This window comes from Elephas maximus, chromosome 6 (genome assembly GCF_024166365.1).
Source record: "Elephas maximus indicus isolate mEleMax1 chromosome 6, mEleMax1 primary haplotype, whole genome shotgun sequence".
Classification (NCBI taxonomy): domain Eukaryota; kingdom Metazoa; phylum Chordata; class Mammalia; order Proboscidea; family Elephantidae; genus Elephas; species Elephas maximus.
The window spans coordinates 62,894,307-63,038,485 of NC_064824.1; the positions used below are offsets into that span (position 1 = coordinate 62,894,307).

The 144,179-nt window shown below is 37.7% G+C and overlaps 1 protein-coding gene across 2 annotated transcripts; it reads right to left on the reverse strand.

Annotated features, from left to right (window-relative positions):
• Window positions 1-15,973: 15,973 nt before the first annotated feature.
• Window positions 15,974-89,930, reverse strand: SLC38A11 (solute carrier family 38 member 11). 2 transcript variants are annotated; one of them, XM_049887332.1, is made up of 13 exons: window positions 89,637-89,930; window positions 89,002-89,119; window positions 86,923-86,997; window positions 86,421-86,516; window positions 64,475-64,609; window positions 63,173-63,238; window positions 56,159-56,265; window positions 53,828-53,907; window positions 33,551-33,621; window positions 32,679-32,840; window positions 29,064-29,176; window positions 23,342-23,473; window positions 15,974-16,375 (listed from the first exon to the last, which is right to left on the reverse strand). In XM_049887332.1, exons 1-13 carry the CDS (start codon window positions 89,673-89,675, stop codon window positions 16,082-16,084), a joined length of 1,488 nt encoding a protein of 495 aa, XP_049743289.1. In that variant the 5' UTR covers window positions 89,676-89,930; the 3' UTR covers window positions 15,974-16,081. The 2 variants fall into 2 exon arrangements, with proteins under 2 accessions (XP_049743289.1, XP_049743290.1); XM_049887333.1 differs by lacking the exon at window positions 86,421-86,516.
• Window positions 89,931-144,179: the final 54,249 nt, after the last annotated feature.

A 144,179-nucleotide genomic window follows, 5' to 3' on the forward strand; every position in this document is an offset into this window, starting at 1 on the left:
AAGAGTTGGCTTCGTGAATGGTTCCTGTCCTAGGCCAACAGAAGATCTGGGGGCCATGACCACCAGGGTCCTTCTAGTCTCAGCCAGACCATTAAGTCTGGTCTTATGAGAATTTGGGGTCTGCATCCCACTGCTCTCCTGCTCCCTCAGGGGTTCTCTGTTGTGTTCCCTGTCAGGGCAGTCTAAAAGATGAGATTCTTATCAAAACGTAACAACAATACCATTTTCAAACATAAAAAATTAAATAAACTTTTAATATCAAATATCCAATCAGTATTCAAGTTTGCCCATTGTTTCACCCTCCTTCGCTTTTTTTGTTTTTAATCAGGATCTCAATAAGATTCATACATTGGAATATATCTGGTATTGATTAAGGAAAATGGTCACACAACATGATGGATATAATTAATATTGCTAAGCTGTACACATGAAAAAGTTGGATTGGCAAATGCTGTGTTAGATATATATATTTTTGCAACAACATCAAAAAGAGTAGTTGCTGATGCTGCTTATGTACAACCAAACACCTCATGGGATATGTATTCCTGGTTTAGACATTTAGGGACATTGTTTCATGGGACATCCCCGTTAATTGGCCTAATATTGTTTTTAGTGTTTCTGTTCTACCTCCTAGTTTGTTCCATAGTGCCTGGGGCATTAAAAACTTGCAAGTGGCTTTTCAAGGTACAACAATTGGTCTCTATTCATCTAGTGCAACAGAGGAAGAAGGCGATCAGGAATCAGAGGAAAAACTGAAATGTGTGTCTAATTGCCTCCATGAACAACTGCCTCCTTTACCATGAGACCAGAAGAACTGAATGGTGCCCAGATATCATTACTGAACATTTTGATCAAAGATTATGTAGAAGAATCCTGATCAAAATGGGGAAAATGCAGAATATAATTTCAAATTCTCATGGAATGCAGATTTTCTGGTGCTGTTGAGCCTAGATGACCTTCCAAACTATTCCCCTGTGATAATCTCTAAATCTGAAACCTTTGATTGAAGCTCTCCCTGAAGTCATCTTTAAACCAAAAAATTGTTTAGCTTAATTAAAAAAGAATGTCCATTTGAGCATTGTTCAATTTTAAATAATTATCTATATGTGATCAAATTGAAAACAGCAACTGGAAAGATTAGGTGAGAAGCTTAGGAGCAGCGAGTTTATGCTAATGGTGGTGGAATAATTTGGAAAATGATATAGCGAGAATGGTTGCACAACTTGAAAAATGTAAAGAATGTCACTGAATTGTATATGTAGAAATTGTTGAATTGACGAATGTTCTGTTGTGTATATTTTCACTAAAAAATATAATAATTAAAAAAAAAGACATACATTGGGGTTGTTCAACATATCTCTTTGTTGTTGTTAGGTGCCATCGAGTCAATTCCAACTCATAGTGACCCTACATATAACAGAATGAAACACTGTCTGGTCTTATACCGTCCTCATATTCATAATTGTTATGCTTGAGATCATTGTTGCAGCAACTGTGTCAATTCATCTTGTTGAGTGTCTTCCTCTTTTTTGCTGACTTTCTACTTTACCAAGCATGATGTCCTTCTCTAAGAGCTGATCCTCACTGATAACATGTCCAAAGTACATGAAATGAAGTCTCACTATCCTTGCTTTTGAGGAGCATTCTAGTTATATTTCTTCCAAGACAAGTTTGTTTGATCTTTCAACAGTCCATAGTATATTTAATATTCTTTGCCAGACCATAAATCAAAAGTGTCAATTCTTCTTTGGTCTTTCTTATTCATTGTCCAGTTTTCACATGCATATAGGCAATAGAAAATAATATGGCTTGGGTCAGGCACACCTTAGCTTTTTAACATGTTAAAGAGGTCTTTTGCAGCAGATTTGCCGAATGCGATGTGTCCTTTGATTTCTTGACTGCTGCTTCCGTGAGCGTTGATGGGGGATAAAGTAAAATAAAATCCTAGAAAACGTCAATATTTTCTCCATTTATCATGACGGTGCTTATTGATCCAGTTGTGAGGATTTTTAATTTTCTTTATGTTGAAGTGTAATCCATACTGAAGGCTTATAGTTTTTGATCTTCATCTGTAAGTGCTTCAAGTACTCTTTATTTTCAACAAGCAAGGTTGTATTATCTGCATTTTGCAGGTTGTAATGAGTCTTCCTCCCATCCTGATGTCACAGTCTTCTTCATATAGTTCAGTTTTTCAGATTATTTGCTCAGTACACAGACTGAATAAGTATAGAGAAAAGATACAGTGATGCAAACCTTTCCTGACTTTAAACCACACTGTATTCCCTTGTTCTGTTAGAAAAATCAACTTTTGGTCTATGTCCAGGTTCCTCATGAGCACAATTAAGCGTTTTGGAATTCCCATTCTTCACAATGTTATCCATAATTTGTTATGATCCATACAGTCAAATGCCTTTGCATAGTCAATAAAACCCAGGTAAACATCTTTCTGGTATTCTCTGCTTTCAGCCAAGATCCAACTGACATCAGCCATGATATTCCTTGTTCCATGTCCTTTTCTGAATACAGCTTGAATTTTTGGCAGCTCCCTGTCTATCTGCTGCTGCAACCACTTTGAGATGATCTTCAGCAAAATTTTACTTGTGTGTAATATCAATGATATTGTCAAATTACTTTCACATTTTGTTGAGTCACCTTTCTTTGGAAGAGGCACAAATATGGACTCTTCTACCCAGTTGACCAGGTAGCTGTCTTCTAAATTTCATGGCAGAGACAAGTGAACAATGCTTCCAGTGCTGCATGAGTTTGTTGAAACATCTTAATTGGTATTCCATCAATTCTTGGAGCCTTATTTTTGCCACTTTCTTCAGTGCAGCTTGGACTTCTTCCTTCAGTACCATCAATTCTTGATCATATGCTGCCTCCTCAAATGGTTGAACATTGATGAATTCTTTTTGGTACAGTGACTCTGTGTATTCCTTCCCTCTTCTTTTGATACTTCCTGTGTCATTTAATATTTTCCCCATAGAATCCTTCATTATTTCCAACTCAAGACTTCAATTTTTTCTTCAGTTTTTTTCAGCTTGAGAAATGTCAGGCATGTTCTTCCCTTTTGGTTTTCTAACTCCAGGTATTTGCACAATTCATTATAATACTTTGTCTTCTTGAACTGCCCCTTCAAATCTTTTCTTCAGCAATTTTACCTCATTATTTCTTCCATTTTCTTTAGCTACTCTACATTTAAGAGCAAGTTTCAGAATTTCTTCTGAAATCCATATTGGTCTTTTCTTTCTTTCCTGTCATTTTAAAGACCACTTGCTTTCTTTATGTATGATGTCCTTGATGCCATTTCACTGCTCCTCTGGTCTTCAGTCATCAGTGTTCAATGTGTCAAATCTATTCCAGAGATGGTCTCTAAATTCAGTTGGGATATTCACAAGGTAGTATTTTGGCTCTTGTGGACTTGTTTCAATTTTCTCAGCTTCACCTTGAACTTGCATAGAAGCTATTGATGGTCTGTTCCATAGTCATCCCCTGTTATCAGTTGTTCTTACTGATAATATTGAGCTTCTCCATTGTCACTTTCTACAGACAAAGTTGAATTGACTCCTGTGTGTTCCACCTGGAGAGGTCCATGTGTATAGTTGCTGTTTATGTTGTTGAAAAAAGGTATTTGCAATGAACAAGTATTTGGTCTTGCAAAATTCTATCATATGATCTCCAGAGTCATTTCTATCACCAAGGCCATATTTTCCAAATACTGCTTCTTCTTTTTTTTCCAACTTCCACTTTCCAATCACCAGTAATATTTTTACCTTATGTTATGTGAATTTCCCCTTACTATTAAAAATCTTTGTTGGAGACAGATTTTTAACAGCAACACAACATTCCACTTTTCATATGTTTCATGATCATTCTGTTGTTAGGATATTTTTCATTTTCATTATAATTGGCATCAATGAACATTCTTGCTTATGAATCTTTGTACCATATTTCATTACAACCTTAATATAAATTCCTAGAAATAAAATTACTGAATTAAAGAATGTAAAAATTGTAAGCCTCTTGTTTTTCTTGTTGTTGTTGCAAAATTGAAATCTAGGAAGGCTATACTAATTTAAAATTTCACGAACATACGTGAAAGTCCATTTTACTACATCTTAACACTGTACGTAACAATTTAAGAACATTAACGAGAGAATAACTGTCCTATACGTCCTCAAAACACAATATTTTTACTGCATATCCTAGAGAGATACACTTTAAGAAAACAAACAAACAAACAAACCTATTGCCATCAAGCCATTTCAACTCATAGTGATCCTATAGGACAGAGTAGAACTTCCCTATAGGGTTTCCAAGGAGCGGCTGGTGGATTCGAACTGCCTACCTTTTGGTTGGCAGCAGAACCCTTAACCACTGTGCCAACCGGGCTCCTTAAGAACAAAAAGAATGTCTTAAAAAATTCACAGTTTTCTATAATTTTATTGATGGTATTTGTAGTGATGTAGGGACAGCCTAGGAAACCCTATGGGACAGTCCTATTCTGTCCTAAAGCATAGCCGCAAGTCAAAATTGACTTGATGACACACAACAGCAACAGGCATTGTTATTCTGAGACTATTATGTGAATATTGAGGCTTAAGGCAAATGAGTAATTATGATGGTGCCCTTAAAAATCAGAAGTTTGAACATGGAATAAAATAGATGCAGGTAGAGCATCAATAACATTTTGTAAAGTCCCCCTAGCCTTGAAATTGAACTGGAAGTATCTGCTTGAATTCAAAAAGTATTATATCTTAAAAATATTAAAGACATATTTCCTGTCTACTACAAAGGCCAAAGGTAATGCACTAATACATTAATACATTGAACATGACAATGGTGAGACTGTAGTCTCCAAATACTATTTCCCACTAATAGGAACCTGGGCTCTTTGGAGAAATGGCCCATTTCAGGACTTGGACAGAAAACACACAAGATAAGACGGGCATCTTTTCACGAAGAAATCAATACTGTCCCAGCTGTGAAGGTGTCTAGTCAAGAAAATTAAATCTGAAATATTGAGCTTCTAAATATAGCTTATATTTTGTAGGAAAGACAGAGGAACTTTTAAAATGATACTACTGGGACCCAACTGACAAAATCAAAATTGTGAAAAATTCTGCAAAGCAAATGATTCATTTTCTTCAACAAATAAATTGAGGGAGAAAAAAAAAAAAAGGTAGAGAAGAGAAAGAGAGAGAGAATTGGAAGGGAACCTGTAGATTAAAAGATGCTAAAGAGATATGTTGAACAATGCCACCATTTGACTGTCAGTTTGTTGTACTGTGGTGTTTTGCATGTTGCTACTAGGCTGGACTAGGCTGGAAGCTATGATACTGGCATTTCAAATGCTGGAAAGTTCACCCATGATGGACAGGTTTCAGCAGAGCTTCCAGACTGAAACAGATTAGGAAGGAGGACTTGGCAGTCTACTTCTGGAAAATTGGCCAGTGAAAACCTTATGAACAACAGCAGAACATTGTCTGATATAGTACCAGAAGATGATGCCCACAGGTTGAAAGGCACTCAAAATACGACTGGGGAAGAGCTGCCACCTCAAAGTAGAACCAACCTTAATGACGTGGTTGAAGTGAAGCTTTTAAGACCCTCATTTGCTGATGAGGTACAACTCAAAAGGAGAAGAAACAGCTGCAAACATCAATTAATAGTTGGACCATGGAATGCACGAAGTATGAATCTAGGAAAATTGAAGTTGAAAATGAAATGGAACACACAATGATTCATATCCTAGGCATTAAGTGGTTGAAATGGATTGGTATTGGCCATTTTGAATCAGACAATCATATGGCCTACTATGCTGGGAATGACAAATCAAAGAGGAATGGGTCTTATTCTTTGTCAAAAAGAACATTTCAAAATCTATCCTGAAGTACAACACTGTCAGTGATTATATCCATATGCCTATAATATCCATATGCCTATAAGTAAGACCAGTTTACATGACTATTATTTAAATTTACCCACCAATCACTAAGGCCAAGATAAAGAAATTGAAGATTTTTACCAACTTCTGCAATCTGAAATTGATTGAACATGCAATCAGGATGCATTGATAATTACTGGTGATTGGAACGCGAAAGTTGGAAACAAAGAAGGATTGGTAGTTGGAAAATATGGCCTTGGTGATAGAAACAATGCTGGAGATTGTATGATAGAATTTTGCAAGACCAATGACTTCTTCATGGCAACCTTTTCTCCTGCCCAGGCCCCCATAAGCTTATCACACATTCTCATCAGTAACAGAGGCCCACTGTGCTAATGATTTGCAAGCTGAGTGCAGCACTCCAAAAGGTGGTTTTTAATTTAACTAGCTGTTTCTGAGAAGCCCTCTAGCAGGAATGGGGTCCCTCTTTACACCAGTGCTTCTCAGACTTGAATGTGCACACAAATCATCCGGTGATCTTGTTAAAATACAGATTCTGATACAGTAGGTCTGCCACGGGGCCTGAAATTCTACATTACACAAGCTCCCAAGTGGCGCGAATGCTGCAGATCCCTAGAACATACTTTTTGCGGCAGGGTCGTATAACCACCTCCCTGCCCTTAAGAACCACCCATAGATCTGTGCGTTTGTGAACTCAATTAAGAATTTGATGTATTTGTCTTTATCTTGTTTGTGATTAGTTTTTGTTCTGCTTTTAGGGAATTTCCTCAATCAAAGGAGGCAATTACAATATTTAGGAGTCTACTTGCCACAATTATTAAGTACTTTGTTTAGTGTTGCCTATAAATCTTTCAAGTGTTTCTACTTTTCTCTTAAGTAGAAAAACAGGAATCAGGAATGAGAACCAGAAGTAAAACAATGAGAGCTGGTTCTGTGACCAGCAGCAGTGGGAGCAGTAATTCCTGAGCACCAAGACAACGGTACAATAAGTGAAGATGTTGAAGTGTTCTAACTCACTACAAGCTTCCATACTTTCTTGGGACCTAACTCTTAGGAGGAAACCCTGGTTACATAGTAGTTAAGTGCTACACCTGCTAACCCAAGGGTCGGCAGTTCGAATCTGCCAGGCGCTCCTTGGAAACTCTATGGGGCAGTTCTACCCTGTCCTGTAGGGTTGCTATGAGTCGGAATCGACTGGATGGCACTGGGTTTGGTTGGTTTTCTGTTTGAACTCCTAGGAATCAAGTGCTCCGTGGTGCTGCTCCATATTTATTGTCTCCATGTGTCTGCCCTTTTTAAACCCCCCTTTAAAATCAACTGTCAGGATTCAATTCAAAATTTGTTTTGAACACTTACTTTGTGCAAGGTTGTCTAAGCACCGAAAAGGAGCGAGTGGCCACTGCTCATATACTTTTCTACTTATATATATAAAAAAAAAAAAAATCATGCAAAAACTAATAACGGCGTTCCTAGCATCTCCGTATTTTAGTTCAACAGAAGACACAAGGCTATCTAGAATCTTGGGGTTAAAGGAGACTGTAAAGATCATCAAATTCAGTTCCCATCCAGCATATGAATTGCCTTTACCACATTTAGGCAAGTGTTTGTCAAACCTCTGTTTGAGTTGTTCCAGGTATCTAGGGCTTGCTAAGTCTCGGGGCAGCACGTGTCGACCTTGATCAGCTCTAATTATTACAGAGTTCTTTACATTAGATTGTTCTTTCTATTAATTGTCAAATGCATGCCTCAGGATTTGCGGAAGAAGGCTAGGGAGACCTCTGAGAGGAGGAGGCAACTGGGCAGAATATTAAGATCTGTTGGAATTTAGGAAGGTGGAGCGAAGGGCAGCATTTTCACTCTCTCAGAGTCACACTTTCTAATCGTTACTCTGGATCCTCTAATTTACCCTGCAGTGTTAAGGGATGTTTTTATTTTAAGTACTAAAGGTTAATCAACAATAAATATGTCAGACACCATAGTATCATACCAGAGTTGATGTTTGAGAAAATGAGTGGAGAGACTTCCCAGCTTCCCCTCCGTTGTAAAGCAGATGATTCTCTACCCACTACATCTGGGCCTGCTCTAATCCGATTCTGAAAGGCCAGGCTTGTCCAGAGGGCAGAGGAAGTAGTCAGACACACAGCTGTTGCTTGAACAGTACAATGTTGGGATGAAAAATTACAACGGCTGAAGATAAACTATAGGGGCCTGTGGAAGCACAGCTTTTAGCCATGTGGCTTCAATATACTGTTTAACCACAGTGACAGCTGGTCACCCGCCTGTTACACACTTGGATGGGGCACCTCCTATTTCAAGTCATGAACCCCAGTTTTAATTTTACACAAGGCAGAAGTTTTCTAGGTTTCTCTTTTCATGGACAGCAAAATTATCAGGGATGCAATTCTGAATATAGATGACAGGGTACATTTATGTAAGTGAATGAAAAAATATAGGTGTATTAATAACTTCCATTTGAATTCTCCCTAGGAAAAGAATTGTTTTGGTGAAATACAATAAGCTGTAGGGTAGAAGAGCATTTTCTAAAGGCCCAAAGACGCTGAAAGATGATTCTTAATCTGGGGGAGATGGAAGAAAAGAGGAGTGAGCAGAAGATTGGAACATGAAACCTGGAGGCTGGCCAAAGGCCATGCCCTGTGTTATGCACTGAATTGTGTCCCCAAAAAAATATGTGTGTCAACTTGGCTAGTCCATGATTCCCAGTATTGTGTGATTGTGTACCATATTGTCACCTGATGTGATTTTTCTATGTTTTGAAAATCCTACCTGTATGATGTTAATGGGGCGGGGTTAGCAGCAGTTCTATTAATGAGGCAGGACTCAATCTACAAGATTAAGTTGTTTTTTTAAGACAATCTATTTTGAAATATAGAAGAGAGAGGCAAGCAGAGACAGGGGGATCTCATACCACCAAGAAACTAACGCCAGGAAAATAGTGCATCCTTTGGACCCACGGTCCCTGCCCTGAGAAGCTCCTTGACCCAGGGAGATTGATGACAAGCAATTTCCCCCAGAACTGACAAAGAGAGAAAGCCTTCCCCTAGAGCTGGTACCCTCCTAGGCTGTGAGAGAATAAATTTTTCTTTGTTAAAGCCATCCACTTGTGGTATTTCTGTGATAGCAGCACTAGATGACTAAGACACCCGGGATGTGACCAGTTCTTGTAACCACCCTAAATCTTCCAAAGATACAAGAACAATAACAAATTTACACAACACTTGATGTGTGTAAAAAAAAAAAAAAATTAGATGGTTTTAATGTAAACTTGGGGAGGGTTTGTGTTTTACATCTAGCGTATTACAGAGTTTTATAGATACACAACAAAACAACACTGGATTATGGTAGCATAGATAAGCATGAGAGAGAAAAGAGTAAAATTTGCAGAAATTATGGGGTAGGCTCCAGACTAAATGGGTTTAAGATCAAGTTAAACCAGATCATGTGGGAGTAAGGTCTCCTCAGTTGGCATCTAGGTTACACATATAAAATTATTTGTTTCTAGAAAATTTCCACCATAAACTACATTTTTTCTAATTGCTTATTTTCTCTTTTGAAATGTCTACTTTGAATAGTCAGATTATCTTCTAGAATAGGGAATGTCTCCCAGTGTGTTTGTACAATCAAGTAGCCCGTTCTACAAAGCCATAGCGCTTTCTACACCCTACTTTTCTAAATGTTTAAACTTCATTTTCTCCCCTTGTCTATTCTTTTTTAAAAATCTAAATTCATTTTGAAATGCTTTGAGACATGGAGCGTATAAAACACAAGATCATATTACTCAATTTCCAGTCTGTCTACGTCTTTCACAGAAGGGAATTGTAGTTAAAAGGTGTAACCTAGAAAACACTTTTTAAAACTTTACAAAAATGTTAAACCATGCAAGAAAATTCAGAAACCACCCAAAGGCTGCTTTTCTGAGATTTTTTTTTTTTTTTTTTTTTCTCTCAGAAGATGCTTTAATGTTTTCTCTCTCAGAACCTAATGAACAAAGAATAATGTTGTTATAGGACTTGACTAGAAGCAGCTTGGGCTGAATTTGTTTTTTTTTTTTTTAGAATTGGCCTTGCTATCCTCAGGCAAAACAAAAATTAAAAAATGATAAATACATATCTGTCACCATGATTTGGATTTCAGATTTTCTGAAGTCTTTCAAATTTCAGATTGCAAACTGATACGTTGCCTGAGGTGTTTTACTTAAATTGTTGCCTGCTTGTTCTAAACCACCTCTCTTTTCAATGTTATATAAAATTACTTACCTGTCTGCTGAGGTTAAACAAGGTGATCATTATACCTAAACCACAAACACATTTTTGTTTAATGTTTTGACTTCATTTATTTAGAAATACTATTAAATGGAAGGGGATAATGTAAGTATTCCTAGTAAAAAAAAAATATAGCTAAGTTACATAAATTCAAGTTATTAAGTTCTAAAGGAGCTTATTGAAGAATAAAGCATGTGAACATATATTGGCAAAAATAAAATTAAAAGTGACATGGCCGTAGGCCTCTAGGAGCTTGTAGATGTTTACCAGTCCATACAACTGGAAAGATCTGTGCTGACTGGAATGGACATGAAGAGACATTTTAAGAATATTGCAGTGAATTTCTCTGAAGGTAAATCTGTGCATAATGAAGCAAACTGGAAAATCTAAACTAGCTTGTTGGATGCCTGACCACATCACAGTAAATTGCTGTTTTCCTGAGTAACAATCATTATAACTGGAAAAATTCTAATAAAATAATTTGTGTGGAGAATAGAGAGAGGACTTAAAACACATTGTCTTCAAGGAATTTTAGTTTGGTTGGCCAGACAAGGTTCCTTCTTACAACTACAAGAATTGTAGAATTCCAAAGAAGGAAGAACAAACTTCTTGCTAGGGTTTTCAGGGATAGCACATGGAAGAGGCTGAAGAATTGATAGAATTATGATGAGGGCAAAGGGCATTCCAGATAAGGAAAGGGCAAGAATAGAGGCAAAAAGGGAGTAGAGCATTTTTAGCGTAAAGTAATGGAACAGCTATGCTGGAATAAAGGATTCGTTCTTGTAGTCATGGGAGAGATAAGGCCAGAATGACGTACAGAGGCCGTATTATAAAAGTTTTGATGCAGGCTAAGGAATTTGTGTTTTATCCTATAAGCACAAGATTTTTGTGGAATGTTTTTGAGAATGCAGTGGTCTTATCATATCATCAGTTTAATAAGATGGTTCTTGAAGTGATGAACAAATTATTTTGGAGGGGGAAGAAGCTGAAGGCAGAATGCTTAATTAGAAAACCACGGCATTGGCCTACGTGTGAGTTGGTAAGAGCCAGAATCAGGTGAGAATTAGAAAAGAAGGACAGTCTAATTTTTTTTTTTTTTTAATGAAGCATTTAGCAAATCACTAAAGATGAATAACATAATAAAAATTCTAAAGCAAATTTTTGATAATCTTTGCTGAAAATGAACATTAACAGAATGATTATTGAAATGCCCTATAAAAGACAACCACGTGAATTTTTCTCTGCATGATGTAATTAAGAACACCGTGCACAACACAGGTTCACTCATGTTCCCTATGGAGTTTTCCTAATAAGACATGCCATTGAGAGTTGAGTGCTTGGAAAAATTAGTGTGCTTTTGAGGAACTGGCATATTTTCTTCCTTCTCATAATGACAACCATGAAGCTCAGGCAATCTTCTTTGAATGCCAGCAGGCTGGGAACCAGGTTTTCATTTTAACTGCTGCAGCTGTGTTGACATTAGGCCTAAATCTCTGTTTCCTCCTTTGTTTTTAACTCTCTCTTCCTCCCTTTTTATTACAAACCCAGTTGATTTTGAGTAGAATCTGACTATGGTGACCCCATGCATGTCAGTGTAGAACTGTGCTCCATAGGGTTTTCAGTGGCTGATTTTTTGGAAGTATATTACCAGGCCTTTCTTTCAAGGTGCTTCTGGGTGGACTCCAACCACCAAACTTTTGGCAAGTAGCTCTGTGAGTTAATTCTTTGCACCACCCAGGGACTCTCCACCCCTATGTTATTAGTCTTCACTTATCTTACTGTCTTGATCTCTTCTCTCCCCTCACTCCTTTGTAAGCCTCTCTAAATGGTTTTTTTTTTCCAAGAGGTAAAGTATAAGTACATTTGATGTGTGCTAATAGTTCTCTCCGCTATGTCTCCAGGCTCAGTTTTCCCATTGAGGTTCTGCATAGTATTTCCAGGTCTTTGGCGCCTACTTCTAAACAGATGGCTCCACTTAGCGTCTCTTTTATGTCCAACCTCCAAACCATACTCAAATATGGTCCCTGAACCAACAACATAAGCATTACATGGAAACTTGTCAGAAATGCGAATTCTCATGTCCCACACCAGACCTACTGAGTCAAACTCTGGGGGATGAGACTCAGCAATCCATGTTTTAACAAACTCTCCAGGTGATTCTGATACTTGCTCAAAGTTGACAACCACTGCTCTAGCAACCTCTGTACTTTTCTTCCTCTCCAGGGCTGCGTTCTTTAGCTCGTGGTGTCTCTGTTCTGTTATCCTGGAAAATTCTTTATATATGCTTCACAATAAGTATGAATTCTTAAAGGTGCTTATTTAATTGATATAGCTAATTATTAACCCCCATCAGTTGGGAAAGCATTTATGGGCAACAGGGTTGGGCGACTGAGTAAGAAAGTAAGCAAGAGCTTACTTATGCTTACTTACTAATCTGTAGTGACCAATTTTACATGGGTTTCACCACATATCACTACAGAGTAGTAAGCAAGCACAAGTAAGCCAATGCTTACCTTACTGGGTCATCCTCTCCTGTCAGTGATTGTAAATTTGAAAAATGCTTTGATTCTGTAGAAAGGTACTATAGTGTTGGGAGAGATACAAATGCCAGCCATATCTAGAAGCAGAATCTTTGATGTGGTGAAGAAATGTGAAATAGTTCACTATAGATGGTCAGGTAAGCAAGGTAAGCACTGCCTGCAGGGACAGAGTGTGTACCTCTGCTTGTGCTTAGTTACTAATCTGTAGTAACTAATTTCACATGGGTTTCACTGCATGTCACTACAGATTAGTAAGGCAACACAATCAAACCCATGTATACCTTGACACAGTGGCTGCAACAGTGAGCTCAAGCATAACAACGACTGTAAAGGTGGCTCAGGACCTGGCAATGTTTCGTTCTGTTGTGCATAGGGTTGCTATGAGTGGGAACTGACTCGTTGTCAGCTAACAACAACAATATACCTTGCTTGCTGTAAGACTGTTTATATCTTGCTTACTGGTTAATCCGACCTTGATTACATGACAAAGCCACCTCCAATCAGTAGCCACCCCTACCATGAGCAGAGGCATGGCAGATAAACCTGAAAAAGGCCTGCCCCATCCAACACATTAATCTTAATTAAGTGGATGTGTACTAATTAGGATTTTCTTCATTGGATAGCCTGGACTTCAGAGTCCTTTTAGGAAAGATGAGGGGCAAAAGTTACCACTTGATACCATTGGAAACAGAACAGAGGAAAGGCAGTCTTCCTATTCTAAATTTTCAAGGTGGTTCAAATAAGGATTGAGATTAAAGATTTTTCTGTAAGTAGACAAGGACCCAGTTCATAAATTATACAGCTGCCATAAAATCTATGTCCTATTGTGAGATTTCTGCATAAGGTGTGTAAAGATAACATTTCTTTTTTTTTAATTAAGAAGTACTTCATAAATTTAAATACAGTGACAGCTTCAAAAAATGGCTTAAAACCTTCAAGCTGCTTGGTTAGAGGCAGGAAGTGGTAGTGAAAGAACAAGTTTCAGTGGTAATGCCTTATTAAACCGAAGCAGAAAATAGATGGGAGGTGTATTCTTGCATTTGTGCATGGTACACTGGGAAGATTTCATGGTAATTAAGAAAGACTTATCATAATATGAAAGATGTTGGTAATCAATTTATGCAGCTAATAACTGGGCCAAGGGCAGCCTTGTTCTAAAGTTGATTTAAGAAAATACCAAATATTTATTAGGTATCAATGCTGAACTCATTTCCTGCAGGAGCATTTTATCTATCTGAAGTCAAGGTTAACACATCTGAATACCAAAGTACACAATAATGGATGGTTAATTGCTAAATTATTCATCCTTGATGTACTTCTCTATCTTTGCTTCTTGGAAATCTCATCTCTCATGGCTTTATCTAACAACTATGAGGTCAGTGTTTCTTAGTCTTGAGTAATGTAGGGATGGACTGCTGCAACATCTCCTTACATACCCTCAGTACAGAATGAAAGGTTTTCTTTATTAATATTATTGTACTTAAATATGTACAAATCTAAAAACAGACACATACTGCTTGACCTTATGACTCTTACAAAACCAGAAAAAAAAAATTTACAAATTAAATACAGGAAATCTATATAACCGATGGAATTTGAATCAATTTAGAGGCATGGCTGATGTTCTATTGAAACGAAAATCACCACTCAAAACCTCAGCAGGATTCTGACTGCCCAGGTGCAGGCCCCTTTGCATTCAATAGGCCTTTTTTTTTGTTACTGTGAACTCTCACCGCTTCTCTATTCAAACTACTGGGAAACGCTTCTTTACTCATTTCCTGTGGGATTTTCTTTTCTTTTTTTCTGGTGTGTGATTTGGACAAACACATCATTTATGTATTAAGTTGGCTTGTGAGATTTTCTCATTAGTTGGCAACAAAACAGTACTAGGGGTCATCAACCTGACTAAATATAAATGCAAAGGTTGATAATAAAAACTTGGGCAATACTTGATACACAATGGCCATCCAGATGGTCCCAAATATTCTGGTACTTTAAAAAAAAAAATTATTGTGGTGAAATATATATCATAAAATATTTGCCACTTTCTTCATTTTTAAATTTATGTTATTTTTTAAAGATTGTCATAGATATGAAAACATGAAAGCTAGAAGTCTCATTACGAACAGTCAGTTTCTGTGGTAGAAATATATGTGCCTCCCATATGACCTCTAAGGAAGAATGTGTTGCCCCAGCTATGGGTACATAACCTCTAGCTCTCAGTTCCTTTAGGGTTTGCTCAGCTGCAAAGAGCTTTCTGGCTCAAGAGCTTACCCTTCTGGGCACCCACAAACAATGACTGATAGAACTATTTCAGGGACAACTGACGGGCTGTATGTGCTCTAGAGGTCCCTGTGGGGTTGGCAGGGACTCTATCAGCATGCATAACAGTGACACTTTTCCCTCTACCCAAACCTACCTCCCCATTCTCTCCCATTATTTATGTCCCTAATAAACACCCCATATGGCAAACTCCATCTCAGTGTCTGTTTCCGGAGAACCTAGCCAGTGAGAGCTCTCAAGAATCTCTCTGGGGATCCCCCAGAGGAGTGAGAATGCCTTTTCTGTAGCCCTGATTCTTCTTCCAAGCTGCTAGTCTGAAATTCCAGTTGTGTATTTGCACCAGCACTTCAAATTCCACAGATCCTAATCAGATGCATGACTGATCTCTTGGGCTTGTGTCTCAGAACAACTTGTGTTATGTGTGTGTGTGTTTCCCTGTTTTATTTTTATTCTATTTTTTACTCCCACGGTATCAAAACTTTTGGGGTAATTTTGCCTCCTTACACACGTTGCTTTGCACATCCAATCTATTATTCATGGTTCAACATGTGGAGGACTTCGCTTCACTTTCCTCTAAGCAAAGAATACTCCTAAAATTATAATTGAAGCTTATCTTTGCTCTTGGGATATCTACTCCTTTTCATATTTTTGGTTTTCCATGCCCTTTGATTTTTTTTTTTTTCTTCCTGAAAGACATGCACATAAAATTCCAATCCACAAATTGGCTATTTATTTTGGAGGCAACATGTTGAGTCACATACTAAATAAAACAGTAATGCTTTGGGGGAGATGGTAGCAAATGCCAAAAGCGTCACTTTTTCTTCTGCAATGAACTTTAGCCCAGTCATTAAAACAAAACATTAATTTTGTTTAATTATTTAAGATAATTTATTTATTGAAGATAAAACATATTCAATTTAATCTCTTAAACTTCACTAAACAGTGAAGAAAACCAAGTCTTGGTGAACACCATCCTGATAATTTTATAATATAGAGACTAGAATGTGTGTGAATGTAATGATGTGTTTTAGAAGTCTGTGAAAACATGTATATTGTTAAAAGCAGTCAGCTCATTGAAAGATACTGATGTTTAAAATTGGAAGTTGTGTTGTCAGTTGAAAATGAGAAACTGAGATGTTTGTAAGGGAGAAGTTGTCAGGAAAGCAGTAGAACATTTCCTGCCCGTGGGTGCAATCCTGAGGATGTGTGAGGGCCATGACGAATCCAACAACCATCACCACAGCACCAATAAGAAGCATGACACAGGACATAATCTTATCTGAGTGTGTCCTTGGCTCTTCAGACAGCTTTAGATAACATGCTGATGGGATGATAAAAATCAGAGGAGCTGCACAGAGCACACCCTGTGTGTTGAGAACAAGAAACAAGATAATTTTACTAGACAGAAGCATTCTTCAGACTGTTTTTTAAAATGTATTTGCTATTGCATATATTGAATGTTTAATAGGTTCCACTGAATCAAACATACAAAGAAAAATACTTCCAAGAAAGACGTAGGAAAAGGTTTTTCCTTTTCTGATGGTATATTTACAAACAAACAAACAAAAAAGGAAAATGGCATAATAGTGTATCACACTTAAGAAAAGATGGTCAGGAAATGCTATAGAAAATTAAGAAGATGGTAAGGTCAGCCTCTGGCAAACTCTTGAAATTTCCCATATTTTCATTTATATCTCCTTATACTCTTCACTTCAAATTACAGTGTACGTACTATGTTGTTCAAATCTTAGCTGTTTATCATTTGCGTATAAGAGGGGACTTTTAACATATGGGGTATATTGTCTTCCCTCTTTATGGATGAGCTTGGATGAAAGTAGATACCTGTTTGAATGAGAGAGGAAAACTATAGCCTTAAAGGCATTAAACATGAAATAGCATTTCTAAATCTTCTTTCAAGTAAAACTAAACATATTAATTACCCCCAGAAAACTGATAGCAGAGCTAAATGACTGTGACTTGTTCATCCTCCCCCACATTAGCTTCTAAGTAAGTCCAACCTAAGGGGGAATGTCAGATTGAGAATAATAGTCAGTAGTGCTATCTCTGGGGACCCCTGGTGGCATATGTGGCTAAGCCCTCAGCTGTTAGCAAAGGACAGCAATTCGAACCCACCAGTCGCTCCACGGGAGAAAGATGAGAGGGTCTGCTTCCGTAAAGATTACAACCTTGGAAACCCTATGGGGCAATTCTACTGTGTCCTATAGGGTTGCAATGAGTCGGAATCAAGTCAACAGCAGTGGGTTTGATTTTTGGGTTTTAGTGCTGTCTATTATTATTAAAAAACCAAAAGTTATTGACTTCAAAGGCAAAAAGACTTTCCCCTTCAGCAGGCATAATCCATAGTAGAAACTCTGTAAATGATGTAAATGTTAGAATGTAATAGGTTTTAGGTAATATATTTTTAACCTAATCATATTAAATATTCATTACATTACATAGTAAATAAACTATACATGTATTATTAATAAAAGATATTAAATGTTATGACAAGTGACATCCTCAGACTATAAAATATAATTTTTTGAAACATACCATCAATAACATACGTGATGTTGGTTTTAGATAAAATGAAAGTTATGCATAAAAATACATGTTTTGCTATATTTGAAAAAAACTTATTATGAAATTTATAAATATACATAAAAGTAGAAAGAAAAGTATAATGAAACCCAATGTACCCATCACCTATGGTTTAAAAACTTTTTGATATATTATTTTAGTAGATTTTGCCCAGGGAAAATCATAGCAAACTAAATTGAAAGCTGGATGGCATAAAAGAACAGATTATACCTTAAAAGTAGCTTTAAAAGAAATATCTTCTCAATATCACTATTTAAGGAAATTACTGTGCTTCATACTAAGCACCATGTCCATATCAGACATGTACCTACAACTATGGTTCTAAAAGTTTAACTTTCTTTTTTAAACGCAAACTGCAAAAATCTAGAGAAATGGCAATTAAGAGGGAGATATTATGGAGCCCTGGTGGCACAGTGGTTAAGCACACAGCTGCTAGGCAAAAGGTCTGCAGTTCAAACCCACCAGCTGCTCTACAGGAGAAGATGTGTCAGTCTGCACTGGTGACCCTATAGGTCAGTTCTACTCCGTCCTATAGGCTGCTATGAGTCAGAATCAACTTGAAGGCTGTTGGTTATTATAAAATCATGCTAGACAGGTAGCATATAAAAATCTGGGGAAGAAGAGGAGGGTCCACATTTTGTGGAAAATATTTCTACAGTTAGAGACATAGGAATGAGAAAATACTAATATAGTCCAAAATTACATTCTAAATTCAAATATAGAGAAAATATGCCTTCATCATTCATAGCACCAGAAAACAAGCGAGTACCTACAAAGGTACACAGTAAATAAAAGGTTAGTTTTCATATGAACTGGAATCAGAGGAATTATGGACTTCATAGCCTCTATCGTGAAATTGAAACTAACATTGCCTTTTAAGTTATGGAAAGTACTGTAGAACTCAATCCCTGTTTACATTAAGAATAACTACCCACTGATTTCTTTGAATTAAGAATTCTTGATAATATCAAAAAAGAAATCCAAATCCGAATATATATATGATCTCTCTCTTTATAGGAACAAACAAACGTGAGGCTAATTCATCTGCAACTGCAGAAGTGTGAAAGCACTATCAGGATAAGATCTGCCACCAGCTGCTACTAAAGGCTGTCATCAAGTCAGCATTTTCAGGCTCTTCCAAACCCAACCACTGGGTGCTGCAAGGCAATGGGTGTTTATTTATGTTATGATTCTTAAGAGTTGAGAAAGTAGTAATTAGAGGGAAAACTATATAGCTGATGTTTGTACTGGCAGAAGCCCAGTTGTATATCTTCTATGGATATCAGTTTCGTTCTTGACATCTGAAAGCTCAGTCATATTAGGGGTTGCTTGCTGGGACCTGAGCTCGTCACTAAAATGATAGTAAGGTTTCATCTGACCTAGTCCCTATGAGCTTTGCAGTGAAGCAAGTCCACTTTGTTTGATCTACTTAATGTAGCCTTGCTTAAGGATGCACCACTGGCTTAGGGAAAAAAAAAATGAAATTGCTTGACAGGATATAAACACCATAGCTGCTTATTAAAGAGACAATAAAATTAACCGTATTTATAAAGGCAGGAGAGCACTATTCATTGATGATAACACTATTGATGCCATGGCTTGGGGTTAACTTTCCCTAAACGATTTGATCTTTGTCTCTAGTTCCTGAGATAGAACCTCTAAAACCTTGGAATTGCTCCAGTGACTGAAGTGTCTTTGATGAGGCTTCCAGACTACACCAGAAGGTTTATGCTAATGAGGTACCTCTTGAGCAAGAGGAGGGGGCTAGCCAGGCCAGAACAACCACCTCCTGATATCAGCCAACTTAAGGGGATGGGGGAATGGGGGCATGATTCAATCAATAATGCCTATGTAATGAGACTCCAACAAAGGCTTTGGATATGGAAGCTCCATGACCTTCCCAGTAGGTAAAAAGACATGGGTACTTGAGAGGGTGACATGTCCTTCTTAGGATATGGAAGCTCCATGTTGGGGACCCTTCCAGACCTCATGCTATGCATCTCTTCTTTGCACTGACCCTGGGTTGTCTCCTTTTGGCTGCAATAAAACTGTAATCGTAAGTATAGTGCCTTCTGTGAGTTTTGTGAGTTGTTCTAGTGAATTACCAAAATCAGAGAGTAGTGGGAGCCAGCAGGTCAGAAGTGAGGGGGCTGGGGACCCCTAAGCTTATGTCTGGCATTCTAAGGATAGAGGAAATTCCCAAATTTGTAGCTAGTACGTCAGTAGTGACAAAGCTGTGTGGACTTCCAAGCTTGCAGCTGGCATCTGAGATCTTGAGCCCAGTCTGCAGTCTGGAGAACTGTGTCCTTTGACTTGTGAGATCTGAGCTAGCTCTGGGTGGTTAGGATCAGAGGAAGAAGTGCTGCATGTGCTGCTGGTGTTATGACAGAAGTGGAAGAGAAATGGGAATTTGATTTCTCTACTCACAGGGCATTTTGCAGTTTGCAGTTGGGAAAGAACAGAAGTGTTGATTTTTACTAGCACTGCAGATTGGAAAAGTGTCTGAATTCTGTCTGCATAGAAACCTCTCAAATGATGCTAGGAACGTGAAAATTAAATAAAAGAATACTTACGCATCTTCTAAATTTCGACTTTGTAATCAATTCAGACTCACAAAATTTATTCTTAATACCTTAAGGAGAAACTCTTTCTAGCTTAGGAGGTCTTTAGCAACTTGGACTATGGCTTTGCTCACTCCGATCATTTGTCTTTCTATATTGGGTTCTCGCTGGATAATTGGCTTTCTTCCTCTGACTGTAAGCTGCACACAGTGCTATGGGCCAGTTACTCTGGCCACAGGCACCAGCTGCCTTATCTTTTTTCTTTGTACAGCTTCAGGTAGAAATCATAGGGCCCAATTACTGCAGATGCCAATCCTAATAGTGGCATCAGTGCCAAGATGCTGGGTTCTTATTACTAGGGATGGGACTTATATTTATTTTACTTATCTCTATCTAAAATGAATCTTTTTAAATTGAAGATGTGTTTGCTTTGGAAAAACATGTCATGAAAACAAAGAAATAAAAGGGACATAAAAGTCTAACTGCTGTTTTCCTTTTTTATTGAAAAGCTAATATAACCCCAGATAATTTATCTTATATTATTTTAGTTATGCTATATAGCATTTGCCTAACTTTGCAAATTCCATTACACATCTCATCTGTGAAGATCATTGTTCAACTTAGTGATAATTCAGAACCACACACAAAAAAAGAATTCCTCAAGTACTACAATTATTAACTAAGGTGGAAGCTATTATACATTATTAAGATGAAAAACATTTAGTTCTATTTTAATTTCATCTGTTGGTATTTACTTTAACCTTACATTAAAGTCTATCCATTAGTAGTCTAAGGAATCCTTAATAGATTTTTAGCTTAAAAAATTGATGGAGAAATTAACACAATTATTTTATATAATTTAAAGCCTTATACTTAGGAATTCTCAGTCTAGCATAAGGATTAAGAATGTGGTCTACAGCAACTGAATACCTGTGTTCAAATCTTAACTCTACCACTTTCAAGTTGTGTGACCTCAAGCTATTTATTTAGTCCCTCTGTGCCTCAGCTTCTTCATCTGTAAAGTTAATATGGATTAAGAGAGAGAATACATGCAAATCACTTGGCACACAGTAAGTACTCAATACATGTTAGCTCTCATTATTATGAAACGGGGCACAGTATGCTTTAATCACTTCTAATGTGTTGCATGATACCAGCATGCATCAGATACTGACAGAAATGATGCTTGACCTGGCTCTATCGGACACAGTCAATGCCCACACAACAGGGAGTTCCATGAAGACCTGAATATGCTATTGTGCGTTCCAGGAGGTTTTTGTTGATGGGAAAAACACATCTGCTCAGGTGGTCTGACAGAGAATAGATGTATGTTACGTATGTCTATTTAACAAGATTTGATAAAAATCTAAGGATTTAGAATAATGTGTTACATTTTTATTGTCCTCCATAGCTAGTTCAGATATCGGCTTTATAAAAAATACAAAGCGTTCTTCTCTGATTACTCTACAATACTAGAATTCTGTCTTAACAGCAGGAAACTGATAAACATAGTTCTCTCACAAAAAAAAAAAAAAATCCTGTAATAAAAAAAAAAAATAAGTCAACTCAAATGAGACATTTCACAAAACAAGAAATAACAGGGCTAGGAATGATTATGTCTCTCATCTTCATAGCATAGTTGATGCATCATTATTATTGTCAATACCAATAATTTTTCATAACACTTAATTTCCTGATGCCACACTAAAGAATGTCTCTTATGTCCAGGAGCATCTATAGAAATAGGTCCTGAATTGTGGTTCCAGGGGGCAATAGCCAATACAGTAATTTGAACACTATGTTCTTAGCACCATGCTAGATACTATGAAAGATGGAGAAGAAGGCTATCATTCTTGCCTTCAAGAACCTTACAACTGGTATGCAAGGCAAGATATAGACTGTCTAAACAGTACATGATATAATACATAATCCAAGGTCATGAATTAAGGTAGTAGTCATCCATTTACACAAATCAAGGATGATACATGAAATGATGAATGGACCTACTAGCCTTTGGCCTATGCAAAATTGGGAAGTAGGTAAAAATTAGTTTTGACACTTGTCCACTTGTCCATTTCTCTTACTAGCTTCCCTTTCATTGTTTGTAGAGTAGATAATTTCCCAGACCCCTAAAGTTTTGGAAGGATATCTACTACATGGAGGTTGCCTACTCCCCACTTTCCATATAATCTGCTACAAAAAAATTCCCAATACTGTGTTCTTAACTGAATCCCCAGCAGCCTTTCTCTGGGACTTCAAATCAAAATGGCGTCTAGAGGGAAGAGTGAATTGGGTAATGACAATAATATCTTCAACGTCTCCCTCAGCTCTCAATGGAATGAGTAAATGAGACTTGATATTGAAACTGCGAAAGTCTTCTTATCCTGTAAAAAATGCTAAGTGGTGTAATTCTTAGTAAAAATTCTGTAAGGACTGTGATTGACTTCATTCAGCGTAATGTTTTCAAAGTTCATTCATGTTGTACCATATATAAGGACTTCATTTCTCTTTATGGCTGAGTAATGTTTCATTGTATGTGTAGACCACATTTTGTTTATCCATTCATCAGTAATAGACATTTAGGTTGTTTCCACCTTTTGACAGTTGTAAAAAGTTCATGCACATATTTTTAATGAATCTTACTAGAGCTATTTTAACTTGGCAAAGAAAATTCTAGATCCATTTATTTTATGAAGACTTTTTTTTTTTAGGGTACTATTTTTTTTTTTTTATCTATGTATTATTCTCAGTAAAATATGCGAACGTTTTAAAACAAGGTTTCTCAGCCTCAGAACTATCGACATCTTGATCAGACAATTCTTGTTGTGGGAGCTGTCTTGTGCACCATGGGATAATTTTTAGTGGCCTGCCTGGCCTCTACCCTCTAGCTGCCAGTAGCACTCCTCCCCAGTTGTGACAGCCTGAAAATCTCCAGACATTGCCAAACGTCCCCTGTTGTGGGGATCCTTCACTGATCTAAGAGTATATAGTCCTATATAGTGCACAACGTCATCATATCAATATTTACTACTATGTAAAAACAGTTCATTCTACTCAGGAAGTAACACTTTTGTTAAGGAAAATACATCTTATGTTAAATGTAGACAGTACTTTTAAAGGGTTTTTTTTTTTTTTTTAGAAGGAAGGAGTGAATCTCCAAATACTTACATTGAGCTCTAAAACTATTCCAAGGCAGTCGATCAGCAATGACACAAGTGTGGCTACAATAATGATAACCACTGTTACAACAATGTGGAAAACTGTAGAAAGGTTCCCACCGAAAAACACATTGGCAATTACCTGTCAGATAAACAAATTATTTAGAGAGGGACTTTCAGAAGCATGTGGATCTTACTAATAAAGTATTTCATGTTGTAGCACTTAGGACTATATAAAATACTACCAATAAAGCGATTAATCAAATTTCAAGTTACTATGAATGTTCTGGAAACCCTGCTGGTGTAGTGGTTAAGTACTACAGTTGCTAACTAAAAGGTCGGTAGTTCAAATCCACCAGGCGCTCCTTGGAAACTCTATGGGTGCAGTCCTACTCTGTCCTACAGGGTTGCTGTGAGTTGGAATTGACTCCATGGCAATGGGATTTTTTTTTTTTTTTTTAATGAATGGTCTGGAAACCCTGGTGGCATAGTGGTTAAGAGCTACGGCTGCTAACAAAAAGGTTGGTAGTTTGAATCCACCAGGTGCTCCTTGGAAATCCTATGGGGCAGTTCTACTCTGTCCTATAGGGTCGCTATGAGTTGGAATCAACTCGGCAGCAATGGGTTTGATTTTTTGTAGGAATGTTCTGTTTTTTTCCAAAGTACTTACATATAGACACTTATCAATAACAAGCATCTTTGTTAAACTATTAGACAGACAGTAGATTATATTTCAGACCTAGAATATGGCATACTAATATTTGAATAAATATAACATTTCTTAAGTATAAGGGAGAACTTGGAAGTTATCCTTTTTCCTTGAGTCCAACAAGGTTACCATTAAAACAAACTACAGATACTATTTAGATTATTTGAACATCCTAGAAGGAAGGAGTTATCATTTCCTCTAATAATAATAGATATGTAATATCCTTTGTTGTTGTTAGGTGCCATGGAGTTGATTTTTTATTTTTTCTGAAAATTTTTTATTATATACATAGGAAGTACCTAAACCAAACCAGCTACTGGTCAGTTCAGTTCTGATTCACGGTGGCCCTGCATGTGTCAGAATAGAACTGTGCTTCATAGGGTTTTTATGTCTGTGACCTTTTTTTTATATGTATTTTTTAATTTTGATTGTGCTTTAAACAGAAGTTCACAAATCAAGTCAGTCTCCCATACAAAAACCTGTAAACACCCTGCTATGTATTCCCAGTTGCTTTTTCCCCAATGAGAGAGCACACTCCTTCTCTCCACCCTGTATTCCTCGTGTCCATTTAGCCAGCTTCTGTCTCCCTCTGCCTTCTCATCTCCACTCTAGACAGGAGCTGCCCACATAGTCCCATGTGTCCACTTGAGCCAAGAATCTCACTCCTCACCAGTATCATTTTCTATCTCATAGTCCACTCCAATCCCTGTTTGAAGAATTGGCTTTGGGAATGGTTCCAGTCTTGGGCTAACAGAATGTCTGGGAACCATGACCTCTGGGGTCCCTCTAGTCTCAGTCAGAACATTAAGCCTGGCCTTTTTAGGAGAATGTGAGGTCTGCATCCCACTGCTGTCCTGCTCCATCAGGGGTTCTCTATTGGGTTCCCTGTCAGGGCAGTCATTGGTTGTAGCTGGGCACCATCTGGTTCTTCTGGTCTCAGGCTGATGTAGTCTCTGATTTACGTGGCCCTTTCCGTCTCTTGGAAACCCTGGTGGCATAGTGGTTAAGTGCTACAGCTGCTAACCAAAGGGTCGGCAGTTTGAATATGCCAGGCACTCCCTGGAAACTCTATGGGGCAGTTCTACTCTGTCCTGTAGGGTCGCTATGAGTCAGAATCGACTCGACGGCACTGGGTTTGGTTTTTTGTTTTTTTTTTTTCTGTCTCTGGGATTCATAACTACCCTGTGTCTTTGGTGTTCTTCATTCTCCTTTGCTCCAGGTAGGTTGAGACCCATTGATGCATCTTAGATGGCCGCTTGCTAGTGTTTAGGACCCCAAACGCCACTCACCAAAGTGGGACGCAGAACGTTTTCTTAATAGATTTTATTATGCTGATTGACCTAGATGTCCCCCGAAACCATGGTCCTCAGACCCCTGCCCCTGCTACTCTGGCCTTTGAAGTGTTTGGTTTATTCAGAGAACTCCTTTGTTTTTGGTTTAGTCTAGTTGTGCTGAACTCTCCTGTATTGTGTGTTGTCTTTCCCTTCACCTAAAATAGTTCTTGTCTATTATCTAATCAGTGAATACCCCCCTTCTTCCCTCCCCCTCCATAACCATCAAAGAATATTTTCTTATGTGTTTAAACTATTTCTTGAGATCTTATACTAGTGGTCTTATGCAGTATTTGTCCTTTTGCAACTAATTCCACTTAGCGTAATGCCTTCCAGATTCCTCTATGTTATGAAATGTTTCACGGATTCATCATTATTCTTTACAGTCGATTTTTAAAAGTATATTTATTTGTATATGTGCTTTTTAAAAAATTGTTCTTTAGATGAAGGTTTACAGAGCAAATTATTTTCTCATTAAACAATTAATACACATATTGTTTTGTGACATTGGTTGCCAACCCCACGATGTGTCAACACTCTCCCCTTCTTGAATTTGGGTTCCCCATTACTAGCCTTCCTCACCCCTCCTGCCTTTTCATCCTTGACCCTGGGCTGGTGTGCCCATTTAGTCTCATTTTGTTTTATGGGCCTGTCTAATCTTTGGCTGAAAGGTAAACCTCAGGAGTGACTTCAGTACTGAGTTAAAAGGGTGTCTGGTGGCCATACTCTTGGGATTTCTCCATTCTCTGTCAGATCAGTAAGTCTGGTCTTTTTTTTTTTTTTGTGAGTTAGAATTTTGTTTTACGCTTTCTCCAGGACCCTCTATTATTATCCCTGTCAGAGCAGTCGGTGGTGGTAGCCAGGTACCATCTAGTGGTGGATGGAGGCTGTAGTAGTTGTGTTCTATTAGTCCTTTGGACTAATCTTTCCCTTGTGCCTTTGGTTTTCTTCATTCCATGGAGTCAACTTTTGATTCATAGCAACCCCATGTGACAGAGTAGATCTACTCCATAGGGTTTTCTAGCCTGTAATCTTTATGGAAGAGGATTGTCAGGCCTTTTTTCCTGTGGAGTCACTGGGTGGGTTTGACCCTCCAATCTTTCAGTTAACAGCCCAGCACATGACCATTCAAACAGCAGGGCTCCTTGTAAGACACTTTACTATCAGGAAATTAATTTTATATAAATTAAATTCTATTTGTTACAATTAAGTTTATTTTATCTTGCCTTTCCTCAACAACAACAACAAAAAAAAAAAAAATAGAAAAGGGTTGATCATTTCCACTGATGTTCAGACCTGGGAATCAATAAAGAGCTACATATTTAATGTGTTCCACTCTGTGATACGATTTGCAAGAAGAAAATATCTAGAAGATGATTCCTATTCCCAGATGTTAACATCCTAATTAGAGAGATACAAACTGACATAATGAAACAATAGAAATCAATTTTAGACAAGAGAAAAGATCGAATAGAATTTAGAACTGGAAGGAGCTTTAGCTTTTTTTTTTTTTAGTTATCTGGGTCTGTCTCCCATAGAGAAACCTGCTGCATACCACTCCTGAAAAGTGCCTGTCCTACCTTGGCTTGAGGTGGGGTTTGAAACATGGATAGGATTTGGATAAGGAGGAGCTGAATTCCAGGCTGAGGCAACAGTGTGAAAAAGAACAAAGAGGTAAGACCGGGAACGATACCTACAGAGAACAAAGAGGAGACAGTCTGAATAGGGTGTTGGCTCTGTGCAAAAGAACAGTGAGGCAAGAGCTGGGTATGGTAGAAGAGGGTCAGATGCTGGGGAACGGCAAAGAAGCCAGCTCCTGAAGCTGTGTTACTTTATACAACGGACGTTCCCCATAGATCAAAACTGTGGCAACTCTGCTAATAATTTAATGGTGATACTAATAACTTATACTCATTTATGGTTTTACAATATGTAATGTCCTTTCAAGGATCATCTTATGTAAAATCAATTTTTATAGAAGACTCTAAGATATGATTGTGATGACAGAAAATCAGTTAGTGAGGGGTATTTATTGGGGGTAGGCAGCCTTTATAAAGAGATGTGGCTTTGATTATGTTTACACTACATTGTGTGTGCATGTATGCCTCTGTGTGTGTGTGTGTGTGTGTGTGTGTGTGTGTAAAGTAGAGACAGAGAAAGGAAGTTGAATGGGTTAGGTATAAATGAGGATCTTCTGTCTAGAAAGTGCTATCATGGTAGAAATCTTGACTAAGTTCTGTCTTCCTGTCATGGGAGCTAGAAAGGAAATTCAAGCTCCAAGTAATAAAGACAGAAGCCGTGCAGGTGGAGTGACTCAGACTGTCCACAATAAGCTCACAAAAAACCACAGGAGACTGCACCATCCATTACTGCTGCTGATCTAGAGATCAAATCTAAGTTTAAAGTACTGGGCTGGAGCTCAAATAAAACAATTTCCTGCATCTAACAATAGTTAGCAGATTTTTGAAAGGCTCTCAAATTTTAAAAATCTCTATCAAGTAACCATTTGTTCAGTCTACTTCTCCCTTATATTCAAGGTAGAGAACTGGTCTGTGGATTGTAATTTGTAAGCAAAGAGAAGTGCTAATTGTAATGGACATAAATACTGCCGAATATTCCCCTATCCCACTCCCCTTTTGTGTTGTTTCTTATCCCAGCATTGGCATAAGGTAAGCATTGGCTTGCTTCCTGAGAAGCCTGCCGATGAGTTAGCATATTTAAAGGTCTGCAGACTTTTCGCTTTACACATTAGACCCATTCACATGGTTCACTGTGTAAATAGCCTCTAGGATTAGATCCTGAGACTAAGCCCTTTTCAGTGTGATTCCTGAAAGAACCACTGTGAAGTAGGATCATGTTTTATCGCTAACTGGTACAGTGGATTTTTAGCTGACTACATAAGGGATTCTTGACCAGCCGTGCTGTCCAATTTTACACAAAAACAATTAGTTCTCTTTCAGCTAATATTCCTCCGTAAATCCAGGTGGACCATATTATTGTAACTTAAATTGTAGTTGACTTTATTAATAAATATATATAACATACAATGTATATTTATATCATTTATGTTTCAGTGTATTATATAAATGTTATACATTTACATTAATATTTTATGTAAAAATAAATGTTTTATATAAATACATAAATAAAATATTTTTATACCTGTAAAATTAAAGGTATAATTTAAATTTCAGTTTTTAATGGAAAATAAGATAGTATAATTTTTAAAACATAACAAAACTGATTAGAATATGTTCTGTGGGGTCTTAAATACATGTTGTTTTATAAAACATCTCAGCAAAATAAAATTTTGTAAAACATGTTTTAAAACATGGTACTTAATTTCTTTATAAGAATGATTACAAAAAAAGAAACAACTTAGTTTAGCTGTACTATGGGCTTGCATTCACTTTGATATGCAGTTATATAAATATTTGTACTCATGCTAATACAAACTAAACCATCAAATAAGACTTTCAATTCCAACTTGTGAAGAAAATCATCTTGTAAACATCTAAACATAAATTTATTTTTCAACTCTGACATTTTAGAGTTGAAAAAGAAAATTTTATAAATTATGTTACTTGTTATGCATTTGGGAATTTGCAGAATGGAATTACTTACAAATTTTTGTACAAAAAATGGAGTAGGGAGATTATCTGAGTAAAGTGTTACAAATAAATTAAGCTTACCTCTCTAGTCACAAAGCATTCGATTGGGTATGTCAAAATGACAGTGACTCCATAACAAAACCTTCCAAATGTTACCAGGTCATCATTTCTGCAATAATTTTCAAATAAGTCTCCTAGAGGATAATATAAAATAAATGTATTTAACGGATTTTGAATTTTTGAGATGAATATACAATAAGTGAGATATTAGATATTCATTACATGCGAAGCTATATTTCATCTCATTTAACTAAGAGAATAGCTTGCCTGGCCTAAACGTGAGTTTTTTTCTATTCAATGCTATAAAGTTATTCACTGACATTAAAACCAGTACATGCTCCACTTCAAGATGAATTCATCACTAATAGTTTTTTCTTGTGCTTATCACTTGTTTTTGCTAGGTTTGTTATACCAATTTACATCAACTTCTGAAAAATATTTTATCTACTGTCTTCTCACACCAGAATCAACTCCCTAAATTCTTTTGCATTAGCTTGGTAAACTGGCTTCTGGTCTTTGTTTCTGGTAAGTGACTTCATTATTTAAAAAAAAAAAAAAAAGCCTATTAAAATAAATAAATTTCCTTTTGAAACGCTATTCTTAGATCAAGAACAATCTTGAAAGGAAGAGTAGACCAGTACATCTGGGGAGCTGAATTTCCTGCATATCACAAACCCTAGGCCACAGCAAGGAATTCCAAACATTCAGATCTTTCATGGCATCTGATGAACTCAAGTGTAAATGCATTAATTTAAAACGGGCTATTTCCTAGGAAGAACATTATATTTAATTAGTTCGAAGCTAAATGATGGACCATGTGTACTTTGCACCAATTCTTATTTGGAGACGGTTGCTTCTCAGATTCCTCTGAAGAAATACAAGGACCTAATGAGGGTATGGAGTCCCTGTGTGGAGCAAAAGTTTAACACACTTGACTGCTAACCAAAAGCTTGGAGGTTCGCCCAAAGGTGCCCCAGAAGAAAGGCCTGGTATCTACTTCTGAAAGATCAGCCATTGAAAACCCTGTGGAATACAGCTCTACTGTGACTCAGATGGGGTTGCCATGAGTCATGCTGCCTTAGATGACAACTGGTAATGAGGGGACAGAAGTCATATCAACAGAAAAGGTTTGCCAATGTTAAAACAAAGAGCAGTTGAGCCTGTTTATTTCCTGAATATAATGTGCTTAAATTTTAGAATGTTGATGATCTTTTTTCAATTAAACCAAATAGAAAATTGGATCAAAATCACACACTACTACTCTGTTTAAAAAGAAGAAAACAAAACAACAATGCCTCTGTACTTTTTTTCATTAAAAGCTGAATACCCTAAATGACCGGGCCTGTCCCAAGACTTACTTTCAGTGACTCTGCTCCCCTTCTCCTATCAAGTAGGGCAAATGTACATTACTTTCCAGTGTCCTTTTTGGGCAGAAGGAGATTAAAAAACAAAGCACAAGGGGCAGAGACCTGCTTGAAGGTTGACTGAAAAGATTCCAGCACTCTGAGAGGAAAGGACTGAAGCTCCCTGTTCACTAACTTGTCACTAAGAAATGGACCCTGCACTTTTTCAAAAGTCACTGGGAATGTCAAGACGAATCTACAGTTCCCACTGCCAATGTCAAGGAAAATCTAGAATTTCCCCTGCTTCATAAGCTGGAGTTTATCTACTGAAAAGGGGAAGAAAGAAGCATGCAACTTGCACAAACAAGACCAGATTTGCCTACGGTGAAATGGCCTGAAGAAACAGTGTCAGCTTAATCTAGCCTGAGTCTAAATGTATTTTAGAAAATTACAGCTAGGAAAAAAAACAAAAACTGCCAGCTTTGTTATATAAAGACTTAATTACTTCTGAGCAATTGCCACTGATAAAAATACCAGGAAGGTGTGACTAAGAAAAAGGTTTATGTTTGACAGAAAAGGCCTTAAAACCCAAGGCTCTGTACTCCCTGAAGCCTATGTGTCAATCCTTTTGGCAAAGTATGTAACAACAGTGATACACGGCAATGTATGAGACACAGTTCTTATCAAGGCTTTCTAGATCACCTTCTTACTGCACTCTAATGGCACACGCATTTATTATACTTCTGACTGCACTGTACTGATATTGATCACTATATTTGAAACCATCTTTCTTCATTTCTTGAGAAATCTCTGCTTATAATCATTACCCTTATTTGAAACAATGCAGCTGTCATCCCACGAGAACCTCAAAACAAAAAAACCAAACCTGTTGCCATTGAGTCAATTTTGACTCATATAGTAACCCTACAGGTCAGAGTAGAACGGCCCTGTAGAGTTTTCAGGAGCACCTGGTAGATTCTAACTGCCAACCTTTTGGTTAGCAGCCGTAGCTCTTAACCACTACATCATCAGGGTTTCCAAGAGCACCAAGGGTCACTAAAAAATGAAGCTAAGAGGAGCTGGAGGCTAAGAGACAATTTTCAATGCGTCATGGTTGACCAAAATGGGGGAGGCAGCAATATAGAATGGAAAGAAAACTAGACTGGCAAGCAGACTTGTTTTCTAGTTTGTCACCAGCCAGCTTGGGCAAGTTACTTCCCCTCTTTGTGTTTTAAGCACAGGGTAAAACTAGTTATTCCACTTACCTTCAAAAGGTTGTATGAAGGTCAAATGAGATAATAGACCTGCAAAAGCTATGAAATGTATGAATCACGGCATTTAGCAGGCTGTCAGAGTATCCTAAATATTACACTATAGAGATGATTAAATACAAGGGCAAAAGGAGGTAGAAGAGATGACCACTCAGTTACTGGGCCTGGGTAAATAGAAGAAAAGTGATGTAAGTTTGGTGTTAGCAAAGTGATGGGGAGGAAGGGACTGGTTTTGTGGGAAAGATGACGTTTTCTGTTCAAGGCATGAGGCTGATGATTAAAAAAAAAAAAGGTCTGGGCTATATTTAAAACAATGAAAGTCTCCAGAGAATTTGTGGAAAGAAAAGCAGGTGCCTTGTCAGAAATCGGGGGTGGGGGGTGGGGAAGTGGAATCACTTGGAGAGAAGAAAAATATATTGAGAGAGAAAGAATAACCGTGATGGTACAGTAATGCTTTTTCCTCTAAGGGAGCAAGGAAAGGATGTTCAGTAGTGTTGAGTGATTCAGAGACGTCCAGGATAATCACAACCAAGAAAAAGGTTATTACTTTTGCAGATTAGGAGGCCATTGATGCCTTTGAAAGTAAAGCTGCCATAGAATGGTAGAGAGGGAAGAGAGGTTCATGTACTTGGAAGTAAAAGTGTGGGAGGATGGGAGGAGAAACTATGAATTACAGAAATAAGTTTAGCAGTTAAAAAAAAAAAAGCCCCAAACCTATTGCTGTCCAGTTGATTCTGACTCATAACAATTCTGTAGGACAGACTAGAACTATAGGGTTTCCAAGGAGCAGCTGGTGGATTCGAACTTCCGGCCTTTTGGTTAGCAGCCGAACCACTGCACCACCAGTTACAAGAAGGAGAAAATTAGGAAACAGATACAGAGAAACAGGAGGGTAAAAGAGAGAATGGGTGAAAGAGATAGTGATACTTTGAAGTACAATACTGGGTATAGTTGTACCAAAAATTGGTGACGGCACCAATCTACATGAACGCCAAAAGATAAGATTGACTCTCTCATTTTACCTTGTGTGAAGCCAGTAAATGTCAAGTATCCACAGGTAGCAAATAGCATACTGATCAGTACAGAAACCAAGACTGACACATGGATGATACGGGACCACTTAGCTACTGTAGGTTCTTCCAAAGAACCATAAACCAAGAAGCAATTATGATGGCAAATAAACGCTACAATACAAAAAAAAAAAAAAAGAGAATGAGCATTATTAAAGTACGCACCTGGATTTTTTTAGTTCTGAAAATTAGTTCGGATATGTATGTTACTTTGGAATGCCAATGAACTGATGTTCAAATATACTAATCTACCACATAAATAAAAAAATAAAAATACTAATCTACCACATAGATCAGAAAAATATTTTTTTCTAATAGTTCTAAAAATGAGAAAAATTATCCACATCAGGCTTATGTGGTCTTTTCATTTCACTCTTGATATAAACCAGGCCTATCCAACTTTCCCTCTTTCTAGTGGCCTTTCCCATCTTGAGGGAAATCTAAACACTACCATATTTTCAGCCCACTGCTTCCTTTGCAATCTTGGATATAGCAGAGTGGTAGCTTTAGACATCTAGCCAATTAGTAATACTTTGTGTGCAAGGTTTTGAAGAAGTCAGTAACACTTGCTAGACTTCCAAGTTAAGAAATAAGATGTCTATAATAAGTTTTCTGCACGGGAAAGAGATTTGTCTAAACCAAAAGAAATTTTAGCGATGAGTGAGGGAAATTGGAGCCTAATTTTATGTTGGGATACACTAGATCATCTGCTACTAATAGGAAGACTAAAAGTTAGGACATCTGCTAGTCAGACACAAACAGCACTTTTTCATGTTACACATGTCTTCATGTTGAAAGGGGCTCTTATGAAGCCACGTACCTACCAAATGACATAACACCAACAGCCTGAATGGCATTGGACTTTGCAAATACCCAGGCATCTTCTGTTTTGGGTCTGGAAGAGAAATCAGTTAATTTGATGAATGATTAAACAAATGCAAACACAAACATATCAGAGAACAAAAAGTGGTATCCCAAATTTAAATTTTCTTTAAGCTTAAAATTAATAAGGATCTCTCTTAAGTTTTATTTAAACAAATTTCTCAGGAATATCAATATTATCTCTTCACTCCACTATGTCAAATACTTGGAAAGACTATTTTTACATATGTAAAATATCCGCTGACTATTTAATTTTGTAAATTTGCTAAAAACAAATATTTATTATGTACTAACCATTTGGTACTCATTGAGGGAGATACAGAGATTGATAACATAATGTTCTTCCCTAATACACTGCCCTTTGTTCCCCTCTAACTCATTCTTCCAGACTCACCTTACCCAAGGGAAATTCATAGTCAACACGGCAGTCAGTAAGTATTACTGTCACCATTTAATACATGAGGAAAGTCAAACTCTAGGTGGCAAAGGAACTTGTCAAGTGTCCACAGATAATAAGTGAAGAAGTTGAGATGTGTCTCCTTGGTCTGTCCATTCCAATATCTCTTCCATACTGAACTGTCAGTGGCCTCGAATTCTCACCTGTGGTTATATCTCTCAAGGGAGTTTTGGAAATAGGTGTACTTCGAATAGCTTGAGCAGTCTTTTTTCTAAAGGAATTAGAATATTTGCTAGCTGATATACTGACAGGGATTGGTCTCCCTAATTAATTCATCCTTGAGTGATGGTGAAGAATACAGGCTCCAAGATCAGACAGCCTGTGTTGTTCTTCTGGTCCCCCCCACTTATTGTGTGATCTTAGGCAAGTTACTTAACCTCTCTGTGCTTCAGTTTCTACGTATACAAAATGGGGATAACAGTAAACAAAAATGGGGATAACAGTAGTACTACGTAAATCATTGAGTTATTGTGTGGTTTATGCAAAATATGTAAAGCTTTTGGAAGACGGCCTGGCATATAATAAATGTTCAATAAATAGTCACAACTATTGTTGTGGAGCCCTGGTGGCATGGTAGTTAAGAGTACAGGCTGCTAACCAAAAGGTTGGCAGTTCAAATCTACCAGTTGCTCCTTGGAAACCCTATGGGGCAGTTCTACTCTATACTATAGAGTTACTAAGAGTCGGAACTGACTCAACAGCAATGGTTCAATATTATTATCATTATGTATTAATATTGTTATTAGGATCTACTGTCATTTAATAAAAAGTAGTAAGAAGACTAAAAGTACGGCCAGCCTCCCTAAGAAGGTCAAGTTTGAGTGACACCCAAAAGAATGAATAAAGATAGAAGAGGGGAGCAGGGCAAGTGCCCTAGAAAGCATGCAGGCACTGGGTGTTTTAAATAAAAAAGAGGAAACCTGAAGATTATATCTGCCTGTTTCATAGTCTTTCGTTCTTCTAAAAAAAAAAAAAAAATTTTTTTTTTTTAAAGAAGACGCAAAATAGTGCCGTTTGTTTCCTCAGAGTTAGTGATGTTTATGCATAATATTATCTTTCTTTCCATGTATAAAGGAGCTTTACGGACAGATTAGCTTGCAAGGGAGGCTAACATGGCTTGCTTCAATTCCCATGGCTTTTTGAGTGGGAGCTGCTGCCACCTGCTGCCTGCAATACTCTTACTGCAGTCGTTATTAAAACAGCAACCTGCCTGTCAAACTCCACTGTTAATGTGGAAAACATATTTTTTACACAATTCTTTTAAAAAAAAATGACTTAGATCAGGCAGCACTAATAGCTGTGGAAACTTAAAGACTGTCTAACCTTCGGATATGTCGTATGTGTTGTATATGCTTTTCCTGTAAGGGTTTTTGCACATGAAAAATATTGCACGGTGGTTGTCGCCCTCCCCCATCCCCCTTAGTACAGCTTGTGATGTGTCCTACTTTCAAATCTTGAATACTAATAAAAACGTAGGATTTTCATTTTTCTCCTTCCTCTTATTATTATTATTTTTTTTGTCCACTTGGTTCCTTAAGCATTTTACTAGCTAAAATGGGGTGTGAAACAGTGCCTAGATATACTTTTGGATTTTCTGTGTTCATCTTCATGACGGTGATTTTATTAAAAAAAAAATTTATAAAAAAGATTTTATAAAAAAAAAAGTTGTTACAGATGGAAAAATACATGTGTCCAAATCTAGAGAAAGAGAAAGAGATACTGACTATGGCTTTCCGATCGTCTATAAAATAGCATGGATTGAATTCCAGATATAATCAATTCTGGAAACAACCAGTTCCACAGAAGAAAAAAATTTTATGAGATTGCTGTAACATTGATACCCAGGCTGGATAACAAAGCGAAGTTACAGACTGTTCTGATTTAAAAATAGAGATGCTAAAATGCAAAATAAAATATTATCAAATGCAATCATGCACTGTATAAGAAAAAAGTCACGACTAAGAAAGATGCTCATATAAATGTCTGGATAGTTTAATAACAGAAAATGTATTAATGTAATTACCACAGATTAATGGAAGAAAAAGCTTATAACCATTTCAAAATATGTAGACAAATATATAAATTCAATGCTTATTTGGATGAACATGCTAAGCAAACTAGTAAGAAAAGTGAACTTTCTTAACGTGATAAAGACTATCTACCAAAACTTAAAGCAAATGACATATTTTAAAGTGAAAAGTTAGAAGCATCACAATTAAAGGTGGAAACCAGATAAGAATGTTCATTATCACTGCTTCCAGAGTAATTACTAGAATTTGTAACTAATGCAATAAAATAATAAGAAGTGTAAGCACTGGAAAGGGAGAAACAAATGATTTGTACACAATGTAATTGTGACATAGAAAATGTCGGAGAATCATTGGAATTAATAACAGTATTCAGCAAGTTTACTGAATAAAAAATGAACACACAAAAATCAACAGTTGATGTATATAAATAAGCAATTAAAAATATTTTTAAATGATAGTGACAACAAAAACACTAAATATTTCAACAGATATGTATGTTCTTAATGGATAAAATTATATAATTATACACAAATAAATGAAGAGGTATACCGTATCTAATACACGACTAGGAAGGTTCAATACCACATAGGTTCCAATGCTCCTCAAATTAATATTTAAATTCAATGAATAAAATATGATATTGAGGAAGAAAAGGATTTCTTTCAAAAAGTCATGAAAGCAAAAACTATAAAGGACAATATTGAAAAATATGATCAAATCAATGGAAGTTAAATGGAAAACTTCTGTAAAATAAAATAATCCAGAGACAAAGTTAAAAAAAAAAATTGGGAGATGAGATTTATTTTACATATGGCCAAGAAAGGGTTATTATCCAGTGTATGTTAAACACTCTTGCAAGTGAATAAGAAAAAATAATCTAATACACAATGAACAACTGATAGAAAAGGAAATGAGAATGCCAATAAATATGTAAAAAGTTGATCAAACCTCCTTAATAATTAGAGAAATTAAAATAAAATTCACAAAAAAGAGCATTTCACACCTAATACAACAATACCAATGTTGAGAAGTTGAAAAGTTATGTACATTTTGCAAATATACTAATCAATACTCTATATTGCTTTCAACACATAAATGCATAATAAAAGTATAAAAGAGCAAACAGGAATGATTTGAAATAACAAGTATAGTTAACCTCTGGGGAAAGAAATGAGTATAACTTAATAATAAGAAAGAGAAATGAATCAAGTTTTAAATATGATAGTCTATTGTGGATGACCCTAAAGGGCAGTTCTACTCTGTCCTACACGGTCGCTAGGAGTCAGAATCGACTCAGTGGCAACGGGCTTTTGATTTATTGCAGATAAAGATTTGATAGGGACTGCTTTGTAGCAGTTTTCAGCCTTGAAATAGCAAATGCCTGCCCCCCCTTTGACAAATATTTTTTAAAAGAATGATCACTTCTCTTATCCTGAAAAATCTAGATGTATATTTAGCCATATACTTGTCAGAATTTTTTTTTTTTTTTTTTTTTTTGGAGAGGGAGAATAGTGTGGACGAGGTTATGAAGAGTTAAACTCATTTTGCAAAATTGTCACAGTTCGAATTTTTGAGTGAGGCATTTCATACTGTTTTGAAAGACAACCACCTCCTTATCCTTACAACAGCTGGGTAGTAATAAGGCAAAGCAGTGGGAAGCAAGCCCTACCAAATGTATCTTCAGTCTTCACAGACTTAGGAAAACAAGCTTCCGAGTGATTGCCTCTCATCCTCAGAACATTAGACCTCTGGATTAGGAGGGGCAATTAACATCGTGTCTCTCTATGGCACCTGTCCAAACTGTTTTCTGCTAAACACAGGCACCTTCCAAATCACACAATCTCGGCAGAGCCTACATTTTTGTTGAGAGAAACTCACACATTAACCTCTTCAACTAGACACATCCCAGAGTTAAGTGCTCTGGCTGGCGTGCAAACAAAGGCTCTGCGTTTCCTGTCACATCACAAGCCATTAAACACAGACTTGCCCAATTTCCCCAGCTCTGGTATCAGATGACAGCTCTCTTCTACATTCTCCCAGCTCACTTTTATCCTGATTTTGTTCTATAGGCAATTGCGGTTTATGTGAAAACATAAAGTGATTCAGGAAAATTCTTCTTGGAAATCACTCAAAACATCAGAACTGATCCATTATTTTTAAAACACAAGTTTTTTAAAAAAGCTGATTTTCAGTTAAAATTTACATAAACCTTTATGCTGACTTTTGCCAAAACATATTTTTTTATGAGTCATATAAAAAGCTAGCACAGGTTGGCATCATAAACATCACAAATATTTCCTTTTTGCCATTTGAGACACCAACCTCTTTTGATTCTTATTCTGTCACCTACTGTCCTTTTTTTTTTTTTTAACCACTGGCTCCAATTCCTCTGTCGGCTCTAAAAATTGGTGTTAACTGTGTTAACCTCTGTGGATTGGGCCCGATGAGAAAGAAAGGATTGGGTGGGCAGGATTTCACTCTTTGAGTGTAACGGAAGGTTGTTAGAAATTGTTAGAATTAGGGTTTTTGATGTTTTCTATTGTGCTTTCCGGAAACCCTGGTGGCATAGTGGTTAAGTGCTACGGCTGCTAACCTAAAGGTCAGCAGTTTGAATCCACCAGGTGCTCCTTGGAAACTGTATGGGGCAGATCTACTCTGTCCTATAGGGTCACTATGAGTCGGAATCGACTCGATGGCAACGTTTTTTTTTTTAATTAAAATAACTATAACTTAAGATGTGAGCACCAGAGAGCTGTTTTCCATTAGATTTCTACTTGGGTTATGCTTCTTTTCACCTTATATTCTGTCCTTGCACAATCCCCTTAGACTCCACGCTTGCATTTCCAAAACTCCAGGTGATTTTTCCTCTTTCTTCCTCTTTCCACCCCCACCAAAGGTTAATCAAACTCAAGAAACCAAAATATCAAAAATTTGCTGTATTTTTTTTGCCAGATTTGCTTCTTTTTCTATGCTGTCACTAACTTACAAAAAAGCTGGGGAGGCGGAGCCAAGATGGCGGACTAGGCAGACGCTACCTCGGATCCCTCTTACAACAAAGACACGGAAAAACAAGTGAATCGATCACATACATAACAATCTACGAACCCTGAACAACAAACACAGATTTAGAGACGGAGAACGAACTAATACGGGGAAGCAGCAATTGTTTTCAGAGCCTGGAGCCAGCGTACCAGTCAGGTACGGCACAAGCACAGAGACCTGCTCCACCCCCCCTGAACTAACCCCGGGAGGGGGACCAGCCAGTTCCGAGGACGGCGTGGGACGCAGCTGGTAGAAGTCCCCGGGAGACAGTGACTGGTCTTGGAACGGGGAGAGCAGCGTCCTAGCCGGGGAACCATCCCGCTGAGATTTGGACTGGACGCAGGTACGGCATAAACACGGAGAGCTGCTCCACCCCCCTGAACTAACCCCGGGAAGGGGCCCAGCCGGGTCGCGCGGGCGGCGTGGGGACGCAGCCGGTAGGAGAAGTCCCCGGGAGGCAGCGACTGGTATTGGAGCGGGGAGAACAGCGTCTCAGCCGGGACACTTGGTCACGGCACAAGCACGGGGAGCTGCTCCACCCACCTGAACTAACCCTGGGAGGCGGCCCAACTAGTTCGCGGTGGCGGCACGGCAATGCGGCTGGAGGGACGAGAAGTACCCGGGAGGCAGCGACTGATTTTGGAGTCGACAGTGCACTGTCCCAGTAGGGGAGCCTTGACGCTGGGCGTGGGGTTGGAAGCGGAGGATCTGACCGTGACTCCAGCGGGCCAGACCCCCCTGGGGCAATCTCCACACAACGAGCACACATAGGCGACGCGCCCCCCGGGAATCTCAGATATAATAGTCATTCCAAGCAAGACAAGCAACTCTGGCTATATTCTGAGGTGCTACTCTCCTATCTCTCTGTTCCCTCCCCCACCCTCCCCAGGCGGCTTCATTAACATCTGAATAGCCTGAGCCAGAGGGAGAACTCTGATAGGGATCTGACTGCATTTTTTTTTAGCGGATTTTCTGGAAAAACTAGTTTCCCAGTGATGGGTCGGAGACAACAATCCATATCAAACCACTTAAAGAAGCAGACCATGACAGCTTCTCCAACCCCCCAAACAAAAGAATCAAAATCTTTCCCAAATGAAGATACAATCCTGGAATTATCAGATACAGAATATAAAAAACTAATTTACAGAATGCTTCAAGGCATCACAAATGAAATAAGGCAAACTGCAGAAAAAGCCAAGGAACACACCGATAAAACTGTTGAAGAACTCAAAAAGATTATTCAAGAACATAGTGGAAAAATTAATAAGTTGCAAGAATCCATAGAGAGACAGTGTGTAGAAATCCAAAAGATTAACAATAAAATTACAGAATTAGACAACGCAATAGGAAGTTAGAGGAGCAGACTCGAGCAATTAGAATGCAGACTGGGACATCTGGAGGACCAGGGAATCAACACCAACATAGCTGAAAAAAAAAATCAGATAAAAGAATTAAAAAAAATGAAGAAACCCTAAGAATCACGTGGGACTCTATCAAGAAGGATAACCTGCGGGTGATTGGAGTCCCAGAACAGGGAGGGAGGACAGAAAACACAGAGAAAATAGTTGAAGAACTCCTGACACAAAACTTCCCTGACATCATGAAAGACGAAAGGATATCTATCCAAGATGCTCATCGAACCCCATTTAAGATTGATCCAAAAAGAAAAACACCAAGACATATTATCATCAAACTCACCAAAACCAAAGATAAACAGAAAATTTTAAAAGCAGCCAGGGAGAAAAGAAAGGTTTCCTTCAAGGGAGAATCAATAAGAATATGTTCTGACTACTCAGCAGAAACCATGCAGGCAAGCAGGGAATGGGACCACATATACAGAACACTGAAGGAGAAAAACTGCCAGCCAAGGATCATATATCCAGCAAAACTCTCTCTGAAATATGAAGGAGAAATTAAGATATTTACAGATAAACACAAGTTTAGAGAATTTGCAAAAACCAAACCAAAGCTACAAGAAATACTAAAGGATATTGTTTGGTCAGAGAACCAATAATATCAGATATCAGCACAACACAAGGTCACAAAACAGAACGTCCTGATATCAACTCAAATAGGGAAATCACAAAAACAAACAAATTAAGATTAATTAAAAAAAAAAATACACATAACAGGGAATCATGGAAGTCAATAGGTAAAAGATCACAATAATCAAAAAGAGGGACTAAATACAGGAGGCATTGAACTGCCATATGGAGAGTGATACAAGGCGATATAGAACAACACAAGTTAGGTTTTTACTTAGAAAAATAGGGGTAAATAATAAGGTAACCACAAAAAGGTATAACAACTCTATAACTCAAGATAAAAGCCAAGAAAAACGTAACGACTCAACTAACATAAAGTCAAACACTATGAAAATGAGGATCTCACAATTTACTAAGAAAAACGTCTCAGCACAAAAAAGTATGTGGAAAAATGAAATGGCCAACAACACACATAAAAAGGCATCAAAGTGACAGCACTAAAAACTTATTTATCTATAATTACGCTGAATGTAAATGGACTAAATGCACCAATAAAGAGACAGAGAGTCACGGACTGGATAAAGAAACACGATCCATCTATATGCTGCCTACAAGAGACACACCTTAGACTTAGAGACACAAACAAACTAAAACTCAAAGGATGGAAAAAAATATATCAAGCAAACAATAAGCAAAAAAGAAGAGGAGTAGCAATATTAATTTCTGACAAAATGGACTTTAGACTTAAATCCACCACAAAGGATAAAGAAGGACACTATATAATGATAAAAGGGACAATTGATCAGGAAGACATAACCATATTAAATATTTATGCACCCAATGACAGGGCTGCAAGATACATAAATCAAATTTTAACAGAATTGAAAAGTGAGATAGATACCTCCACAATTATAGTAGGCGACTTCAACACACCACTTTCAGAGAAGGACAGGACATCCAGTAAGAAGCTCAATAGAGACACGGAAGACCTAATTACAACAATCAACCAACTTGACCTCATTGACTTATACAGAACTCTCCACCCAACTGCTGCAAAATATACTTTTTTTTCTAGCGCACATGGAACATTCTCTAGAATAGACCACATATTAGGTCATAAAACAAACCTTTGCAGAGTCCAAAACATCGAAATATTACAAAGCATCTTCTCAGACCACAAGGCAATAAAACTAGAGATCAATAACAGAAAAACTAGGGAAAAGAAATCAAATACTTGGAAAATGAACAATACCCTCCTGAAAAAAGACTGGGTTATAGAAGACATCAAGGAGGGAATAAGGAAATTCATAGAAAGCAACGAGAATGAAAATACTTCCTATCAAAACCTCTGGGACACAGCAAAAGCAGTGCTCAGAGGCCAATTTATATCGACAAATGCACACATACAAAAAGAAGAAAGAGCCAAAATCAGAGAACTGTCCCTACAACTTGAACAAATAGAAAGTGAGCAACAAAAGAATCCATCAGGCACCAGAAGAAAACAAATAATAAAAATTAGAGCTGAACTAAATGAATTAGAGAACAGAAAAACAATTGAAAGAATTAACAAAGCCAAAAGCTGGTTCTTTGAAAAAATTAACAAAATTGATAAACCATTGGCTAGACTGACTAAAGAAATACAAGAAAGGAAACAAATAACCCGAATAAGAAACGAGAAGGACCACATCACAACAGAACCAAATGAAATTAAAAGAATCATTTCAGATTATTATGAAAAATTGTACTCTAACAAATTTGAAAACCTAGAAGAAATGGATGAATTCCTGGAAAAACACTACCTACCTAAACTAACACATTCAGAAGTAGAACAACTAAATAGACCCATAACAAAAAAAGAGATTGAAACGGTAATCAAAAAACTCCCAACAAAAAAAAGCCCTGGCCCGGACGGCTTCACTGCAGAGTTTACCAAACTTTCAGAGAAGAGTTAACACCACTACTTCTGAAGGTATTCCAAAGCATAGAAAATGACAGAATACTACCCAACTCATTCTATGAAGCCACCATCTCCCTGATACCAAAACCAGGTAAAGACATTACCAAAAAAGAAAATTATAGACCTATATCCCTCATGAACATAGATGCAAAAATCCTCAACAAAATTCTAGCCAATAGAATCCAACAACACGTCAAAAAAATAATTCACCCTGATCAAGTGGGATTTATACCAGGTATGCAAGGCTGGTTTAATACCAGAAAAACCATTAATGTAATCCATCACATACATAAAACAAAAGACAAAAACCACATGATCTTATCAATTGATGCGGAAAAGGCATTTGACAAAGGCCAACACCCATTTATGATAAAAACTCTTACCAAAATAGAAATTGAAGGAAAATTCCTCAACATAATAAAGGGCATCTATGCAAAGCCAACAGCCAATATCACTCTAAATGGAGAGAACCTGAAAGCATTTCCCTTGAGAACGGGAACCAGACAAGGATGCCCTTTATCACCGCTCTTATTCAACATCGTGCTGGAAGTCCTAGCCAGGGCAATTAGGCTAGACAAAGAAATAAAAGATATCCGGATTGGCAAGGAAGAAGTAAAGTTATCACTATTTGCAGATGACATGATTATATACACAGAAAACCCTAAGGAATCCTCCAGAAAACTACTGAAACTAATAGAAGAGTTTGGCAGAGTCTCAGGCTATAAAATAAAGATACAAAAATCACTTGGATTCCTCTACATCAACAAAAAGAACACCGAAGAGGAAATCACCAAATCAATACCATTCACAGTAGCCCCGAAGAAGATAAGATACTTAGGAATAAATCTTACCAAGGATGTAAAAGACCTATACAAAGAAAACTACAAAGCTCTACTACAAGAAATTCAAAAGGACATACTTAAGTGGAAAAACATACCTTGCTCATGGATAGGAAGACTTAACATAGTAAAAATGTCTATTCTACCAAAAGCCATCTATACATTTAACGCACTTCCGATCCAAATTCCAATGTCATATTTTAAGGGGATAGAGAAACAAATCACTAATTTCATATGGAAGGGAAAGAAGCCCCCGATAAGCAAAGCACTACTGAAAAAGAAGAAGAAAGTGGGAGGCCTCACTTTACCTGATTTCAGAACCTATTATACAGCCACAGTAGTCAAAACAGCCTGGTACTGGTACAACAATAGGCACATAGACCAATGGAACAGAATTGAGAACCCAGACATAGATCCATCCACGTATGAGCAGCTGATATTTGACAAAGGACCAGTGTCAATTAATTGGGGAAAAGATAGCCTTTTTAACAAATGGTGCTGGCATAACTGGATATCCATTTGCAAAAAAATGAAACAGGACCCATACCTTACACCATGCACAAAAACTAACTCCAAGTGGATCAAAGACCTAAACATAAAGACTAAAACGATAAAGATCATGGAAGAAAAAATTGGGACAACCCTAGGAGCCCTAATACAAGGCATAAACAGAATACAAAACATTACCAAAAATGATGAAGAGAAACCCGATAACTGGGAGCTCCCAAAAATCAAACACCTATGCTCATCTAAAGACTTCACCAAAAGAGTAAAAAGACCACCTACAGACTGGGAAAGAATTTTCAGCTATGACATCTCCGACCAGCTGCCTGATCTCTAAAATCTACATGATTCTGTCAAAACTCAACCACAAAAAGACAAACAACCCAATCAAAAAGTGGGCAAAGGATATGAACACACATTTTACTAAAGAAGATATTCAGGCAGCCAACAGATACATGAGAAAATGCTCTCAATCATTAGCCATTAGAGAAATGCAAATTAAAACTACGATGAGATTCCATCTCACACCAGCAAGGCTGGCATTAATCCAAAAAACACAAAATAATAAATGTTGGAGAGGCTGCAGAGAGATTGGAACTCTCATACACTGCTGGTGGGAATGTAAAATGGTACAACCACTTTGGAAATCTATCTGGCGTTATCTTAAACAGTTAGAAATAGAACTACCATACAACCCAGAAATCCCACTCCTCGGAATATACCCTAGAGATACAAGAGCCTTCATACAAACAGATATATGCACACCCATGTTTATTGCAGCTCTGTTTACAATAGCAAAAAGTTGGAAGCAACCAAGGTGTCCATCAACGGATGAATGGGTAAATAAATTGTGGTATATTCACACAATGGAATACTACGCATCGATAAAGAACAGTGACGAATCTGTGAAACATTTCATAACATGGAGGAACCTGGAAGGCATTATGCTGAGCGAAATTAGTCAGAGGCAAAAGGACAAATATTGTATAAGACCACTATTATAAGATCTTGAGAAATAGTAAACCTGAGAAGAACACATACTTTTGTGGTTACGAGGCGGGGAGGGAGGGAGGGTGGGAGAGGGTTTTTTATTGATTAATCAGTAGATAAGAACTGCTTTAGGTGAAGGGAAAGACAACACTCAATACATGGAAGGTCAGCTCAATTGGACTGGACCAAAAGCAAAGAAGTTTCCAGGATAAAATGAATGCTTCAAAGGTCAGCGGAGCAAGGGCGGGGGTCTGGGGAACATGGTTTGCGGGGACTTCTAAGTCATTTGGCAATACAATTCTATTATGAAATCATTCTGCATCCCACTTTGAAATGTGGCGTCTGGGGTTTTAAAGGCTAACAAGCGGCCATCTAAGATGCATCAATTGGTCTCAACCCACCTGGAGCAAGGGATAATGAAGAACACCAAGGCCACACGACAACTAAGAGCCCAAGAGACAGAAAGGGCCACATCAACCAGAGACCTACATCACCCTGAGACCAGAAGAACTAGTTGGTGCCTGGCCACAATCGATGACTGCCCTGACAGGGCGCACAGCAGAGGACCCCTGAGGGAGCAGGAGATCAGTGGGATACAGACCCCAAATTCTCATAAAAAGACCAAACTTAATGGTCTGACTGAGACTAGAGGAATCCTGGCAGCCATGGTCCCCAGACCTTCTGTTGGCACAGGACAGGAACCATCCCCAAAGACAACTCATCAGACATGAAAGGGACTGGTCAGCAGGTGGGAGAGAGACGCTGATGAAGAGTGAGCTAATTATATCAGGTGGACACTTGAGATTGTGTTGGCAACTCTTGTCTGGAGGGGGGATGGGAGGATAGAGAGAGAGGGAAGCTGGCAAAATTGTCACGAAAGGAGAGACGGAAAGGGCTGACTCAAGAGGGGGAGAGCAAGAGGGAGTAGGGAGTGAGATGTATGTAAACTTATATGTGACAGACTGATTGGATTTGTAAACGTTCACTTGAAGCTTAATAAAAGTTAATAAAAAAGAAAAATGAAATAAAAAAAAAAAAAAGCTGGGGACCTTCCTCTATGTTTACATAGCATTTCACTCAAAATTTTATTAATGACTCTATTGGGAGTATCTTTAATGTGTTTATCCAAATCCCCTCCCCCCAACCATGTTGTTGTTGCTGTGTTCTGCCAAGTAAATTCCCACTCATAGTGACCCTAGAAGCTATAAGAAATCTGCAGGGAGGGATTCTCCTACATTCCGTTTTGCAACCCCCGTACCTAGGAAAGTGACTGACCCTAGCTGGCGTTTAATAAATGCTTATTGACGGACTCTTCCATTTTCTTCCTCTGGTGGTAAGTTCTGGACCTTTTACCAGTCTGTCTAATCTGGAAACCTTGGTGTCACCTGAGCAAATTCCTGCTGCCTCATTCCCCTCATCAGTCACTAACACCTACTGACTTTGTTAGCTTAAAATTACTTGAATTTTTCCTGCTTATTTCCACCAGCCTTGCCCTTATATATTTGCAGTTGTCTTTTTGCATGGACACTTGCTAAAGCCTTCTTCTAGGTCTTTATACCCCTAACCTATTCCTCGCCTCTGCAGCAAAAGAAGTACAATTAGAATGGAGACCTGATCTTCTTAAGAACTTTCAGTGTCCCATCAGCTGAAAATTCAAGTTTCTTAGCACTACACATAAAGCTTTCCTACCATCTTGGGCTCTGCCAACCTCTCTAGACTCATCTCCTTTTACACTTTAGCTGAACTTTCAACTCAACATCACCAAAACTCTGGTCACTTCCTAAGCATAGAAGCCATACAGGTGGTGATGATGGGGGTTAGGGGAGACAATGGGTGACCATTTTCAGCGCTTTTTCAAAATAGACAATATGGAGACATGACAGATGTTAAAATTATGATAAAATCAAATTAGAGGAATGGATGTTAAAATTATGATAAAATCAAATCAGAAAAAAATATGAAAGCAAGATACAGTTTTTAAGAAAATTATCAAGGAAGACTCCTTTATTTTTACATATTAGCTCCTTCAATCAATGGCAAAGTACTCTTCTCCTTCAAGAACTTCCTAATGTTAGAACCTTGAACTGCTTCTGCTCTTTCATATATCACACCTGTAGGCCTCACACATTTCTGCCAACAAATAGCTTCCAACTGCCCCTTCTGATCCAAGTAATACCTACAAATGTTTCCAGCAGCAGATTAGATATTGTCTTATCCTGAAACACTACCTCCCTGAGCAGGCTGGGCTTAAGGCCTTTCCTCTGTTTCTACAGCACCCTGCTTCTAATTCTATTAAATATTATACTGAGATGATCTTTCATATGTCTATTCCCCTCTCCATGAGCTACAGGAATCTGAGGTCAGGGACTGTTTTCTTCATCTTGGCATTATCTAGAGAAGTAACTGGCATCAGCAGGCATTTAATAAACACTTATTGACTACAAGAACAGTTTGTTCTATTTTTGTTCTTTGCTTGTGAGTCTGTACTAGTGACCAGTCTGGCTTATAACTGGAAATAGCATAAAGGTGAGAAATCTCATTAAGGCTGCCATTTATAAAAATAATTGGTGGAATGAATACTTAACATTGAACAGCCTAGGCTGTTCCTATGGTTCCACTAATACTTAGAGTGACTGGTCTAAGTAATCTTCCCAGAGAATGTATTGTCTTGTAGATGTTTTTCCTATTTTTATGTAGGCTTCAGTCAAATAATGCTTCTACGATGCTGCTTTATGCTGCTTTAGGTAGGCAATCTAGCCCAATAGTGCCGCAGAACCTAAGAATAACCAAAACCAAACCCGTTGTCATCGAGTGAATTCCGGCTCATAGTGATCCTGTAAGGACAGGTTAGAACTGCCCCATAGGGTTTCCAAGGAGTGTCTGGTGGATTGGAACTGCTGACCTTTTGGTTAGCAGCTGAGCTCTTAGCCACTGAGCCACCAGGTCTCCAAAACCTCCAGAGCCTAAGAATAGGTGGAGTCAAATGATATTCTAGAAAATAAGTTAACAAATTTTGCTAGCATGGGAGTAGCCTTAGGAAAATTTATCATAGGCAGTAAACATTTTACATGAAATCTTTACTGTCTCAAGACAATTTTTATTGTCTATTTACTCCAAATTTTTGGTCATTTAATCCCCTAGGCGAATTAACTAAAACCAGGAGGCACGTGGTTTCCTTCATTTATTCAAGACATCATTCAACAATTTTTGTTTGTTTTGCTGAGTTCTAACTCTTTTGGGCACTGTGCTGAGTAATGGGTATATAGTGTGATGAAAGCAAATGTGGGCTCTGTTCTCATGGAGCTTACATGGTAGGAAAGACAAAATTTACATACATGAAAATACATAAAAGAAAAAGATAATTTAATGAACAGCATGATTTAAAAAAAAAAAAATCTATGTTGATCCCTTCTTACTTTCCGTAGTGGAAATTCCAAATTTAACTAACCAAATATTTTCAAGTATATTCAAATCCTGAATCTATACTTCTTTATCACACTCCTGGATAATAATCTCAACTCTGAAAAAATAAAGGTTACTGGCATGAACACTCAAATTTCCTCCAATGGTCCTCAGAATGTATTCATATTTTATGCTTCATACCCCTATCCTATTGTTTTAAGAGGAAGAAGTATCCCAGCTCCTTTCCAAGGATTACTATTACTATCCTAACTATATCCTGACTTCTAACCTTTTAAGATCTGGGGAATTTCTGGCTCTATATTTTGGCTTTGCCTATAAGGTGCTCAATATTTCCCAAAGCAGAGGTATTGTTTAGAGCTCTTATTCCCTCAAGCCACTGTTTTGTCATACTATTTTCATTCATTGATGCTCTTCTCAAAAAAAAAAAAAAAGGAGAGATTTGCCAAAGTGCCTTCCCTATCATTCACTCACTTCTTACCTCTCTATAACCTGGCTTCTACCCATACCATTCGATTGAACCTCCTGAAGGTTACCAGTGACCTCCTGTCACCTGAAATGGACATCTGTTGTTTTCACTATGAAATGGCCATTTTCCCTTCTACTGGGCACCAATAACTTGATTTCCTTTGGGACTACCTCCCACCCCAGTCTCCATTCATGTGCCTTAGTTGGGTTGACTCTACTCTTTGTTCTAAGAATGAGCGTGACCTAAACACAAGCAACTTGACACAGGCCATGATGATAGCGTTGGAATGGTCAAAGGTCCTCATCAGAGCCAATCAGAGCTAATACTGGAGGTGAGATTGGAGGAGCCCTAAAAAAGAAAGTTCTTTCTCTTTTTATGGGACTTGGACCTGAATGAATATAAGCTGGAACTAATACATACATCTTGCCACCAAGAAGGGATAGTCTTTCAGAAGCTAGAGCTAAAACAGGAAAAGTGATTAAGAGATGAAAAAAGGAAAAAGAAAGACAAAAAAACTCCAAAAACTATGAGCTCTTAAATCCAACCATACCTAATGACAGAACTAACCTTGAACTTTTCAGTTATGTGAGTCAATAAATCATTTTTTGCTTATGTCAGTTTGGGTTTTGTGGTGGTTGTCATTTGCAAAAAAAAAAAAGTACAATAATTTACACTTCACAAAATAATTCACTGGCTAGTATTTGACAGAACTGATCATTCGTTCCTCAATATGCGCTCTTCTTTTGGCTTTATCCGCTTCTTCTAATCCTTTATTTAATTCCTATGGTTCCTCTTTATGTATAGCATAAAATTACAGAATTTCAAGGTTGAAGGGTTAAGGGGTAAGGAAACTATGTACTGAAATCCTTGAGGAAAACACCTTTTATATGCATAAGAATCGTTGGATAGCATAGACACTTTGTGGAATTGAGCTTAGAACACCACACTATTGACTAAAATACTATAAAAGGGATGTCAGATGAAGGGAAAATAGTTTCAAATTAGGACTGCAATGCTATCATTTCTATTCTGAATGTAAAGTACTGAATATTAATGAGACACAAAATGAAGGTTTTCACAGTGATAATGCATCATATTCTAGTGGGGAAAAAACATGAAAAACAACGGGAGAGCTATGTTATTGGATTTTTATACAATTAAATTGCCCTGCCACCTCAGTTATTAGAAAGCAAAAGGTTAGAAAATACAATAAAACTGAACATTATTTCCAAAAAGAACTGAAAGTTATTGGACTGTGAAATATTTGAAATCATATCAAAAAGCAGAATTTATGGTGCTATGAGTTATGGAAAAGGAAATTGAATTGTGTGCTTTATTTTTAAAACACAACCACTAAAAAGGTGTTTCCATAGTAACAAGGTCAATACCAGTAGCCATTACAGACCTTCCTCTTTTCTGATAGTGGGTTTAAAGATCTTTTTCAAATACCACTTTAAAAGCTCCGTGAAAAAGTACAGCTTTTCTGATCATTCATCTGAAACAAAACGAGGACAAACACACGTGCAGTATTGAATTTCTCATGTTTTATGGATTATAAGCATTCATGTCTGTCATATTTTCAGAAAGAAGCCTGCCTGACTAGCTACTATGCCAACCCAGGATCATGGGGTCTGATTAGTGTGATTGTTAATCTGAACAAACAGAATTTGTTTGCAGTAGTATTCAAACAAAAATAAAAGGCAGCGCAGTATTAAAAAAAAGTCCAACATTCAGCATCTAAATATTGAAAGGGTTACATAAATAATCCCTGTTATTAGAAAAATTTCAAAGAGTCAGAGGAAATATATTACCACTAGTGGAAGATCAAACAGATACAGGCTACATTCTATTTGCAACAGAAATAAAGGGCTGTTTGGCCATAAAATCAATTCATTTAACCCCACCAGGAAGTGACCGCCCCTTCCTCTTTCCTTTGTATCAAGATACACTGCCTTCTATGATAGCCATTTGTATAGCCTTATCTCTTCCACTAAGCTATAAGCCCTTTTAGAGCAAAGATATTTTATTTCTCTTGTATCCGTGATAGCATCTCCGCAGCATTGTGAATATAAAAGACATTGAAAAAGAAAGAAATGAGTGGAGAATGAATCACAAAAAAATAATCACGTGGCTGTAACAAAATATCTCCTTATCTAATATTAGAAACATCTCCTTTTGTAATATTTGAGACAATGAGAAATCTAAAAATGTGTACTTATGATTTTAATCTCTTTAAACCAAAAGGTTCTTGATCCTTGTTGCACACTATGGTCACAGCTGTTAAATAAATCCAGTTGCTTAGCCCCTAGGCAAATGCTGGCAGAATCTCTGCAGGTGCAGCCCCTGGCATCAGTATTTTTTTAAAGCTACTCAGATGTGTCTAATGCAAAGTCAGTGTTGAAAACCACTGCTCTCAGTGTTTTTAACTCATGATTAATTTATTTACCTTTTTATTCTTTCAGCTATGTGCCTATTTTTTTTCTCAATATTGCTTCACTATACTATTTTTTTATACTATGTTTACCAAATGTTGTGAAGCCTTTTATTAAAACTAATGAATTGCTCATTAGAATCACATTTAAGAAAAAGCTTCAATGAAAATAGTTTAGTCTTAAGCAATTAAAATTATAACCAAATATTATTATTTATTGCATTCTTTTCAATATACTTACTAGCGTTTTGAAGCCCTGGTGGTACAGTGGTTAAGAGGCTGCTAACCAAAAGGTCAGTAGTTCAGTTCTACCAGCTGCTCCTTGGAAGCCCTATGGGGCAGTTCTACTCTGTCCTATAGGGTCGCTATGAGTCGGAATCGACTCAACAGCAACGCGTCTGGATTTGGATTAGCTTTTGGCTGCTGTGAGTTCAGCTGTTGAAAGCCAGAGCTATATGGTACCAATATGTTGTTGTTGTCGTTAGGTGCCATCGAGTCAGTTCCGACTCATAGCGACCCTATGCACAACAGAATGAAACACTGCCCGGTCCTGAGTCATCCTTACAATTGTTGTTATGCTTGAGCTCATTGTTGCAGCCAATATAACAGATAATAAATGTCAGTAGAATTGCTAAATGAAAGAATACATGCCCACACCAAAGTAAACCAGGTGCAATACAAAAATTCTTTGAACCAGGATTAAGTTATTTCAAGATACAATTAATATAAACATTATAGATACTTAACTTTCCTCTTTTATTCAAATCCTCTAAAAATTAGTGATTTTTTTTTTTTTAAAGAAAAGGCAATTTCAAATGCTGTTAGACTAGGTATTTCAAATTTATTTCCAAATGACTTTGATGTACATTTTTTTTGCTATTTTCCTGGTACACTAAAAATCCCGACATAAACACATACAGTAAAAAATGAAGTAATTTTATATAAGAATAATTAATCCATAGGAAAAAATATTTACTTTGGGGACTTCATTATCAGTTATAGCTATGTGCCATGTTTTTTGTCCTCACACAGATATTATTCGTTCTGGGCCACACATATCCCTTGTACTGTGCTAGACACTGTACCTTAATTTTACCTTGTCTTCTTCAGAATAGAGAAAACAGTTAAGGTGGCAATGAAAACTCCTTCATGTATTCTTTATTTAGTTATTCAACAAATACTTACTGTGCATGCACTGTGTGAATCCAATTCTGTGGTTAAAGCCAGTTTAAACCAATGTCATTCCAGCATTTTTTCAAGGACTATCCATCCCTTATCTAGTTAATCTATTCTATAACCAAAGCATAAAAACTGTATAGTTTTGATGAGTAGTGCCTACACTTTTGAATTTTATGGATGAGTGACATTTTTAAATTTGCAGTACGAATATCAAGTTGTCGACATTTTATTTCGCCAAATAATAGCGGTAAAAACAAACACTGCTGTCAGCTATCACTATCAGTTTACAAACCAGAGTGTTTTAACACAAAATAATTAAAGAATATAATCTTAAAAGAAGAGTTCAAATGTACTCAAAGGCAATACATTTAGTTTAATGGAGAAAAATACCCAAAATGTTCTTTAATCTTCTCATTTCAGCCTAGACTAGTGAAACTTTATTATGAACTAGCCCATCTCTGGGGTAGATACAGAAATTCTGGCCATCTACCATTTTTCCTCCTGAGTGTTGTACTTTATACCTATTTCTCAATATTCAAAACCCCTCTATGGTAATTCTCAGGGAAAGTCATTAAAATAAGTAAAATTGGTTTTAATCCCATCAGCCATACAAGGTCCAACTAATAAATTCAAGTTTTCTAAGCTATAATTATTTCATCTTATCTTGTCAAGTACCAAAGAGAAATGGGCTTAAGCATAACAATGATCATGAGAATGACGCAGGACTGGGCAGTATTTCGTTCTGTTGTACATACAGTCGTTATGACTTAGAATCAACACGTAGGGACCTAACAACAACAACAAAGAAAAATTAAATATCTGATACAATAAATATATTCCTGCATTTATAATGTTATATAAATATCTATGTGAAGGCTATGTATCAAAGACCAACAAATGCAAAAATAAAACTTACATGTGTGGGCCCAGTGAAACTACCCTTGCCATTACAATTCCAAGAATCAGAGTTGTTAAAACTGTAGAAATAAGGGATATCTGCAAAGGAAATTTTAAAGGTATTGTCAGTTTAAAATAGAGGTTAATTTATTCAAAATATTAGGCCCTGCCCTATTTACTTGATATAAATTTATTCGTAGATTTTACCACCAACTACTTAGTAGTTTATTCTCATGGATTTGTGTTGATAATCCCAGGCATGTAACTTCCTATCAAATCGTAGCCTTAGGTCTTCCATTACCCCCCAAAGAGGAAAGCAACTACTGTAATCTTGCAACTTGGATTTCAGTTTTTAGTGGCTTTCTGTTTAGAATACACAAGTGGTGATTGTAATTTATGTAAGTGATTTTAGTTTATGAAAGTAAAAATAAAATTATGATTTCTTCTTTCTTCAGCACCTATTTTGATTGTTGACTTGAGCTGTTTATACAACTGTTGCTTCTTCTGTCTTTAGGATTGTTATGAGTCAGAATTGACTCAATGGCAGTGGGTTTGGTTTTCTGTCTTTACCTTATTCTCTCTCTCCCAACACAACACAACACACACACACACTTTTTTTTTTTTGGGTACCTGTTTGTTTTTCCTCTCTGCTGTCTAGCTCTCTGTCAGACTATTTTCTACATAGTTTTGCCCTTTGGTCTGTTTCTAGTCTGCTTTGCCTCTTCCTCTCTCTTCTGTCACCATTTCAACCGGTTAAACTATAACCAGTCTGTGTGTGTGTGTGCCTTCATTACTGATTGGAGGTCTGTGTTTCTTTTCTTTTTTTTTTTAATGTATAAGCACATTTTTTTCTCTGATAAGAAAAAATTTCATATCAACTTGCTTTTATTTTACATGATTCTCATTAACCTTGTTTTCTGGGTTGTTGGTCTTTAACTTGCCCAAAGCCGCACAACTAGAAACTGGGAGAGCAACAACAACAAAAATACAAACTTGTTGCTGTCGAGTCAATTACGAGTCATAGTGATCCTATAGGACAGAGTAGAACTGCTCCATAGGGTTTCCAAGGAGTGGCTGGTAGATTCGAAGTCCTGATCTTTCGGTTAGCAGCTATAGCTGTTAGCCACTGTGCCACCAGGGCTCCAGAAAGTGTCAGAGGGGTACAAAGCACAAGCAGCCTAACTCCAGATCTTGGCTCCTCACTACTCTACTTTGCTCATTGGAGGATTTATTTAAATACTTCAGTCTGACACATTTAATGAACATTTAAATGTTCAGGTATTAATAATATGAAAGAAAACCAGTAACTTTTTTTTCATAAATGCCTGGATATCTGCTCTCAGATGATAACATTAATGTTTACATTCAATATGTGAAATGGAAAACAGTTAAATCACTAGATGATTCATAGAAAAAAAAGCTCTTTTTGCTATCTAGTCTTGTTTGTTCCTGGAGGACTGCCACGGATGGAGGATGGAATGGTCAGGAAACTCCAGAACATCGTCTCCACCCCTTACCTCCTCCTGGATGGAGAGACTTCGTAGCCGTGGATACACAACATCAAGCATCACAGTGAAAAGGAAAAACCAACTGCTGGGTTTTTCAAAATAGAATATAAAAATATCATTTCTATAATTCTTTTAAAAAATTTTTTATCACAATGTTTGGCATTATGTAGATATAGAACCTATAATATTTTGGTTAAAAATAAAAACATTCCTTGGGAGTAAAGGAAATAAACTATAACCAGATAAAGCTCAATCTATGCACATAAACTCATGTGGTGAGTTGTATAATTATTTGGTTGGTTTCTTTAGAAAAAGTTTAGCATTTCTGTTTAACAAAAAGAATCATAAACATGGAACAAATTCTCACAATGAAGCAATCAATATAACAACATTTAAATTATTTGGATAAAAAAGAGACATTGTAATTCACAAATAAAAATATTTTAAGTCTATGAAGTGATTCATCTTTATATCTTGGGAGTTAGTCCGATTTTAAATCACTTTACTATAAAGAAGGATAGAATTGCTTCTTAATAAACTGGATTTGCTTTAAGTATACATTTTTTATTTTCTAAATTTAAACTGTGCTGTCTGACATCAGCGAATCTACCTTAAAAAAGAAAAAAGGAAGGACATATTTAGTTGACACTCATCAATTAGTTAACCATCAGTTTAAAAAAAATTAACTACCAATCAACATAGTCCACTCTAACATAATCATAAATCAGTGGAACTAAGCATGAATATTGTAAATTAAAACTTTGTCATGTAGACAGTGGTTCAGCAAAAATACTGCAGGTAACAAGGTACATTGCCGTGCCTGTTTAAAATGTAAAACTTACCTTTCCAAGCTTCGCTATGTCTCGGTACAACGATAAAGGCAGGTTAAAGACAGCTGTGGAAAGCACAATAACGAAGCGGCGACCAATAAACAAGTTATCAGGATCAACTGAAACACAGTAAATATTATAAAATGTTTACAGGTATAAGAAACATTTCAATAACACACCAAAATAGCTGAACAGTTAATTTATAAAAGTGACTTAAATAACATTAAATACAACTTGAATGAAAAATGATTTTAAGGGTAAATAAACCCCATGAAACCCCGTAAAAATAGAAATATATCACAAAAATGTAAATACAAAAAAAAAAAAAAAAGCCTTTAAGGATGAACTAATAGCTCAAATAATGTTTTAGTATTTTACATTCCAATTATTTTAATAGCATCCTATTTCCCTGCTTCTGCCTTCCTTTGACCTCTTATACTCTTAACCCAGAAACAATGGAGATAATTTTAAAAGGTAAAAAATATTAAGCCATTTATTCAAAAACACTGCAATGGCAAAACCCTCCATGTATAGGGTCGCTATGAGTCGGAATTGACTGTAAGGCAGTAGGTTTTTTGGGTCATGTAGTAGGTAAAAAAAAAAAAAAAAAAAGTAAACTACATGAAAATAGGGCATTTTCTGAATATTTTTCACCTCTATAACCCAAAAACCTAGGGCAGTAAACTTTAATGAAATTTCAAAAATCAAAGGTTTAGATTAAAATATTCAATATATTTCTATCCTTTGTCAAGAAAGAAGTGGTTTCCCTGGTAGACAGAAGCAACTTTGTGGTTGTAGGGAAGAAGTTACAGAGAAGCTACTGCAACCTGGTATACACTACAGATTCTTGGATTTCACAGCGGGACTAGTCCTGTATTTAATCTATCTAATTTCTGTAAGTCTAGCTTTGGGAAATGATGTGGGACTTCAAATGTGGTTGGAGTGGTGGAAATGGTTTGGAAGGTATGAATAAAACTAAAATGTACTTTCTTTTTTAAAACAGCTTTATTGAGATATAATTCAAATACTATACAATTGACACATTTAAAGTATTTCACACATTTAGCATATTCACAGATATGCGCACCCATCGCCACAGTCAATTTTAGAATATTTTCTCAAAAAGAAACCCTGAATCCTTTGGTTATCATCTCCCTATATTTCTACCCTCCTCTCCCCTAAGCCTTAAACAACCACTAATCTACTTTCTGTCTCTGTAGATTTCCCTATTCTGAACATTTCATATGGATGGTAATTATACGTTAGATGGTCCTTTGTGACTGGCTTCTTTCACTCAGCATGTTTTCAAGGTTCATCCATGTTATAGTATGTATCAGTACTTCTTTCTATTTTATGGCCAAATAATATTTCATTATATGGATATACTATATTTTATTTAGCCATTGGTTCATTGATAGGCATTTGAGCTGAGTTTCCATCTTTTGGCTGTTGTGAATAATGTTGCTAGAAATATTCAGGAAAAAGTTTTTGTATTTCATTTGGGTATATGAAAAATATTTTAAATTAATCAACACGGATGTCCTTAAAAACAAACCAAACCCAGTGCCGTTGAGTCAATTCCGACTCATAGCAACCCTACAGGACAGAGTAGAATTGCACCACAGAGTTTCCAAGGAGCGCCTGGCAGGTTCAAACTGCTGACCTCTTGGTTAGTAGCTGTAGCACTTAACCACCACACCACCAGGGTTTCCTACTGACTACTAGACACTTTATATTTGTTATATAATTTTGTTTCTCAGAATAACCTCATCTTGCAGTCATTTGCTACCCATATTATTTTATACATGAGTTATTTTATTTGAGATAACTGAGCGTCAGAAAAGTAAGTAACTAATAAGCAAAAGAATTTAGATTCAAACCCAAATTATACTCTCACTGTCTTAACTGAATTACTTCCCCTAAAGAAGTTCCTCTCTCTGGGGTTTTAGGCCATTTTTTAGAATCATAAGTTCCAAAGTTTATGAACAATTTGTAATCACAGAAGATAGTATAGTTTATCCCTCTAGCCCCAGAAAGCCTACATTTATTTGACCATTACTGCTTGCCTAGTCTATGTTGAGAAGCAGAGAGACAGGCACAGACAGGCAAAACAATAATCACCTCAGAGTCTCAGGACCATATGCTCCACGTGCCAACAGGAGGACAGTGAAGCTTCCTGTAGCGGTGACATAGGGCCTGAGGCCTCAAAGCTGGTTTAGAGTTTTTAAAGTATATGCAAGTTGGATGAGTTAAAGGCAAGTATGGGAAAAATCTATGAAATTGGTGTGGAGGCAGAAAAGACAAGATGGGCTTGAATCCTAGATCCACTGCTTATTGGATATGTGACATTGGGTTATTAATTAGACAACTCTAAGACATAGATTCTCAATTGATAAATGAGGAAAATTTTAGGAGCTTTGCAGGATGGCTATTATATTATGTAATATGTCTGGTATGTAGTAGATGTTTAATGAATGTTAACCATTATAATTATTATGGCTGAAATGCTGGGAGCCCTGAGATTAAGTGGCAGAAATAAAGCTAGAGAGGTTGGCTGGGGCATACTGTAAAGGACTCTTACCTTACTAAGACATTTGGATTTATCCTAATAGTAGAGTAACATCTAGAGGTTAACATATAGAGGTTCATATTTGGAGATGGAAAATATTTCACTATATTATAAATTTGCTTATATTTAACCATAGAAGGGTGTACCTAGTTTACTGTTTGATTCTCAACCACACCTGTTGCTATCAAATTGATTCCAACTCATAGTGACCCTGTAGGGCAGAGTAGAACAGCCCCACATAGGGTTTCCAAGGAGCTCCTGGTGGATTTGAACTGCCAACCTTTTGGTTAGCAGCCGAGCTCTTGACCACTACACCACCAGGTTTCCTTGATTCTCAGGGGGATTAAATTAAGAGTTTGAGTTTTTTTCCTGTAAGTATATATATTTAAAGATATTTTAGAATGTAAATGCTTTTATCTTTTGAGTATCTACCAGTATAAATAACTGGAAAATCATTCCACTTTCCTCATCACTTTCTGTCTATAGAGTTACATATTAAAGATGTAGCAGTCACCACCAGGTGGGTGATTTAAGGCCACCTGCTCCCATGGCATCACTAGGGTGTAGGGCATGCAGGCCACACTGCGTGACACTGTCAGAGGGGGTCACACCAAAATGACTGACTATAAAAGTGTAACAAGAGCATTTTTTGTAAGCCCAGTTTACATGTATCTATAACAACTCTGCTCATTTACCTTTTGAAACCTGATGTGCTCCCGTCAGAGCTGTCATTGTTACCTGATGACGACGACGCTTTTAATTACGTAGTTTCGTCCACAAGTGCTACAAGCACACGCTGTTGTTTTTGTTGTTGTGAGTATTTTTATAGTTGCTGATTTTGTCAAATTTTCTGGTGTTTTAGCTACAGTATTGTGGTAACTAACATTTGTGAACCTATATCAATAACTTTTTTGAGAATGAAGTCTTAATTAAAGGAAAAGAATGAGTGATATATGGAAATTACAATTTACAAGCAACATTAGTACAAAAAACATTACTAAGGATTCTGTATGGTCTGGTACAGGAGGAGGATGGGAGGGATGACACCATGAGTTACAGCGCTAGGTGACACCAACCCTAGTGATATCTGTGTGTGTCAGTTTTCCTTAGTCAAGAATGTTGGCTGAAATAGAAGACGTCTGATATAGACACTATGTTTCCAGTATTCATCAGTTTAACCTACTTCAAATTGCAAAATTGGGAGATGCCAATTGATATTGAAAAATCCCATTCCTTTCAGGTTATGAATACAACAAATCCCGTCTGTGGAAATCATTTTTGTCAGATTGACTCAGAAATTCATAATGAACAAAAAAGAATTCATGTAGTTGATGATCACTGATATCTACCCTTGGCTGGATACAAAAAAATGTTTGTTTTTTTAGTTTAGGAATTAGAATGTTATTCTCTGTGATTAAAAGTTTCAATTTTTAAATAATTTTAGAAATTCATTTGAGATGTTTTTTAAAGGACTGATTTATGTTATGTACAACTGTATTTAACCCATGAATGCAAACATTTCTCGTTTATTTTCCATTACAAAGTTTCATGAATATAATTGCTTTTAAGATAAAGTAAGATTCTTCAAATTAACAGTTAATTTGAACCTAAATATTTCCTCATTTTTCCACTCTACATATCATTATAAACAGTTAAGGAAATAGCAGATCTCATTATTTTTCCACTCTACATATCATTATAAACAGTTAAGGAAATAGCAGATCTCATTACTTCCTTGGACCATGGATGGGGTCAATCAACACGTACTAACAGTCTAAAGACATTTATTTATAAAAATATCATTGAACTGTAGAAGCTTCTTGTGTCTCATTTTTGTTCTGATAAAAAGAAGAAAATCAGCTTGGGCACAAAATACATATCTAGCTAACCTACATGCTTAAGAATTAATGTTGAAAATTTTAGTTTGTGTTAATATTAACTTGCTCAAAAGTTGGAAGCTATGTTTTAAAATTTATCGACTTGTAATAGTAAATACAAACAAAAGTTGTAACCATAAAGTAAAACATATTTCCAAGGGTTTATATATAATAAAAACTGTGTTTATCAAAATATTCACTTCAGGAGCTATGTATCTAGTCCAAAGAAGACGCTATTGTTTTAATTCATTGATTTTTTTCAAATATTATGTTATTGTTATTATTTTTTTTAAATTTCCTCAGTGGTATCAAATCGTTGTGCATTAATTCTGTAAAGTCTGAAGTCTGTGGAAGCCAAGTCTGTCAAATAAGTGAGTAACTGTGGTTTTAAAAAAAAAGGGGGGGGGGCTTTTACTCTGAACAATGAGATTAATTTTCTTTTATGGCTCATAAACTAACTTACAAGAAAATTCCAAGATAGAAACTTCCAAATGACATTAATTTTACTTCTTGTATACAAAACAATCAAAATGGAATTAATCATTGTTAATAGTATAACTCAGCCATAACAAAACAGTCAACAAAGTCATAAATTAAAACAACAAAACAGGAAGCTCAAGTTCCAAAACTCCTGAACGCAACTATTCACGCATTTCTGGTGAACATAATTTGAACTAAATTATTTATATATCTGTTCTGATTTACTCTTGAATCTTTTTCTCTACTAATATGTTTGGTAGAAAATATATTTCTTTCACTGGGAAAATGTAAGGCCTAGATAAACGTTAAAACAGAAATTGCAATTAGTATATAGGAGCCTAATAACAGGATCTCAATTAGCAAAAAAGACAATTTTCACAAATGGTCTAATAATGACGTGGTTTTTGCTCGGCTGCTAACCTAAAAGTTCGTAGTTCAAACCAAACCAATGGCGCTATAACATTACCAAAAAACAAACCCACTGCCGTCCAGTTGATTCCGACTCATAGCGACCCTATAGGACAGAGCAGAACTGCCCCATACAGTTTCCAAGGAGTGCCTGGCGGATTCGAACTGCCGACCTTTTGGCGAGCAGCTGTACCACTTAACCACTACACCGTTTTCCCCATAACATTACAGCTTCTTAAAATTATAGTCAAGAAAACCCTATGGAGCAGTTCTTCTTTGTAATACTTGGGGCTTTTATGAGTTGGAATCGATTGTATGGCAACGGGTTTTGTTTTTGTTTTATTACGTAAACTGATATTCGGAAACTCTGGTGGCATAGTGGTTAAGTGCTAAGGCTGCTAACCAAAGGGTCGGCAGATCGAATCCGCCAGGCGCTCCTTGGAAACTCTATGGGGCAGTTCTACTCTGTCCTATAGGGTCACTATGAGTCGGAATCGACTCGACGGCACTGGGTTTGGTTTTTTGGTTTTTGTAATCTGATATTCAAACAAAAATACACCTGAATAAACATTTTAAATGTTTAAAACAAAGAAATTTGGCTACATTGAAAAACATTAAAATTATCTGACGTCCCACTGCTTACACCGTTTCTCATTACTTTGTCTTATATTAATAACCAAGACTTTGGTTATCTGGGGAAAGCATGAGCAATTGACCAATTGTCAGCCTAAGACACTGGTGACATATTTCAAGAAGGAGAAAAATAAATAGAGCTTTGTTAAGGATTTTATCTACTGCTGAAAATACCCCGGCATCATACTATGCCTCACAAGATGTAAAACAAAGAATGCATTATAAACTATTACAATCAACAATGGTGAAGAAACTATGACAAGAACAAAATTATCTTCTTTGTACATATGACCTCATTTTTAAAAATCATATTCGATTATTATAAAATTAATAAGCAGGATGGAAGTTTCAAAGGGAACGTTAGCCTTTTCTATGATGCTTTGATTTCAATGAGGTGTATATATCCATATGCGGAGCCCTGGTGGTGAAGTGGTTAAGAGCTCAGCTGCTAACCAAAAGGATGGCAGTTCGAATCTGCCAGGCACTCCTTGGAAACTGTATGGGGCAGTTCTACTTTGTCCTATAGGGTCGCTATGAGTCGGGGCAATTCTATTCTGTCCTATAAGATTGCTACCAGTTGCAACTGACTCAATGGGAACGGGTTTAATATATCCATATACTATTTGCATAATTATAAATCAATTAAAATTAATAATACAATTTTTTTTCAGAGAAAATTAAACATTAGAATACTATACTGCCATTAAAACAAACAGGATAGGTTTCTGTTTTGATGAGAACGTGTTCTTAACATATGACTAAGAGAAAGAAGTTATAGAACAAGGAGCCCTGGTGGCAAAGTGGTTAAGAGCTCAGGCTGCTAACCAAAAGTTCTGCAGTGTGAATCCACAAGCCACTCCTTGGAAACTCTATGGGGCAGTTCTATTCTGTCCTGTAGGGTCGCTATGAGTTGAAATCAACTCGACAGCATACAAAAACAACAATTAGTATAAATATCTCAAGTTACATGTATTCTTAAAACTCTGAAAATTCTGAAAGTAAAAATAAAAATAATAAAAAATATATGTTTAAATCCTCAAATTTTTTGTTTTAACTTACCTCCTGGGAGTCTTTGAAAAACTTTGCTCAAAGTATCTCCAGTTATTATGTTGTAACTTATCATTGCTAAAAAAAAAAAATTAAAATAATACAGTCACAATATATTACGTATTTCCTGAATATTTGGAAAAGTAATCAGTTATTGCTTCTGAAATATTGGCATAATCCTACTACCTTCAAATACATATTGTGATTATCAATATGTACAACTTCAAAATAACTACACAATAGATTTAAGGGAAAGCATTACCATATTTTTTGCAAATAACATGCCCACATATATAACGCACGTAATGTGCCCAGGAAAATGATGAGCAAGAGGGTTGCACAGTTGGCAATAAACGTGTAACATATGTGTTATTTGTGTAAAAATCTGATAATTTATATTACAGAAAGATTTTCACTTTATAAATTGATTCATTTCAGAGTACCTTTTTTTTTTTTTTTAAGAAATGAGTTTCGGTTATCACTTAAAATGCTATTTATTTTGTTACTAAAGTTCAGGTTTCAAATACTTTTTCAGGAATATATGTACTGTTTAAAGTGAGGAATAATAATAGAAAATTGTGAAGCACCAAAATAGCTCCTCAATTGAAAAGTCAGACTCTTTTTGGGAAATATATTCTTAGCCTTCTGTGGAGACATAAAGATCGAGTGGGTTGAACAATAGCTTTTGTGCTACTTTTTAAGATGAAGTCAACTTGGGTGTTAGTCAATGTTAACATTTTACTTATTTAAGAAGTTCTAGGAGCCGTGGTGGCAGAGTGGTTAAGAGCTTGGCTGCGAACCAAAAAGGCCGGCAGTTCAAATCCACCAGACACTCCTTGGAAACCCTATGAGGCAGTTCGGTCTACTCGGTCCTACAGCATCGCTATGAGTCGGAATCAACTTGATTTAGCACTTAACAAAAACAGGTGACATATTAACCATTATAGTACAAACTTTAAACAGCATGTTGACTTTGCACGTGACTTCCACAAATTCTTATGGTTTCCGAAAAATATATTCAGCCTTAGGAGAAATCTATTATTTCTCTCATTCACTTTTAATCATTCTATTTTTAATCAGACTAGGGGAGCACAGACATTAACCCAATGAAAATCATCCTTAATTCATTTTACTAAAGGATTCAGAAAACAAATCAAAAGGGTCAGAACATAAAGGAGAAAATGCCTAATGAAGTAAACAATTTGGAAAATATTTCGACTGTCAATATTTTTTAATGACTAATGACAAAATTATTTAGAAATGGCTCTATATTTATGCAAATAATTGCAATATTCACATTCACAACCATCTTACCTATAAAAGGATACAAAAACTGTAGAACAGAGAGGAGGAAATACCCTGGAAACCCAAAGGTTTTATTGACCAAAGATTGGTAAGTGTCTGTTCCAGAAAGGGCCCCTCCTTTTATCAATAAAACAAGGGAAAAGTCTGTGGCAAAAATAAGAAATAAAAAAAATGTCAGATTACATTTAATGCAAAGGTGTCTCATGTTTTGACTTACTTAACATTGAGAAAAAGGTAAATTTTAAAGAAAACTGTAATATAATGATAAGTATTCTTTCTTTTCATGAAGCATTACTTTAATGAAGCAGTGCTGTTCCTAGTTACATATTTTTCTATCTAGGTGCAAATATACTTAACATATTTGTGCAATGAACTGGTCAGAAGGCGGTACATAGGGTAAGAGTCAAAGAGCCTGTGTTACATTTTTTCTTTCCTAACATAACCAAAACACTGACTATCATCAAGATATATCATAAATATTAGCCAGTTATATCCCCTTGTTTCTAATCTCTATCCTGCTTTATTTTAGGGCATAGGCCTTTATCATTTCTGTCTGGATTGCAGCAATAAACTCGTAGTAGCTCTCTCATCCACCAATCTGGCCCTCGAACAAAACTTTTTTTTTTTTTAATATCCTCTCCAGATAATGACGTTCTCAACATTCCCCCTCTACCTGATGAATGTGATTACTTCTCTCTTCTGCTAAAAATCCTCAAGAGGATCCTCTAATGTTTTTAAGTGAAAATCGGCTCCTTTTCATGAGGCAGAAAAGTTATTTATTAGTTGTGTGAACTTGAGAGAAGAATTTGACTTTCCTGAGTCTGATCTGCAAAGTAAGGGCAATATGCCAACCTGGAGGGGTAGCGTGAAGATTATGGTGTTTAAATGTCTACCACAATGCCTGGCATGTTACAGGGGCTCAATGAATGAAAGTTTGTGCTATCTTTACTTATTTTTGAGAAGCTACATGTTGTGGTGGAAAAAGCATTGTGTTTAGAGCCAGATAAATATGATAATAATAATGATAACAGCTACAAAAACACTAGGTAATATTTTTGCAACAGTTTCTGTGTGCCACCCTTTTTGAAAATGCTTTATATACATTAATTCCTTTAATCTACACAAACACCATAGGTAGGTGCTAATATTATACTCATTTAATAGATGAGAAAAGTGAGGCACAGAAGGTTAAGTAACTTTCTCTAGTCCACACATCTAGCAGTGTCAGGGTCAGGTTACAAATCCTAGTAGTCTGGCCCCAGAATCCACGCACTTAAACATAAGCTCAAATCTGTTGCTAGTAACTGCGTGATCTTGAGCAAGTCACTTCAACCTATAAAAGGCTCAATTTCCTTTTCCATAAAAGTAGAACATTACTACCTATTTCATGGAGTCAAAACGATTAAGTATAGCGGCTGCTTTATGGTCAGTACCCAGTCAGCCCTCAGGAAACTGTAATGATTATCATTACACAAGAGTCTTCATATCTGCCTCTGCAAACCTAACTGCGTCTCTCTCCATTTACCAACTTCAACCCTACATTTTAGCCAGACTGAATCACTTACATGTTTCCCTTTTGCATTTCCAAATTTCTCTCTGCTGGGAGTACCCTTCCATTTTCTTTGCTAAGTCACATTTTTTCGTAAACACTCAGAGGAGGTGTCTCCACTTCCTCAGAACATACTTGCCCTTTGAATCTGGGTTAAATGCTTGTGTCCTTATTATCATCCACATATTTTTATTATGATAGTCTTCATGATGTATTATAATTATGTGGTTTTTTGTTTGTGTGTTTATTTTCCTGCCTGACACATACATTGTAAGCTTCATAAAGGCAGGGATAATATTCTTCATTATATTATCAGCAGTTTCAGTGACTGGCACATTAGTGATGAATCCATGTTTCTTGAATGAATTAATGATCAATATAGCAGCGTTGCTAGATGCCTACATATCTAATTCTAATTTAGTCTGATTAAATTATCAATAGATTTTTAAATGTTTTTTAAACACAAAGGAAGGAGCAATTAATTCTAATTCTTTTACTTGAAACTGAGAAAAGCTACGTAGAAGAATTGAGTAATGCCTTAAAGGATGAACAGGATATCTGACAAGGCAGAGGCGAAGGGGCAGGGGAACAATCAATGAGAAGGCAGCATGAATGCATATTCTAGATGTGGGGAATAGAGTAGGCATAAGGTCCACACATGATACAGTGTTGGTGGTAGGTCACAGAGAGGTAAAAAGAAAGGCTGGAGATGAGATTAAGAATGCAGATTATGGCCAAACTATGAAGAGATTCAAATGCAGTCATTTTTTTTCCATTGTCATAGAGTCTTAGAATATTTTGATTGGTGGAGGGACAGACAACCAGAGCGAGGTTTTCTAAAGACAACTCTTGCCGCAACATGGAGGACTGATCAGAAAGCAGAGACATGCTAGAGGCAGGAAAACTGAACAGCAATTTTTTGGTCAAGGAAGAGAATCAGTGAGAACTTGAGTAACAGAGAGGAGGTAACCAATTTCTTAGCTGTTTTGAAGGTGGTGTGATTAACTGTATGTCTACGATGAGAATGTTGAGAATTTTGTGAAAATTCAAAATGTACTGCTCAGAGGTGGGGCCAAGACGGCAGAATAGTCAGATGCTTCCTGTGGTCCCTCTTACATCAAAGATTCAAAAAATAAGTGAACCGATTATACATGACAATCTAGGAGCCCTGAACATCAAAGACAAAGTTGAGGAGTTGGATTGAGCAGCAGGGGGAGGAAGAGACAGCTCAGAAGCAGCGAGGAAGTACCTGGCTTGAGCTAGCGAGCACCAGGTGGTCTGGATCAGCTGCTGCAGGCTGAGGCAAGCAGTAGCGCTCAGGATGCATTTTACCACATTGAGGGAGATTGGGTGGTAGAGACTCTGCATAAGCCTTTGGAGCCAGGGGGATGTGGTGCTGGATCTGGGAAAGTTAAGTGCAAGCCTCTAACTTACCGTGTGGGATCAAAAAAACTCTCCACTTCTGAGACTTTTGTGGTGGAGAAGTGCCTCTTTTTCCCTCACCCTTTCTCCTCCCCTCTCTGCTCTGATACCAGTCTGGCAGTATTCAACAACTGCCATGCCCCTAAGCTGGAAATAGGATTGCACTGAAACCAGTCTTTAAGGATAAAACAAACAAAAAAACCCTGCCAATCCCCCTAAGCCAGGTACTCTGGACTAACTGTGCCCAAACCAGTCCTGTGGCTTTAAAAAATCACCATGCCCCCTAAGCCTGGAACTCAGGGCAGGCACTGCCCCTTAGCCTAGGCATAAGGGCTCCATGGACTTCAAACACCTTTCATCCCTGCCTAGACCTGTGTGGACTGATTCAACAGCATAGGCCCTTATTAGCATAGAACAACAGGGTATATACCTGAAGCCTATTTTCAACTGCAAAAGCAAGAGGGAATGGCAGATACGTGACATTTGACACCACACTGCCCATTAAGCAGCGTCCTCATCCATACATAAAAGGGGCCTGAGGATTGGCAGCTTCACCCATTCCACCTAGCCACCCACGACAAGGGTCCAAACATAAGCAGTGCCTCCCAGTCCTTACAGCCAACAACACTGGGTGCCCAAAGTCTGGCTACAAAACCCACCCACCTACAGACTCTAGGGAACAGGGACATGTCTTCCACCTAGGCACTTAAGGCGCTTATCAGCCTCCTACCTTGCTCAGAACACAGCCCCCTCTGCACCCAGATATCTGTGCCTGCTCTAATAACCCCTACGTAGCCCCGTCCATCTAGATTTGTAGGGAAGAGCCTACGCCACACACTCTGTGACCAATGACCTGGACACCTGAGCTGAATCCACACAAGAAAAGTAAACAGACTCCTGGGTCCACTCACCTAGTAGCAGTTCTAACTACCTGGGGACAGGATGTGAAAGCTTCAAAGATGCCAATAACCAAAGTAGTTCAAATGCCCACCCTATTTGGGCATATCAAAACAAAACAAAACAAAAAGCTAGGACACAGTAAGCAAACATGCAATAAATAAACATAATAGAGGAATTCAGGAAAGCTATACAAGATCAGAGTGACAAATTTAACAGGCTGCTAGAATCCTAAGGGAGACAGCAATAAAAATCCAAAAGATTAACAATACAATTTTAAAATTAGACAACTTGATAGAAAGTCATAGCAGCGGAATTGAGGCAATGGAGTCAGAATTAGTGAGACTGAAGATAAAGCACATTTATTTGAGGAAAAATCAGATAAAAGAATTTAAAAATGAAGAAACCCTAAGAATAATGTGGAACACTATCAAAAGGAATAACCTACGACTGACTGGAATACCAGAATAGGGGTGAATAACAGAAAATACAGAGAATTTTTAAAGATTTGTTGGCAGAAAACTTCCCTGATATCGTGAAAGATGAGAAGATATCTATCCAAAAAGCTCATTGAACCTCACACAAGGTAGATCCCAAAAGAAAGTTACCAAGATATATTATAATCAAACTTGCCAAAAACAAAGAGAATTTTCAGAGCAGCTAGGGATAAATAAAAAGTCACCTACAAAGGAGAGTCAGTAAGACTAAGCTCTGACTACTCAGCAGAAACCATGCAGGCAAGAAGGCAGGAGGCCGACACGTATAAAGCCGTGAAGGAAAAAAAAAAATTGCCAGCCAAGAATTATATATCCATCAAAACTGTCTCTCAAATATGAAGGAAAAATTAGAGCATTTCCAGATAAACAGAAGTTAAGGGAATTTGTAAAAACCAAACCAAAGTTACAAGAAATATTAAAGGGAGTCTACCAGCTTTTTTTTACCAGCTAGAGAACCAACAATATCAGATAACAACTCAAGACTAGAACACAGGACAGAACAACCAGATATCAAAACAGAAAGGGAAGTCACAAAAATAAGTCAAAGCTAAAACACTGAAAATATGGAAACAGATGTTTCATATGGAGAGAGAGTTAAGGCAATATCAAGAAATAAAAGATTGGTTTAAACTTAGAAAAATAAAATAAAAAAGACTCAGCAAATATAAAATCAACAATAATGAAAAAGATGAAAAGAAAATACATAAAGAAAAACAACTCATCACAGAAAATTAACTGGAATAAAGAAACTGTCGACACCACAAAAAAAAAAAAATACCAAAATGACAGCACTAAACTCATAATAAAATATCATACTTATCAATAATTACACTGAATGTAAAGGGACTAAGTAAAGCAATAAAGAGACAGAGAGTGGCAGGATGGATTAAAAAAAAAAAACCAACATGATTCATCTACATGCTGCTTACAAGAGACACACTTTAGACTTAAAAACACAAACAAACTAAAAGTCAAAGGATAGAAAAAAACATATCAAGCAAACAACAATCAAAAAAGAACAGGAGGAGGCGGAGCCAAGATGGCGGACTAGGCAGACGCTACCTCGGATCCCTCTTACAACAAAGACACGGAAAAACAAGTGAATCGATCACATACATAACAATCTACGAACCCTGAACAACAAACACAGATTTAGAGACGGAGAACGAACTAATACGGGGAAGCAGCGATTGTTTCCAGAGCCTGGAGCCAGCATACCAGTCAGGTAAGGCACAAGCACAGAGACCTGCTCCACCCCCCTGAACTAACCCCGGGAGGGGGACTAGCCGGTTCCACGGGCGGCGTGGGACGCAGCCGTTAGGAGAAGTCCCCGGGAGGCAGTGACTGATCTTGGAGCAGAAAGAGCAGCACCCGAGCCGGGGAACCGTCCCACAGGGATCTGGACTGCACGCAGGTACGCCATAAACACGGAGAGTTGCTCCACCCCCTGAACTAACCCCGGGAAGGTGACCATCCGGGTCGCGCGGGCGGCGTGGGACGCAGCCGGTAGGAGAAGTCCCCGGGAGGCAGCGACTGGTATTGGAGCTGGGAGAACAGCGTTCCAGCCGGGACACTCGGTCGCGGCACAAGCACGGGGAGCTACTCCACCCATCTGAACTAACCCCGGGAGGGGGCCCACCTGGTTCACGGGGGCGGCACGGCCACGCGGCTGGAGGGACGAGAAGTCCCCGGGAGGCAGCGACTGATTTTGGAGTCGAGAGTGCACCGTCCCAGTAGGGGAGCCTTGACGCTGGGCGTGGGGCTGGAAGCGGAGGATCTGACCGTGACTCCAGCGGGCCAGACCCCCCGGGGGCAATCTCCACACAGACAGCACACATAGGCGACGCGCCCGCGGGAATCTCAGATATAATAGTCTTTCCAAGCAAGACAAGCAACTCTGGCTATATTCTGAGGTGCTACTCTCCTATCTCTCTGTTCCCTCCCCCACCCTCCCCAGGCGGCTTCATTAACATCTGAATAGCCTGAGCCAGAGGGAGAACTCTGATAGGGATCTGACTGCAGTTTTTTTTTAGCGGATTTTCTGGAAAAACTAGTTTCCCAGTGATGGCTCGGAGACAACAATCCATATCAAACCACTTAAAGAAGCAGACCGTGACAGCTTCTCCAACTCCCCAAACAAAAGAATCAAAATCTTTCCCAAATGAAGATACAATTTTGGAATTATCAGATACAGAATATAAAAAACTAATTTACAGAATGCTTAATGATATCACAAATGAAATTAGGATATCCGCAGAAAAAGCCAAGGAACACACTGATAAAACTGTTGAAGAACTCAAAAAGATTATTCAAGAACATACTGGAAAAATTAATAAGTTGCAAGAATCCATAGAGAGACAACATGTAGAAATCCAAAAGATTAACAATAAAATAACAGAATTAGACAACACACTAGGAAGTCAGAGGAGCAGACTCGAGCAATTAGAATGCAGACTGGGACATCTGGAGGACCAGGGAATCAACACCAACATAGCTGAAAAAAAATCAGATAAAAGAATTAAAAAAAATGAAGAAACCCTAAGAATTATGTGGGACTCTATCAAGAAGGATAACCTGCGGGTGATTGGAGTCCCAGAACAGGGAGGGGGGACAGAAAACACAGAGAAAATAGTTGAAGAACTTCTGACAGAAAACTTCCCTGACATCATGAAAGACGAAAGGATATCTATCCAAGATGCTCATCGAACCCCATTTAAGATTGATCCAAAAAGAAAAACACCAAGACATATTATCATCAAACTCACCAAAACCAAAGATAAACAGAAAATTTTAAAAGCAGCCAGGGAGAAAAGAAAGGTTTCCTTCAAGGGAGAATCAATAAGAATATGTTCTGACTACTCAGCAGAAACCATGCAGGCAAGAAGGGAATGGGACGACATATACAGAACACTGAAGGAGAAGAACTGCCAACCAAGGATCATATATCCAGCAAAACTCTCTCTGAAATATGAAGGCGAAATTAAGATATTTACAGACAAACACAAGTTTAGAGAATTTGCAAAAACCAAACCAAAGCTACAAGAAATACTAAAGGATATTGTTTGGTCAGAGAACCAATAATATCAGATATCAGCACAACACAAGGTCACAAAACAGAACGTCCTGATATCAACTCAAATAGGGAAATCACAAAAACAAACAAATTAAGATTAATTAAAAAAAAAATACACATAACAGGGAATCATGGAAGTCAATAGGTAAAAGATCACAATAATCAAAAAGAGGGACTAAATACAGGAGGCATTGAACTGCCATATGGAGAGTGATACAAGGCGATATAGAACAATACAAGTTAGGTTTTTACTTAGAAAAATAGGGGTATATAATGAGGTAACCACAAAAAGGTATAACAACTCTATAACTCAAGACAAAAACCAAGAAAAACGTAACGACTCAACTAACATAAAGTCAAACACTATGAAAGTGAGGATCTCACAATTTACTAAGAAAAACACCTCAGCACAAAAAAGTATGTGGAAAAATGAAATTGTCAACAACACACATAAAAAGGCATCAAAATGACAGCACTAAAAACTTATTTATCTATAATTACCCTGAATGTAAATGGACTAAATGCACCAATAAAGAGACAGAGAGTCACAGACTGGATAAAGAAACACGATCCATCTATATGCTGCCTACAAGAGACACACCTTAGACTTAGAGACACAAACAAACTAAAACTCAAAGGATGGAAAAAAGTATATCAAGCAAACAATAAGCAAAAAAGAAGAGGAGTAGCAATATTAATTTCTGACAAAATAGACTTTAGACTTAAATCCACCACAAAGGATAAAGAAGGACACTATATAATGATAAAAGGGACAATTGATCAGGAAGACATAACCATATTAAATATTTACGCACCCAATGACAGGGCTGCAAGATATATAAATCAAATTTTAACAGAACTGAAAAGCGAGATAGATACCTCCACAATTATAGTAGGAGACTTCAACACACCCCTTTCGGAGAAGGACAGGACATCCAGTAAGAAGCTCAACAGAGACACGGAAGATCTAATTACAACAATCAACCAACTTGACCTCATTGACTTATACAGAACTCTCCACCCAACTGCTGCAAAATATACTTTTTTTTCTAGCGCACATGGAACATTCTCTAGAATAGACCACATATTAGGTCATAAAACAAACCTTTGCAGAGTCCAAAACATCGAAATATTACAAAGCATCTTCTCAGACCACAAGGCAATAAAACTAGAGATCAATAACAGAAGAACGAGGGAAAAGAAATCAAATACTTGGAAAATGAACAATACCCTCCTGAAAAAAGACTGGGTTATAGAAGACATCAAGGAGGGAATAAGGAAATTCATAGACAGCAACGAGAATGAAAATACTTCCTATCAAAACCTCTGGGACACAGCAAAAGCAGTGCTCAGAGGTCAATTTATATCAATAAATGCACACATACAAAAAGAAGAAAGAGCCAAAATCAGAGAACTGTCCCTACAACTTGAACAAATAGAAAGTGAGCAACAAAAGAATCCATCAGGCACCAGAAGAAAACAAATAATAAAAATTAGAGCTGAACTAAATGAATTAGAGAACAGAAAAACAATTGAAAGAATTAACAAAGCCAAAAGCTGGTTCTTTGAAAAAATTAACAAAATTGATAAACCATTGGCTAGACTGACTAAAGAAATACAGGAAAGGAAACAAATAACCCGAATAAGAAATGAGAAGGACCACATCACAACAGAACCAAATGAAATTAAAAGAATCATTTCAGATTATTATGAAAAATTGTACTCTAACAAATTTGAAAACCTAGAAGAAATGGATGAATTCCTTGAAAAACACTACCTACCTAAACTAACACATTCAGAAGCAGAACAACTAAATAGACCCATAACAAAAAAAGAGATTGAAACGGTAATCAAAAAACTCCCAACAAAAAAAAAGTCCTGGCCCGGACGGCTTCACTGCAGAGTTCTACCAAATTTTCAGAGAAGAGTTAACACCACTACTACTAAAGGTATTCCAAAGCATAGAAAATGACGGAATACTACCCAACTCATTCTATGAAGCCACCATCTCCCTGATACCAAAACCAGGTAAAGACATTACAAAAAAAGAAAATTATAGACCTATATCCCTCATGAACATTGATGCAAAAATCCTCAACAAAATTCTAGCCAATAGAATCCAACAACACATCAAAAAAATAATTCACCCTGATCAAGTGGGATTTATACCAGGTATGCAAGGCTGGTTTAATATCAGAAAAACCATTAATGTAATCCATCACATAAATAAAACAAAAGACAAAAACCACATGATCTTATCAATTGATGCAGAAAAGGCATTTGACAAAGTCCAACACCCATTTATGATAAAAACTCTTACCAAAATAGGAATTGAAGGAAAATTCCTCAACATAATAAAGGGCATCTATGCAAAGCCAACAGCCAATATCACTCTAAATGGAGAGAACCTGAAAGCATTTCCCTTGAGAACGGGAACCAGACAAGGATGCCCTTTATCACCGCTCTTATTCAACATCGTGTTGGAAGTCTTAGCCAGGGCAATCAGGCTAGACAAAGAAATAAAAGGTATCCGGATTGGCAAGGAAGAAGTAAAGTTATCACTATTTGCAGATAACATGATTATATACACAGAAAACCCTAAGGAATCCTCCAGAAAACTACTGAAACTAATAGAAGAGTTTGGCAGAGTCTCAGGTTATAAAATAAACATACAAAAATCACTTGGATTCCTCTACATCAACAAAAAGAACACCGAAGAGGAAATAACCAAATCAATACCATTCACGGTAGCCCCCAAGAAGATAAGATACTTAGGAATAAATCTTACCAAGGATGTAAAAGACCTATACAAAGAAAACTACAAAGCTCTACTACAAGAAATTCAAAAGGACATACTTAAGTGGAAAAACATACCTTGCTCATGGATAGGAAGACTTAACATAGTAAAAATGTCTATTCTACCAAAAGCCATCTATACATTTAACGCACTTCCGATCCAAATTCCAATGTCATATTTTAAGGGGATAGAGAAACAAATCACCAATTTCATATGGAAGGGAAAAAAGCCCCGGATAAGCAAAGCACTACTGAAAAAGAAGAAGAAAGTGGGAGGCCTCACCTTACCTGACTTCAGAACCTATTATACAGCCACAGTAGTCAAAACAGCCTGGTATTGGTACAACAACAGACACATAGACCAATGGAACAGAATTGAGAACCCAGACATAGATCCATCCACGTATGAGCAGCTGATATTTGACAAAGGACCAGTGTCAATTAATTGGGGAAAAGATAGCCTTTTTAACAAATGGTGCTGGCATAACTGGATATCCATTTGCAAAAAAATGAAACAGGACCCATACCTCACACCATGCACAAAAACTAACTCCAAGTGGATCAAAGACCTAAACATAAAGACTAAAACGATAAAGATCATGGAAGAAAAAATTGGGACAACCCTAGGAGCCCTAATACAAGGTATAAACAGAATACAAAACATTACCAAAAATGATGAAGAGAAACCCGATAACTGGGAGCTCCTAAAAATCAAACACCTATGCTCATCTAAAGACTTCACCAAAAGAGTAAAAAGACCACCTACAGATTGGGAAAGAATTTTCAGCTATGACATCTCCGACCAGCGCCTGATCTCTAAAATCTACATGATTCTGTCAAAACTCAACCACAAAAAGACAAACAACCCAATCAAGAAGTGGGCAAAGGATATGAACACACATTTCTCTAAAGAAGATATTCAGGCAGCCAACAGATACATGAGAAAATGCTCTCGATCATTAGCCATTAGAGAAATGCAAATTAAAACTACGATGAGATTCCATCTCACACCAGCAAGGCTGGCATTAATCCAAAAAACACAAAATAATAAATGTTGGAGAGGCTGCGGAGAGATTGGAACTCTCATACACTGCTGGTGGGAATGTCAAATGGTACAACCACTTTGGAAATCTATCTGGCGTTATCTTAAACAGTTAGAAATAGAACTACCATACAACCCAGAAATCCCACTCCTCGGAATATACCCTAGAGATACAAGAGCCTTCATACAAACAGATATATGCACACCCATGTTTATTGCAGCTCTGTTTACAATAGCAAAAAGTTGGAAGCAACCAAGGTGTCCATCAACGGATGAATGGGTAAATAAATTGTGGTATATTCACACAATGGAATACTACGCATCGATAAAGAACAGTGACGAATCTCTGAAACATTTCATAACATGGAGGAACCTGGAAGGCATTATGCTGAGCGAAATGAGTCAGAGGCAAAAGGACAAATACTGTATAAGACCACTATTATAAGATCTTGAGAAATAGTAAACCTGAGAAGAACACATACTTTTGTGGTTACGAGGGGGGGAGGGAGGGAGGGTGGGAGAGGGTTTTTTTATTGATTAATCAGTAGATAAGAACTGCTTTAGGTGAAGGGAAAGACAACACTCAATACATGGAAGGTCAGCTCAATTGGACTGGACCAAAAGCAAAGAAGTTTCCGGGATAAAATGAATGCTTCAAAGCTCAGCGGAGCAAGCGCGGGGGTCTGGGGAACATGGTTTGCGGGGACTTCTAAGTCAATTGGCAAAATAATTCTATTATGAAATCATTCTGCATCCCACTTTGAAATGTGGCGTCTGGGGTCTTAAATGCTAACAAGCAGCCATCTAAGATGCAGCAATTGGTCTCAACCCACCTGGAGCAAAGGAAAATGAAGAACACCAAGCCCACATGACAACTAAGAGCCCAAGAGACAGAAAGGGCCACATGAACCAGAGACCTACATCATCCTGAGACCAGAAGAACTAGTTGGTGCCCGGCCACAATCGATGACTGCCCTGACAGGGAGCTCAGCAGAGGACCCCTGAGGGAGCAGGAGAGCAGTGGGATGCAGACCCCAAATTCTCATAAGAAGACCAAACTTAATGGTCTGACTGAGACTGGAGGAATCCCGGCGGTCATGCTCTCCAGACCTTCTGTTGACACAGGACAGGAACCATCCCTGAAGACAACTCATCAGACATGAAAGGGACTGGTCAGCGGGTGGGAGAGAGACGCTGATGAAGAGTGAGCTAATTATATCAGGTGTACACTTGAGATTGTGTTGGCAACTCTTGTCTGGAGGGGGGATGGGAGGATAGAGAGAGAGGGAAGCCGGCAAAATTGTCAAGAAAGGAGAGACTGAAAGGGCTGACTCAAGACGGGGAGAGTAAGTGGGAGTAGGGAGTGAGATGTATGTAAACTTATATGTGACAGACTGATTGGATTTGTAAATGTTCACTTGAAGCTTAATAAAAGTTATTATAAAAAAAAAAAAAAAAAAAAAAAAAAAAGAACAGGAGTGGCACTATTAATCTCTGACAAAACAGACTTTATAGCAAAATCTGCCACAAAGGATAAGGAAAGACACTATCTAATGATTAAATGGTCAATACATCAGGAGGACATAGTTACAATAAGTATATATACACCCAATGACAGGGCTCCAAAGTATATAAAACAAACTCTAACAGCATTGACAAGAGAAATAGACGACTCCACGGTAATAGTAGGATACTTCAACACACCACTTTCGGTGAAGGACAGAACATTTAGAAAGAAGCCAAATAAAGAAATGGGAGATCTAAATGCCACAATCAACCAACTTGACCTAATAGACATACACAGAACACTCGATCTAACAGCAGCCAAATATACTTTCTTTCCCAGTGCATATGGAACATTCTCCAGAATAGAGCATATATTAGGCCACAAAGCAAGCCTTTAACAGAATCCAAAATATCAAAATATTACAAAGCATCTTTTCTGACCACAAAGCCATAAAAGTAGAAATCCTAACAAAAAAAGCAAGCAAAAAAAAAAAAAAAACGAACACATGGAAACTGAACAATACATTGCTCAAAAACTACTGGGTTACAGAAGATATGAAGGATGGAATAAAGAAATTCACAGAATCCAAATGAGAATGAAAACATATCTTACCAGAACCTTCGGGACACAGCAAAAGCAGTGTTTAGAAGTCAATTTATAACTATAAATGCACACATCCAAAAAGAAGCATGGGCCAAAATCAAAACATTAACCCCACAACTTGAATAAATAGAAAGAGAGCAGCAAAGGAAGCCCTCAGGCACTAGAAGAAAGGAAATAATAAAGATTAGAGCAGAAATAAATGAAATAGAGAATAGAATAAAAATTGAAAGAGTCAAGACCAAAAGCTGATTCTCTTTGAAAAGATCAACAAAATCAATAAGCCCCTGGTCAAAATGACAAAAGAAAAACAGGAGAGGAAGCAAATAACCTGAATAAGAAATGAGATGGGTGATATTACAACAGACCCACCTGAAATTAAAAGGACCATAACAGAATACTACCAAAAATTGTGCTCCAACAAATTTGAAAACCTAGAGGAAATGGACAAATTTCTAAAAACACACTACCCACCCGTCTTAGTCATCTAGTACTGCTATAACAGAAGTACCACAAGTGGATGGCTTTAACAAAGAGAAGATTATTTTCTCACAGTTCAGTAGGCTAGAAGTCCAAATTCAGGGTGCTGGCTCCAGGGGAAGGCTTTCTCTTTCTGTTGGCTCTCCAGGAAGGTCCTTGTGATGCATTAGGCTTCCCTTGGTCTGGGACCTCAGGTCCAAAGGATGTGCTGTGTTCCCGGCATTGCTTTCTTGGTGGTATGAGGTCCCCATGTCCCTCTGCTCCCTTCTCCCCTCTATATCTCAAAAGAGATTGGCTCAAGACACCATCCAATCTTGTAGATCTCATCAATATAACTCCCACTAATTCATCTCATTACATCACGGTGATAAGATTTACAGCACATAGGGAAATCACATCAGATGACAAAACGGTAGCCAATCATACAATACTGGGAATCATGACCTAGCCAATTTGACAAGTATTTTGGGGGGACATAATTCAATCCATGACACTACCTAAACAAAAACCAAACAAGGTAAAAAACAAAAACCTAGTGCCGTGGAGTTGATTCCGACTCATAGCGACCCTACAGGACAGAGTAGAACTGCCCCATAGAGTTTCCAAGGAGCACCTGGCAGATTTGAACTGCTGACCCTTTGGTTAGCAGCCATAGCACTTAATCGCTAAAGGTAGCAAAACTAAATAAACCTATAACAAAAGAAGAGATTGAAGAGGTAATAAACTCCCCAAAACAACAACAAAAGCCTGGCCCTGACGGCTTCACTAGAGAAAGCTACCAAACTTTCAGAGAAGGGTTAACACTAGTACTACTAAAGGTATTTCAGAGCATAGAAAAAGATGGAATATTCTCAAACTCATTCTATGAAGCCAGCCTAACCCTGATACCAAAACCAACTAAAGACACCACAAAAAAAAAAAAAAAAATACAGACCAATATAAAAAATCCTCAACAAAATTCTAGCCGGTGGAATTCAACAACACATAAAAAAAAAAAAATAATTCATGACCAAGTGAGATTCATACCAGGTGCGCAGGAATGGTTCAACATCAGAAAAACAATCAATGTAATCCATCATATAAATAAAACAAAAGACAAGAACCACATGATCTTATCAATTGATGCAGAAAAGGCATCTGACAAAGTCCAACATCCACTCACGATAAAACTCTCAGCAAAATAGGAATAGAAGGAAAATTCCTCAATATGATGAAATGCATTTATACAAAGCCAACAGTCAACATCATCCTAAATGGAGAGAGTCTGAAAGCATTTGCCTTGAGCACAGGAACCAGACAACGATGTCCTTTATCACCACTCTTGTTCAACATTGTGCTGGAGGTCCTAGCCAGAGCAATTAGATTAGAAAAAGAAATACAAGCATCCAAATTAGTAAGGAAGAAGAAAAAGTATTCCTATTTGCAGATGATATGATCTTATACACAGAAAAACTCCAAAGAATCCACATGAAATCTGCTGGAACTAATAGAAGATTTCAGCAGAGTATCAGAACACATGCTAAACATACAAAAGTTGGTTGGATTCCTCTGTATCAACAAAGAGAACTTCAAAAAAGGAAATCACCAAATCAATATCATTTACAATACCCCCAAGAAGATAAAATACTTACAAATAAACCTAATCAGAGACATAAAATTCTATAGAAAGAAAACTACAATAAGCCAAAAGAGATCTACGTAAGTGGAGAAACATAACATGCTCATGGATAGGATGACTTGACTCTGTGAAAATGTCAATTCTACCAGTAGCAGTATATAGATACAATGCAATCCCAATCCAAATTCCAATGACATCTTCTAAAGAGATGAAGAAACCAATCACCAATTTCATATGGAAAGGGAAAAGGCCCCAGATAAGTAAAGCATTAATGAAGAAGAAGGACAAAGTGGGAGGCCTCACACTACCTGATTTTAAAATACTGCTAGAACCGAATAAGGGGATATTGCGTGGCTTAAAGTTTTTAAGTGGTTCAAAGTCAGGAAAGGTGTGTGTCAGTGTTCTATCCTTTCACCATATCTACTAGACCTGTATGTTGAGCAAATAATCCCAGAAGCTGGACTACACGAAGAAGAATGGGGCATCAGGATTGGAGGAAGGCTCAATAACAACCTGCGATATGTGGATGACACAACTTTCCTTGCTGAAAGTGAAGATGACTTGAAGCACTTAGTGATGAAGATCAAAGACCACAGCCTTCAATATGGATTACATCTCAACACAAAAAAAACAAAAATCCTCAAAACCAATAAGCAGCATCATGATAAACGGAGAAAAGACTGACGTTGTCAAGAATTTCATTTTACTTGGGCCCACAATCAATGCCCATGGAAGCAGCAGTCAAGAAATCAAAAGATACATTGCATTGGGCAAATCTGCTGCAAAAGACCTCTTTAAAGTATTGAGAAGCAAAGATATCACCTTGAAGACTAAGATGCACCTGACCCAAGCCATGGTGTTTTCAGTTGCCTCATATGTATGTGAAAGGTGAACGTCGAATAATGAAAACCAAAGAACTGACGCCTTTGAATCATGGTGTTGGAGAAGAATATTGAATATACAAAGGACTGCCAAAAGAATGGACAAATCTGTCTTGGAAGAAGTAGGACCAGAATGCTCCTTCGAAGCAAGGTTGGCGAGGCTATGTCTCACATACTTTGGATGTGCTCTCAGGAGGGATCAGTCTCTGGAGAACTACATCGTGCTTAGTAAAGTAGATGGTAGGCGAAAAAGAGGAAGACACTCAATGAGATGGACTCACACAGTGGCTGCTACAATGGGCTTAAGCATAACAATGATTATGAGGATGGTGTAAGACAGGGCAGTGTTTCACTCTGTTGTACATAGTGTCGCTATAAGTCGGAATTGACTTAATGGCTCCTAAAAAAAAAAAAAAAATTTTTTTTATGATAACAACAGCATTATACCGCCATGGTAGTCAAAAAAGCCTGGTACTGGTACAATTACGGGTACATAGACCGATGGAACAGAATTGAGAATCCAGACCTAAATTCAACCACCTATTAAAAAAAAAAAAATTTTTTTTTTTTTTAGAGCAGCTGATATTTGACAAAGCCCCAAAGTCCATTAAATGAGGAAAAGACAATATCTTTAACAACTGGTGCTGACATAACTAGATATCCATCTACAAAAAAATGAAATGAGACCGATATTTCATACCATGTATAGAAACTAACTCAAAATGTATCAAGAGACCTAAATACAAAATCTAAAACGATAAGGATCATGGAAGCGACAACTCTAGGAGCCTTAATACATGGTATAAACAGAATACAAACCATAATTCACAATGCACAAACACCAGAAGAGAACTAGATAACCGGGAGCTCCTAAAAATCAAACATTTATGCTCATCAAAAGACTTCACCAAAAGAGTAAAAAGAGAACCTGCATACTGGGGAAAAATTTTTGGCTACGACATATCCGATAAGGGTCTAATCTCTAAAATCTACAAGATATCACAATACTTCAACAACAAAAAGACAAATAACTCAACTAAAAAATGGGCAAAGGATATAAGCAGCCACTTCACCAAAGAAGGCATTCAGGCAGCTAACAGATACATGAGAAAATTCTCACATCATAAGCCATTAGAGAAACGCAAATCAAAACTACAATGAGATACCATCTCATCCCAACAAGGTTGGCACTAATCCAAAGAACACAGTATAATAAATGTAGGAGATGATGTGGAGAGACTAGAACACTTATGCACTGCTGGTGGGCATGTAAAATGGTACAACCACTTTGGAAATCTATTTGGCGCTTCCTTAAAAAGCTAGAAATAGAAGTTCCATACGATCCAGCAATCCGACTACTTGGAGTATATCCTAGAGGTATCACACCAATAGATATATGCATAAGCATGTCCATCGAAGCACTGTTCACAACAGCAAAAAGATGGAAACAACCTAGGCGCCCATCAACAGATGAATGGATAGACAAATTATGGTACATACACACAATGGAATACTACACAACGATAAAGAACAATGATGAATCCGCGAAACATCTCACATCATGGATGAATCTGGAGGGTGTTAGGCGGAGTGAAATCAGTCAGTCACAAAAGGACAAGTATTGTGAGACCGCTATTATAAGAACTCAAGAAAAGGTTTAAACAAAAAGGAAAACATTCTTTGGTGGTTACGAGGGTGGGAAGGGAGAGAGAGAGGAATTCACTAACTAGATAGTAAACAAGAGTCATCTTAGGTGAAAGGAAGGACAGCACACAATCCAGTGGAAGTCAGCACAACTGGACTAAAGCAAAAGCTGAGAAGTTTCCTGAACAGAATCAAACACTTTGAAGGACAGAGTGGCTGGGGCTGAGGTCTGGGGACCGTGGTTTCAGGGGAATCTAGGTCAACTGGCATAACAAAATTTATTAAAAAAATGTTCTGCATCCCACTTAGGTGAGTGGCGTCTGTCTGGTGTCTTAAAAGCTTGCAAGCAGCCACCTAAGATACATCAATTGGTCCCAACCCACTTGAAGCAAAAGAGAACAAAGAACACCAAAGACACAAGGAAAATACTAGCCCAATGGACTAAAAGACCAAATGAATCAGAGACTCCACCAACCTAAGACCAGAACTAGATGGTGACTGGCTACCACAAATGATTGCCCTGACAGGGAACATAACAGAGTCTGTGACAGAGTGGAAGAAAAGTGTGGAGAAGAACTCAAATTCACGTAAAAAGACCAGACTTAATGGTCTGAGACTGGAGGAACCCCCGAAGCTATGGCCTCCAGACTCTGTTAACCCATAACTAAAACCATTCCCAAAGCCCACTCTGCAAACAAAGATTAGACTAGACTATAAAACATAAATTATAATATTCATGAAGAGTGTGCTTCTTAGTTCAAGCTGACACAGGAGACCAAATGGGCAGCTCTTGTACAGAGGCAGGATGAGAAGGCAGGAAGGGACTGGAACTGGTTGTAGGGGCTCGGGAAACCTGGGGTGGAAAAGGGGGGAAAAGGGACGTGTGCTGTTACATTATAAGGATTGTGACTAATGTCACATAACAATATGTGTATAAATTTTTGTAGAAGAAACTAACTTTAGCTGTAAACTTTCACCTAAAGCATAATAAAATAAATAAACAAAATGTACTGCTTAAAATTTTAGCAGTTTTCCAAGAATGCAGTCAATAGTAAATGTAAATGAGTTACCAATCACTATATCATTTTGATTTCTCTTTAAACATACTTGTATGCAGATTTTAAATAATCCATTAATAAATTCATGCTATTTAGCACAGAAATTTTCTTTTAAATCATTACATATGCTTAGATAGTAGAAATTATTTTAGTCTAATCAATTAATGTGAAAATATTAAAGCAAAATCAAATATAATAATTTGTTGTATTAATTATTTGTGTTCACTAATATTTTACAAACATGAAAACAGAATTTAGAAAAACTACCTTTTGAATTGGACATAGCTCATTCGAGGCCTTAAAAAGACAAACAATCCTAGTGACAAACCACTGTTTAGTGTCAATTAAAAAAAAAATTCCTGTCTTAGTCATCTAGTGCTGTTATAACAGAAATACCACAAGTGGGTGGCTTTAACAAAGAGAAGGCTAGAAGTCCAAATTCAGGGCATCATCTCCAGGGGAAGGCTTTCTCTCTCTGTCTGCTCTAGAGGAAGGTCCTTGTCATCAATTTTCCCCTGGCCTAGGAGCTTCTCCACACAGGAACCCTGGGTCCAAATGATGCTCTCTGCTCCCAACACTGCTTTCTTGGTGGTATGAGGTCCCCAACTCTCTGGTTGCTTCCTTTTCCTTTTATCTCTTGTAAGATAAAAGGTGGTGCAGGCCACACCCCAGGGAAACTCCCTTTACATTGGATCAGGGATGTGACCTGAGAAAGGGTGTTACATTCCGCCCTAATCCTCTTTAACCACAGGCAGAGACTATGATTTATAACACATAGGAAAATCACAAAATGGAGGACAATCACAGAATATTGGGAATCATGGCCTAACCAAGTTAACACATATTTTTGGGTACATGATTCAATACACAATAATACCCAACTTGGTTTTTCTCTTAAAAGCCTAATTAAGAAACAAAATGAATCATTGTCTATATATATTTACACATATTTTTTTTTCTTTGCTTTTGTCTGATCGTCCTTTATTAATTAAAATTATTTAAGATTCGGGTCATGAAATAAATTAATAAAAGCTACTAATTTCCACTGGTTTTATGTACATATATTAAATACAAATAAATATGTATCTATATATATCTATATCACCTATCTATACCTATATCTAATCTATATCTAATCTAAATCTCTATCTCTATCATCTCTATCTCTATGTCCATCATCTCTATCTCTATATCTATATAGTAGATCCCTGGTGGCACAGTGGTTAAAAGCACTCAGTTGCCAACTGAAAGCTTGGCAGTTCAAACCCACCAGCTGCTTTGCAGGAAAAAGATGTGGTAGTCTGCTTCTGCAAAGATCTACAGTCTTGAGAACTCTATGGGGCAGCTCTACCCTGTCCTACAGGGTCCCTATGAGTCGGAATCAACTAAACGGCAGTGGATTTGGTTTTGGTTGTGTGTGTGTGTATATATATATATATATATTGCTCATAGTCATTGTAGGTTATCTAGCATCAGTTGAAAAATTTATTAACATTATGAATTATTTATAATATGATTTTGGTGTAGTGAACTGTTCATTTTCCTTAGCACTGACTTCTTAGATGATGTATTATGTTTTAATTTTTTTCTATCTACAGGTTTACAACATGGTTAAATATTTACAATGCACTTAAATAAGCCATAGTTATTATACCTGGGAGGAAATTAATTGTTTGTCAGCGCTGATTGACTGGCAAATAGGAAGTTTAAAAATGACAAGGGAAAATCCTTGAATGAGATGTTTTAGTGAGACTAATAGTTTAATAAACAGAACTCAAATTTTAAATGCCAGCAACTCAATAAGCTCAAAGTTATAGATTCCATGATACAAAGTTATGGATCTTAAGCTACAAACTAAGAGTTGTAGAAGCAAGAAGCAGTTTAGGTCTTGGGGTTTGGGAAGGAAGTAGAGAGGAACAGAGGCCAATACCTCTGCAATTCTGAATTTGGTACCTACTACATGCTTAACTAGGAGCCCTGGTGGTGCAGCGGTTAAAGCAATCAACTGAGATTCAATCCCACCAGCTGCTCCACAGGAGAAAGATGTGGCAGTCTGCTTCCATAAAGATTACGGCCTTGGAAACCCTACAAGGCAGTTCTACTCTAGGGTTGCTGTGAGTCAGAATCGACTTAACATCAACAGGTTACAGACTATATGCTTTACTGTCTCTTTTTCAGCCTGAGAAAAAGGAGTTATGGACTGCTTTTCTAAGCCTGAGATTTTACGAGGGATGGAATCTTAGATCAGGGTCCCCAAAAGCAGAGAGGAGACAGGCATTCTCGGGTAAGTGCCCGATGGAGTGCTCCCTGGAGAATGAGGAGTGAGGGGGTAGGGCTGGACAAACAGCTCAGCAAGGATGCCATCTCAGGTGGAGACCAACTGTAGTCCAGTCTTATAGGGGAGCCCTGGAGCTCAAACTGTGCCACACACTGGTCCCTGCTCGAGGCAAGGAGAGTGGCCTTTGGATTCTTGTCAGTCACTGACTGAAGGTCAAGGGGAAAGGAGAATGAAAGTCATAAACTCAAAGGTATGTGGTTCCCTTGAGGCCTAGGCCAATTCTGAAGAAGGGGACAGCTGAGATGTTTCCCACTGACTACTGTAACGACATCTAGGCAGCCACACATATGCCACCACAGCTGCAACCACTGCAGGTGGTATCCTTTCATGATTGCTTGATCTTCACAATCCTAAGGTAGAGGAAAGGTCCCACGTGTGCCATGAGGCGACATGGTGGGATGACAGGGCAGGGATGAGGACAATGCGAAAAGGTGATGATTGTGGGCTGTAAAGCCTGTATTTAGATGAGAGAGTGGTAAAGTGTGGGTGTAAATAAACACGTTACATGAAGAAATGGAAACAGAAGAGAGGAATTTACACGGAAGCATCTTACCATTGCACTTTAAGACTGTAGGTAATAAACAGGCAGGGGTGAGGTGGGGAGGGAATGATGAGCCTGCTGGTTGAGAGCCAGGGCTTTCAGTTCCACCTGCACAAACATTGAGGAAAAAGCTTGCTCATTTGAGTGCATCTGCCAATGGTTTTGGTGGAAAAGAAAGCCCTGTCACCTACTCTTTCAAGCACAGTCTTCTCTTAGTCTTAACCCAGCATTTAAAAGGGACTCTTCCATCTTACACTTTCTGCAAAAAGTAAAAAGGCACATGAAAAGGATTTAAGCCTGGTAATATGTTATGCTCTTTTACTTTTTCTAATCTGTTCAGACGATTAGTAAGGAAGTAAATCTCCTCAGACATAAATGTCTAAATTCTTTAGAATTCTTTGATGCACTTTTTAATTAACTGGAAATTCAACTGTAGTCTGTGTGTGTGTGTGTGTGTACGTAAAACAGTCACTTACAACTTCAGTTGCAGGAATAAGCAATTATGGTATTTTACCTGTAACATATGAAACCCAGAATAAAAGCAATATTCCCAGAGGAAAGCCAGCTTGGTTCATTGAATAAGGCAATCCTGGAAAACATAAAATGCCCCACCCCTCACTTTAATAAGACATAGAAATAAAGACATTTCCCCCCAATGCCTGTATATAATAGGCTAAGTAAGTTTACATATTTACAATGCATATGACAGTATTACAACGAAATGTTACTGAGCATATTACTACTCGTTTCAGAATAAAATGTTATTAATTAAATTAGTGAACAAGTTTATTAGGTGATGAAATAATAATTAGAAAGTAGCAAGTGAAAAATAGGTGCCAGTTCATATAAGTGATTTTCACGTCAGGGTGAGAGAGGACATGCCCTCGCATATGTGGAGAATAATGACCCCAAATCCTTCCTATTTGTTAGCCAGGAAAGGAGAGAGAATAAAAAGGAGCACAGAAGGGTTACGGGATATAAACAAATGCTGAGTCTGGATTCAAAACGGGGCAGACATATATGGAAAAGTACAGAAAAATAAAAAAGCAAAAGTATTTTCTAAAAGCTGGGGGATATGGGATAAAATTATGTTGTATGACTTTTTAGGGAAATGGACAGTTTTAGATTATGAACAATAAAATCTTTAAAATCAAACATGTTTAAAATATTTCCACCTAGGGTTTCTATTCTCTGAAAAGAACTTCCTTCAAAATAAAAACCCGCATAGCACAATTAAGACATACTTTGAAATGTTGCCAACATAGACCAGCTTAGGGTGAGCACATCAAAAATCAATTCCTGAATTCTGCCAAATGGAGGTGCCTGCCACCTCTCTGGTCCATGGAGGCAGACTTTCAATCAAATCTTTGTTTCTCCTTTGCCTGAAGTACCTCCATTTTATGTACCATTTGAAAAAAATGAAAGAAATCTATGTATGAGAACAAGTAAAATCAACCAACACATTAACTTATAAAAGGTAAGAAAAGTAACTCAATTGAGATAAATGTTTAATTTTCAGAAAATGATGACTGTGACTAAAATGACAAATTATGTAGTAAAAAGTTATATTCTCAATGAGTATTACCATTTGAAAGGACGTTGTTCTCTTCCTTTTCTAACAATGAATATTTTCAAATAGCAGAAGGATACTAAGCACTGAAAAAAATAACTGCCTATATCACTATAATGCAATACACTTAATTTTTTTTTTTTTAGTTTTTCCCTTGCTCCTAATACATTGAGAAAATACAAGAGCTACTTGTTTCTTTTAATTCTGACTGTTTGGCTCCTTTGTTAAAAACTTGTATGCGGTTTCAAGGAACAGATTTGTATTTATTTACTAAATGATATTTAAAATTAATACATCAAAATAAGTTTTACTTTAAAATTTAACACTATATAGATGGGTAAGGAAATATTGTATGGATTTAATTTTTCACAATATTGTTTGCACAATAAAATTTTGTTCCTCAAACATTTCCAAATTTCTGGAGGTTTTATACTTCTCAAAGGTCAAAGACTGGTGATTCATGTAATAGTGGACACTTGAGGAAGAGGAAGAGAAAAAAGGTAAATTAGGTGACCAATTGACCAAGGCTTGGTGGTGCAATGGTCAAGCATTTGGCTGCTAACCAAAAGGTTGGTGGTTCAAACCCCCGCAGCAGCTGCCATGGGAGACAAGAACTGGTGATTTGCTCCTCTAAAGATTACAGCCTAGGAAGCCCTACGGGTCAGTTCTACCCTGTCTTATAGGTCACTACGAGTTAGAATCGACACTGGGGCACACAACAACAACAATCAATTGACGTCCCAGCCTATGAAAAAGAAAATCAACATTTCCCACAGTGTGAACTCCACTTTAATCTCACTGCATCCAGAGGACTGTTCTCAAATATGTGTGAATCACAATCTCATCTTCTACATAAAAGAGACTGGTGCACATTTCAAAAAAGGAAGGTGTTTACAGAAGAAAATTACAAATTTTACCATTTAAGATTTTTTTTCTTTAAAAATAACAAATGGACACTAACAGCATAATAAGAGCTTGTTAAATTTGGCCTTTTCACCTAAAATTAAAACAAAATCCACTTACCAATGATACCAGATCCTATGATGGAGTTGACGACATTAAAAACAGCAGCAGACTGACGACAAGTTTTCCCTTTATGATTATGTTCAGAAACGAGGGTTTCTCTGTCATCTCGATCTCTCTATTTCAATAAATAAAATGGCTATTAAACAAATATTTATTACCTCAAAAAGTTAGAAAAGTATCAGACAAATATGCAATGCAGGATGCTAACACTATAATCTTCGTAGTAACAATAAGTAATATCAATGCCGACAATAAAACAATAGTGAGGATAATAATGAAGTAGAAGAGTAGCTAGTAAACAGCTCTTTCTCAGCAAACTCCATCCTCAAACGTTCTGACTGTCGTTGCCCCAAGGTGAGGACTGCCGTAGGGAATCCCAAAACACATCATCTGTTAGTGAGGCAATGATGTAGCTTTGTGAAATTAAAAGGGTTAGTGAAAAGCGCCTGTCAAGAAAAACGGTCAGATTAAGGCAAAAAAAAAAAAAAAAAAAAAAAAAAAATCCCCCTCTCACCCCCAGGAGTTTTCCGTGGTACTAAACAAAGACCCTAGGGTGGAGGTAGCAGATCTCTACTGCAGGATGAAACTTGAAGAGAACTCGTTTCACAACGCGCTTCAGTCGCTAGTTTTACCTGTGACGGGGTGACTGGCAGCTGCCCCTGGTAGCCCATGGCTGCTTAGTGGTCCTGAGCAGGGAAAGGAAGGTTTGCTGGCCTGGGCAGCGCGCTCTCGCGACGTTAACCTCCTCGGCGACCTACCACACTCGTGTCCGCACACGGCGGGACAGCTGCCAGGGGCGGGTTGCGCCGGCGCCCCCGGGCCCCACCCCCGCGGGCCGGCCGCCTGCAGCCCCGAGCTCTCCTGGCTACGACCCGGAGCAGTTTCCCACCGAGTTTGCCCAGCCAAAAGCACCTTCCTCCTGCTGCGGAGATGCTCAGGATGTCTCTGACACCTCTCCTCCTCCCTGCCACCCCGCCCCACAGCTTTTTTTTTCTTTTTAATTCACAGGGTCTAAGCGACCTATGCCCGAAGCGCAAAGGACAACTTGTTCCACCCTTGCTGCACTGTCCAGATTGTACAAAGCGGACAATCACCTCATTTTAGTCAGTTCCCAAGTTAGCTTTTTTTTATGCCTAGGGTGAGAACAGAGTAGAGGCTCTGTGCCCAGGGAGCATCTTTCCTGTTGCCACCTTCTCCTCCGGCCTGTACTTCTTTTATGTCAGAGACAACAGGTGAATATTCAGGTCTGTTATTTTAAATGGAAATTGGAGGATTCAGAAGAAAACAAACATAAAGAAAAACTTGTCTCCGGTATTAGCAGACGTGATTACTGAGCATGCTTTGATCAAGTGTTTTCTGGTAACGTTTCTGAAAAGGAGACTTAAAGAGTTTAGGGACGGACGATGGACTGTTAATGGACTCAGGTAAAGAACCTTAAGTTAGAGCAGGGGTGGAGGTGTGAGGGGATGGAGAAGGAAAGTCATCTAGAGTATCACAGTTTGAGATTCTTAAATGGCCGTCTGTTCAAGCCTCTCATATACAGGTAAGGAGACTGAGGCCCAGGAAGTGTTCAATCCCAAAGGAACAGAATACATAGAGAAGGGTTTTAGGGACAATAATAGTGGTAAAATGACATCAGTAGTTGTCAGATACTTCATCAAAGAGGCTGTTTTTCATAGATATTTATATAAAATTAGAAAAAGTACAAAAACATGGAAAACTAGAGTTATAAAATAACATCCATATATTCCCCACCATCAAATTAACAAATGTTAACTTCCTGTCATATTTCTCCAAATTTGCAAAAATAAACATTTAATAATAGCACAATCAAAACTCCTTTGTCCTTCCCCATTCCTGTTCCTCTCCTTTCATCCTAGAGCCACCCACTCTTACAAAGTTGGAGTGTATCTTTTTTTATCCATGCTTTATATTTTAACTCATTCCCTTGTAACTATAAGTGGTATATAACATTGGCTTATATAGTTTAAAGATTTACAAAGACAGTCTCATATTCTATATTTTATTTTCCCACCAGCATTTTTGTTTCTTTCTTCAAAATAACATTTTGAAGATCTATGCATATATATTTTGTTGTTGTTATTTGCCTTCTAGTTGATTCCACTCATAGTTGACCCCATGTGTGCAGAGTAGAACGGTTCCTTAGGGTTTCCACCAGGCCTGTCTTCTGTGGCTCCTCTGGGTGGCTTTGAATCACCAACTTTTCAGTTAGCAGTCCAGTACTTCATCATTTGTGCCACCCAGGTACTCCTTACATATGTAAAAAAAAAAAAAAAAAGTACAGTTTATTCATTTCATCTGCCCCACAATTGATTTCACCATCCCCTACTGAAAGATTAAGGTTGTTTCTAATTTTACACTCTTTTGGAGCATAGAAGTAGAATTGTTGGATGGTAAGCAATTTTTTTTTAAGCATACCTGTTTTCAACTTCCCCAAATTGCTTTATAAATTTGAAGTGTACTAATGTACACGGGCACTAACAGAGTAGAATTCCTGTTTTTCTACATTGTCAATAACACCAGGACTTAGTTTCTTTTTTTAGGTTTTGTTGTTATGATGAATTTAAAAATTTTAAAATACATTATAAGTACTGTATAAATTCACATTATCATAATCATAACTGAGATTGAGGATCTTTTTATATATTAATAAAATATTTGGGTTGTCCTTTTGGTAAATTACATTTTCTACTCTTTGTCCATTTAATTTTGTCTGTTAGCCCTTTTCATATCAATTTATAAGAGTTATTTATGTATCTGAGGTACCAATCTTTTTTTGTTGTTGTTTATGACCTTCTAACTAGACTTTTTCAAAAAATTTGTATTGTGCTTTAAGTGAAAGTTTACAAATCAAGTCAGTCTCTCATACAAAAATTTATATACAGCTTGCTTTATACTCCTAGTTGTTCGTCCCCTAATGAGACAGCACACTCCTTCTTTCCACCCTCTATTTTCGTGCCCATTCAGCCAGCTTCTGACCCCCTCTGCCCTCTCATCTCCTCTCTAGACAGGAGCTGCCCGCGTAGTCTCATGTGTCTACTTGATCCAAGAAGCTCATTCTTCACCAGTATCATTTTCTATCCCACTGTTCAGTCCAATCCCTGTCTGAAGAGTTGGCTTTGGGAATGGTTCCTGTCTTGGGCTAACAGAAGGTCTGGGGACCATGACCTCTGGGGTCCTTCTAGTCTCAGTCAGACCATTAAATCTGGTCTTTTTATGAGAATTTGAGGTCTGCATCCCACTGCTCTCCTGCTCCCTCAGGGACGCTCTGTTGTGTTCCCTGTTAGGGCAGTCATAGGTTATAGCTGGGCACCATCTAGTTCTTCTGGTCTCAGGCTGATGTAGTCTCTGTTTTATGTGGCCCTCTTTGTCTCTTGGGCTCATAATTACCTGTGTCTTTGGTGGTCTTCATTCTCCTTTGCTCCAGGTGGTTTGAGACCAATTGATGCATCTTAGATGGCTGCTTGCTAGTGTTTAAGAACCCAGATGCCACTCTCCAAACTGGGAGACAGAATGTTTTCTTAATAGATTTTATTATGCTAGTTGGAGGTACCAATCTCTTGGCAATTATATATTTTGCACATATCTTCTGCCACCTTTTCTTATTAAAATTGTTTATGTTTTTTTATGAATACAAAGTATACAATTTTTATATACTCAAAACTAGCAATTTTAATCCTGTTACAAGTACATTAGGAAAAAAATTCAGCTCTACTTCACTCATTAATTTACATGTAAAAATCCCAAATATTAGCAAATTGAATACAACAGTGTATGAACAAGTCAACAACATCATTACAAAGTTGAGTGTACTCCAAGGATGAAGTTACGGTTTAATTTAAAAAATCTATAAATGTATTTGCTCACATTAAAACTGTATAAGTATTCACTAGATACAGAAAAAAATTTTTGATAATGTTGAATTCATGATAAAATGACTCTTTGTAAATTAGAAACAGAAAACAACTTTATTCAACCAATAAAATGTGTCTATAAAAAAATCTACAGCATATGTTTTCATTAACGGGAAACTATGGACGTATTTCCATTTCATTTATAATTTAAATAACAATGCCCCTGATCATGACTCCTATTAAATGTGATATTAGAGTTGCTGACCTACAAAATAATAAAGGAAAAAGAAATTTGAGGTACAAGAATTGAAAAGGTGGCAATAAAATTGCCATTATTTTAGATGATAATGTTGTTTATATAGAAAATACAAAAGAATCTAAGAAAAAATGTTAGAAATAATAAGAGAGTTTAGGGAACCAGCTAGATACAAGAGAAACATAAAAATGTATTAATTTCTGTATAGCAGCAACAAAAAAAATTATAATTAAAGAGAAGACAATTTATAATAGCGTCAGTGAATATAAAGTACTTAGAAATAAATTCAACTAAGGATGTGCACAATTTCTTCAGAGGAAATTATAACAATCAAGAAATATTAAAGGAGACCTAAATAAATTGAGACATATACTCATGAATAAGAACAATGACTATTCTAAAGACATCAACTCTGTCCAAGTTGGTCTATTGATAAAATATAATTAATTTCACCATACTGAACATAAATATCCAGGCCCTTAAACTTATAAACTTGTAAAGCTTTCCTTTTTTTTAAATTACATTACAAAAGAAAAACATGTTTATTTAGAAAAAGTAGAAAGTATAAAAAAGAGACATTTTCGTAAATTCTTATATTTCCACTCTCAGAGATAACTAAACCAAAAATTTATAACTGCTTTTTGTGATTTGGATTTTATCCTAGAACTCTTTTTCTTTCAATATATGATATGTGCTTGTCTGTGTACATATGCATTTGTTTTTCCTTTGTGTGAATATTGGCTCTGTGCTGGTTTTAAAACATGTCCACAAATTCTCTGATATGTCTCCCTTCAAGACCAACCAAAACCAAACCCGTTGCTGTCGAGTCAATTATGACTCATAGTAACCCTATAGGACAGAGTAGAACAGCCCCATAGAGTTTCCAAGGAGCCCCTAGTGGATTTAAACTGCTGACCTTTAGGTTAGCAGCTGTAGTACTTAACCACTGTGCTACCAGGGTTCCTGCCTTTAAGAGGTGGAGCTTTATTTCCCCTCCCTTGAGTATGCTGGTCTCAGTGACTTGCTTCTAGTGAATGGCATGTGATGAAGGGACTGTGTGTAACTTTTGAGACTAGGTCGTCAAAGTCATTGTATCTTCTGCCTTACTCTCTCTCAGATCACTTACTGGGGGAGAAGCCAGCTGCCATGTCCTGAGGACATTCAAACTGTCTATGGAGAGGGCCACATGGTGAGGAATTGAAGCCTCCTGCTATATGAGTGATACATGTTGGAAGCGTATCCTCCAGCTTCATTTAAGCCTTAAGGTAGGTGCAGCCCTTGCTGACATCCTGATTGCAACCTCCTGAGAGACCCTGAGCCAGGGTCACCCAACTAAGCTGCTTTTGAATTTCTAACCCACGTAAACTGTGAGATAATAAATGTTCATTGCTGTCTAGCCTGCTAATTTTGGGGGTTACTTGTTACACAGCAAACTAATATAGGGTCATTCTGTACACATTTTTAATGGTCTTTCTTAAGAATCTTTTCTAATTTTCAAAGTTTGTTTAATGTAATTTCAAAATTACTATATTCTCAACGAGAAAACTTGAAGAAGACAGAAAAGGGCACATAGAATCACTGGCAATCTTCCCACGCAGAGCTAAAGACAGTTAACATTTTAGAACGCTACAGTTTAGTCAGATTATACAGGATGATTTAGAGGATAAGTACATATTCACATGCCCACAGAGAGTTTTATTGAGTCTATCCTAGCCCAAACAGAGGCCCATGTGAGCCAGACCTTCAGAAATGAGAAAGCCTTAATTTGAGTTCTTTATCAGATTGTATAATTATGTAGAAAATACAGTATGCCCATGTAGGATTATTACTTCTCTTCATCATTTGATTATAGTCCAAACTAGGTGACCTCTAACAATATCTGTCTCTCTTATAAAGAAAGCTCTATTTTGGCAGAAATCTGAACTTAGAAAGTTCTTCCTGATGGCTAACCTGACTCCCTTGTGACATTATTAAGGTCCAACCTTGGATGAGACTAGAGATAATGGGTATTTTAGAGATAATAGAAATATAAAGTAGATGGAGTTTGGGCTCTTGCAGCAAAGACTGCTATTTGGCTCTAAATATATGTTTCTTCTTTTTTCCACCACGATAGAGACTCTGATTTTTGTCCGAACCTGTGGGCACTTAGAATGAATACTGCAATTCATATTTTTCCTTGCAGCTGGTTGTGGTTTTGTGACTAAGTTCTGGCCAAGGGGATGTAGGTGGAATCTCTTTACTGCTCCTTTCTGCTCATTTGAGTGCAGAGATATAATGGTTGAAGTTGGGTCTTCATCCCGGACCACGTGTTGGAAACTACATGTTGAGGATGGCTGAGTATTTTTTTTTAAGTAACAAGATAGAAGAGGCCTGGGTTTTTGATACATATGCAACCACTATACCAGGTTGGGATTGTTCATGATAATGTAAGAGAGAAGTAAACTTCAATCTTGTATAAACCACTGTTCTTTTAGGTTTTCTGTCATTACCAAAAAAAAAAAAAAGCCAAACCCATTGCCATTGAGTCAATTCCAACTCATAGAGACCCTATAGGACAGAGTAGAACTGTCCCATAGGATTTCCAAGGAGTGTCTATGGGATTCAAACTGCCAACCTTTTGGTTAACAGCTGTACCTCCTAACCACTACACCACCAGTGTTTCCTTTCTGTCATTAGCAGGCAAATATAACTCTTACTATTATACTTTCTGTAGGTACCAGGACTATGATTATAATAGTCAAATAGGATTTATTCAGTCCATATGTTTTTATATAACAGCTCATAAATAAGTTTTATGAGTACGTCATGGAAGTAATAAGAAGGCGTCTTGTGCATCACTACACTCTGTATTAATAAATACACATGATTTATAAGGAACTGGCTAATGTGACTAGGGAATATTCTCTCTGTCATTATGGTGTGGATTCTCTTTTCTGTGTCCAATGTTGGTCTTATCCTTAGAAGTCTGGTCAGCACTTGTCCCTGTCTTGCCCATGGTCTACATCACTTAGCACAGAGGATTGTTATTCTTTGATTGTTAATCTAAGAAATGACCCAGCAAACCTGCAGCTCTGACTTGAGTATACTCTCAGCGTTCTTTCATTGTAGTGCCTGAGAAATTGATTCGTACAATTACATAAACATGTACTAAGTAGAAGAAACAATAACAAGGGGAATTCACTAGTAGGAAGACTTGTTAAATGAGAATAAGTTTAATGTAGACAGTTATTAGGGCCATGGGGAGAACATTTCACTAATGGGATTATAATGTTCATTTGCGTCTGGAATCTCTGAGAAGCTGAGAAAGACCCATCTCATCTCCATTTATCAATGTGATTAGAATATTACAAAAATAAAGAAATTCTAAAAAAGGGTGATACAAAGTCGTGATACATTTTTAAATACTTACATTTAACAAATCAGTGCTTTGCCTTTAACTACAAAATACAATGCAATATCATTCTATTACCCATATGATAATTTAGTATATGTTAAATATATTTATTCATAATGTACCAAGTGGGATGTTGAGATAGTAGGATATGAGTTTAAAGGTGATTACCAGTGATGTATTTTAACCCTTTTCAAGACCCTATTGTTTTCTGCTCTGAATTTTTTTTTTTTTTTTGGATACTGTGTGTTTTCATTAATGGAAATATGCTGAGTCATAGAGTGTGCTTAAATTTTTGGTTGGTAATATGGATTTTCTGGATCCCACAAACATTGGGGGGTTCTCAGGCACCAGGATTGGTGGGTGCCTGTCTTTCCCACCAGTCATGGGTGGCAGGATTTATTGTGACACACACACACAAACCAAACCCACCAGAGCTCCCTAACTATCACAAGGAAACCATAAATATACTTACAAGGTTTATCTAGCTGTATAAAAGCCAAAACAGACAAAATTTTTACCCAGTCACACTTCCTGGGTGCGCTACCTCACATTTAAGGTTGATACTCCAGCTATTTTGCTTTAATGAACATTTTCTTTGCCTTTGACTATTATATAAGTCTCCATGGGAGGGCAGCAAATACTTTCAGCAGGAAAAGTAGAGCCCCAAGAAACCTGAGAGCTGGAAAATTGGGTGGGATACCATATGTTCCATGGGTCATGAAAGTGTGTCTCTGTAGCTGTACATATATAACTTCATTTAGAGACAAGGTCTAAATCTGAGATTCTTCAAGAGTGGAAGGCTCAAGCCAAATGGCCTTTCTGAGCCCCCTGTGATAGCCACAGCCTGTTTTATAAATGTCTAGTAGAAATATCTAAAAACAATGCTAGGAACACATGAAAGTCTAACAGACGATGGTGAAAACTATCTACTTATATCTTGGAAAAGGCCTATTCACTCATCATCTAGAAGGAGGGGAAAAGGATGTAGTAGGCTCCATTGCACAACTCCAGTCAAATATCTGGAAGCTCACAGGTATTGAGTAGGAAAACAGTGCAAAATCCACTGTATATAGTTGCATTTTTCCTTTTTTAATCATTACTATTTACAAACACATATTTTGTGTATGGCATGCCACAAGTTTTGAAAGCAAGATATGTGAGCTCTGTACTTTGGGACCAACCTTCATTAAAGGATTAATAACTTGATCAGGTAGTATAAGTGATGTACTAGTTGAGAGAAATGGATGCATTTGCTAGAGCAATTCAGAGGAAAAAGTGATCATAAAAGGCTGTAGTTGGTGGTCAAGGTCAATTGATGGGAAAACTGTAAACTGTTAAAATTTAGCCAAGGAAATATGAAATTGAACTTGCAGACATAACATCCTGGTCTTGGATCTAAAAAACCAGTGATACAGATTTAGCGTGGAAAAAAATGTGGGCTATTTGCAATCATTTCAAAAAGAGTTAATAGTTTTAATTAACAATAAATTTAACATAGTTCTACAATGTAATGGGACTACCAAAAGTCTAATGCAGCCTTAGGCAACAGTACTTGAAATATATTACACAAAACAAGGAAGGTGATAGTCCGGACCATCTTCCTTGGTCACTTCATACAAAGACTATTGCTTTCAGCTCTAGATGCCACAATTTGAGAAAAATACAGTTAAACTGGGACATTTTCAGAGGAGAGGAATCAGAATAGTAAATGGACTTGGCACTATGTCCCAGAGAATATAAAAGTCAGGGAATTGAGAGTGCTCCAATATAAGGAATGACTTTACAACCTAGTTACCTAGAGATGTATTGGGACAACTTGAGAGGTGAATTCCTAATAGAGGTATTTAAATATGGGATGACCACTGAGCAAGGATGTTGTATTATAGAATGTTGTAGGGGTTAACGAAGAACAGGAAGGGTGCTAGGTGTTCTCCTTTGCTTGTAAGTAATAGGAAATTATTTACTTTTTCCTTAGGAACAGAAGGTAGTTAGAAAAACTAATGTACTTAGTTAAATACCATCATCTCTTTTGAGTGGAGTCTTTGAATCATGCTTCCTTCTGGGTGGCTACAGCCTTAGGGATGGGGTATCCTTGTGTCAGGAACCAATCCTCACCCAGCCAATGGCCACATCATTAGAACAGCGACAGTTCATCCCTGCTAAGCACTAGGGGGAACAGTCTGAGCTAAAGGTGGATATTAGCTCATGGTGGATATGGCACCATGACCAGTATAGACAGAAACATGATAGTTTTAAATTTTCTTTCAGATTTTTATTTCCTAATTCCATGATGCTAGGTGGGATTTGAGCTGGACTTTTATCATTGAAAGAGGAAGGCAAGTGATTCTTTATACTGGGAAAAAGGCAGAAACATGTATTATTGGGGAAAATAAAATAAGAAAGAGAATGAGGTATGTGGACTAGATAGTGATAGGTTTTAATTAATATTATTATTATTATTCCTCATTTACTTTTCAGTTTATAATATTGTTTTTTACTGCTTACTTTCCTTCTGTTAACTGTGGTTGGATCATAGGTATATTACTAGACAAAAAGAAAAAGTGTGCAGAAATTTTGCAAAGACGGAAAATATTTTTTTTTAAACATGAAGCACTATGAATATTTCCCGAAGTTAAAAATAATGTGTTGTAATAAGTGACTTCATTCTTACTAGTGACTGTTTTCTTTTTATAGAAAGTCATGTGGGAAAACGAAGTGAAAGCAAGAAGGAAGCAAGCTTTTTTTTTAAGTTGATACTTTTGACTTTTTTTTTTAAGGCATTTGTTTTTAATTTCAGTTCATTTTGCTTTAACTTTCCTTAGCTGTGTTCCTTTCTCACAGCTATTTCAACCTATCTCCTACTCTACAGGAACCTCTGTATCTAAGATGTTTTCTAAAAAAGTGGCCTCTTGCCACACGGCTAGTCAGAAACTCAGCCTGATTATAAAAAGAAATTTTAAAATAATATGGGTAAGAACAATAAGAATCCATGTATATTTGTTATAAGCACTGCTTCCCTCTTCAACCCTTCATTTTCAAAAAGACCTACATATTCCCAAAAGCAAGAAAAGGAGCAACTCAGACAGTGGCCACATTCCCATGACCTTGCTTCGCAGAGGCCTGACCAAGTTGTAATGGGAAGCCCTGGACAACAAATCTCTTGCTGAATCTTTTTATGCATGATGCTGGTCGGGCCTGAAATGTTCCCACTACAAAGGCAGAAAAGCAATGGTAATTAAATAATGTAAAACATAAATAAAATGGAAATTATCTAAAGGGAAGAAGCCATGGACTTAAAGAATGGAAATGTAGGATAGTAGCAAAAACCAAAGTAAACTGTGAGAAGACAGTGTGTGGCGTGTGTGTGTGTATGTTGTATAAAAAATTTTTTGTGATTTATTTTATTTTTGTTGCTAAGAATATACACAGCAGAACATACACCAATTTAACAATTTCTACATGAGCGATTCAGTGACATTGACTGCAATCTTTGTACAACAACTCTTACCGTCCTTTTCCGAGTTGTTCCTCCCCTACTATCATAAGCTTACGGCCCCGCTTCTTATCTAATCTTTCTAGTAGCTGTTGCCAATTTTATCCCATTTAAACCAAAAAAACCAAACTTACTGCCGTGGAGTTGATTCCGACTCATAGTGACCCTGTAGGACAGAGTAGAACTACCCCGTAGAGTTTCCAAGGAGCGCCTGGGAGATTCGAACTGCCGGCCTTTTGGTTAGCAGCTGTAGCACTTAACCACTACGCCACCAGGGTTTCCTTATCCCATTTAGACAGGTCTTAAAAAAGCACAATGCTTAAGGCTGACATTCTTTACTAGCTAAGTTAAACTATTGTTTGGTTTTAAGAAGACTTAAAAATTTAATTGCAAAAGTCAAGTAACTTTGTCATGAAATATGTCCTACTAAAAAGCCTATAAGTTTTTATGTTGAATGATTTTTGGGGAAAAATAAGAACAATCTGATAAGTTGAATGATTATATTCCCCTAAACGCAAGCATGCACACACAAACGCGCGCACACACACTAAATCCTGGAGGGAATGAAAATAAATCAAGTATATTTTTTCCTTTAACTTAAATAGCCAGTGGCTCTCAGGGTACTAAGCTCTTCACTAATTCAGCTAGGGTAAAAAGCAACTACATGCTTTTTTTCATTTGTACACCATGTTCACTGTACCCTAGTTAGAAGAAATGCTTCTCTCTTACAAATTTCTCTTGACATTATTTTCTATTTTAAGTATCTTGTGACTATATATGTTTGTTTTATTTTGTTAACTACCCCCAAATTTTCTTAATGATCTTCTTAACTACCTCCCAAATATTTTTGCAAAAAGGTAGGATTAAAAATAATGTGAAAAAAGAAATGGAAAATTCAACTTAGAAATTGTTACTCCATAATCTATAATAGGTTCTGTGTCACTTCAAATTATCTCCAGTCATTTTTTTGCTAAGCTACTAACTGACGTCTTTTCTTGTGTGACCAGTCAGCTGATAAGATTCAAGAAAGGCAACCTAACTCCCTCAGTGATTTAAGTGATAATACAAGTATCCACAGTCAGAAAAACATGGTGTTTAATAGTTAAATGTTTCATAATTCATTTGCAAGATTCAGTGATCTGGTCCTAAAAGCAGTAGGAAACCCAGGTCCTAGGATCAATATAGTAGTGAGCATGGGTCTTCTGGGAGACCAATCAGGCATCTCTGGAGAGGTGCACACGGAGTCCAGAGAATGATGCAAGCACTTAAAATTTTTTTCACTATATTAACAGCCCTCCCAAATACAGTCTACCTCAGATAGGAATCTGGGAATTCTCTTTCCCCTCCTTTTTTTTTTTTAACCCTTTCCCTCTACCAATTTCTTCAATCTGTTCCTCCTTCCACTTTTTTCCCTGAGAACAGATTCCTTTCTGGATGGAGTGGTGTTTAGTCTGTACCCTGCTTCCCAGGAGGAGACCTTCTCATTGTGCATGGTGGAACGAGAAAAAGCTGTTGTTGTTGTTAGTTGAGTAGGCTGTGACTCACGGTGACCCCATGTACAACAAAACAAAACATCTTCCACCATCTTCGCAATTGTTGGTATGGTTGAGTCCATTATTGCAGCCACTGTATATTTTGAGTGCTTTGCATCCTAGGGGGCTCATCTTCTAGCACTGTATTTGGACAACATTCTGTTATGATCTATGGTGTTTTCATTGGCTAATTTTTGGAAGTAACTCATCAGGCCTTTCTTCCTAGTCTCTCTTAGTCTGGAAGCTCTGCTGAAACCTCTCCACCATGGGTGACCCTGCTGGTATTTGCAATACCAGTGGCTTAGCTTCCAGCATCACAGCAACCACACAGGTCACCACAGTATGACAAACTGACACATGGGCTTAATGCTATACTACCTGTCATTCTCAGCATAACTCTGTGAACAGTCTCTATTTGCCTTTTTAAAAAGACGCTTTCTTTACCACTTAAAATTTTAATACTCATCCCAATCCTCCCCAACACCCTCCCCTTTAAATATACCGGCACCTGCATTTATACAACACCGACTCTGCTGTCAGTCATAACTGATTGACTATGGTGGTGGTGGCTCTGAGATTTTTTAGGCAATCTGATTGAAAGCCAGAGATGAGGAGGAGGTTGGGGTTAGGGGTGATAAGAAGTATGATCTTGTTAGTCTCAAAGTTGCTTTGGCATAGCAAACACATTGTAATTAAAACACAACTTTATTTTTGTCTTTCACTTGTCCCCTTAAAATGTATTCAGTGGGAAAATGTTTCTCTGTTACTGAATGACATTTCTGACAATGCCCTGCCTTTTAGGTAATAGACTCTTAGGGTCTCAAGTCAGTAATTAACGCTTTCCAGAGAAGCAGGTGGTCTGAGAAGATAGTAGGAAATACGGTTGGCTGCTTCTCTCCTTCCTGACCCTTCTGCCCTTCTCATCTTGCTAAACTCACATTTTGGTATTTTTGGCATTTGAGAACCTGGGAAAGGCTTCCCTTCAACTTCATAGATGACTGGTATTATTGTAAAAAGGTTTTTGTTCTCTGGATTTAAAAGATGAAAGTTTTCTCTTTCTCTTGTGAGTTGATTTCAAGGATTCTGAAAATTCCCCTAACATAACTGGTGGTCCCTTAACTTGAGTTCCATTCACTTTAACCTAAAAAAAAAAAAAAAGGTTGTTTAATTCCTCAAAAGCTCCTGGGTATCTGGCAGTCCACCTCCACCTTCCTCCCTGTTGAGTTCTGTTATCTTTACCCAACATAGCATGGAATTTGCACACACTGGCTCTCCTTTTACCGTGGTCACATCTGACCCCCAGAAAAAAACTCTCGCATTTCTTGCTCTGGCAACCCCTGGAAGTTCCGGTCGTACGAAAGAAATAGCAACTCCTCTTCCCTTTGAGGTCCAACTTAACGTGGGAGGGTCTCTGGTGGGCTTGGGTTGTCTCTGGGCTTTTGTTTAGGTCTTCCTAGTCCCATGGGACTATCAAGAGTGAAGTTCAAGTTTGCCCTGATGGGCGAAGGTTTCTACTACCTCTCTGGTTTCTTGCTTTCTCTTAGGTTGTTTTCCCTGGTAATTCTTTACTATCTTTTCAGATATTGGGTGCTTTTCTCTAAGGATTGTTAGTTATTTTCAGTGGAAAGGTTAGTCTGATAAATTATCTTGCTACATTCCTGAAAACAGAATGCTTTCCTTTTCTAAAACGTGCCTTCAAAAATATATAAAACCACCATATACTAAATTATAATGGTGGATATGTAGTGTTTTCAGTAATTTTGTTACTTTATTGATTTTTTTTACTTCCATTTTGCTTTTGCTTTCTTTTAAATAAGTTAACTGCATGTTTTTTTAAAAAATTAAATATGTTTTATGTTTGACTTGTAACAGTTGTATTGAGATATGTAAGGTACATAAATGTTCTAGTTCTTGTGTTGGGTGGTGCTTTTATGGGTGTTGATTATATTATTAAAAAAAGAGAGTCTTATGCAGTCCAGTGATGAGCACATGTCATGAAACAAGACATATGATAATTTTAAATCTAGGTACCTGAGTTCAGAGAACATGGGCTCTATGATACCCATTTTTTTTAAGTTACTGAGGCTTGTCATATCATAGTCATTTTCTTTGTGTGCTTGAAATGAACCCACTCATCACTCATCGACTAGCTCGCTATCCAACATTTTGCATTTACAACAACAGTAAAAAATCTACTATCCAACTATTTTGCACATTAACGATGTACATCTGGCAGTAATGAACACCAAGGTGCAAGGCAAGAGTAGTGCTGGCTGTGATGGTTAAGGCTATGTGTCAACTTGGCTGGGCCATGATTCTTGGTGGTTTGGCAGTTACATAATGATACAATATAGCAGTTATGTAATGATGTGGTCATCCTTCATTTTTGCATGACGCTGATTTTCGCATAATGACCTGGTCTTTGGGACCTAACCGTGTTGATAAGTGAGGAGTGGATATATATTCTTTACATGCTTGATGCAGGATTTTATATGTGTTTGTATACATATTCATATATATACTTATATGTATGAATATACACATATATTACATTAAATTTAACTGTGTTGTTCAAATCTTTATATATTCATTACTTTTTTTTATTAATCTACTAGTTTCTGATGGAATTATATAAAAACCCAGAATGAGCATGGATTTGTCCATTTTTTTCCTTATCATATGTGCTTTATATATACACATATATTTCTTTTTCTATTGTTAGATGCCTTTAAATGCAATATCATGATTTTTTTGTTTGTTTATTTTGAGTGTTTTTTCATCCTTATATACTTTCTTTAATTGCCTCAAATAATATTTTTTGCCTGAAATCCTATTTTTCTGATATTGATATTGTTAAACAAACTTTTTTTTTGTCTAGTATTTGTTTGGTATACTTCAGCCTTGTGTATTATGATGCTTTAAGTGTTTTTCTTGTAAATAGAATATTGCTGTTTTTAACCCAATCTAATACTGTCTTGGAAAAATCTCAGAATATTTTTTACACTATTGCTTCTTCTACATCTTCTTTATTTGCTAATTCTGGAACTCCAATAAGACTTAAGTTGGAGTCTTTCAAGCTATTCTTCATGTCCTTTAGCTTTTCATTTTTTTCTTTTATCTAACATTGTGTACTATGTTCCAGGTGAATTTCTCAATGTTACCTTCCAATTAATGACATTTAGGTAATTACATCTGTGTAAACTATGTCCAGATTAGTGTTTATTTCATCCATTAAGATGGTCAATTTTAATAATTTTAATTAGGAACGGGACTTTTCCAAGTCCTCTGTTCCTAATTCACACCTGTCCTTTTAGTAATTTCTTTCTTTCTTTTTTTAAGGGGAGTGTCATAGTTATCTAGTGCTGCTACAACAGAAAAACCACAAGTAGGTGGCTTTAACAGAGAAATTTATTCTCTCACGGTCTAGGATGCTAGAAGTCAGAATTCAGGGTGTCAGCTCTGGGGGAAGTCTTTCTCTGTAAGCTATGGGGAAAGGTCCTTGTCATCATTCTTCCTCTGGTCTAGGAGCTTCTCAGCACTGGGACCCTGGGTCCAAAGGATGTGCTGTGCTCCTGGTGCTGGTATTAGGTCCCCCTGTCTCTCTACTCACTCTGTCTTTTATATTTCAAAAGAGATTGATTCAAGATACAACCTAATCTTGCAGATGGAGTCCTGCCTAATTAACATAACTGCCTCTAATCCTGTCTCATTTAGGATTTACAACACATAGGAAAACCATATCAGTTAGCAAAATGGTGGATAATCACACAATACTGGGAATCAAGGCCAAGGCAAGTTGACACACCTTTTTGAGGAACACAATTCAATCTATAACAGGGGTGTTGGGGAGAATGTTACTCTTTCCTTTATTTCTTTGGACTTGTTATACATACATATTGAAAATCATTTTCAGATTGCTTCATTATTTGAAATTTTTAGTAATGATTTCATTTACTGGTTGTTCTGGTTTTTGGCTTTCTTATTATTTGTTTTCCCATATGATTTTTTGGTGTTGGTATTCATTTCTAGGATCGTCTTGAATTATACATCCATTCTTCCATTTCTTTTTGTATTTATCCCTCCCTCTGTAATTGTACAATGCTTCCTGACAGCTTCTTGATACCCACAGTTCAGAACCAGATCTTATTTTTATGACTCCAGGATCCTGTTCTCTGGTTATATTAAAACATTACAACCACTAAGCCAGGGAGTGCCTTGGCTTGGTTCTTATTTGTGGGGATGATACTACTTTCTCTTACCATCCCAAGTATACAGGTTTATGCAAGCCACAACCCTAGGTGATGACAGAAACATTTTGTTAATTTCCTTCCTTCACAGTGAAGAAAACCATTTCTATCCCCAAATTTTGACTCTGTACCTGCATCAAGTACAGGTGTATTTTAGACCTTGTTCTTTTTCAGAAATAAAAATTCCTGTTACTTGTATTTGTTTCTAGACCTAGATGGCAGCAGGCCCAGTGCTTAACCCCTGCTCCTTTGTGTGCTTTTCCATTTTTAGTACGTGAATATGTTATTCTTGTTTTTGTACAATTTGATCTTTTTTATTTTTACTTTAATGAAATGTTTGGAGCAGAGAGGTCATTTTCAAGCACTGTGATTTTTTTTTTCTTAAAATCAACTTTGTTGAGGTGTAACTACATACATTAAAATAAATGCTTTTTAAATATACGTTCTACAAGTTTTGACAAACATATACAAGCTGTGAAGTTCTGGTGGTGCGGTGGTTAAGCATTCAGTTGCTAACCAAAAGGTCAGCAGTCCACATCCACCAGCCTCTCCTTGGAAACCCTATGTGGCAGTTCTACTCTGTCCTACAGGGTTGTTATAAGTCTGAATTGACTTAACGGCAATGAGTTTTTTTAACACATGCCGTGACCACCTCACCAATCAAGATATAGAAGATTTCCATCATCCCAATGAATTCCCTTGTGTACTTTGCAGGCAGTCTTCCTCCACCCATAAGACCAGGCAACCACTAACCTGCTTTCTGTCATTATAGATTAGATTTTCCTGTTGTCCACTTTCTTGTAAAATTAATCATATTCAAGTAGGTACTCATTTGTGCCTGGCTTCATTCATTCAGTATATTAATCCTGAGATTCATCCATGTCAATGAGTGTATCATTAGCTTATTTATTTTTATAATTGAATAAACCCCCCACAAAACAAAACAAAACAAACAAAAAAACTCATTGCCCTTGAGTTGATTCTGACTCATAGCAACTCTATCGGACAGAGTAGAACTGCCCCATAGAGTTTCCAAGGAGCACCTGGTGCAGTCTAACTGCTGACCTTTTGGTTAGCAGCTGTAGCACTTAACCACTATGCTCACCACGGTTTCCATAATTGAGTAGTATTCCATTAAATTAACATACTACAATTTGTTTATCAGTTTACATGTACAGTTATTTGCAGTTTTGAGCTATTATAAATAAAGCTGCTGTGAACATTCATGTAAAAGTCTTTGTGTGAACATATGTTTTCATTTCTCTTGAGTAAATATTTCTGGATAATACAGCAGCTGTATATTTAAGTTTATAAAGTGCTGTACCATTTAACTCTCCCACCAACAGTGTATTAGTGCTGCAGTTGCTTCACATCCTTTCCTGCACTTGATATTGAGAGTCTGTAAATGTCAGACAGCCTAGGGAATGCGTAAGAATATGCAATTCACCGATAAATTACAATATTGAGCACCATAGATCTTCTTTTGTGAAATGTCTGTTTAAATATTTTGCCCAGACACAGTGTCCAGCATAAAAAAAGATCCTCAATAAATATTTGTAGAGCTCACACAAATTGAAAACAGACAATATAACTTATTAAACGAGTTAAGTTTAAATAATTTTCTGGCATGCAGAAGTTCCTGAGCAAATTATCAAAGGAGACAGCAAAAGCTACTTCTTGAGAATTAAAAACTAAGTGTATATTCTCATCTGTCTGCCAAATATGAAATACGACCCCCAGGCAATTTACTTAATGTCACATAGAAAGTTAGTGGCAGAAAATGATTAGAAACCACATCTTCTCGTCTCGATCCAATTCTCTTTATGTTTAACTCAAGATAATTTTTAAGCACTGATTTTCTATCCTGTTTTATTGAGGTTATCTTTTATTCAATTACTGTTTTGCCACAATTATCTCCTCCTGTTCATCATTGCAGACTTCAGCTCTGTGGTAAAACACCTGTCTCCTAAAAGTTATTTTCTTTTATGAACATGTATTCCAAGTTCCAGATAACCTTTTAACAAATAATCTTTTAAATGCAGTGCTTGTTTCTCGAGACCTACATATTAGGTAGCAGCCTGCCCTGTTTTCTAACTCATTGTTGTGTTAACGGTTAAACAATTCAATTTGGAAATAAATTGCCTAAAAAGAAGTACTCTGTGTACCAGCTCTAAGTCCCATAATTACATTTTGCTCTGACTCAGACAAGTTGTATATGTGCTATGTGCAAATTACTGATGTCCTGTGTTCAACCCAGGACATCAGGACCATTTAAATGCTTTGTCATCGTCAGGTAGCCAGTGAGAAACGATTCAATAGTGCCCCAATTTCTAAACACAGAAAAAAAAATAAAAAGTTGCCTGAAGCAAGATTCTATTTAGGCAAGTAAATACAGGAATTAGAACATTATCATATGGCTCAGGTGTCAGGACCAGAAAACTCATGTACGCATCATTAATTTGGCCATTTTGATTTTTTTTTCCTGAACCAAAAACTCCCTTGTAGTATTCTTTAACAAAATAAAAAAGGGAGAAAATGCCTTACTTAGCCTCCAAGACACATTTTAACTGTTACTCATTTCTAACGTGGTGCATTACATTGATGATCCATTTTAAGTCTGAATTTTTCTTATTCTTAAGTACTTGTTTTGTGTATGCTTTTTTTCATTGAATTACAGTGTGGAATGAGAAGTGGCCTCTCAAATCACCAGAGAGAATATGTGATAATCAGTTTAATTTGTAGTCAATGTTCACTATTCCTCCAAGATGCTTTATTTTGGTAGTTTAATCACAGCTCTTAACAACTGCCTTAAATTTAGACATTTAAGTAATGTCTAATTTTGGTATCCTTAGTCACAAAAATAGTCTATAAACTGTTGACTAGGAAGATAGACCGGTGAGTTTCCAGATACCCTGTTTTGTATAATGTGAAGAAATTTCTTAAAGTGCTCCTGTTTTTCTCTACATTTACTGGGAATTTGGGCTAAGGAAAAGGGGAGGTAAGTATTAACTCCATGGGTACATGACTTCTGGTAGGTGCTTTACCTATATAATTTGACTATTACATCACTGACACTTTTCACAGAGTGGCTGGTTACCTATTGAATGTAACTGGATAACCTCATTAACTATTTATAACATCCCTAAGAGGAGGTTAATACTATCCTCAATTTAGAAATGTGGAAGATAAAGCTCTGCAATTTAAGTAGATAGACTGTCCAAGGCTATACTACACTTACTGACTTAAGCTGGTAAACCCAGGTTTGAGTAATTTCAAATGCCATGCTCTGGCCAATACAAATGCCAACATTTACAAAATATTTCTTCAAAAGAGGAATTTAACAATTAGGAAATCCACAAGAATTAATGATTTAATATTTATCAAAACTTCTGAAAATTCATGAATATAGTTACTAATACTCTAAAAATTGTGTTTCTCAAATGAAATAATTTTCAAATATTCTCCTAATTTTTGAATAGTTAAAATTAGGCTGTTAAAATTTATTTGGCTTAATTTAATCACCTTCTGTATTTAATTATACCACAAGGTCAGTAATGTCTTGATTTTTTTACATCATAGGCATGTATATTAGAAATATTAAAGTCATAAATATCGTTATATTGAATATTTTCTACTGATTGGTGGAAAGATATTAATTTGAAAGTACTGTATAAATTTATAATACAGAAAAATGAAATCATACTCTTTACAGAGTTTTGAGTATTTTATTTTGGGTAAATGCAATTATTTTGTTATCTGGAGCGAGGCATCAGAAAACTTATTGTGACAAGAAGTCTAAACATTAACCTCCTTTAAATATGATCTTCTTCTTTCTTGGAAGTGTTGCTGTTGCTTTCTAAGTATTTGAGGTTCTAGAGAGAAGCTGTTTATTTTGGTTTCTATCAAATTCATTATGAAGAAATCCTGTCATATGTTTAAAATACTCTGAGAAGAATGAGAGGGAGTAAATCCTCTAATCCTCTTATGGATTTACTCTAGGGATTTTTATGTGTTAATAAAATAATGTGGAATTTATTTTGAATTCTTTTTTAAACAAGCTGTAGATATAAATAAATAATCCAAGTAACATTATAAATTTTGCACTTTAGGCAAAAGGACTTCTTTTAGGCCTGGTGGGCCTGAAGTACTTCCAAACACAAATGAAAAAAAAAAAAATTCAAAGCATTTGAATGACCTAGTAAAATTACAAAGTGCATGGTAGTAACGCTTGGAATTAAATTCAGCTAATTTATTTTTAGTTCTACTCTGCACGCATGGGATCCCTACATTGACAGCAGTTTTTTTTTTTTTTTTTTTTTAACCTTTTCTTTGGTGCCCCTGGGTTGCACAAATAGTTAGGTGTTTGACTACTAGCTTTTGGTTTTTCAGACATGTGCTATCCAGCAGTTTATAGTGCATAGATTCCATAGGATTAAGATATAATGAATAGTTTGATTGGTAAAAGGGACGCATGCCTTCCACAAAATAGGGCTTTTTCTTATCCTTTCAAGGCATTATATTCATACATTTTCATAGTAAATCTTTCCTCTTCCTAGATGATCTATCTAATACTAGAATAACTCTGTAAAGAACTAAGGAGCCCTGGTGGCGCAACATTAAGTGCTTGGCTGCTAATCAAAACATTGATGGCTGGAACCCATCCAGCAACATCGAGGGAGAAAGACCTGGCAATCAGCTCCTGTAAAGATTACAACCAACAAAATTCTATGGGGTAGTTCTGCTCTGTCACGTGGGATCATTAGGAGTTGAAATTGACTCAATGGCACCTAACAATAACAACAACATAAAGAACTATGGGTATATCTTATTTACAGAAAGCCAAGTATATAATAGTATGTATCTTATAATGTCTTTTCATAAACAATGAGCTCAGGAGTTCATTTAACTTGGGAATTTTATGTGAAAAGTTTGAGTCATACAAGTACTGTAAAGCAGTCATTCTCCCGGTATGTGAAGGGGCAAAACTGTTGAACCACACACCTTTCACATGTGTACTTGTAAATTTGATTATCAATCAGGATAGGCTAGGTAATACTCTGGTAACAACCATCCCCAAATCTCAGTGGCTTAAACAACAAGTGTTTATTTATTGCTCACACTGTATGTTCATCATGGATGAGCAGGAGACTCTGCTCATACTGATCATTCAAGAACTCATCTTACAGGGCAGGCATTACCTAAAAAATTGCCAGTTGCTGTGCAGAAGGGAAAAGAGAACTGTGGTGGGTTTCTTATCAACAATTAAATACTCTGGCCCAGAAGTAGATTTACTTCCACTCACCACTTATTGGCTAGGACTAATCACTTAACCCAACTCACCACAAGGGGGCTGGGAAGTGTAATCCTACCTTACGGCTGCAAGGGAGGAGAATGGGAAATATTTGAGGAACAGCAGTAATGAATATCAAAATCATTGTGTAAAAATAATTTCTGCTTAAACAAGTATACCGTATTTTTCGAAAATAGTCCACCCATGTAAATAATGTTCACACATATAACATACAGAAATGACAAAATTATGTTAAAAAATTCCTGGCATAATGTGCCCACGCATACAACACGCACATCTTGTAACATTTCCAGAAGTGAATTTCAGCTTCATTCACCCTCATTCGGTAGTCTGAAAATGTTACTTTTGATCATGTTTGTATAATAAGGGTTTGAGCCATGGTCAAGAAGTCGTTGATTGAGTTTGGTAATACCTCGGTAATTAGAAAATAAACAATTGAAACTGTGCATTTGTTTCTATTAATTTAAGTTGATAGCTATATCTCCATCACTTTTTGAGTCATCAGTCGGAACCTTGAACCTACTGAAGCCTGTCCATAAATCATGTGCTATCAGTTGGAAGGATAAAGTGAAGTCTGCACTGACATAAATGGCAACGAGTAGCTGTCAACAGGAACCTCTATTCAATCTGCACTGACGTAATTATCATAGTCGTCTTCCAACTCTGGCTTTTAACTGGAGGAGTAAACAAAGCAAAACTGATACAGGATCGCTCTCGGCTCCACAGTTGAATGCGAAAACTTTATCAGATCATCTTAAATGAAACCATTAAGCTATGTTAGGTCTGCTTATTTTATGGTCTAATTATGTCTTATTAGTACCAATGTCTTTGATATAAGTCACTTTAGTCATACGATTAAAAAATACCAAACCCATTGCCATCGAGTCAGTTCTGACTCATAGTGACCTTACAGGACGGAGTAGAACTGCCCCGTAAGGTTTCCAAGGGGTGGCTGGTAGATTTGAACTGTCAACTTCTTGGTGGCAGCTACCCTCTTAACCGTTGTGCCACCAGGGCTCCTCGTCATATGCTTGGGAGCATATAAGAAGACCCTTGCTTCTCATCCACCTCACATTTGAATTTTGCAATCTCTTTACTAGAATCAGCCAGTTATGGATTATATTGTGCACTTTTTTTCAGTTTATAAATCTAAATCTTAGAGCTCTTTAGGATCACGGCAGGAACTAAACACAAGTCCTACACTGCCAACTTCAAACTGAAAGTAATTGCAAGGGAGGGAAAAAACAAGCAACAGAGGGGCAGTGAAAGTGTTCGAGGTTAGAGAGTCGTCCATTTATGAATGGAGAAAGGAGAAAAGGTTCACCAGTGTCTGCAGTTGATTTAGGAGAATACCTACCTTAAATGGAGTTTCCGTGAGGTCAGTTTTATCCTGGTAACACTAAATCCATTGGACAGAAAAAAAGAAAAAAAAAAAAATGAAATTGAAATCAGCAACATGTAAAAAAATATTGGTATAGTGTGCTTATGAAAATATCGTATGGGGGGTTGCACAGCTCACAAAAAATATTATAATGTGCCCGCTATTTGTGCAAAAATACAGTATGTAGCTTTATAGCAATGTTGGTTTAAAAAACTTGGAATGAGTAGGTCATGCAAATCATGTAGATTGGGTGCAACTTGCTACAAATAATAAAAAAGATTCATAGTGCTAAATAAAGATGGCATATTTACTGGAACATATGATAATTTGGCCTTTGTTAGTGTAAAGGACCATGAGGTTAGGACAAAGATCCTTTCTAGTCAAGCAGTTAGTTATATGGAGTTGAGAGTAACTATGGACGCTTTTAGTTACACAATGGAAGTGAGTACGCTGACTCGCTCTTTTGAGTATGGGGCCCTGGTGGCGAAGTGGTTAAGAGCTCAGGCTGCTAACCAAAAGGTGGGCAGTTTGAATTCACCAGCCAGTCCTTGGAAACCCTATGGGGCAGTTCTACTCTATCCTATAGGGTCATTATGAGTTTAAGTTTAAGTTGACTCAACGGCAATGGGTTTGGTTTTTTTTTTTTAAGCTTTTCTTTGGAGCTCCTGGGCGGTGCAAATCGTTAAATATTTGACTACTAGCCAAGAGGTTGGTGGATTGACCCAACCCAGAGGTGCCTGGGAAGAAAAGGCTTGGTGATCTGCATCTGAAATGCAATAGCCTTGAAAACCTTAGTGGTTTTACTCAGTGTAAACGGGGTCACAAAAGTTGGAATTGACTCCATGGCAACTAACAATAATAAACCTTTTCTTTAAATATGCCACCAACAACTTTAAACCAAAGGGATGAGAATAACTGATAAAAAAGTGAGTTATAATTGGAGGAAACTAAGGCCCTTCCTCTAATAAACAGTAGAGAAATAGGAAGTCATGTAGTCAGGAAGTCTGGAGGCTGTGCTTCCTAATATAATGTTTGTTCTTCATAATGCAATAAAGATTTATTTTTCCAATTTTTATTCCGTTTTATTTACTCTCGATATCCTACTGGGTATTCAACACAACTTAATTCAACAATATGTGAAACCAAACCAAACCAAATGCCGTCAAGTTAATTCCGACTCATAGTGACCCCATAGGATTTCCAAGGCTGTGCAGTTGTTAAGAGTTATGGCTGCTAACCAAAAGGTCAGCAGTGCAAATCCACCAGTTGCTCCTTGGAAACCCTATGGGGCAGTTATATCTTGTCTTATAGGGTTGCTATGAGTTGACATCAACTGGACAGCAATGGTTTTTTTTTTTTTTGGAATCTTTACAGAGGATTACAGTGGTTAAGGAGCTACGGTTGCAAACCAAGAAGGTCAGCAGTTCGAATCCACCAGCTGCTCCTTGGAAACTCTATGGGGCAGTTCTGTGGTATCCTATAGGGTCACTATGAGCCGGAACCAAGTCCATGGTGATGGGTTTGAATCTTTACAGAAGCAGACTGCCACATATTTCTCCCACAGAGCAGCTTGTGGTTTGGAACTGCCAACCTTTTGGTTAGCGGTGGAGCCCTTTAACCACTGGCCCATCAAGACACTTCAAAGCAAAACAAAACAACAAAACCAATTGCCGTGGAGTCAATTCTGACTCGTAGTTACTCATGAGTATCAGAGTAGAACTGGGCTCCGTAGGGTTTCCAACGGCTGATTATTTGGAAGTAGATTGCCAGGTTTTTCTTGAGGCACTATAACTGAACTCAGACCTCCAACGTTCTGGTTAGTAGTCAAGCCTGTTAACCGATACTTTGTTGTTAGTTGCCATAGAGTTGATGTAGACTCACGACGATCCCATGTGTGCAGAGTAGAACTGTACCACAGGGTTTTCAAGGCTGTGACCTTTCAGAAGCTGATCGCCTCTGGGTGGGCTCAAACTGCCAAACTTTCAGCTAGTGGTCCAGTGCTTAACCATTTGCACCACCCAGGGACTCCTTAACCAACACTAGATAGAACTTTGTCTTAAAAAAAAAAAAAAAAAAGTTTTCTCGACAAATACTAATTTCTACTTTCCCAAATATTTTCTTTTGAAAAATCTCAAATGAACATGTAAAGTTGAAATAGTACAATGAATATCCATAAACCAAAAAAAAAAAAAAAGCAAACCCCTTGCCGTCTGACCTATAGGTCAGAGTAGAACTGCTCCATAGAGTTTCCAAGGAGCACCTGGTGGATTTGAACTGCCGACCTTTTGGTTAGCAGCTGTAGCACTTAACCACTATGCCACCACGGTTTCCATGAATACCCATATATACTCTTTATTTGAAGTCATCATTTGTTTACATTTCTTTGTATTTTCTCTCTCTTTTAATTGTTCTCTCTGTCTATATTTACATATATATACCTACATATGTATGCACATATACACATATACATATATACATTTTTTATATGTGTATATTAATATATTATAGTTAATTAATACTTTTTAATGTAATAGTACTATTTTTTCATTAGGCTATTTGAGAGTAAGTTCAGATATCATAGCATTTTACCTCCAAATACTTCAGTACGAACCTTCTAAGTACATAGATATTCTCCTACATAATTAGCACATTCAAAATTTAACCTTAAAAAAATTGAACGCCTATCTAATCTACAGCATATTTTAAAATTTCCTTGTTGTCTCAGTAATGCCCTTGATAGCTACTGCCCTCATCTTTAATCCAATCAAGTATGAAGCATTGTATTTAGTTACAGCAGACACTGTCATTGCACCAAGTGCCTGGATCTGCTTCTCTCTGTCAAGGACTGACCTCAATCAGAACCTGCTTTGCCTACAAGGCTCAGAGATCACAGGAAGTGCAAGGAGAGGCTGAAGTGTTGCTCCTAAGCAACAACTAATGAATGGAACAACTCTGAGGTCATAGGATCGCCCCTGGGGGCATTGAGGCAGTTCCGTGGGAGATTGCTTGATAATGTGCCCTGGCTTATCTTCCTTATCTTCTTAGCCCCGCTTCTTCAGTATCCTACTGGTTTCTCCTGGAAACAGTTCCTAATAAACGGCTTTCAGTGAATCTTTGTCACAAGATCTATGAACCTAGCCTAGAGACCCTTTAGTCTCCTTTAATCTAGAACCATGTTTCTGCCTTTTATTTATTTATTTATTTTCTTTTTTGATATGAACACTTTTGAAGAGTGTGGGCCATTCCTTTTGCAGGTTGTTCTCAATTTGGACTTATCTGATTGTTTATTCGTGATTAGATTTAGACAAAATAGTTTGGCAAACATGATACATAGGTGATGTGTCTTTCTAACAGACTTTTTGAATTTTAAATTCTGATAATTGCCTTTCTTCTGAGAAAAGCCATTATCCTTGGGATGGTACACAAATGAAATATAAATATCCTTTTTTTAAAGAGAATTTATGCCGTGTTATGCACATTTTTGAAGTTCCCTTCCCTAAACTATTTTTGGAAACCCTGGTGGCATAGTGGTTAAGTGCTATGGCTGCTAACCAAAAGGTCGGTAGTTTGAATCCACCAGGCGCTTCTTGGAAACTCTATGAGGCAGTCTACTCTATCCTACATGGCCGCTATGACTCAGAATTGACTCGACAGCAAAGGGGTTGGTTTTTTGGTTTGGTTTAAACTATTTTCTGGAGCCCTGGTGGCGCCGTGGCTAAGCATTGGGTTGCTAACAAAAGGTCAGTAGTTTGAATCCACCAAGAGCTCCTTGGAAACCCTATGGGGCAGTTCTGCTCTGTCCTATAGAGTTGCTATGAGTCGGAATTGACTCGATGGCACAGGGTTTGATTTTTTTGTTTTCTAAACTGTTTTCTTAGAGTCCTGGTTGGCACAAATAGTAAAGTGCTCTACTTCTAGCTGAGGTTCAGTCCCATCCAGAGGCGCCTCACAAAACAGGCCTGGTGATCTGCTTCCAAAAGGCCACACCCTTGAAAACCCTATGGAGCAGTTATACTCTGCACACACGTGGTCACCATGAGCCAGAATCAACTTCTCAGCAACTAACAATATCTACACACTATTTTTTCCAATTTATCTATCGACCTAAACCAAACCAAACCCATTGCCATTGAGTCAATTCTGACTCATAGTGACCCTATAGAACAGAGTAGAACTGCCCTATAGGGTTTTCGGGGAGCCAGGGTGGATTCAAACTGCCGACTTTTTGGTTAGCAGCCAAGCTCTTAACTATTTCACCACCAGGGGACTGGGTAATAAAATTATATTCTTATTCATTTGAGAAGAAAGAGAAAACCCTGATGCACTGAAACTACCTTAAATTATGCATATCCTAGACTACACTTACTTTGGTCTTTAACATTAATTTATTTCTGCTTAATTCCATTATGTGTATACTCGATATAAATCCTGTTGAAACCAAACTTAATATTTCAACTGCTTAACACTCTGTTTTATTTCACCTACCCAGAAAAAAATAATCCTAGATTCTACAAAAAATGTTGTGTTTTTCTTAGGTTTTTTATGGAAGTTTCAAACCTATCATCACATCTGTGCCTGATGTGACTTCTCTCAGAAAGCTCTATTGGGATTTTATTTTGCTCAGCTTCTTCATTCCTGTACATGTTTGGTCTCTTGTCCACTCATTTCTAAATTAGCAGCTAGTGATTGGTTGGGGAGGAGCCCTGTTGGCACAGTGATTAAACAATCAGCTGCTAACCAAAAGGTCGGCAGTTCCAACCCACCAGCCGGTTGCAGGAGATAGATGTGGCAGTTGGCTTCCATGAAGGTGACAGCCTTGGAAGCCCTATAGGACAGTTCTACTCTGTTCTACAGGGTCGCTGTGAGTCAGAATCTACTCAACAGCAATGGGTTTGGTTTGGATTAGTTGGGTGAATAATTACAAATCTGAAGGGCAGAGCTTTCCTCCTGACCACTGAGAAGCCACCAGAAAAAATCCTCAATAATTGAAGGTTTCAGGAAAACCCTTTCGGTTAGTAAAGTAAATATCATTTAATTTGAAATGAAGAATACTTAATAAAGAGGGAAAAAAATTTTTACTTTACAACGGAAATTCAAAGTGGAGTTTCTTTAACCACAACAGGTGTTCCTACATTAAAAAACAACAAACAAAAAAACCTTTGCTGTGGAGTGGATTTGGTCTCATAGCAACCCCATAGGGTTTCTAACTGGTGGATTTGAACTGCCAGCCTTTTGGTTATCAGCTGAGCTCTTAACCACGGTGCCACCAGGGCTCCATTAGTTCAATGATAAACCAAAAAACCCATTTGCGTTGAGCAGATTCCGACTCATAGTGACCCTATAGTACAAAGTAGAACTGCCCATAGGGTTTCCAAGGCTGTAATCTTATGGAAGTAGACTGCCACATCTTTCTCCTGCAGAGCAGCTGGTGGGTTGAACAACCGCTGACCTTTCAGTTAGCAACGAAGCACTTAACCACTGTGCCACCAGGGTTCCTAGTTCAATGCTAGGTTTAAAAAATACTATGCAAGAACAATGTTAAATTTTTATAGATAAAAGAAGTGAACTAATGCTCAATTTTTAAGTGATTTAGGTGTTACATTAATTCCACTTAAGTTCAGTTTCACTGAAATGAATTTTTAAACATGTATATTGCTGTGTGACCAAAGGCAGGAAATGAGCTTTCAGCTTAAAGTCTCTCCAATGTCTACTCTCTCCTTCCTTCCTTCCTCTCTTTTCTTCCTCCCTCCCTCCCTCCTTCCTTCCTTTTTCAGACTTAGCTTTAAAGAGGAGCAGTAACAGAATAAAACAGAAGATTTCAAGCAGACTTGCCTCTTGTTTCTAAACCACTACTAGCAGCAGAATTAGTCATCTCTCCCCCAGCTGTCCACCATACTATTTAAATATCCCTCTTTGGGTATATTTTTTCTTAGGCTTCCTTTTTGGCCCCATAGTCATGGCTGTGGAGAAAACACCCTAGGCAATGCCTCCCACACATGTCCACATAAATATTTATTAGTTTTTTATTTGTAGCTCTCTGTTCTGTACAACCTGTACAGTTTTTCATTGCTGGCATCAGTGTTTATTATTTCAAATGAAAGGTCAGTATGTATAGTGAAAAGTGGTCATATTTTAATCCCTTTTTTGAATGGTAGAGAGCTTACACAATCACAGGCCAGTGAGAATGTGTACTTCCTTTTAAATTGTTTAAGAGAAGTAGTTTCCTTTGTTTAGTGTGCTCAGTGACCCATATTGGACTAGAAATTATTTAAAGTTACCTTAAATCAATTGAATGAGCTAGGTTTTCTCTTTCAACTTCTAATAGTGCAACAAGTATTTTATTGAATGTTTCTACGTACCAGGTGCTGCACACTTACCGAGGATGAAAATGAAATGAACCCAGCTCACTGGTAGTTCACAGTGTGACTTAAACAGAAAACAGTTCACCATAAATAGTAGATCCTAATAAAAGCATAGAAGCCCTGGTTGAGCAGTGGTTAAAGTGCTTGACTGCTAACCAAAACGTCAGCAGTTCGAACCCACCAGCCTCTCCATGAGAGAGAGATGTGCCAATCTGCTTCTGTAAAGATTTACAGCCTTGGAAACCCTATGAAGCAGTTCTACTCTATCCTATGGGTTGCTATGCATAGTCTGAATTGACCCAATGACGGTGGGTTTTGTTTGGTTTGGAATAAAAGCATGTTTTGTGCTGGAACCTAATAGCGTTCTGTATGTGTGCATTTAAGTAAACCATTTAATCTCTCTGGACCCCAGTTCTTCTCTGTAAAGCAAAAAAGTTTGAATTAAATGATATATTACATACACATACACATATAAACATGTACACACACATACATTATATACCATACAGAACTCTTTGTAGTACAACAGTTAAGTGCTCGTTTAGGTGGCTACCTGAAAGCTTAGTGGTTCAAATCCACCCAATGGTTCTGGAAGAGAAAGATCTGGCAATCTGCTACTCTAAAGATTATAGCCTAGAAAACCCTATGGGGCAGTTTTACTCTCTCATGTAGGTTTGCTATGAGTTGAAATTGACTCCATGGTGCCTAACAGCAAAACAACAACATACATTATATATATACACATTATATATATATAAAATAACTTCAGCATAGGATGTGTTGGTCCTGGGCCTGTTTGCCCTCAAATCCATTTCTCCTCCCTTTTCTGCTCTCCTCTATAGTACAGAGGGCTTGGTTGATTCCCCCTAGGCTGACTTTTAAAGGTACCACTTTTAGCTGACTTTTGGCGGGGCTAAGTCAATGGTGAGAGATTGGAGGGCAGGATGTGGAGTGGGCTGAGGGAGAGAGAAATCACCATCCTCCACTTTCAACCTAGGATGGCTTCTCCAGTGGCTGTATCTCCTCTGTAGCCTCAGCCTCCATTGAATCCAGATCCACCATAGTTCCTGTTTCAATAGGGTGACCCTGGCCCCTTGGCTCCAGTAATTTCTCATTTTCCCTTTGTCTCTCTAGCCTAAGTATGATAAAGTCTTGTTACTGCCAATCTCTAGGATTCCCTGTTTGATTCTCAGCATCTTCATCCTCCCTGGGCCCATCCCTATCTTCACTTTCTTCTGCTGTGAACACTTGAGGTGTTTTCTGTTTTCCTGGTCAGACTACTACTAACTCATAGCATCTACCTTCCATTTACTCTACAGGATTGAAAATGGTTTAAACAATTGAGGAAGAAAGTTATGAGCATAGATACGTTAACTGAGTTGACCCAAAATAATTCCTACAACATAGAATGGCTTCAAAAGAAATGTTTGTTTTTATTTCCCTTTTGGTCAAATACTGAAGGAGATACAGGATTCCCTTCTTTGTTGAAGCTGCCAGGTTGAATCTCTTGAAAGTTAAGGCCCATGCAAACCAAGGTGGTGGAAACCATTAATGAAGAACCACATTGCTCTGTGTTCTTCTTGGTTCTTAGGACAAACGACTTTATTATAGCCTCTATATCTATCAAATATGTCACTTTTCCACCAACAGCATCATTTAAAAATACAATTATAATAATAAATGTAACAGCAGCCTAAAATTTTGGTAACGAAAGAGATATAAGAAACTCTTTTTAAGACTTAGGCATTATGCCTTTTTTTTTACATCTCTTTTATCTTTATTGCCTTTAGGTTGCTAAGGTAATTTCCTTCAATTCTAGCAGTTTTACCAGGAAGAGGTCAAGGATACAAACTGAGCAGTTATACTCTTTTTGAAATATTTTTCTATTTCATTTATTAACTAAAGTAGGAGATGAAAATCTACACTTTATTTATTATTTATTTATTTTTTATTGTGGAGATCCAGCTGTCCCAGTACAACTGGAGAGACCATCCTTCCTTCCCTTATTGAATGGACTTGGCACCCTCATTGAAAATCAATTCCATAGATGTGTGGGTTTATTTCTGAACTCTCAATTCTGTTCCATTGGTCTATATGTTTATCCTTATATCAGTACCACACTGTTATGATTATTGTAGCTTTATAGTACATTTTGACATTTTGAAAGTGTAAATTCTCCTAATTTGGTCTTCTTTTTCAAGATTATTTTGGCTATTTGGGCCTACTTCCATTTCCATATGAATTTGTGGATCCGCTTTTCAGCCTTTTCCCAGTGAGAGTAATGTTAGCTGTGGGTTTTTCATAAATGCCCTTTATCATGTTGAGGAAATTCCCTCTATTCCCAGTTTGCTCAGTGTTTTATCATGAAAGGGTTTTGGATGACTTTTCTGCATCAGTTGAGATGATCCTATGATTTTCTTCTGTTCTGTTAATGTGGCTTATTACATTCGTTGGTTTTCTTATGTTTTACCACTTTGCATTCCAAGAATAAATCCCATCTGGTTGTGGTGTATAATCCTTTTAATGTGCTGTTGGATTCAGTTTGCTAGTATTTTGTTGAGGATTTTTGCTCTTGTATTTATAGATTTGGTCTGTAATTTTCTTTTCTTATGGTGTCTTTATCTGACTTTGTTTTCTGGGTAATATTACACTCATAGGATGAGTTAAGAAATGCCCCCTCCTCTTCTATTTTTTGGAAGAATTTGAGCAGGATTGGTAGGGATTCTTCTTTAAATGTTCCATAGAATTCACCAGTGAAGCCATCTAGTCTTGGGCTTTCTTTGATTGCTGATTCAATCTCCTCACTTGTTAGAGGTCTGTTGAGATTTTCTATTTCTTCTTGAGTCATACAGGGTAGTGAATTGCTTTTATGTGGCCTTTCGGCAATGGCCTCTTAACTCCCACAAAATAATTGGCTGGGACTATGCAAATAAAGTGTGTAAAACTCTTGCAGGGATTGGAAAGCAACTATTCAAATAAGGTGCCTGTGTCTTACCAAGAGGATTGGTCAGTTTTGCCATCCCAGTAGGCTTAAAAGAGCAAATTCCACAGAGGTTGAGGGGGGCATCACTACCATAAAGAAGAGCCAAGACTAGAGCACATCCTTTAGATCTAGGGTCTCTGTGCTGATACTCTCCTAGGCCAGGAGACGAGATAGCTGTAATACTGAAGGTGGCTTGAGGTGGCACAACACATTACAAATGGCAAGAACCAGGAGACTGGCACAAGACAGCGGTGGGTTTCCTAGCCCATGGAGCAAGGTGGCTGCAGTAAGCTGTCTGACCCACAGAGTGAGAGAGCTGAGCACTCTGGGGCAGGAGGCTTCCTGGCAGAGTGGTATGCCTCTGGGCACTTATCAGCAAAGCTAAAGAGTTGTAACACTTGCTGAAGCAGGGCAGAGGCCAAGAGCAAGGCCTGCCTTCCTGTGGGCACAGAGAGAAAAAGGAGCTGATAGGTTGGAAGCTGTTCTGATTGACAAACTATATCCTGTCTCTGGAGTTGTTCCTATTACTTCCAGGTTGATCTTGATTCTGAAAGACTCTCTTTAGCATTTATTGTGGAGCTGGTCTTATGGAAACAAACTCCTTCAGCTTTTGTTTATCTGGGAATGTCTTAATTTTGCCCTTATTTTTGAAACACAGTTTTGCTGGATATAGAACTCTTGTATGATGGTTCCTTTCTTTCAGCACTTTAAATATATCAATTCATTGCTTTCTGGCATCCATGATTTACAAGAAGAAATTGGTACTTAATCATATTGAGAATCCCTTATATGTGATGATTTGTCTCTCTCTTGCTGTTTTCAAGATTATCTCTTTATCTTTGGCTTTTGAGAGTTTGATCATAATGTGTCTTAGTGTGGATATCTTTGAGATTATCCTACTTTGAGTATGTTGAATTTCTTGGATATGTAGATTCACATCTTTCATTAAATTTGGAAAGTTTTCAGACATTATTTCTTCAAATATTCTTTCTGTACTTTTCTCTCTGTTGTCTTCTTTTGGGACTCCCGTATATTGGTTTACTTGATGATGTCCCACAAGTCTCTTAAGCTCTGTTCATTCTACCCTGCAGGGATATTTGTGCAGAGTATTTAAAAATGGATAGTGTCATGGTTAAGGTTATGTGTCAACTTGGCTACACCATGATTCTCAGTGGTTAGGTAGCTATTATGTAATCATCCTGCATTTTGTTATCTGATGTGAGCAGCCTATCAGTTGGAAGGGGAGTTTCCTTGGGGAACGTGGCATGCATCCAATATATGTGGATTTTCTGGCAAAGCTTGTTCTCTCTCAATTCTGAATTCAGCTTGTCATCCTCTGACCTCCAGTTCTTGAGATGTGAGCCAGCCACCTGCCACTTGACCTGCAGATTTTGGGATATGCCAGGTCCCACCATCTTGTGAGTCAGCAGCCTGCCATCTGACCTGCCAATTTTGGGTTTGTCAGCCCCTGCAACCATGTGAATCAGGAGAAGCCTCCAGCCTGATGCCTGACCCATGGATTTGAGACTTGACAGCTTCCACAACTGTGTGAGCCATTTCCTTGAATTATATCCCTCTTTACAAATTTATAAACACGCTTCACTGGTTTTACTTCTCTAGAGAAACTAACCTAAGACATTTGGTACCAAGAGTGGTTCTAGAGGAACAAAATCATAAGGATGAGTTTTCTGAATTGGTTCTCAAGTCTGGCTAGTCTTGAAGGCATTGATGACTTCTCCAGTAGTAAAGAGGGCACTGCTAATCTATGGTGTGAGATGGCAATAGAAATACACAAGATATCACCCCCATTGGATCAAATATTTATGAAAGAAAAAGCTCTAGGGGATTGCATATTTGATTCTTTTCTAAAATTTTGTCAGAATGAGAAGTATAAGGAAGCTGGTTGGTTGGTCCAACTTTTGGTAGACAAAGTGGTAAAAGAAAGGGATAAGCTCAAAACTTCAGAGTCAAGTTCAATTGCCACATACAAAGACCTGAAAGTTACCACTTGTACCCTTGAAAGAAAGCCTTATTTCCTGTAGTAACAGAACTGTTACTGCTGAAAACCAAATCCAGAGTTTTATCATAACAGTGGTCGAATTACAACACCAGTTGAATTCCCAACCTTGAATGGTGTTTGAAATTAAAGTGAGGGCATTGATTGGGAAGAAACGGGACCCTGACATTTAGCATGGGGACACCTAGGCAGACAATCAGGAAGCTGGGGAAATTGAGCTCCTAAATTCTCTTGAATGACTCCTGCCAACAGAAACATCTCTCTTACTTCCATCTGAAGAGACTACTCTATTTTTGTCTGTTAAGCCACCCTCCCCTGTAAAACCATTACCCCTTCCACCTGCTGTGTCTCAAGAATCTTTGTCTGAGATATAGCCTGAAGTGGCACCTGGGGTGTTGCCTGGTTCATTGCCTGAGGCAAATGCCTTATGAGACATTGCTGAATGTCCCCAGGGCCCACCCCCAGTACCTATTTTGCTTTAAATCTATAACAGACTTATGTCCCAGCAAGCTCCAAGAGGCAAAGTACAAAGTGTGACCCATGAAGATGTATGCTACATTCCAAAAGAAGTGCTTCATTTTTTCTAATATATATAAACAGAAACCTGGGGAATATGTGTGGGAATGGCTATTAAGGGTGTGGGATATTGGTGCAAGGAACATAAAGTTGGATCAGTCTGAGTTTACTGATATGGGCCCACTAAGCACAGATTCTTCATTCAATGTTTCAGCTCAATAGGTTAGAAAAGGATATAATATTTATTTGGTTGCTTTACTGAAGCATGGATTAAGCAGTGGCCAACACTAAATCAAGTTGAAATGCCAGACCTGTCTTGGTATACTGTAAAAGAAGTTATCCAAAGGCTTAGGGAAATTAACATGTTAGAATGGATTTATCAGATTGGATCTGCACACACACCCATGGAGTGCCCAGAAGACACACACCTTTCGTGGCAATGGTAAGGACCAGATTTGTGAAGAAATCCCCAACATCCTTGAAGACTGCTGTAATTGGTATTTTATGTTAGTCAGATTTGACAGTGGGAACTGCCCTAACTGAATTAACACACCTAACTACAATGGGGCTAATTGGATGATGTTATTGATCCTGATTATCAGGAGGAAGTCAGATTGAGATTACATAATGGAGCTAAAGAAGTGTATGTCTGGAATACAGGAGATTCCATAGGACACTTCTTAGTACCACCATGCCCTGGGATAAAAGTCAATGGAAAACTACAGCAACCCAATTTTGACATGACTACTAATGGCCCAGACCCTTCAGGAATGAAGTTTGGGTCACCCAGCCAGACAAAGAACCATGACCAGTTGAGGTGCTTGCTGAGGGCAAAGGGAATACGGAATGGGTGGTGGAAGAAAAAAAAAAAAAAAGTGGAAGAAGGTAACTCTAAATACCAGTTATGACCATGTGACCAGTTACAGAAACGAGTACTGTAATTGCTATGAGTATTTCTTCCTTGTTTTATTATTCTTGTATATGTGCATATACATAGCAATTATCTTCGTTTTCTTTCCTCCCTTATTCCATTACTTATTATACAATATAAGATGTATACAGGGCCATTGTGTTTTTGTTTGTACACAAGTTAGTTATATCATGTTAGGTGCAAGTATGAGTTCATAATTGTCTTTATTTAGAGATTATGTATGGTTTTAGGAGATGGATCCAGGTGCCATGTTGACAAAGGGTGAACTGATGGTTAAGGTTATGCGTCAACTCAGCTGGGCCATGATTCTCAGTGATTTGGTAGATATTGTGTAATCATCCTCTAGTTTGTGATCTGATTTGAGCAGGCAATCAGTTGGAGGGGGAACTTCCTTGGGGGTGTGTCCTACAGCCAATATCTATGGATGTTCCGGCAAAGCTGGCTCTCCCTCGATCCCGCATCTAACTCATCATCCTTTGACCTCTGTTTCTTGGAATGTGATCCAGGCGCCTGCCACCTGATCTGCAGACGTTTGAGATTCATCAGCTACTGTAGCCCTATGAGCCAGCAGCCTGCCATCTTGACCTGCCAGTTTTGAGTTTGTCAGTTCCTGCAACCACGTGAGTCAGGAGAAGCTTCCAGCCTGACACCTGACCCACGTATTTGGCATTTGCCAGCCTCCACAACTGTGTGAGCCAGTTCCTTGAAATAAACGTCTCTATACCTGCATTTGCTGATGTGGCACAACTCAAAATGAGAAGACACAGCTGCAAACATCCATTAATAACTGGAACATGGAATGTACAAAATATGAATCTAGGAAAATTGGAAACCATTAAAAACGAAATAGAACACATAAGCGCAGATATCTTAGGCATTAGTGAGCTGAAATGGACCGGCGCTGGCGATTTTGAATTAGACAATCATGTGGTATACAAATTGAAGAGGAATGGCATTACACTCATTATTAAAAAAGAACATTTCAAGATCCATCCTGAAGCACTGTTGGTGACAGGATAATACCCATATGCCTACAAGGAAGACCAGTTAATATGACTATTATTCAAATGTACACACCAACCACTAAGGCCAAAGATGAAGAAATTGAAGATATTTTACCAACTTCTGCAGTCTGGAATTGATCAAAGATGCAATCAAGATGCATTGATAATTACTGGTGATTGGAATACCACAGTTGGAAACAAAGAGGAAGGACCAGTAGTTGGAAAATATGGCCTTGGTGATAGAAATGATCCAGAGATTGCATGACAGAATTTTGCAAAACCAATGAGTTCTTCATTGCAAATACCTTTTTTCAACAACATAAATGGCAACCGTACAAGTGGACCTTGCCAGACAGAATACACAGGAATCAAACTGACTACATCTGTGGAAAGAGACAATGGAGAAGCTCAATATCATCAGTCAGAACAAGGCCAGGGGCTGACTACAGAACAGACCATTAATTGCTCATATGTAAGTTCAAGTTGAAGCTGAAGAAAACCAAACAAGTCCAGGATACCCAAGGTACAAACTTGAATATATCCCTCTTGAATTTAGAGATCATCTCAAGAATGACACACTGAACACTATAGACAGAAGACCAGATGAGTTATGGAATGACATCAAGGACATCATACATGAAAAAGGAAGAGGTCATTAAAAAGACAGAAAAGAAAGAAAAGGCCAAAATGGATGTCAGAAGAGACTCTGAAACTTGCTCTTGAAAATAAAGTAGCTAAAGCAAACGGAAGAAATGATAAAACAGCTGAACAGAAGATTTCAAAGGGCAGAATTCAGGAAGACAAAGTAAAATATTATAACAAAATGTGGAAAGACTTGCAGTTAGAAAACCAAAAGGGAAGAATAAGCTTGATATTTCTCAAGCTGAAAGAATTGAAGCACAAATTCAAACCTAGAGTTGCATTATTGAAGGATTCTATGGGCAAAATACAGAACGATGCAGGAAGCGTGAAAAAAAAAAAAAAAGATGGAAGGAATACATGGTCACTGTACCAAAAAGAATTGGTCAATGTTCAATCATTTCAGGAGGTAGGTAGCATGCGATCGAAAACTGGTGGTACTGAAGGAAGAAGTCCAAGCTGCACTGAAGACATTGGCGAGGAACAAGGCTCCAGGAATTGACAGAATATCAACTGAGATGTTTCAACGAATGGATGCAGCACTGGAAGCACTCACTCATCAATGCCAACCAACTGGAAGAGGTCCATATTTATGCCTATTCCAAAGAAAGGTGATCCAACCGAATGCAGATATTATCGAACAATATCATTAAAAGCATACACAAGTAAAATTTTGCTGAAGATCATTCAAAAACAGTTGCAACAGTACGTGGACAGGGAACTGCCAGAAATTCAAGCTGTATTCAGAAGAGGACATGGAATGAGGGATATCATTGTTGAAAGCAGAGAATACCAGAAAGGTGTTTACCTGTGTTTTATTGTTATGCAAAGGCATTTGAGTGTGTAAATCATAACAAAATTATGGATAACATTGAGAAGAATGAGAATTCCAGAACACTTAATTCTGCCCATAAGAAACCTGTACATAGACTAAGAGGCAGTTGTTTGAACAGAACAGGGGGATACTGCATGGTTTAAAGTCAGAAAAGTTGTTCATCAGGGTTGTATCCTTTCACCATACCTATTCAATCTGTATGCTGAGCAAATAATCTGAGAAGAAGAACAAGGCATCAGGATTGAGAGGAAGACTCATTAACAACCTCCAATATGACAATGACACAGCCTTGCATGCTGAAAGTGAAGAGGACTTGAAGCACTTACTGATGAAGATCAAAGACCACAGCCTTCAGTATAGATTACACCTCAACATAAAGAAAACAAAAATCTTCACAACTGGACCAATAAGCAAAGTCATGATAAACGGAGAAAAGATTGAAGTTGTCAAGGATTTCATTTTACTTGGATCCACAATCAACGGCCTTGGAAGCAGCAGTCAAGAAGTCAAATGACACATTGCATTGGACAAGTCTACTGCAAAAGACCTCTTTAAAGTGTTAAAAAAAAGCCAAGATATCACTTTAAGGACTAAGGTGTTCCTGACCCAAGCCATGGTATTTTCAATTGCCTCATATATATGTAAAAGCTGGGCAATGAATAAGGAAGACCAAAGAAAAACTGATGCCTTTGAACTGTGGTATCGACAAAGAATATTGAATATACCATGGACTGCCAGAAGAATGAACGAATCTGTTTTGGAAGAAGTACACCCAGAACACTCTTTATCAGGAGGGATTAGTCCCTGGAGAAGTACATTGTGCTCAGTACAATAAAGGGTCAGTAAAAAAGAGGAAGGTTCTCAAGGAGATGGATTGACACAGTGGCTTTAACAATCAGCTAAAGCATAACTACGATTATGAGGATGGCACAGAACCGGGCAGTGTTTTGTTCCGTTGTGCATAAGGTTGCTATGAGTTGGAACCGACTCCACGGCACCTAACAACAACAGCTCCAGAGGAAGGCTTTCTCTCCATGTTGGCTCTGGGGGAAGGTCCTTGTCATCAGTCTTCCCTGGTTTAGGAGCTTCTCAGTGCAGGGACCCTGGGTCCAAAGGATACTCTATTCTCCCGGCTCTTGTTTCTTGGTTGTATGAGGTCCCCCTGTTTCTGTGCTTGTGTTTCTCTTTTATATTTCAAAAGAGATTGGTTTAAGATACAACCCAATCTTCTGGTTTGAGTTCTGCTCCATTAACATAATTGCCACTAATCCCAACTCATTAACATCATACCAAACCCATTGCCATCGAGTCGGTTCTGACTCATAGTGACCCTATAGGACAAAGTAGAACTACTCCATAGAGTTTCCAAGGAGTACATGGTAGATTCAAACTCCCGATCTTTTGGTTAGCAGCCAAACTCTGCTACCAGAGTTTTCCACTAGTAGAATTTACAACACATAGGAAAATCACATCAGATCACAAAATGGTGGACAGTCACACAATGCTGGGAATCATGGCCTAGCCAGAGCTGAAACACATTTTTTGGGGACACAATTTAATCCATAACAATGGTCATACATGATCACAAATTTGCATTTTTGACATGACCTCCAAATGAGACCATGCCACTATGTTTTGTGAGTATGTGTTAAACTTTTAATTTAATAATAGTAAACATTTCATAGGGTTGCTATGAGACGGAATTGACTCGATGGCAGCGGGTTTGGTTTTTTGGGGGTTTAAACATTTAAAACGTACCAATATGTTTGGATTCTTGTAAACAATGGAAATAGTTTGAACTTCTACTAACCAATGACTAGTCTTGGAAAGAGAATCAGGAAAGTGCAGGGTGAGAAGACTATTCTAGGAATGGATAATCAAGAATGTCAGATGTTGAAGAGAGGCCAAAGAGAATAAAAACTGAGATAAGATCATGGCATTCATCAAGGAGACCACTACAGCCCCAAAAGAGAAAGGTTTGAGTATTGTAGTAAGAGGAGCACAAATAATTAGTATATGGTCAAAAAATGGCACTAGACTCAAGCAAGCATCCTTTAGAGAAGTTTGGCAACCAAAAAACCATGTGTGTGTGTGTGTGTGTGTATGTGTGTGTTCCTCATTCTGTGTGTGTTGTATTGTATAGATTACTTTTTCTTTCTTTCTATTTTTAAATAATATTTTGCAGTGTTTTTGGTGGAAGTTTATACAGCAAATTAGGTTCCCATTTTTTATGTATACTGTTAGTGACATTGGTTACATTTTTCACAATGTGTCCACGTTCTCATTATTTCCATTCCGGTAGTTACATTTCCACCAATCTAGCTTCCCTGCCCCCCACCCCCCATCCCACCCCCAAACTGTCTCGTCTTTGCTTTAGGGTAAATGTTGACCCTTTGGTCTCATATAGTTGATTTTTTTTTTAGAGCACAGTACTCATGGGTGATGTTGTTCATTTTATGAGATAATCTATTATTTAACTGAAAGATGACCCCCAGGAAGGTTTCAGTTCCAGGTTTAAAGGGTGTCTCAGGGCAATAATCTTGAGGGTTTCTCTGGTCTATACCAGCCCAGTAAGTCTGGCTTTTTTTTTAAGAATTTGAGTTTTGTTCTCTGTTTCTCTCCCATTCTATCCAGGACCATCTACTTTGTCCCTGGTCAGAACAGTTGGTAGTGGTAGCTGGGCACCATTTAGTTCTTCTGGTCTCAGGATGGATATGGCCATGTTCCTGTGGGCTATTAGTTCCACAGACTAGTTTCTTCCTTGAGTCTTTGGTTTCCTTCTTTCTCTTTGCAGTGAGTGAATAGAGATCAATAATTGTATCTTAGATGACTGCTTGCAAACTTTTAAGAACCCAGACACTACTCACCACAGTAGGATGTAGAAAACACACTTTATGAATTATGTTATGCCAAGTGACTGAGTTATCTAACGACAGTATAGTTCTAAGCCTTCAGACCCAGTAAACCAATCCTGTGAGGTGTTTGATAATGTCTAGGAAGTATCCATAACTGTGCCACCTTTGTGCTTTATTATATATACGAATACGTATGCAGCACAAACATGTGTTTAGCTATGCCTATAGATACACCTATACAGGCACCTGTATGTACACATACATACTTTCCTATACACATATATGCACCCTTATTTACCTATGTAACCACATGCATATTTAGTTGTTATTACTGTTGTTGCAAAATTGTATGTATTATAGGATTTACAAAATCGCCCCTTATTCTTGTGCACTACTTAGTGTGATCATTTACCTTGGTCAAGTTGTGCTGACTTCACCCTTATTCAGTATTACCTTTCCCATCACCAAAACTAACAAGTGTCTACCGTCTAGTAAGCACTTCTCCCTCCCTCTTCTTCCCATCTCTGGTAACCACCAAAGAACATTGCTTTCTAGGTGTATACCTATTCTTGTCTTTTTATAATAGTGAGAACACACTATATTTATCCTTTTGTGACTGACTTATTTCACTCAGCATAACAGCCTCCAGATTCATCCATGTTATAATATGTTTTGAGAACTCATCATTATTCTTTACACCTGCGTAGTATTCCATTATGTGTATGTACCACAGTTTGTTTATCCATTCAACCATTGATGGGCACTTAGGTTGTTTCCATCTTTTTGCTATTGTGAATGATGCAGCAGTGAACATAGGTGCACACATGTCTATTTGTGTCACTGCTCTTAGATCTCTAGCGTATACACGTAGGAGCAGGATTGCTGGATCATAAGATATTTCTATTTCTAACTTTACTGCTTTCCATAGTGTTTGTACCCTTTTACAATCCCACCAACAGGGTTCCAATCTCCACAGAACCTCACCTAGTTTACTTTTTCTTAGTTTGTTCTTTTTTTTACCTCTTGTCCTACATTTTCTGATACCTAATATTCTCTGGAAAAACGGAATTCTGGCTGAAAGGCAAGCCTGTCTTCTGGTTGTCACAGGACCCAAGCAAAGCACAAAAGTGAGTTTCTTCCTCACACTTGTGATGTGGGAAGCCAGAGGTACATTCAAAAAGTTATGTCCTGGAGGCACATGCCTAAATCAAGGTATTAATAAAAGTACTCTTCAGAAAACAGGAACCCAGGTTCACAGCTTAAATGAATGGGGCAGAAGAGCAGAAAGCTTCAAGCAACCAGCAGTGGCGTGAGCAAGTAATAGCTTGTCTGGAGAAGTTTGGAGCTAAATACGGGCTGTAGATTTTTATGCATTTTCAGCTTGCTCCTTGAAAGGCAGACAAGGGTCATTAAAGGAGCTTTTTTTTTTTTTTTTAAACGGAGTAAGTAAGGGAGTTTCTGGGTCGTGCAAATGGTTAACACACCTATCCGCTAACTGAAAAGTTAAAGGTTTGAGTCCACCCACACGGGCCTTGGAAGAAAGGCCTGGTGATCTACAAAAAATCAGGTACTGAAAACCCTACAGAGAAAAGCTCTACTTTGATTCTCATAGGGTCTCTGTGAGTTGGAATCGACTTAGCAACAACTGGTTTTAAACAGGGTAGACATCTAATATTGTTAAATTTTATTACATCCAACCACCAACATCACCAGTTGTTCTCAGCCAGCGTTCACAGAACATCTGAACAAGAAACTAAAACCAAAAAATAAAAACCTGTAGCCATCAAGTCAATTCCAACTCATAGTGACCCTATGGGACAGAGTAGAACCGCCCCATAGGGTATCCGAGGAGCAGCCGGTGGATTCGAACTCTAACCTCCTGGTTAGCAGCCGAGTGCCCCTCTAAACGCAGGGATTTGGTTCTGTGGGCCCTACGTAGGTATTGTTTACTACATTTCCACCAACTGCCAGGAAGCGTTTGACTTGTAAATTTAGCTCTGCGGTCCACTTAAGAGAACTTCCTGCCTCAACCTCCTCAGGTATTTTTCCCCTTGACTTTTGTGCTCACACATCAGCATAACTCTTGTCAGGCTTACAGGATAGTAGGCAAGCAGTGTGTCTATTTCCAGTGTCAACAGAGTACAGGGAGCTCCCAGGCTTGATTTGGAGCCATTCCTGCCTTTCTGACATTTCTTTTTTTTTTCAAAGCTGTGCATTCTGGACTCTGAGCCACTGCACCAAGCCTAGGAGGTATTTGCATTTGTATAACAAATAATATTTTTTTCTCTGCTTAATCAGGGTGATTGTTTATCACTTATCCATTCATCCACCCATTCATCAGTAAATTACCATTCATTCATTCATTCAAACATTTATTAAGCACCCCCCTCCCATGTGCCAGGCCTGTCCTAGGGGTCACAAAAGGACTAAAAATGTTCCTTGTCAATAGGAAGCAAGACCCTTAAAAATACAGAACAAGCCTTATTGAAATTCAGAGCAGGAAAAGAACACACCTGGCTGGGTGCTGAAAGAAGTAGTGCCTAATGAATTATCTGTTGAACAATTGGTATAAACCAGTGTGCTTTTTCTCTAAAAGGTAAGGATTGGGCCAGGAATAAAGATCACTGGATTTTAAGTCAAATTTTGAATTCTTTGGATGAAAAATCTGCAAAGTCATGGTGGTCGTCAGACTATTAGGTTCCTGTTTTAAACACATTAATTTGGTCTGATTCAGAATTTTATCTGCTAAAGGGCCTTCCTTATGTCATATTAATGTCCCCCAGTCCTTTTATTGGAAACCCTGGTGGTGTAGTGGTTAAGTGCTATGGCTGAAACCAAAAGGTCAGCAGTTTGAATCTACCAGGCGCTCCTTGGAAACTCTATGGGGCCGTTCTACTCTGTTCTATAGGGTCACTATGAGTCGGAATCAACTCGACAGCAACGGGTTTGGTTTTTATTTTTTTTTTTTTGGTTTAGTCCTTTTATTTGCAAAAGGGCTACCTAAGTACTTCTCTCAGGCCTTGGTCTTGGCTGTTTTTGAGTAACATGCTTTAGTGTCATCAGTTCTGTACTTTGGCCACAAGAGGGAGGCGTTTTGCTTCATTTAAAATTTCATGTCCCGCTCCCTTACAAAATACTGAGCTGTACCTGGTGGGCTGTGTGCTCTGGGAAATCTTCAGTGAAACCCACCATTCCCAGATTCATCTTCAAAAAGGTGAACAAATGATTATGTATAACTCTTGCCAATCTTTGGGCAGAGAACTAAAAAATTTGGCTGTGTTTTTACTCAGGACATTTAAAATTTAAATTCATAATTAGAGTGAACTAGTGAAGATTTGCTTTTTAACACACTTTTCGTGCACTTTTTTCTGGTCTATATTTTTACCCTCTGGGGGGTGACTTCTAAATTCTTCCCTTTAAACATGCTGCATTTAGAAATACGTGCATATCACAAGGAGTCCTTGGGTAGAGCGAACAATTAAAGCGCTCAACTGTTAACTGAAAATTTGGAGGCTCAGGTCCACCCAGAGGAGCCTCAAAAGAGAAGGGACACATAGCAAATTTTTCTAACCTTACAGATATTTAATTTTGCTTATCTCTGCCAATAGATGTTTTATATCATTGTAGCCAGAGTTTATAGTAAATACTATCATCAGTAAACCCCATATAACTAAAAAACACCCTGTAGGGCACGGTTCAACTCTGACACACATGGGGTCACCATGAGTCGGAATGGCCTTGATGGCAACTGGTTTTACATGTCACAAAACCTTTTGATGATGACACCAGTGCAGGCTTTATCTTCCTTTACCGTAACTTGCCTGTCGACACCACCTGCACAGGTTCTTTCTCTGTCCATCCTTACTTGTAAAAATGGTACGGCGGCAGTGTTGGACCTTCTTGTCTAATGTCGCAAGGGCCAGAGAGAATCATTATTAGCACCAACAGCCCAAGGTTGATTTCTATGAGGTGGAGGTCAGACATACCTTCTCTCTCCAACCTTTTTAGCAATTCTGACTCCAGCTGTCCCTCGCAGGACACTCCCTCTTTCTCTGCTAGATTTGATAATTTGTTGCAATGGCCACACAGAACTCAACAAATACTCACAATTATGGGTTTTATTAGGGAAGTAGCAGTTTACAGTTCAGGATCAGAAACAACTCAGGATACAGGTCTTTAATCAAGACTGACTGTTCTCAGCCATGCCCACAGACAGGCCTCTTTCTCCAGCCCTTGGCCCTTCAGCCCCTTGGCCCCTTGGTCCCTAGACCCAGCCTCTCCAGTGCTGGGGCAAGTGTTAAAAATCTCTTTAGCTCCTCCAGTAAGTTCCTGGGGGCACCCCACTCCACTAGTAAGCCTCAGCTCGAAGGTGTTCAGCTCTTTCTCAGTGCGTTGGCAAACCTAGCTCCGCTGACAATTGACCAGAGGTACCTCACTCCTCCAGGAAGCCTCTTGCCCAAAGGCTCTCAGTTCTCTCACTCTGTGGGTCAGCACACCCACTGCAGCTGCCTTGCTCTGTGGGCCAGGAAACCCAATGCGTCATCTCACACTGGTCTCCTGGTTCTTCTGCTCCTGGTTCTCTGCTGCACTTGCCACTGCTTCTCGCCATCTTGCACCATCTCTGCTGTTATAGTTCTCTGTCTCCTGGGTCTAGGAGATACTAAGAGCAGGGATCCTGGGTCCAAAGGACACACTTCACTCCTAGCTCTTCTTCTTGGTGGTAGTGGGTCCCCACCTCTCTGCTTGCTTCTCTCTCCTTTTATCTCGTGAGATAAAAGGTGTGGCTCAGGTAAGGGCATGATTTGAATAAGGGTGGTAAGGGTGGTGATTGGGGTAAGGGTGATGACTTGAGTCACACCTTCTAGTAAGATGGTGACTCAAGATACATTCCACCCTAATTCTGCCTCATTAACATAACGGACAACTCACTCTCAAATGAACCATAACCACAGGCATAGAGGCTAGGTTTTACAACACATTACAAAATGGAGAAAAATGACATCAGATCATAAAATGGAGGTTGACTACATAATTGCTAAATTACTGAAAATCACGGCCCAGGCAAGTTGACAACCAACCTTAACCATCACTGGTTCCATGCACCTTATTTGCATAGTACCACCCATTCATTGTGTGGGAGTCACAAAGACTATGGGTAGAAGGGCCAAAGTAATTCACTGTACCCCATTACTGTACTTGTCTGCTTTCTGTTACAACTTATTTTTATAGCTCTTCACTTAGTAAGTTCGCATGTGTGCTTGTCTTGTGTGTGTTTACTCCTCAATTTGGTAGTAATCTCTTTGAGGATAGGAATTTTATTAGGGCTACTGTAACAAAGTACTATAAAATGGGTGGCTTAAAGCCATAGTTTATCCTCTTACAGTTTTGAAGGCTAGAAGTCTGAAATCAAAGTGTTGGTAAGGCCATGCTCTCTCTGAAGGCTCCAGGGGAAAATACTTCCTTACCTCTTTCTAGCTTCTGGTGATTCCTGGAAATCTTTGGGCATTCCTTGGCTCGTAGATGCATCACTCCAATTTGTGTCTCTGTCTTAACATGGCCATATTCCCTCTGTGTCTGTGTCTCTCTGTGGCCCTTCTCTTCTTTTTATAAGGATACCATCCATATTGGATTAGGACCTACCTTACTCCGTATGACTTCATACTAACTTAGCTGATAACATCTTCAAAGACCCTATTTCCAAACAAGGTAACATTCATAGGTGTCAAGGGTTAGAACTTCAACACATCTTTTTGTGGGACACACCTCTGACAGGGGCTGTCTTACATTTTTTTTACATTCCATACTGTGTTCAAGATAGGACACATAAGAAATGCTCAACAAAAACCCCCTCAATCAAATGAATTAGAAAGCCTTACCACCAAGAGATGCACTATGTTAGACTGTGAATTACCTGAATTTGGGACTGTATACTTGTTTATCTAAACTGCCAATTCCCAGTTATAGAACTTGTTCTTGCCACTTTTGTCACTTTCCTAAATTCTCATTTTATATCTCATTTCACACACATTTCTATGCACAAACCAAGGTACTAATGGGATGGTTAGTCCTTGAAACATATCTGCATGCTTTCCTGTAAATTACTAGAGAGGGTATCCTCTTCTCTATTTCCTTTCCCTTACAAATAGCAATCTTATAATGGGTCAAGATTCCTATAGATAGCTCCCGGACATGCTTTTAGCTCAGTAATGAGGTCAGTTCTGAGGTTCACCCTTCACCCAAAGATTGGACAGGCCCATAAAACAAAACCAGACTAAAGGGTTACAACAGCCCAGGGGCAAGGGCTAGAAGGCAGGAGGGAACAGGAAAGCTGTTAAGAGGGAACCCAAGGTTGAGAAGGGAGAGTGTTGACATGTTATGGGATTGTTAACCAGTGCCATAAAACAATATGTGTACTAACTGTTTAATGAGAAACTAGTTTGTTCTGTAAACCTTCATCTAAAGTACAATTAAAAAAAAAAAAGGTAAACACCATTAGTCCTTTGGACTAATATTTCCCTTGTGTCTTTGGTTTTCTTTATTCTTTCTTGCTCCAAACAAAGTGAGACCAGTGGAGCAGCTTATGTTGGCCTCTCACAGGCTTTTAAGACCCCAGATGCTACTCACCAAAGTAGGATGCAGAACATCAAAAAAAAAAAAAAAAAAAAGACTCCTATAGAGTTCACAGAAGAAGTATTTGGGTCATGCTATTTCTTTTTTCTTTTTATTTCTTAGAAAATGAATTCTTTTGGAAGGGGTTCACGGCGAGGAAAGTAGATATATTCTTTTCCTTCCTGACTTTTTAGACCCTTTAATATTGTCGTTAGACACTAAATTTAATTTGGTACTGTCCTCTACTGTGTCCTTTTCAGGGGATTATGGAAGATACTTTGGCGAATTTGTGATTACAGAGAACAAAAGGGGAGGCAGGATTTAAAAATTACTGTTGAATTTCTACATGCAAGACATAAAGCCTAACCAAGGAGAGGAGGAGAAGCAACGAGAAATATTAAGAAGGTAAAACTGACAGATTATAGTGGCTAATTGGATATGGAAGATGAGAAGGAGGAAGAGACTAGGATTACTTTTGATTTTTGAATGGTTTGAAGAGCCATTATGAGTATAGGAAATAGAGGATGAAGAACAGGGACAAAGTCAAGAAGTCATGGTGCTCATGAGCTGTCTGGGAGACATCCAAGTGCAGATGTCAAGAAGAAGTAGGAGGTCAGGATGTGAAGCACAGAGAAAGATCTGGGCTAGAAATACAGAGTTGGGTCCTATCAGTAGGTGTGATGGTGGAAGCTGCAGGTGAGTATGAGATTGACCACATTAAGTAACCAGTTGTGAATCTTTGGGGAAAACCAACATTTACGGGGTGATTAGAGGAGCTTTTTTTAGAGGAACAGAACCCAGGAAAGCGAAGTGAACAGGACTGTTATCACAGTTACCAAGGGAAAAATATATTCAAGAGGAAGCCATGGTCAGTTAGAGCTCAGTTAATAGGAATCCTAAGAAAGATAAGGACTGAAGTATGCATCTAGAAGGCCTATTTCAAAACAACCATAGGGGAAGGATATGGCTTATAGTGAGATGAGGATGAACACGCTTTGGGATTCTCCACAGAGCATAGCAGAGTGCTAATCACGTGATCCAAAAAAGCCAAACCCATTGCCATTGAGTCAATTTCTACTCATAGCGACCCTATAGGACAGAATAGAACTGCCCCATAGGGTTTCCAAGGAGTGCCTGGTGGATTTGAACTGCCAGTCTTTTGGTTAGCACCATTCCACCAGGCTTTCCTGTTGTGTGATAGGTACCCAATAAATGCTGTACTCATTGGACTGAATTGGATGATAATGATCATAAAACACTGCAATAACACTTAAATGAAGAGGTTATAAGACGGATGGGGTCCCTAGGTGGTACAAAAGGTTAATGTGCTTTACTGGTGACCAAAAGTTTAGAGGTTCAAGTGTATCCAGAAGAGCCTCAGAAGAAAGGTCTGGTGATCTACTTCCAAAAAATCAGTCGTTGAAAACCCTGTGGAGCACAGTTCTACTCTGACACACGTGGGATTGCCATGAGTCAGGATTAGATGGCAAATGGGAAAAAAAATCCAACTGGAATAATAAGGATACAGTAAGTCTTCATATCCAGTATCATTTTGTTTCTCTATTTAATCATATATTGTGGTCGTCTTTATATTGCTCCTGTACTTTCCTAGCAATTTCAAGCTTTTGGTGCTATAGGACTGTGTTTATTTAATTTCCATTTCGAACTATCGCTAACAAAAGGCAAAGCTATTGATTTATACGTGCTTACCTGGTGAACAGGTTTCAACAAAGCTTCCAGCCTAAGAAGGACTAAGAAGAAGGCCTAGTGATCTGAGAAATCAACCAGTGAAAACCAATGAACCACAACTGTCCAATCCCATTGTGCATGGGGCTGCTATGAGTTGGGGCAACTAGACGGCCGCTAACGACAACAGCAGTGACAACATTTGGTGTGCAGCTTCCTTAGCAATTTTCTTATTAATTTTAATTGTTTTTTTCAGTGGGGTTTCATGAGTTTTCTGGCTACATAATCATCTTACTGCAAATAAGATAATTTTGTTTCTTTTTTTCCAACACTCATAACAAATATTTTACTTTTTTATATTATTGCAATTGCTAAACTCTTCAAAAGACTGTTGAACGATTGTAGTGCTAGTGGGTATTCCTACCTCGTTCTGTATTTTAATAAAAATGGTGTCCATATTTTACCTTTTTCTGTTTACTGGTTTGTTTTTGTCAGATAATATTTAGAATATTTGTTTAGATAGTTTCATTCTGCTTTATTTTACTTAGAGTTCTTTTTACAGGAATAACTGCTAGATTTTTCCAATTCACTTTTAGAAGCCTAATTATAGAATCATAGGATTTTTTTGGTTAAATTTGTATATGTAATGTTATCTATTCCAGTAATAAACACTACTTTTGTTCCTAATAGAAATTCTATTTTGTCATCATATTAGTTTTTTAATGTACTACCAGGTTTGACTTGTTACAGTTTCATTTATTACTTTGCATATATTCATAAACTAATCTACATATTAAAAACTATTTTATCAAGATTTTAAAAGTTGGATTACCATATTAACATAAAATTAACTGGAGAACTTTCTTCTGTTGTATGGCATAGTTTAAATAATAGGCAGATTATTTGACCTCTAAGATTTTTAAATGTAAATTATTTGAATATAATTGATTTAGTGTGATAAAATGAATCCAGAGAGATACCACATTTGCTAGAATTGAAAATTTTTCAAATCTTAATTCTGCCCTACAGAGCACATAGGGAAGAATTGAATACGGGCGTGTTTATTTTTCCTAAGGAAGCATGCTGAAAATCTCTAAACATCGGACAGTTTCCACAAAGGAATTTTATAGAACAAAAATGAGTAAGAGCAACTCAAACAAAAGCAATTAGTACCATCATGCTTCTATAATTTTCTTTGTCGAACAAAAACCTTTCAAATGGAGATCCACGGAAATTAAACCTACAAGTAAATTTGTAGGTTGTTCCAACATGGAGATAAAACCATGTGTATTCATTATAAGCACAGAGTTGTAAATGTGAATACCTCGCTTGGGATAATAAAGAGTAGGAGGTGAAAATAACTTCTATATACATTCATTCCACTGAAACTGACAAAGTTATTTATGAAATATCTAAATTGTTGGACATGCAACATGGCCCGCTCATAATTGGCCCATTCGCTGATACCATACCATAACATAAACGTATCCTTTGGCTAACTTTCCCTAGTCACCCAGTTTGATTTCAATACCACTTCTTTTGCCTTCTGTTTAATTGAAAATGAATTACCCTGAAGGCAAATCCCAGAACTCATATCCAGAAAATGCTGCCTCGTTTATTTTTTTCTTTGTTTTGACCAATTGAAACTTCTGGAATCCACTGAGATATTTATTTGATGAAGTTAATTATTTTGCATAATCTGAGAGCAACATCTATTCTGGTAACAACTGTTTAACTGAGACTTCAAAACTACTTCTTTAATAGTCCCTATCATTCTGTAAGAGGATTCCGGTCCTAATAACAAATGCTTGAGTTGATAGTGTCCATATCTTTAATATCATATGGTAGAAATTGTTATAAAGCTGAGACATTGGCATAAATTTAAAAGCAATGTAAAGCCTGTACAGTGAGTATAAGGAAAGTGAGATATTCTATGTTGAGTCTTCATAATTGCTCTGATCCAATGAATCCTAAAAGAGTATGTATATACACATTTCTGAGAAAAATTTAGGGGCAAGGGATGAAGAACAAATTTGTGTATTTCAACCCATCAGGCAGAAAAGACTGTAGGTCCTATTTTATTGAGATATAGAGAAGAATTACACAGACCTTTGTTATGCTTTACATGCACCTTTTTTTCATTCGAGCTTTTAAAATGAATATACTGCAAATTAACTTTCCAATCAGGAAGACATATGAAAGTGTTTTTGTTGTAGACCATGAACAAAGAATGAGAAAAAAGACGCAGACTTGGGAGGCTTAATGTGAGCTTCAGAGAAAAAGAATAGACATGTAAAACGTGAAAGACCAAAGGAAGAAAAAAACAAAACAAAACAGTGCTATCTGAAACAGTAATTTAAAAATTATTAGTAAGGAATCTTTTGTTCTGTCTTCTGAGTGGCTTTTTTCTTTTTAATGCTAAAGTACTTATAAAAACTGATGTTTCTATTGTTACTCTGTAATCATGTATTAAAGTGCTCAACACGTCTGTAAGATCAGTTTTTTGTTGTTGAGAGTGAAATAAGATATTACTGAGATCCACAAAATTTCCTTAGTTTTCCCTATAGCATAAAGGTAACCATTCTGAGGGTAGTGTTTGTACATTTATGTTACACAGAGGGGCAGACCTTTCATTGACAGGCCTCTCTATTAACAATTGCTTGCTTTTTCAGTTTACACCTGAGTGTTTAAGATGCTTTCATATTGCTATATTTCCACCATGATATTTATAAAACTTCAAGTGTATTCGGTAGGAAATTATATAAACTGTATAAACCATCGCCTTTAATTGCACACTAGTGAGATTAATTTCTTTTGAAAACTTTCTGTTTTCATCAGGGCTGTAGAAGCTCTTGTGTCTAAACACACACACACACACACACACACACACACACACACACACCACACAACCCTACAAATAGTGAAAGGTTGAGGCTTGCTAATATGGAACCCAGATCTAGTTGCTTAAAAAAGAAAAGCATGTAGGAAGAGCCTGTAATTTTCACTACTATCTTTGGGCTTGGAGAAATGCCCAGGTTAGTGACAAAGGGAACTTTGGGGGAAGACTCTGAATCTACCACATTGTCTGCAAGGGAGAAAACAGAAAAATCAGATGGATACATTCATTAAAAAACATAAGTCATGTAGAAGAATCTTCAGGAGTTAAAGGAATACACCATATTTTTAGGCAAATAATGCATATCTTCTGTGTTTGTTTGCTGGACACCCTCCCTCCCCCCACAAGGTACTGTTGTAAGTGTACTATGTTAATTTTCTTTTTTTTTTTTTACAATAACATGTGGAAGGGAACTGCCATGGTGGTGCTTGTGTGGGTGCCTCTCCAGGGAAGGATGAGGCTGGCAAACAAATGCAGAAGGTGCATGGTATTTGTGTAAAAATATGGTAATAGCAGGATTTCTTTTAACTTTTCCAAATTGAAATATTACTGTGATTTAACTGTTTGAATTATTTTGTGGAAAATAAGCAGCAAAATAGCTGTAAGCCATTAACTATAGTTAAACTCATTATGAATCTGCTCTTTTAAGACAGTTTTCACAACTGTACCTGTGGTAACCCAATCTTGAAACTTTACTGACCTCTCTGATACTTAGCACTGCTTCAAAGCACAATTTCTCTTGCATCCATTCTTTCTTTTTCAGATGGCATTTTATGATAACTGGTGCACTGCTTCTCATACTTTAAAAAAAAAAAACAAACAGTGACTATTGAGTGGATTCCAACTCTTGGCAAACCCGTGTATGTCGGCGTGGAGCTGTGCTCCACAGGATTTTCAATGGCGGGTTTTTTAGAAGGAGATCACCAGGTCTTTCTTCCAAGGTGCCTCTGGGTGGACTCACCTCCCCAACTTTTGGTTAGCAGCTGAGAGCACTAACCATTTGCACCACCCAAGGACTTCCCTCATAATTTAATGTGAGTACAAATCCCCTGTGGAATCTTGTTAAAATGCAGATTCTGTTTCTGTAGGCCTGAGATGGGACCTGAGAGCTTACATTTTGACAAGCTCCCAGATGATGCCAATGCCCTTGATCTGTGGCCTATTATTTCTTTTTTTTAAATTGTACTTTAGAGGAAGGTTTACAGAACAAACTAGCTTCTCGTTAAACAGTTAGTACACATATTGTTTTATGACATTGGTTAACAACCCCACAACATGTCAAGACTCTCTCTTCTTGACCTTGGGTTTCCTATTACCAGCTTTCCTGTCCCCTCCTGCCTTCTAGTCCTTGCCCCTCAGCTGTTCTGCCCCTTTGGTCTTGTTTTGTTTTATGGGCCTGTCTAATCTTTGGCTAAAGGGTGAACCTCAGGAGTGACTTTATTTCTGAGCTAAAAGGGTGTTCTGGGGCCATACTCTCAGGGTTTCTCCAGTCTTTGTCAGGCCAATAAGTCTGGTCTTTTTTTGTGTGTGTGAGTTAGAATTTCGTTGTACATTTTTCTCCAGCTCTGTTCGGGACTCTATAGTGATCCCTGTCAGAGCAGTCAGTGGTAGTAGCCAGGACTCAGTCCGGTGGAGGCCATGGTAGTTGTGGTCCATTAGTCCTTTGGACTAATCTTTCCCTCGTGTCTTTAGTTTTCTTCATTCTACCATGCTCCCAAAGGGGCGAGGGCAGTGTAGTATCTTAGATAGCCACTCACAGGCTTTTGAGACCCCAGATGCTACTCACCAAAGTAAAGTGTAGAACATTTTCTTTATAAACTATGTTAAAACAATTGAGCTACATGTTCCCTGACACCATGGTCCCCACAGCCCTCAGCCCAGTAATTCAATGTTTCAGGGAGTTTGGATGTGTCTATGGAGCTTTCATGACCTTGCCTTGTACAAGTTGTGCTGGATTTCCCAGCATTGTGTACGGTCTTACTGTTCACCAAAGTTATTACTTATCTATTGTCTACTTAGTATTTTTCCATCCCCATTGCTCCTTTTCCTCGTAACCATCAAAGATCATTTCTTTTTGTGTGTAAACCTTTTCATGACTTTTTATAGTAGTGGTCTCCTACAATATTTGTCCTTTTGTGATTGACTTATTTCATTCAGCATAATGCCCTCTAGATTCATCCATGTTGTGAGATGCTTCAAAGATTCATCATTGTTCTTTATCGTTGGATAGTACTTCATCGTGTGTATGTACCATACTTTTTTTATCCATTCATCTGTTGATGGGCATCTAGGTTGTTTCCATCTTTTTGCTGTTGTGAACAATGCTGCACTGAACATGGGTGTGCATATGTCT

Bases quoted from the DNA above. Each gene is read 5' to 3' on its own strand.
- SLC38A11 (XM_049887332.1), bottom strand. From the start codon at position 89,675: ATGGGCTACCAGGGGCAGCTGCCAGTCACCCCGTCACAG. The intron at 89,120-89,636 runs GTAAAACTAGCG...TTATTGAAATAG, and splicing joins TGCCAGTCACCCCGTCACAG to AGAGATCGAGATGACAGAGA. The intron at 86,517-86,922 runs GTAAAATACCAT...ATGTTTGTGCAG, and splicing joins CTGGGTTTCATATGTTACAG to GTGGAACTGAAAGCCCTGGC.